Source organism: Pituophis catenifer, unplaced genomic scaffold, assembly GCF_029215685.1.
Source record: "Pituophis catenifer annectens isolate HBS135680 unplaced genomic scaffold, rPitCat1.0.hap2 SCAF_2, whole genome shotgun sequence".
Classification (NCBI taxonomy): Eukaryota; Metazoa; Chordata; class Lepidosauria; order Squamata; family Colubridae; genus Pituophis; species Pituophis catenifer.
The window spans coordinates 133,569,918-133,697,435 of NW_027256882.1; the positions used below are offsets into that span (position 1 = coordinate 133,569,918).

At 38.7% G+C, this 127,518-nt stretch overlaps 3 protein-coding genes across 3 annotated transcripts; 1 reads left to right on the forward strand and 2 right to left on the reverse strand.

Moving 5' to 3' along the window:
• Positions 1–3,016: 3,016 nt before the first annotated feature.
• On the reverse strand, positions 3,017–34,092 carry CDR2L (cerebellar degeneration related protein 2 like). The gene is made up of 5 exons (XM_070937586.1): positions 34,014–34,092; positions 19,154–19,266; positions 13,475–13,623; positions 11,737–11,901; positions 3,017–3,902 (listed from the first exon to the last, which is right to left on the reverse strand). Exons 1-5 carry the CDS (start codon positions 34,090–34,092, stop codon positions 3,017–3,019), a joined length of 1,392 nt encoding a protein of 463 aa, XP_070793687.1.
• A 7,924-nt stretch (positions 34,093–42,016) lies between these two features.
• Positions 42,017–98,171, forward strand: HID1 (HID1 domain containing). Its single transcript, XM_070934634.1, has 20 exons — positions 42,017–42,229; positions 59,589–59,738; positions 67,128–67,298; positions 68,081–68,083; positions 71,689–71,802; positions 74,572–74,678; positions 75,506–75,622; positions 76,618–76,840; positions 78,169–78,225; positions 78,312–78,452; positions 79,444–79,534; positions 80,782–80,933; positions 81,054–81,132; positions 81,739–81,903; positions 83,572–83,799; positions 84,445–84,551; positions 86,704–86,784; positions 88,435–88,526; positions 95,183–95,341; positions 97,557–98,171. Exons 1-20 carry the CDS (start codon positions 42,164–42,166, stop codon positions 97,618–97,620), a joined length of 2,367 nt encoding a protein of 788 aa, XP_070790735.1. The 5' UTR covers positions 42,017–42,163; the 3' UTR covers positions 97,621–98,171.
• A 3,707-nt stretch (positions 98,172–101,878) lies between these two features.
• Positions 101,879–108,862, reverse strand: OTOP3 (otopetrin 3). The gene is made up of 7 exons (XM_070934415.1): positions 108,487–108,862; positions 107,540–107,676; positions 107,261–107,319; positions 104,799–104,917; positions 102,922–103,625; positions 102,694–102,801; positions 101,879–102,049 (listed from the first exon to the last, which is right to left on the reverse strand). Exons 1-7 carry the CDS (start codon positions 108,860–108,862, stop codon positions 101,879–101,881), a joined length of 1,674 nt encoding a protein of 557 aa, XP_070790516.1.
• Positions 108,863–127,518: the final 18,656 nt, after the last annotated feature.

A 127,518-nucleotide genomic window follows, 5' to 3' on the forward strand; every position in this document is an offset into this window, starting at 1 on the left:
CATCTTTGTCCTTCCCTCAAAGCTGGTATGAGGAAAAAGTCCTTCTAGCCATTTCCCTAAGAGGGAGCAAAGATTCAAGAGAGAAGAACTAAGACATCTAGCCAAAAAACACAACCAAGTACAAAAGATGAAGAAAAAGTCAGAAATTGACAACAAAAAATAGAAAATGAACTAAAAAAATTGAGCTCTGCAGAAAGCATGCAACTCTACAGAGTGACAACAGGGAGTAAGACAACAAAAATATAAAAATAAAAAATAAATATATTAAAAATATAAAATCAAAAGATATAAAATATCGTGAAAAAGGGACTTTAAAGAATATAGAGTAGATAAAAAGCTTCTAAAATACACATAGAACATTGTTTTATTAAGTCATTTCTGAACTAGTTGAAGGCATTTATAACTTTTTATATGTAAGCTTTCCTTTTCTAAAATAAAAGTGTCTCCACTGAAAGAAATACAAAAAACCGAAAAAGCCAACCACCTATCCAAGTTTCCTCTGTATGTTTGCGTGTGTGTATATCTTATTCAGTAGTTTCACTTAATGCCAGTATTCCTTTTGGTCAAAGATAAGATCAATATTTTGCTGATCTGACAGTATACTGCAGCTGTTTCTTTGTTCAGAACTGATTTTTGCAAAGAGATAAAAAATACGTAATTTAAACCACTGGAGCATTCAGAAAATCTACAATGTAAGACAACACTTTCTTTTTGTTCTGCAGCTGGAAGAAATATCTATTATGAAAACAGCAACAGTACGGTTTCCTGGTGTGTCCCCCCTCCACTTTATTTTATGCCTAAAACATTTTCATGGTCTAAATGAAGATAAAAAGTTCAAGCCTGTTTCTGAAATGTTAACGAATATACATAATGTACAGGAAAATTCAACATTCATAGTACCGGTATTTCTTGTTTATTTAAGAACAGAATAAAGCATTTTTAAATATATTACTTTTAAGTATGCTACACAAACAAGACGCTGGTTTGCACATTAACAGTTTTCAAAAACCAAGATTGCAATGGCCCTTTCCCACCCAAAATACTGATGCAACAAACAGATTACTTTTTAGAACAAATATAAATTCAGAAGTCCCTTAGTAAAAAGGTAGTAAAGGAAAATTAAAATGCCACAGCTATGATTGGCGATAGATCAAAGTAAATATTTTGAGAGAACCAACTTTTGTTATTTTTACAGATTACTGATTTTTTTTTATTGTAAGGCATGAAGGTTTGTATATGGTTACCAAAGCGGTAGCCACAATCATGGGTATGGCTCGTTTGGACCACATCCAGGGTACCGAAGGGGTTTGAGTATTTAGTAGAAGAACCAATTCAGAAGAATAGCCCCTGGATAGCTAACTCAAAAGTACTTCCATGTATTTCAAAAGTGACTTCACTTGGCTAAGCATAAGGACTCAAAAGATTTTCATGGCAAGAATATAGCAAATGAAATGACAATCCAGTGACACAAGAATGAATATGGTCATTCTCTTTGACTTCACAGTTGACTTCCCACACAACTACCTTCTTAAACGTCTATTTACTGTGTTCATGAAATTGGATATAAAAACTGGACAGATCTAGCATGATGGAAGGAGACGTATGACAAGAGGCACAAATGATTAGAAAAATCTTTGAGCCTCCATCTCCTTGGTTGACCACATTGAAAGAATATTGTCGAAGGATCATGGTAAGAAAAATCACATAACAGTGTTTAAAGATGAAAGAACAAGGTAATAAGGTGAACATAAAATGACATTGACATATCATTTTATGTTATTATAATTCCAAAGAAACAACAAAGACTTTGGATTTTATTCAGATATATCCAAAAGGATCCAACATTTCTTCAAGTATAGTACTGTTTGCTAAGTCAATAATCTTATGTATGTGTACCCTAAACATTATTGAAATGTAATACTGGTAAGCATATGTGCAGGAATTCCTATCATTTATTATGGTGTATCTAAAATAGCCCAATATTTAATTTCAATGAAATGGATAGTGATGATTCCTGAGACTGGAGAGAGAAAGCTTTGTGTATAAATATGCAATGTATAAATCACCCCTATTCACGTTTTGCAAGGCATGCAAATTATATCTTAGGAGCTGGTCACAGAAGATAATAAGGGTAATCATTTGAGCAACAAGGATTGAAAAACCAATACCTAACTAAAGATGGAGCTCTCTCCCCAAGTCAGTAATAGCACTTATTTGTTTGGCTTCTGGAAAATCCCAGAATGAGTGATGACAACTTACTGAAATAAATACTGGAGGAAATATACATCCCATGTTTACTTCGTTCTACACATTAGGTGATCAGAACGATTAGGTATGCCTGATGAAGACATTAATCAATCTGACATTTCTCTTCAAGTTTTTCCAGTTGCAATGAACTTGCATTGTAAATATTGAAAAATTTGACCAATAAAACAATGGCTTAAACAGGAAGAACATATTCCCCTTCAGAAAAGGGAGCTGTCCATTTAAAAGTCTCACTGATGATGGATCTGATTCCATGGGTTCTTTGTGGAAAAAAACAAAATGGAAATATAATATAGGGGAAAGGTTGCATTTCAGGAGTTGCTTTTGGAAACTAATTTTTTAAAATTATATTTCGGACACTCCAAGTCATCGTAAGGAATCTAATCTTGATCCTATGTTCCATGCAGAAAAGTGAACAGCGGCTGTGGCAACAGGTGAAGCTGTGGTTAGTTGGCCCAATTTCCTATTTAGGCGTTCTGGCTGCTGCAGGATGTGAAGAAATCCTCATAAAATCTTTGATACCAACTACAACTACAACATATAGATTTTGCAGCAGATTCAGGGAGCCAGACAGCTTGGAGTACCAACTTAAAGAATGTGACTTGGATTCTTGCTGATTTTCAGGCACTCCAACAGGCTCCCTTTCTGTGCAAGCTATCAATATTAAGAAGCTTCCAGAGCACAAAGGCAGAAAGCCAGGCATTTTTTCCTGGACTAAAAAGAATATGGGGCTGAGGGTGCAGGTGAAAATTCACTTGCTAGTCTTCTTTTTCACCTTGGTTGCATTGATATCTGCTTTTGTCTTCTGGATTCGAGAGAAGATTTCCTTAAATAGGGCTTTATATTCTGGCTGACTCTGCTCTAGTCGTTTGTCTACGGCTTCCACATGTTTGGTAAGGCTCTTCTCCATTGTTTTGAGCTCTTCCAGCTCATAACCCTCCCCCCGGAAGTCTCTAAAGGAGCTGTCACGGGAGATGGGGCGAGAGGTTTGTACACCAGCATGACGTACACTGTCCTTATGCTGACGGCACTTGCTGAGAAGCTCCTCATACTTTTCCAGGAGGGCATGGTATTGCTCATCCACTTCCCTCAGGATTGACATTCCCCTTTTCCGTACATTGTTGGCATGGAGTGTATAATTGCCTTCATGGCGGCTCACAGCATCCTTTGTTACAATGGCATTAAGGGCTGTGTCGCTACAGCTTTTCCGGACAGGATGGTTCGGAGAAGCTGTCATAGAGGATTCATGATTTTTCCTCCCATCTTCCTCAGAAAGGTCTATGTAGTCAGATTCAGGAGCATTGTTTAATGGTTCCAGAAGTGTTTCCGATAGGTTGTCCTCTCTACTGAGGAGATATTTCTTGACTTGCTTCATCTGCTGGAGTTCCAATAATTCAGTTTCCAATTCTTTAATGCGCAATTTGCAGCTTTCCATCTCACAAACTCGTTGCTCAAGATCTGAGTACTCCTGGATAACTGATGTATACTCTCTCTCCACCCTTTCTTTTCGCTGCTTCTCCTGGATAACTTGGGACCGGAGAGAATTTACCATTGCTTGCAGTCGCTCATTCTCTCGTTCCAAGGGCATCTGGTTGAACTCCATGGAAGAGCTGTGGATCTGGAATGCATCCTCATATCTAATATTAAAAAGACAATATAGTTGGCAAATGAACAGGATCCATGGGTAGATAGCATTATCATTCTAGTGAAGTGCCTAGTGAGACACTTCTGGAAAGCCACATAGTTGGCTCTAAGGATAAGCAAATTTTATACCTCAAAGCAATAGATACGTGCCTCTGAGCTGCTAGTTTTCTATATGTACTTCTATATTTTTCACTAAGGGTATTCAAATATATAATCTCACCAAAATTCTGTTTATCACATACCCAAGATTCAGAAAGTAAATCTGTATACAGGTAGTCCTTGTCTTACAACCATTTGTTAGTCACCATTTTAAGTTACAACAGCACTGAAAAAAGTGAATTACAATGGTCCTCATATTTACAATCCTCATAGCATCTCATGGTTACATAATCAAAATTTGGACACTTGGCAACCAGCATATATTTACAATGGTCGCAGCATCCCAGGGCCATGTAATCACCATTTGCGCCCTTCCCAGCTAGCTTCCAACAAGCAAAGTCAATAGGATTCACTTAATGACTGCATGATTCACTTAACAACTGCAGTGATTTGCTTAACAACCATGGCTAAAGGGGCATAAAATCAGACATGACTCACTAAATAACCACCTTGATTAGCAATAAAAATTCTGGTCCCAACTGTGGTCATAAATCGAGGACTACCTACCGTATATAACATTATCAGAGATACTGCTTCTCTTCTATGCTGAATGCCAGTGTTCTCATTTGAAATGGTGATGGTGGATAGGATTAATATACTTTCTGAAATCATACAAATGAGCCCTGACAGTGGCTGATGTCTAAAATCTTATGTCTTTTTCTTATTCAAACACCAGTTTTAACTTGCACAGGACGAGTGAAAGGCTACAAAATTATTTCTAGAAAACTACACCTTTCTTCCAGCTTGATTGCCTAGAGCCCCTAGTCTTAAAACAGGAGAATTCTGCTATACCCTGAAGTGACTGAGATCCTGTACTTCTCAATACAGTGCATTTCTGAAGTAATAAGAGCTACTATTTCACAGTGACAATAATGGAACTACACTGATCCTTACCAGCAGGTAGATCATTACCAATACAGTACTACAACAGAGAAGGAAAATTATTCAATTTCCCCATTATCCCTAAGATTCATACAACTTGGGTTCTTATTGAGTAATTCATGAAATTTCAGACCAGATTTTTATATATGGTCTACAAATGTGACACAGAAAACCCAGATTTTATTTTTCTGTTAAATTTATATCTTGACTTTTCTGCAGGAGTTCAAAGCAACTTATGCAAGGAGTTCCCTTAATTTTTCCCCCTCAACCAACACTGCTGGGATAGGTAGAATTGAGAAGAGGGGGACTGGCTCAAATTGATCTGGGGAGTTTTCTTTTTTTTTTTTTTTTTTTTTTTTTAATTAGATTTTATTATAACATATAGTAATACAATCGGTACATTTTCGGTTCATTGGTGCAGTTATATACATATATACATCTGCATACATTATTGCTTGTCTTTTGTTGATATTGTTTCTTGGAGCTAGATTTAATTTCAAACACTTAAAAATAATAGTGCTCAGCTCCCTCAGACTAAATCTAATACTATTCATATAGATTTTGTTAATTAGTTAAAATTTAATCTCTATTACCTTCTTTATTTCTTTCCCCCATCCATTCGTACCACATGTCCCACACGCTATAAAATTCTGAATCTTCTCTGTCATTAATTTCTGAAGTCAATTTGTTCATTTCGGCGCACTCCAATATTTTTCCAATAACATGTTCTTGAGGTGGTATTTGTTTTTCTTTCCAATACTGGGCAAAGGAAATTCTAGCGGCTGTCAGAATATGTATAATTAAATACTTTTTCTTTTTTGCATATTCAGTTTTCAAAATTCCCAGGAGAAAAGCTTTTGGGTCAAAATCAAAATTTTCTTTTATTATTTCTCTAATCCACACCCATATCATCCTCCAGAATTTTTGTGCCTGATTACATGTCCACCAGCAATGATAAAAAGTACCCTGCTGATGGTCACATTTCCAACATTTAGGGCTCGAATTGGGGTAGATCTTCGCTATCCTGGCTGGGGCCATATGCCATCTATAAAACAGCTTGTATTGGTTTTCCTTATAAGCCGTCGCCTTTGTCATTTTAAGGTTATTATTCCATATTGAATCCCATTCGTTCAAATTTATATTCTGTCCTATATTTTTGGCCCATGCTAACATCGGTTCTTTAACTACTTCCTCTGCCATATCATACTCCAATAAATAATTATATAATTTAGCTAAAATTTTGTCGTCCGTACCCATCCATATCTTATCAAATCCATTTATGCTCATTTCAATGCCGAATTCCTCCTTATCTTTTTTATATCTGGATTTAATTTGGTTATATGGCCACCAGTCTATAGAAATACCTTGTTCCATCAATTCTTCCCTTGTTTTAAGGTTCCCTCCCCCATCTAATAATTCATTGTATCTGAACGTTTTACCCATTTCTAATACATTTGGATATATTATAGCCTCCATGGTGGAAAGCCATCTCGGAATTTTCCTATAGTGCTTCTGTCTCATCTCTCCCCATATTTGTATCAAGATCTCCCTTATTTTATGTCTATGGAAGTAAGTTTTTATCTTCTTCCCAGTATCCCAGAGATATGCATGCCAACCCTTCTGGAGATCATACCCTTCTAGAGTTAACAGTCTTTTATTTCTTAGGGTTGCCCATTCTTTCAGCCATACTAGGTTTGCAGCTTTTTGATATAACTCCCATTTAGGTAATCCGAAACCCCCTCTTTCCTTCTTGTCCTGTAAATTCCTAATTGCTATCCTTGGTTTCTTTCCCTCCCAAATAAATTTCCTGATGATGCTATTGAGCTCCAGAAAGAATTTTTTATCTAATTTAACAGGGACCGTTCGGAATAGATACAATAACTTGGGTAATATGCTCATTTTTATTGCCGCGATTCTGCCTAATAATGATATCTGTAGTCTTCCCCACTTTTCCAGATCCTGTTTAATATTTCTAATCAATGGTAAATAATTATCCTCTCTAAGGGCCGAGCACCTTGATGAAATCCAGACCCCCAGGTATTTTACCTTCTTGGCGATTTGGATCTCCATTGATTCTTCCAGTACTTTTTTCCTTGCCTCCGTCATATTTTTTGTTAATAATTTAGTTTTGGATTTATTTAATTTAAGGCCTGCTACCTCCCCGTAATTGCCCAATTCTTCCAGAATTTTAGTGCCTGATTCTAATGGTTCTTCCATGATTAATACCACATCATCTGCAAATGCCTGTGTCTTATATATCTCTTTTCTAATTGTCAGACCCTTTATTTCATTATTGTTCCTAATCTTTCTCAAGAATACTTCTAGTGCTAAGATAAATAGAAGTGGGGATAGAGGGCACCCTTGTCGGACCCCTTTTCTAATTTGAAAAGCCTTAGTTAGTTCTCCATTCAGTAATATATTAGCCTTTTGTTTTTGATAGATTGTGGATATCGTATTGACAAAATTTGATCCGAATTCCATTTGGATAATTTGTTGTTTCATAAATTGCCAATTAAGATTGTCAAATGCCTTTTGGGCGTCGACAAAGACCAATGCCATTTCTTTGTTCGGGTGTTCCTCATAGTATTCCAATATGTCTATTATCATCCTTGTATTATTCCTGATTTGCCTCCCAGGGAGGAATCCATTTTGGTCGCTGTGTATTAATTTATTCAAAATTATTTTTAGCCTTCCTGCTAAAATACCCATATAGATTTTGTAGTCCGTATTCAGGAGGGATATCGGTCTGTAATTTTTAATTAATTTTGGGTCTTCTCCTTCTTTTTGGAGGAGAGTAATATACGCCTCTCTCCATGATTCTGGAATTTTGGATTCTGTTAGGGCCTCATTATAAATTTCTAACAACTTTGGTAACAAAATTTCTCCCAAATCCGAATTTTTATAAAATTCCCCTGGAAGTCCATCTGGGCCTGGGGATTTGTTCTTTTTAAGTTTTGATATTACCATTCTTAATTCTGTCATCGTTATTTCTTTATTAAGTATTTCTTTATCCTCTTCCCCGATTTTTGGAAGACTTTCTTTTGACAAGTATTGGACCACCTTTTCATTAGGAATTTGTTCTTCCGCATACAGAGCCGCATAATACTCTCGGGCAATCTCCAATTTATCTTCCTGTTTATTGTTGAGGTGGCCTTCCGGGTCTTCCAATTGATGAATTATGCCTTTCTCTTTTTCTTTTTTTAACCTATAGGACAGCCACCTGCCCGGTTTGTTTGCATTTTCAAAATAATATTGTTTGGTTCGTTTCATTTTGTACGCCAATTCCTCTTGATCTATTACGTTTAATTTGTGCCGTATAACCATCCAATTTTCTTTAACATCCTTATTATCTGGTTTATGTTGTAGTTCCCTCTCGGCTTTCCCTAATTCTTCTATCAGTGCCTTCTGCCTCTCTCTTCTTTCCTTATTCCTGTGTGCACTATACGATATTGCTAGTCCTCTTACGTACGCTTTCATTGTATCCCATATGATACCTCGAGATGTTGCCTCCTTTTCATTTACTTCAAAAAATAAATTTAATTCTTTTTTTACTTTCTCAACATTTTGCTTGTCCTTTAGAAATTGATTATTTAATCTCCATCTTGTATTTCTTCTCTTGTGCGTACATTCCCATTTAACCTCTAATGGATTATGGTCTGCCCAAATGTTGGGCATGATTTCTGTTGACTTAATATCTAACCCTATATCTCTGCTTATCCACATCATATCAATCCTAGACCAAGATTTCTTAGGATTAGAATAATATGTATACTGCCTCTGATATGGGTGCAGAACCCGCCAAATATCCACTAGATTGAATTCTTCTACCATATCAAAGAATGGTTTTGGTAAATTTTTCCTCTTTTTCTTTTTACCTTTGGTCCCCTTATAATCTCTATTTGAATCTATTACCCCATTAAAATCGCCAATTATGCAAATCTTGCTCTTATCCATCATGCTTAATCTCTCTCCTAATTTTTTATAAAAGTCTCCTAGGTTTTCATTCGGGGCATAAATTGCTGTTAATAAGATTGGACAGTTGCCTCTTTTAACTTCCACCATTAATACCCTTCCCTTCGGGTCTGCATATTTTAGTTCGGCTTTTATTTCCTTCTTGATGTACAATGCTACTCCCCTTTTCTTTTTATCAGCTAGGGATGCATAAAGATTCCCCAATTTCTTATATTCCAAATATTTTTGATTTTCCTTTTTAATATGGACCTCTTGAAGGCACACTATATCCATATTTTGTTTAGCTAATTTTGTAAAAAAAATTTTCCTCTTTTTGTTATCGTTTAGGCCATTTACGTTAACCGATATCAATTTCCAATCATCCATCTCTTAATTTTTGTATACTATCCTAATACTTCTTGGCACGTGTGACTCTTTGTGGACTTTGGTCTTTCTTTGTCTCCTTACTATCCTTATCTTCCTCCTCCTTTTCCTTCGATATCCCTTCTTTCTCTCTTATCTGCTGGGTTACTTCTTCTTTCGATGTTTCTGCCTCTAACTCCTCCTTACTACTTTGATCCTCTTCAGACGCTCGTAATTGATCCAGGAACTCTTGAGCTGCTACTAAGCTATCTATCTTAACTTTATTCCCTTGCCATATTGAGGGAATGATCTGGGGAGTTTTCATGGCTAAAGGTGGACTTGAATGTGGATCTCCATGGTCCTAGTCCAACACCTATACCACATTAAAATCACCCTCCTTTTGTTGCCTTCCCCTCATTTCCCTCAATAATTCTTGTGTCATTTTTAAATCTTGAGAAAAATTGGATAATGAGCAGAAGACAGAATAGTGCACAATGGCTTTTGATGAAGAATCTAATGCATGGAAACACTCTGAAATTTAATCATGAACCAGGATTCAGTTAATACCAGGTAATGTTTAATTTAATTTACTGGTAATTCCTAAAGGAAATTAATATTAGTATATAATAGGCTACAGAAATATGCCCATGGGCTACTTGCTTTTCCTTTATTTGGTGCCATCTCTATTAATGACAATTTCACTTAAAGTATGAATCTGAACTGTGTCGAAAAAGATAAGGAGAAAGGAGGAGTTAAATAGGAAGCTATTGGAATTAAATAGGAAGCTATGGATTTAAGTTTCATTCCATAAAGAATTGGATAACGACTAAGCAGAACAACAATTATTTCAATCATCAATAACCAAAAAGACACTATGTCCCTTGTTTGTTCTGGACACCGTACAATATTTAACTGTGTCACTTACATCAAACACACAGGTCTAACAGAGCAATTCTGGCAATACTCCTTAAACCTTGTTTTGATTTTCTGATGTGCTGTCCAGCCTTCCAAAAAACTGGTACACTGATTTGACAATGGAAAGATACAAAATAAGTAAGCATAACCATGGGGACTGACCAATTCCCCTTTGAATTTTTGCCTTCGGGTGCCTCTGAATCTGTCCAGTTAGTGGGAGGATGGATATAAAACAAGTACTGAATTAATAGTATCTGGCTTAATTCAGCATATATTCTTCCTTGACTCTTAATAAACAAGTGACACAGTCATTAATTGAAAAAAGCTTGTGGCTGGGAAAGGAATGAGCAATACCAGACTCCCCAATCTCTCATTCATATATGGACTAGAAAGAGGGCAGTGAAATCCCCCTTAATTGTTATAAACCAGTGTCTATAAAATGCAAATTTTATAAAGTTATACATAGCCTTAGGACACATATCAAAGGTATGATAAGGACATTTTTATATGGATAATTTTAAGATTTTGCCTGGAATTATTTTAGGACCTAAGGACAACAGTAATTATGTTTGCCAGAACTCCATGAATTATACTTATTGATTGGTTCATTGATTGTTCAACTATTTCTGCTAGAACCAGATGGGACACCATAGAAATCTTTCAAAGGTGACTGAATTGCGATTAGTGTTGACGATGAATGAGATCTCTGACCTTTGGTTGGTAATGAAGTAAAGCATGTAGAAATCTGTATATTCTTATTATTCTGTAATTCTGTGTCCAAATGGAGGCGTTTTCAAGTGTGAGAGGAACTCAGTTGGTGCTATGTATGCGCAATGCCCACTGAAACTCAGTGATAGTGAGGAATGCTTTAAACCAATACTGGGGAGAGTAACTTCTTGAAGTAATTGTTTCTATCCATTCGGCCCTGCTGGCATCAGATGAAACAATCACTGGAATACAGTGTAGCCTATTTCAAAGCAGCCTCTTCTATTTGCATAAATTAAGGAGATATTACGTAAAAAATAACCTAAAGCCTCTGTTCTGCACTGCTGCCCCTGCACGTGGCAAGTACACTTGTTTTCATTTCAAATGCCAATTTGTTTGTTTCAGAAAGGGAAATGAACTTCAGATTTGCTTTATCTGAAATTGAAGTTCAGTTGCCTCAGAGATTTCTACGTATAAACAACCCTAATGAGAACTTTTCAATGGCACTACAGGAAGTTTAATAATTGTTAAGCCCACTTTTTAAATATGTATTTTCTTGCATTATTGAAGACTTTAACCCCCCCCCCCCCCGAGTTTTCAGAATAGCACAGAAAATCCCAAACCCTGATTCAGTTCAAGGATGCATTGATTTCTGATATAACAAATGGAGGTTTGAGAACACTGTGAATGGCTCCAAAATTGAGAAACAACTATGGCTGGGAAGGAAAAAGACAGAGGTAAAGGTCTATACGAAGTTAAACTGTTGTGTCATCTACTTCCTCTATAAATTAACAGATGGCCAAGTAGAGATATTTAACAAAAATGAACTACTATTTTCCCTGTCCAAAATACCTGGGACTTGAGCATAGTTCCTTGAGACAAGGAAATGTGTGGATCGTTCGACGCCTTTCTCTTTTTTCTCGGCGGACACGCAGCTGGTCTAAGCTCTGCAGTTCTTCCACTTGTTTTTGTAGCTCATCAACTTGATTTTGTAGTCCTTCAATTGTTTCCGTCAGGCTGTAAATAAATTCAAGATTGATGGAAAAGAAATGAAACAAAAAGCTGACCACTAAATTATATAGAAAAAAATACAGACATAACATGAAGAAATAGTTATACTATTCATACACCTATGCTTTCCTCCAAGCTATAATTATCTGCAGTACCATCTCTGGAGAATATGTATATGTGCCCTTCAACTTAATTTTTACACTTCAACAATTCTGGCCTGTAAATTGCAATTACATTCTCAGGAAGGTAAGCCCGTATTAGAACCAGCTAACTGTGCTGTCAGCTTTTCTCAGTTTCTTTTCTCTCTCAATACTAATTATGCATGCTTTCCCACAAATATTTAAAGAAGCATAAAACAAAGAATAACTATGTTTCTATCTGCCTATTATTTTCAGAAGTGCTAAATCATCAGAATTGCTATTTGTTATGAGCTGAACAGATCCTTCTCACACATCCCTTCCCCATCCCAATACATTTTCAAACACTTGCTTTTTCCATCCTACAAATCCTATCCTGGAAACATGAGATGGTATAAAGGATACGGTCGATACTGTTTTCCAGTGGGAATTTATGTGTTAGCATTTTCATTCGGAAATACTTTTAAATTACCCTTCAGAAAACAGAATGAACAATAGCACTGTGGTAGTGAAAAGCCCAAAACAACACATGAGTTAAGAGAAGTCACCTATTCACATGTCCATCTAATACAATTCTTTCCTTGTAGGGAAGTTGGCTAACTATATTTTTATTTATAACAGGTTCTCTCAAAAGAGAACATGTCTATGTATCTCTCTGCCACTATACTTGGGGGCAAATGCTACCTTGCATACACTGTTTTCAGGAGGGACTATGACTACAAAACCTCCTCCTGTTATTTCTGAAATCAGCAGTTTTTATCATTTAGAAGCTGCAAAATACAATAACTGATCTTTCTAAAGATTGGAAAACAAACACCCTCACTCAGATTTGAATGCTCTTTCCACTATCTGCCAGGATTGCAACCTCTACCTTTCAATTTTTGACATACCCGAGACAAACATGATATCCCTGGGCCCCACAATATGATGGGGCTTTTCAAAGTCTTTGTGAGCTGAATAAATTACCTTTGTTCAGCTGTCACTATAGAGAAAACTGCAAGATAACTGCTCTGAAGAATAGTGGGAACCCCCATTTCATTCCACTTACCCACTCCTAAGAGGTGCACTTCTCACTTGAACCCAAGGCATTATAGCATTTCCCCCGCCCCCCCCCCCCCCAAGCAAATGCAGGGAAGAAATGGCAAATCCAGGGGAAGGGTGTTGATTTGACTGCCATTTTTGCACTTTCCCCAATTGACTAGCTAAATGCAAATTCAAGACATGCTGCAGAGGCAAGAGGGGGGTATTGCCAATGTCTGTGTAAAGGTGTCAGTTATTTGGTCTTTAATAGAATTACAATTTTTTAAAACTTTATGATTAACTCTGGGAAGTGGGGATTGTATTTTCCTGTTCATGACTATGAATGAAAAAAATCTGATCCTTTGGGGATAGCAAATAAAAATCTTAAATCTACCAATCAGACCCATCAGACAAATGATTACCATTGTATCTTCTGCTGGGATGCCTTACTCTCTAGCACAAGCTTCTGATTGGTTAATTCTAGATCCCGTGCTGTTAAATCCAGCTGTTCATAAACTTTAGCATGTTGTTCATTCATATGCCGCAACATTTCCAGCTGTTTTGTCAAATACTAGAAAGAAAAACAAAAAGAAGTACAGCCAAATCAATCCAATCTCTTTAAGAATAGCATAATTAAATCAATTACAACTTTTTAAATGTCTAAAAATGTGTCTCTAATCAGGCATCAATTTTAGGATAGCCTAGGGCTAGGCAATTATAAAAATGAGCAAATGGGACAATCTACTGTATTTTCCGGCGTATAAGACGACTGGGCGTATAAGACGACCCCCTACTTTTCCTGTTAAAATATAGGGTTTGGGCTATACTTGCCGTATAAGACTACCCCTCTTCCAATGCACACCAAATAAAAATTAAAAAACATCAGATTTGATTTCAATATGGTAATTTTAATTCAAATGCTTATGCCTTTCCAAGAATCTAGTACACCAGGATACAGTGGCCTTAAATCTGTTGCTGTGATCTGGGTTAGATTTGGCCCACTGAAGTGCAAACAAACGTATTTTATTTCGTGTCACTACATAACCGTTTTGGCGATGCTCATTCACCATGTCTGCTACATGTTTTTCGAGTTCTGGCCAATGTGGGGTGCCTCTTCTTAATGCACACTTACCCCTTGGCATACTCTTTAACGCTTTTACATTTGCTTTCCAGTCCCGAACCATCTTTTCTGTTACTCCATATTGTCTTGCAGCAGCACAGTTATTATGTTCCATGGCAAAGTTTACAACTTTAAGTTTAAAACTGGCTTCATATTTCTTTCTTCTTGCTGGTGGAGCCATGATGGGGTCTTGACTGTTATATTTGTATACTATACTGTATGTACTGTTGCTGTACTGTATGTATTGTTGCTGTACTGTAGAGAAAGGTAATGGGCTACGCTACGTGTAGTGGCAAGAGGGCTATTTTGTACCAGGTTTTTTTCCTTCACCCATGCAGCCTTGTCGAGATCCGCACACTTCATGAATCTGAGTTGCTGGCACTGACTGATGACATTGACAGAAAGCTGTGCCAATCTAGTCAAGGCTGCATGCTGCTGAATGCTGGAACCAGCTGGCTGCTGAGCGGAGCTTCTCCCAGGCATCTAGGGGGGTATTACCGACGCTCCGACTTCCCCAGCTGACCCCCACTGATGGCGAGCTCCACCGGTCTGGGGAAGTCAGAGCGTCGGTAATATCTCCCTGGATGCCTGGGGGAAGCTCCGCGCAGCAACCAGCTGGTTCCAGCATTCCAAGGAGGTCCATGGTGAAAGCGGCGCTGCGGTCGACCTGGGCCAGCACCTTGCGCACCTGGCTCTGCGTCTCCATTATGAGAAGCTCCATGCGACTTCGCATGTCTCCGTCCCAGTCGCGCAGCTCTCGCAATCCGCTCACCGGAGGAGCCATGAAGTGCTTGCACCGCCTTGCCAGATCTTCCTCATCCTCCTTTCCCCATGGCTTTTCCGGTTGTAATTGCTGCTGCTGCTGCCGAGGCTGCTCCTTCATCTCCGCCCGCCGCACCAGACCCAGCCCGGCCAGCACCGCCGTGGCTCCCGCAGTCCAAGCGGATCGGCACCCGGGCTCGCAGGCGAAGGGTGGGAGTGCACAGCGCACTTTCCTGGCTTGGCGCCAATCCGGACGGCTGCAGTAATGGTGAGAGCGGGCAACCTCGGGAGAGCCATTTCGGGACTCCGTTTTGCACGTGTAGCGGATCCCAGTTACCAAGAAACCCGGAGAAGAGGCACAAGGGGAGTTTATCAAAAAGGAGCTTTAAAAGAGGTCTCGATACAGAGGACGCGACGAGCATGGACACCGTCCACACAAACAGGCATCAAAGTCTCATTGCGGCAACGTTAAGCCGCGACTTTACACGCCTCCTAGTTTTAGGCTGCTTGTTCCAATGCCTTCGCGATAAGCCGGCAGAATCAAAACTCTTTTTTTCTTTCTTTCTTTCCCTCTCTCTCTCTCTCGGCGGCTTTGAACCCGTGGAATTGGGGGGGGGGAGAGAGGGGGAATGTTATCAGCAACAAACAACAACAAAAAGTGTGTGTTTGTGGAGAGGGGAGGTAGTGGTAAAGGCGGCAGACCGGGTTTTTTTTCCCCAAGCCGATCTCTTTCGTGGCGTATCCAGCCCGACCCCATTCAGAAGAAAGGCTGCAGCCGGAAAGAAACGGGGGGGGGGGGGGGGGGGAAAAGACATCTGCACCTTTTGTTACATACACACACACGAAACCCACAGTTTTCTGGCCTCTCGCGCAGATCTGTTGTGGGGTGGGGTGGGTGGGAGCCACATAATTCCGGGAGGCGAAAAGGGGCGCAGGGATATTTCCAGAAATGAGCGAAAAATGCAATCCACGCAGCGACGCCCATATTCTCCCGTTCAGATTCTACCTCTGGCTGAGAGAAAACTGCCTTGAAAGTTTCTCTGCCCCCCCCTTTAAATCCAAGACCCTGCCTCGTTTGCAGACTAGAGCACTTCTTTCCCCCGCCCGATTAGCCCAGGTTAAAATCTTAAAAGCTCGGGCGCCCCTCAAGCCGCTTCTCCCGACATCGGGATGAACGAGAAAGCCGTTTTAGCTTCACCTATTCTTCCACACACACCCCTCCACCCCGGAAGGTAACTTAGCGCTGCTCCTTTCCCCATGGCTTTTCTGGTTGTAATTGTTGCTGCTGCTGCCACCGAGGCTGCTCCTTCATCTCCGCCTGCCGCACCAGACCCAGCCCGGCCAGCACCGCTGTGGCTCCCGCAGTCCAAGCGGATCGGCACCCGGGCTCGCAGGCGAAGGGTGGGAGTGCACAGCGCACTTTCCTGGCTTGGCGCCGATCCGGACGGCTGCAGAAGGAACTGGGCACCGGCTGTCATGTCTTTTCTGCTGTGCGGGATTCGGCACCTGGGCTCCCGGGGTTTAAGCCTCCGGGCTGGCCCGCGCTGCTCCAGGATGTTCGCTTCGGGCTCCTTGGAATCGCTGCCGGGCGGTTCTTCCCGTTGGGGCGATGGTGGGTGGCTGCGAGCCTGGAAGAGGTGGTGAAATGCAGAGCAATACATCGTGGAGAAGGAGTTCGCCGTGGCTCCCGCAGTCCAAGCGACGCCGATCGCTGCCACCCACCATCGCCCCAACGGGAAGAACTGCCCGGCAACAATTCCAAGGAGCCCGAAGCGAACATCCTGGAGCAGCGCGGGCCGGCCCGGAGGCTTAAACCCTGGGAGCCCAGGTGCCGAATCCCACACAGCAGAAAAGACATGACAGCCGGTGCCCAGTTCCTTCTGCAGCCGTCCGGATCGGCGCCAAGCCAGGAAAGTGCGCTGTGCACTCCCACCCTTCGCCTGCGAGCCCGGGTGCTGATCCGCTTGGACTGCGGGAGCCACAGCGGTGCTGGCCGGGCTGGGTCTGGTGCGGCGGGCGGAGATGAAGGAGCAGCCTCGGCGGCAGCAGCAGCAACAATTACAACCGGAAAAGCCATGGGGAAAGGAGGACGAGGAAGATCTGGCAAGGCGGTGCGAGAACTTCATGGCTCCTCCGGTGAGCGGATTGCGAGAGCTGCGCGACTGGGGCGGAGACATGCGAAGTCGCATGGAGCTTCTCATAATGGAGACGCAGAGCCAGGTGTGCAAGGCGCTGGCCCAGGTCGACCGCGCCGCCGCTTTCACCGTGGACTGCTGGGAAAGAAAGGAAGGTGACCCGAATTCTGGGGTAGAGTGGGGACGCGTTCCTTTCTCGTGGGCCGCGCACTGCCTGGCACCTCTTGTAGGTTGGAACTAATTTGGAGTACAGCTTCCCCTCAATGTTGCCGGCACTCCCAAAGTGTCATCGGTCAGTGCCAGCAACTCAGATTCGGGTACCCGGCGTATAAGACGACCCCCGACTTTTGAGATGATTTTCCTGGGTTAAAAAGTCATCTTATACGCCGGAAAATACGGTATCTTAAAAAATAATATAATCTTTTCTTTCATTCAAAAAGTAGAATCTGTGGAGAGATGACTTAGGAGAAACTATGTTGGCAAGTGTTACAGAAAAATGTTTTAAGCCCAAGAAATGAAGACAACATTAGAAAATAACTGAAGTTGACTCAGCTTTAACTCTCTTCCTGGGGTATAAAATGGAGGGAAAGGAAAATGCACTCAGGATTCTTGGGTTCTAGCATTTCTCCACAAAATCGAGCTTCAGACTTTCTTGAGGAATCTGTTTCCTGAACTGATCTACTGACCTCAATCAGTAGGGCTGACCTCAATCTTGAAAGCCTCACTGTATCTTCCCTTCTCCGCCTCTTACATTTAATTATGAACATTCAGACAGATAATCAAATAAGACACACTGATTTAAATCCCTTTAAAGCAGCAGAAAATGCCTTCTGGAATTCTTTCCACGTTTTTAAAAAAAGCTACTCTGCATCATGAGACTAGAAACGCAGGGGCTTATGGTGAAGCTGTCAGAAGCATTCTGAGATGCCTCCCAGCTTCCTCTCCCACAGAGATACATGAAGGACTCCTCCCCCCTCTGTTTCCTCAATCAGGGCTGGTCACTTTCAACACAATTTTTCTCTTATTGGGTTTTCCCACCTCAAATTATCCTGTTTATTGAGAATTATCCTACAGAGAGGGTTATGAGTCTCCTTTCATCAGTGCTTCTCAACCTCAGTAATCTTATGATGTATGGAGTTCACCTCCTAGAATTCTCCAGCCCGCACATCTCAAAAATTGGTAAGGTTGAGAAGCATCATTTTACACAATATTTTTCTAACATTTTGTTGGGTAAAAAAGAAAAATACTGTAGAGAACCTGGACTAGCTCAAAACAACCCACATTAAAGTTTCTGCTCAGGATGAAATTGTATGAGCTGGGGGACAGAGGATGCCGCTGGATAGTGACAAAACATTTTGTCATGGAACCCTTATGATCTGTTCTTCCAGAGCTTAACAAAGCTTTGCTTCAGCAACTTTCATCTCACCCTCTCCGTAGTCATACAACTTTGTGGATATTGTTAATTTGACTATCCTAAATTAAATCCTACCTAAATATTTACTGTATTTTTCAGAGTATAAGATGCACCGGACTATAAGACGCACCTACCTTTTTTGGTGAGGAGGAGAAGAAGAAAAAGAAATCTCCCTCTGCCTCTGAGCAATTTTGCCTCGTTGCAGCAAACAGCCTGCTTTACTTTCATTTTCCTTTTCAGCATAGTTTGATTAGCACAAGGGAAAAAAAAATCTGCTCCAGCAATTTTCTTCCTTGCAGCAAGCAGAAGTCCTGCGCAAGACAGCTGAGAGCAAAACAGCTGAGAGTCGGGGGGCTGATCCAATCAACTTGTACTAATTAGGTTGTGCTGAAGCTGAAAGGAGCTGTTTTTTCTTGCTATTTGTGGCAAGGAGGTAACTGCTGGCAGGCAGAGGCCAAAGGGTGGGGGCCAGTGGGTGGGCAGGCTACATTCGGTGTATAAGATGCACCTAAATTTTCACCCCCTTTTAGGGGGGAAAAAGGTGTGTCTTATACTCCAAAATATACGGTACATATATTTTCAAAGCAATGCATAATGTACACTTGAAGCATGAATGGGTTATTTGAGTTATACATATTTGCTTGCGCTTCCCCAGTCTCTGTTGACATACCTCTATCTCTTGCACTTGTTCCTCATTAGTGGTGTACATTTGCTGCAGAGAATCTTCCAGTTCCTTGTTGCGCTCTAGAAGTGTCTTCCCTAATTCGGCTGCTAAGTGCAAGTCTGAAAAGCAGAAAAACATATATATAGGCTTTTTACCTTAAATAATTTGGAATATACCATATGCAATGCTGGTAAGGTTGACTTGTTTAAATATTCTTAACCCATTTTTTTTCAAGACCCAAAGTAGCTACTCAAGAGCCAAAGCTGCCATTAAAAGCTGTACCAAACTTCAAAAGTAAAATCAGTAAACATCTGACATTACATTATTAAAAGTAACTTCTTTAATTATAATTCTTTTAATGCCAAAGAATCTTATGATAAAAGCCACACTTATTTTCTCCCCAATTCTTGCAGACTAGAGGTGTTTCTAAGCCTCTTATATAATTGAATCATTTTTCTCCAACATGATTTTTTCCCCTACGTATGATAGAAATATTTTATTATTGGGATCAGCATACATATTTATGAGTGATTTAAAGTTACTTATGATTTATTTATTTCACAGCTCAGCTGAAGGGCAAATTGTTCTAATTATCTCGCTCTGGTGGAAATTATGAGTCAGCAGTGCTAATTGTATTTCTGCTATCCTAATTTCATATTATAATTCTTAGCCGCTCAGAGAAGATGTCCTGAAGAGTGGCATATAAATTCCATAGTAACAGGAAAAATAATGAGCAGGAGGAGGATATGACTAGAACAGCAGAACTAGCAACATATGCTTTATAACATACCTTATGACCTCTACAGAAAGATACACAACATCAGGAAAAGCATTCAAGTTTATCTTGAGGTAAGATGGATGGCCTATGAATTTTATAAATAAATAAATAAATTTCAATGCCTTCAAGGGATTCAAAATGATCCTACTTTGCTGATAACTAAGCCATCTGGAATAGAGTATGATCATGGCAATCTGCTACTACTTCAGAGCCTCATGAAGAAGAATCTGAAGATGTGAGGGGCCCAGACTAAAGGGTTTTTAAAAAGTGAGCTCCTTTGATTTAACCTGAAAACACAGTTAATATAATATTTGTGAGATTCTTCATTATGTATGGTAAAAAACCAACAATTGTCTTTGACACTGGTGAAATCCAAATTTTTTTACTACTGGTTCTGTGGGAATGGCTTGGTGGGTGTGGTGTCACTTGGTGAGTGTGGCTTGGTGGGCGTAGCAGGAGAATGATACTGCAAAATCTCCATTCCCACCCCACTCCAGGGGGAAGGATACTACAAAATCCCCATTCCCTCCCCACTCCTGGGGGAAGGATATTGCAAAATCACCAGTCCCACCCCACTCTGGGGCCAGCCAGAGGTGGTATTTGCCAGTTCTCCGAACTACTCAAAATTTCTGCTACTGGTTCTCTGAACTGCTCATAATTTCCGCTACCGGTTCTCCAGAACCTGTCCGAACCTGCTGGATTTCACCCCTGCTTTAATAGTTATAAACTTTTAGCCCATCTCTTTAAGAAATTAACTTGCCATTCTTCCTTCTTGTCAAGTGGCTGACACATGATCACGTAGCCACAGACAAACTATAGTTATCCCATTTCTAAGGACATTTATTCAACTTCCTCTCTCATAATCTTGCTATTTGATCAAAATGCAATTGTTCTAGTTGGCAGTTAACTTGCTAGGCCAAATGTTATGTGAACTGACTCATTTTTAAGTCATTCTATTTGCTCGGACTTTTATATGTTAAATTTTTATTTGATGCCTTTATAGTTGCAGGATAGAGACTGGCAGAGCTAAGGGGAGGAGTTAAATGAGGCAGCAATTAGAATCCTTATGTAGTAAAAAAAGAATGAAGTCCACCCCCCCCATCGCTACTGACCCTCATTTAATCCTGTAGAGTTGTAAACTGTTAATCTGAGAAAATTCCTGTGCATAGGCATTAGCAATAAATCAGTCATTTAGAACCAGGGTGGATTTGATTTAAATCGAGTTGATTTAAATCACAATTTAAATCATGATTTAAATCACTAGTAAAAAGGCTTGATTTAAATCAACTCGATTTAAATCATAATTTTTAAAGAGCAGCTGTCATCTCTGCTACTCCTTTGACCCACTGTTGACTCACCGATAGTCCCAGTGTTGCAGAATATACAGCCTCATGCTACATAACTAAGCTCCATTTCATGCTGAATAAACTAAATTATTTATGTATCTTAAATAGAAAACTATCTTACGATAGATTTTTACCCCGAAAGTTTTTTATTAAAATAAATTTGATAAAAATCAAAAAAATCTGATTTAAATAAAAAAAAATCTGATTTAAATAAAAAAAATCTGATTTTTTTATTTTTTTTAAAAAAATCATTGATTTTTATCCACCCTTCATGTGTAGACCTGGTTTTTGGCAATAATTACTATTCTATTCTGCCCTGATTATTATGAAAACAAAACCAAAAACTGATAACAAGATGTTGTATGATGGTATATAAGTGCAGCCTAGAAAGTAAACTTTAATTTTTTTCTTATATTGTCCTACAACTTCGACTGCTTTCTACATTGGTTAATTAATCCAGAGTGTCTTGTAATTTACAAAACACTTAGGGAAGTTGGGTTTATAATTTTGTACAACAACCGTCCAATCCTTATTGTCTCTTTCTTATCCTCATCAGCAATTTTACCATGTCTTCCCAGCTGCCTTTATTCTGCTTGATCACCATTTTGTCAATGCAATGAGAGGAGATTGGAGTATCGCCTGTCTCAGGTGGAACATCACAGAGACTTTCAAATGCAGCTGCCCATTTCAATGACAACTCTCTCAGGGCAATATGGCTATAGGGAAATGTCTTAATTATCCCACCCTGGTGGGAAGCAGAAGGAGGTACTGCTACCACTGAGGTGCTAATTGAATCACTGCCTTTTACTTGGATTTCTCTGAATTTAACAAGCTACTGGTGTTGGGTAACTATTATTTGGAATCGGTTGCTATAGTAAAAGGAAACAGGTGCCCCACTTCTTTCCATCTGCTTCATTCCCCATACTTGTATGGTTCAGGTTTCAGAATTAACCTGCCTTTCCTTTAATAGTTCTTTAAGACATATATTGGAAGACAAAGATTTAGTTAGCCTCCACTAAATCTATTGATAACAACTTTAAAAAACTCAGTATTTAAGAGGAAATGAGAATTGTGGTAAACATATCTACTTTGCAGACAGGAGATAATGTTGTACAAAAACAAAAGTAAATTATTAGTACATCAGTTTTGCTTGATTTTCCTTTATAGACAAAGACTTCTCAGGAAGCATCATATAATTTCCAAAGCTTGGCTTAGAACTTTGGTATTCCTGAATTTATTTAGTATTTGTTGGTTATTTCCCAGAAATCTGATCTCCAGTTTTGAGTACTATAGCACAGAATGAATTGTTAAGAGCCAATTTAATGTTAATTGCAATAATAATATGCGAAAACCCTGGCTACCAATTGTATTCTTTGAATGGGCCATATTAACAGGAAGTGATAATTACTGCTAAGAAGACATACAGACATCTCCAATTTTCTAAGTGTGCTCAGGAGACTGACAGCATAACAAAAATGAGTTAAATGGAAAGAGAAACAGTATTAATTAATTTTTATATTCCTGCTATATTCCATGACCAAAGTCTCCATCCAAATTACAGCATTACATGAAATACTTGAATTTTCTAACATTAACCCTGTATCTTGAAAAATAATAACACATAATAAATAAATTACTCAGGAAATATAAATCCAACTATCCCAGTATAGGCTAGGTACTTAAAATTAAGCTGATAGAAACATTCAGAAATCCCTGAAGGAAAAATACCATATTTTTCAGAGTATAAGACCTTTTTATCCTCTAAAAGGGGATGAAAATTTAGGTGCGTCTTATACACCAAATGTAGCCCCGCCCACCCACTGGCCCCCACCCTTTGGCCTCTGCCTTGAAGCAGTTACCTACTTACAAGCAAACAGCAAGAAAAAACAGCTCCTTTCAGCTTCAGCACAGCCAAATTAGCAGACTCTCAGCTGATTTGCTCTCAGCTGTTTTGTGCAGGGCTCTGCTGCTTGCTACAAAGAGGTAAATTGTTGGAAAAGATTTTTTTCCCCCTTGTGCTAATCAAGCTATGCTGAAAACAAAAATGAAAGTGAAGCACGCTGTTTGCTGCAAAGGCAAAATTGCTCAGAGGCAGAGGGAAATTTCTTTTTCTTTTTTTCCTCACCCAAAAAGGTAGGTGCGTCTTATACTCCGAAAAATATGGTAGCTTTCTTGATATTAATGTGATTATGGGAGAGCATTCCAAAGCAGAACCACATAACTTGAACAGTAGCCCTTCCTTTAGTAGTCCATTTAGAAAAATACTGTAACTGCAAAGACAGAATAGCTAGGCAGATACATTAGAGAATAGGCTCCTTGAAATATCTTCTCCTTTGGATTAACTGAACTTTTTGAACTACCTGCACCTGTAATTCTACATACAACACAGTGCAATAATTCAATTGAAAGGATAACAGAAATGTCAAACTAAGAGCCTTTCCACATGAAGCCTTTATACTAGTTTGAAACAACTCTGAGCTTCTGCAATCTCACAATGTCTGATATATACACAAGCAAAGTCAGAATTAAATTGCACTGAGACCACAAGAAAAAGCAGCACCGTGGAGCCTCTGATCCATTTCCCCTTGGCAGAACCTTCTTTTCACAATGCCTTTCGGCTCTAGGGTTTCAGGTCTTTCAAGGAGAAAAATAGTATTTTTTTCAGGCACAGGTGTAGTTGGGTTTCGTTTCGTTCTTTGCAGAAAATCAAATGAATAAAATAAGGTTATTGTTGTAGGGTGGGCATTTGATTGGTAACTGCTAGGTATCAACATAGACATATTCATCCTAATTCAGTAAGGTAGAAAATCTTTTGAGTTTTTCCTGTATTTCTGAGGATTACGTCACTCATAACCCTCTCTATTCATCATGCGGCATCTAATTTAATCTGCTGGGATTGGGGTTACATTAAATGGATTAGGAAACACAGGATTTTAGCATCAGGGTTTTAAAACCAATCCAGCAATGTTACTGTAGGAGTTAGAGGAGGTAAAAATAGAGAAATTGTGGTGAAATATAATTTAAGATTTTTTTTCTGTAACTGAGTAATAATACTTCATTGAAAGACAAGTTTCCATTTTAAAATGTCTGTTTAAATGTCTGTTTAATTTATTACTGGATCAACAATTTCAAAAAGACTATATGGTTTACAAATAATACAAACATAAAAATGGAAATAATGAAGTAAACATAAAGAAATCCATAAAGCAGTAAGAATAAATCTTCCTGTCCTTTAATGAACCAAGCAAAAACCAACAACGACATTAGCAACAATAATCCATTGTAGGGAAGATACTATCTATCACTAAGTTGTTGCAGAACTACCAAGTCTTAGTGGTTTTCCTGAAATCTAATTGGGCTGGTGCCATTTTAACCTTGTGTGAAATACAAGGAAAAGGGGCAACAGAAAACAAAACAAACCAACACCCAGTGGTGAAATGTAAAATTTGTTACTACTAGTTCTGTGGGCATGGCTGGGGGGGGGGGATAATGTGTGGGTGGGTGTGGCCAACTTTTTTTTACTTTTGTAAACATTTTTTCTACAACCTCTTCAGCTGAAGAGGTTGCAGAAAACATGCTTTTAAAAGCCTCTGACTATCCCAGCTGAGCCCTGCGATCATCAGAGGCTTTTTTTTTACTTTTAAAAGCATTTTTTCAGCCAAAGAGGTTGTAGAAAAAATGCTTTTAAAAGTAAAAAAAAAAAAAGCCTCTGATGATCGTGCGGCTCAGCTGGGCATGAGGGGCGGGGGCGCAGGGATTTTTGCTACCAGTTCTCTGAACCACCAGTCGCCGTCGCTACCGGATTGGGCAATCCGGTCTGAACCGGGAGCATTTCACCCCTGCCCCCCCCAAAAGAATCTCTGATGATGGCAATTACTCAAGAGTGGATCTCAAAATAAATATGACTAGATCCTATTAGATGGTAAGAAATTGCACATACCCAGGTCCTGAATCATTGAAGGCCTGCTTCTTTAATGTATTAGGGTTTTTTTTTATATCCAGAGATTTTGCATGCATATTGTTGGCTGGGTTCAAACATTACACTAAACTAGATTTGCTTTAGTTATTGTTTGTTAAAGAAATTGTTATGACTATGTTCTGTGAACCTTGCCAAGTCATTAGCCATGTTTTATAAAATCTAAGTTCACAGACTATGCTTACAAATAACTATATAAGTTAGTGTGTTATATAGTGTGGAATACCAAAAAGATTACAATACAATCAATGAAAAAGTAGACTTATCCTTAATCTTTCTGCTATTACAATACATTCCTTGGATATGTTCAACATAAAGACATGGAAACAAAAATAGTCTCCCCCGGGTTTTCTAAAATGCAATTTTTTGTGCTCTAATTTGTAGCTTGTCTTCTTTACCGCAGTGATTTCAATGTTCATTATTATATGGAAAAGCCAAAATAGAACAAGTCTTTCCCATTTTCTACTATTTGGAGTTAACCATAAAGGCACTGACAAACACAACTGCATAAAGATTGAAAACCAGGATTTATGTCATTTCTGGCACGAAGTTCTGCTTATTCTTTATGTCGAGCGACTATTGTTCCCTTGAGCCAGATGAAATGGAAAACTGAACACATCTTGATTTAAATAAAGATGAAAAAGTGGAACAGGAATGAGTGTGGGGAAGAGAGGGGGAGGAGGGAGGGAGGGAAGGAGAGAGGGAGAGGGAGAGAGAGGGGGAGGGAGGGAGAGAATTCAACAAGACCATCAGAATTTCTAACTATAGAAGCAATAAATAAGAACTGATGTGGAAATTTTTTTGGAACTATTGGAGATAAGATGCAATTCAAAAAACCACACTTGGACATCCTCATCACATACTGCCTAACAGACCTTGGGAAATCCATTGCACTTCTGTAAAACACAGGACTGTATTACATATAAGCATTTTCAGTATAAATATTTATTTTTGCTAGAGCTTATAAAATCTGGTAAAGGAGCTTTATCAGCTTGCTTTTTCACAAAAGAGACATACAATATTATGTCAGAAGAATGAGGAAGGCAGATAGCAGCACAATAAGAAAACATGAACTGAGAATTCATAAATTCAGAATGGAACAAAATGGCAACAGTCCAGGAACCAAGTTGTCATGGTTACTGAAATAGCTCTGGGTGACCCGACACATTTGTCATACTCAGTTCAGTTCTAGGGCAGCTTAAATAAAACATAAATAAATTAATTGTGGTTAATAAAGCTTGCGACTCTATGTTTATTTCATCTATTTTAACCATTATCTAATAGTTTAGCTGCACACTAAATAAAGTTTTAATAATGATTTTTCTATATGACCATTCTCCAATGCGTAATTAAAGGTCATCATTTATCACCCCACAAAGAATGGAACTATCTCCATTCAAGTCTGAAGCAAACAAATCAATATTATAGGGATTTAAGTCTATGCTCCACTCACATAGGGGGAAAAACAGGAAGTTAAAGTATCTTTATGACAACTTGTACATCTTGGTGACACAACACCATTGATATTTTTAAAAGGCATATACTAATTAGAGAAGTATGAGTGCCAAAATTGGAAGTAAATCAACATTTGGATTTGGTCTTGATATACAAAATGAAAGACTAATAGCATTCTGTCTAGAAAAATCAATGTTTACAGCAAATGCCTTCCTCCAACAATAATTGATGGCTTTACACACAGAGATCAATGGATGTATAACAACTAAATCAAATGTAGCATTCATTGTGCAAGCAAAGATGCAGAATCTCTATTTGGTTAAAAACAAGACCTAGGGCTAAATATTAACTTTGTTTTGAAAAAAAAAAAAAAAGCAAACTTAAGAAGACAAATAAAATAACCAAAGCTACAAAATATAACTCACATTTGATAATGTGGTAAAGATAATGAACAGAATTAATGGTTAGATTGAAATCTGTGACATAATTAAAAAGGAGACAAGCAAAAATATACTGAAATGCAGAAAGAAAGCAAAGGGAACAAAATGGCTGTTTGATTACAAACTAAAAACCCAAGAAAGCTGAAAAGCAAAAGCCAACAGAGGCATGGGAAAACTGTCCAACCACTGAGTTCCACAGACAGTAAGGACAGATAACTAAAAAAATAATGTAAAGAAACTGAGGATAATAATCAAATGGGAAGAACAAGAAATTTTTAAAAGGAAAATTAAAGAAATGATACCTAGTGGGTTACAAAGTTAAACTATTGAATAACACATTTTATAACTTTCCTTCCCTCCCAGATTTAATATATTTTAATTTATTTTACAAATTTATTATTGCACTATTCTCTTTGTAAATTGAATATTATCTCTTTTAATGACTTAAACAAAGATATGGTTCTTTTTCTGTACTGTTTATTGTTATCTTTAAGCACTTCTTTTATTCTTCTCTAGAAATCTGATGAATAGGAAACGGCTTTCCTCCATACCTTTTGCCATAAGTTATTCAGTTACTATACATTTAATGTTCACTGCCTCTGATATTAGATAATGCTGTTATGGCTCAGAGGCCCTAATCCACCTCCAGGGCCAATGATAGGTTCTGTAGTTTAACCAATATCAGTTACATCCAACCATGTGAAATCTTCCATTAATGGTAACAAGTTCTAGGAAACCATTTCCCCTAGATCCTGCTATTGGGTACAAAAATGCATATTCAATGCATAATTCAATGCCTTTGGAACTCTAAACTGTGTTCATAATTTTGTCCTTAAGTTTCCAAAGAGAAAATTTAAAATATTGAAACCCAGTGGCCTTTTTGCTTTAACAGGCTTTCCACCTTCTTAGAACGTATTTCTTATCATTAAAATGTAGAAAGGTTGCAAAAGGAACTTCATAAAAGTATTTTCCTTATTGTTGAGCTCTAGTAAGAAAATTTCCTAATACTGTTTTAGCACCTTCTTTGAAATCTCTATTACTAGTAATTTTCCTTGTGTTGATTAACATTTTAAGTTTATTTTGATTATTACCATATGTATGGTGAGCAGGATTCCAAGCATAAAACTGAGATGATACATAATCCAATACTGCTTCACATCTTTCATACTTCAGTTTCCCCCCACCTCCTTAAACAGAGATTAGAATCTTTATTTTGGCTTTACTAACCCAGGAGTAAGGAAATCCTTACCTCCAATAACATACTTTTCTGAAGATTTTTTTCAACTTAAGTAGCTAGCTTTTTGTTTTGACTTCTGTTTCTGGTTTATTTTACAAGCTTTTTCAATTAAAAAACATTTAATCTGCTTTGAATGCATAATAAACTCCCAGTTATCTTTGCAACAATACACCAACATTAATTTTCCAGAATCACCAATACATTTGAGATTTAAGACTATGTCAACAATATTTCATGCTATTTCACCATTCCTTTATTTACAATCATACAATGTGATCCATACATTTAAGCAGTAGACATTTTAGGAATGGCAAGCTAAGACTTCAAAATGGTCCTGTATTTTTAAGTAGCATTCCCTGAACTCTTATCACTGAAATCCAGTAAAAATCCAGAGGTGTTATGTTCCTGCTCTTTTCAAAACAGTTTTTTTTTAAAAACCTGCAAATATTTCAATAGGCTTAAGGCCCATAGCAAATTAATCGAACCATTTAATTTTAATGTGGGCCCATTTTAAGACTGAAACATGTTTGCTAACCTTGGAACTACTTCTTAATTGTGCCTGTGATGTCAGAATAGTCCATATCAAGTTTGAAGCACTTTTAATTTGAAAGATTTTGCATCCATAGAACGGCTGTTTCATGGAAGGAAATGTGGCTTCACATAACTTAAAATGAAAATAGCACAGCAAAGATTAAGGATTCAACATTCATACTTCTCGGCTAGGAATCATTGAACCTCCTCCATCACATTGGGAGATAACCAAAATGATAAAGTTTGTGGAACAGGATGGGCACACATAAAAAGTTATTTAGAAGAAATACTCTGAATCTTGCATATGCGCAAGCACTAGACCCAGATTGTGAAGCGGTATATAAGTCTAATTGCTATTGCTAGACAAAGCTACAAGCAAATCAGTGACTAAATTCTTTCTTTAGAATTTTCCTTCCACAAGCTGGTTGCACAGAAATGCACCTGACTTTCGTGCTTGAGAAGAGCACTGCTCTGTTTCTGCTACATGTATGGGACAGGAGGACCTAGACAGTCAGTTAAATCTTTTCCTATTACAAATAAACAGAAAATATCTGGGAGAAAGGAAGGATAGCACATATGAAATTTGGTTTTATGATATTTATTATTCTAAAGTAGGTATTTCATTGGAAGGCATTTTTTTTTAACTCTTACAAAATATTTTCTATTTTCAGAAAATGATTCAAAAACATCCTAGGGGAAAAAGATGGAAAAATAATTCAGAGCCTTCACATATTTTTTGCCTCAATGCAACTAACTTTTTCATTGCTAGATGAAACAGATCTTATATGACCAGACTTGGACAACTTAAGAGAGCAACAATGAATATTTTTATTTAAAAATAATCACGGGTGACAATACCTGCCCAGGCCTATGGCTGCTGGATAAGTGATGGCAGAATGGTGATGGAGCTGGTGGTGTTAGTGAGGCCTGGAAGTGATTGGTAGCATGTTTTTGGGAGGGGGTGGCGGTAACAGATTTATTGAGTTTTGAAGTAATGCCGGCTTCGCTATACAAAATGACTTGGTGGGGCTGTATGTTGTGCAGATCTGATCTAGATTGTGGTAACTAATCTGTGTAATTATGTATAAGAAATTAAAATATGCTGTCCTGGTAAATCTGGGACAATTGTTTTGTGCCAGCCTAATACATTTCACAAGGTTGCTGTGAGAATGAAATGGGGAACAAAGCACACCAAGTCTTCAAAGGTGGCTGGCACTGAGTGGGATACAATATATAGAAATAGATTACAAAAGGAGATGTGTGTGTCATACTCTTGAACGCAACTATCAAATCCCAGCAAGTGCCAACTGTTTTTGGCATCCAACTGCAATTCATTTTAAAGAAGCGTTAATTGTGAAGCAGGCAATAAGCAAAGGTTTAGAAAATGTTATTTGATTCTTCAGTTACATATATTAATTCTCTTCTCCCTTGACAACTCTCAGCAAACATTCCTTGGAAAACTGCTGGATTATGCCAAAAGAGCCACATCATCATCTTCCGGCTGACAGAAACACAGCTCACTGTCGCCACTTCCCTCTGTAGTTCTTCCCCTGTTCATGCATTCTAATCATAGTACTTCCTGAAAGGAGCAAGGAGCAATACTTTGATCCCAGAATGCCTTACTTCAGCAAATAGGAATGGGAGGAATGAATACACATATGAAGATACACATCTCAACAAACTATTTTTTCTCCAGGCTGTTGTTTATGTTTGGATGCACGCATTACTGTTCAGTTAAAACCCAGCAAATACAATACTGTTGGTACAGTTTAAATCGGCTGTTATAGCACCGCCTCCAGCTGTTTTTTTCAAGAATGAAAGAACTACAGTATAAAGAAAAGAGAGGTTTTTACCGGTAGAAACAAAATACGCTCATTTTTGTTGATCCTTCATTACCCATATTTACTGGATTTAAATCTGAAAAGAATCTAATCCTATGCAAAGAAGTAATTCACATGTCCACTGCGTAAAATCAGTGAGTAATACTGTCTATGGAAAACACATCTGCTAAACCACACAACCGAAGAGCTGGAAGAAGCCCCAGAAAATCATTCTTATTCCAAATGTTTTCATCTCTCATTATATTTTGCTGTTTGACTGTAGTTAATTCAGACAGTTCATGGGATTTTTCCTTATTTAATATCCCCTTCCTCTTGCATTAAAGATGGCAATTCAACAATATTTTTGGAGGCTATACCAAAGGTTTTGTGGAACTGTATTGGAATTGCATTCTTCTTAACGCCAATTTCACCCAAACTTAGAACCTATAGAATTTTTTGACCCTGCTGGTTGGAGATAATGCAAATCACATTACAACACATTTAGAGGACATCTATTTGGGAAAGTTTTTTATACAATACCATCCATATAACCTGTCAAGAATATGAGACAGAAATGTTTTCATTATTATGACTGACATCACTGAAATTATAAAATGAAACTGCAGTCTTCTGCTTTTTGCATCAAGTATCAGATTATAAATTAATTTATTTTATTCATATCAAATTTTTAATTTTTCCAGTCTGCTGCAAGGAAAAATCAAGAGGGAACTAAGTGCATATAGCAAGTGTTTTTAGGAAACTAATATAATTAATGAAACCAGAAAAATAAAAAGCAGCATTAAAATTGGTATTACATGTTCATTGGGACAATCAGAAGAATATTCAAACTATAGTAGCTTAACAATAAAAGAAAATGCAAATAAGTGTTATAAATATTATATATACTTTTGCCACCAGATATAATCCAGTACAATAAGATGTGGTTAGTGTGTGTGACCCTTTAGGTTAGCTTCTATTTAAAGCACTATTACTTATGGAAAGTGTTTATATCTACAAATCATTAACTGAACTGGAAAAGCAGCAATAATATATTTTTTATATAGTTCACAAAGCAACCATTGTTCTAAAAGTATTTTGCTTTTAGCAGTGAACACATTTAATCTGAAGAGCAGAGACCCTGCCAAATTTTGCTTTTCCTTCATGGAGAAAGCATCTAGATTCCTTTTATTTTGCATAACTAATAACCATATTGCATCATACCAGCCTCCACACTTCCCAACAAAAAATGACAACACTACAATGAGTATCAATGTTTCAGAGTCTTAGCCAGGCTCAATGCAGTTCCATGTAGTACAATAGTCTTAATACATGACAGCTTTGTGCATCATGCAATCATACCATGTAATCCCAACATTTTTTTTCTGCACTGGTTTCTTGCCTGATGTCAAAAAGTTAAGCAAAATTGGTCCTGCCTCACAATTGCTTTAGCTTTAGCAGAGCACAGGAACATATCAGGCCTGTGGATTAGACCACAAAATGAAAATCTTGGAAAAAACTGTAAAATAGTTCCAAGTTGTTTTCAATAATGTTTATGAATATTTCCATGAAGTCACCAAAAACTGAGATTGACTTTAAGGAACTTATTTATATTTCTAGTACTTATTATTAACACTACATTTCTGAAATTTGTTTGTCATTAATTTTTACAGTTTATCAACCTGATGTGCTGCCATGATACCCCTGCAAACCTGTGTGTCTGACCTTGCACTAAGGCTGCAGTTGGCATATTCCCAACTTAACCATTTCAGCACATATTCACATTGACATTTAAAGATGCGCTAGCTCTCCAAATAGTACAATTCAAGCACATATCTTCATATTGCACTTACTTCTCGTTCAAATAATAATGCAGAATTATTAGAGCACAGTACCGCAAAAGTTTCCATTCATAGTCATCAAGCACATCCCTTGGTTATCTCACTGCTGTAGAACAGATTTACTACTGCTGACTCAAGAAATAGGCCAACTTGCATATTTTCATGTGTTCTTACCTTAATCAAGTTATTTTGAATGTATGCAAACAACATGGAACAAATGATAATCCTTGAATAAGATAATCATCTGACTACATTTAAGATTCAGTGTTTTGGTAAAAAAGTTTAGGATATGCTTAAATTAGCGTGACACAAAAGTCCTAAGCTATGACCCTTTCTCTATAATAAAGACAACTGACCAGCAATTGATATAAAGTTAAACCAGAATATATATTAATTAATTATATTTGTATAGATGCTCATCTCACATTAAAGTTACTAAGAGCAGCCTACAACACTTAATTAAAAATGTATTTGAACACTTAATTAAAAAAATATATTTGTACATTTTAAATTGAATATTTTAAACTATTTTTTCCTAAGAAGTCCTCTAGGAAATGTAATAATAATCCTTAGATGATAGCTTTATTACCATCAAACATCTGCCTATCCCAGGCCCTTAAAGACTAGACAGGTCGATAAAAATGCCAAATAGTTTAAACATCTGGCTGAGTGCACGTCTAACCATAATAATAATAATGGTATCTAACATGAATTAAAGAAATGCCAAGCCAGAATTTTGTAATGCTGTAAAAAGTTACTGTCTAAATACTTATTAATTTTCAAATTCCATGTGACATTGCCCAAGTTGGGAAAATTTATGTCTCAGCAAAATGAGATGCAGAATTTGCTGTGACTCATTGAAAAATACTACTGGAAGCAAGCAATGTAATATTTTGCTGCATTTTACAAATTATCTTTTTAAAATGTTGTCTCATTTGCTGTTGGATTGCCGGTATTTGCAATTGAAAATCTGATTCTTCCTGGTTAGATGCCTCCGATTAAAACAGTTTACAACTGACTCCACCGCAACTAAGTTTAGCAGGATGAGTAAGCTAATTGGACATAAATCAGCTAAGTGTTTTAAGAGTTTCTGCAGGGGACAAACTCTATGAGCCCTAAACATCTGAATCAGTTTTAGCCTAACAGAGTAACAAGTAGAAAGCAAATCTTCCTCTGGGTCTATAGAGGCATTTTAATTTGAAGTTGTCCCCAGGGTGCACTGTGAATGGCTACACAGGCAATTTGGTGACTTTAAATTCCCGGTGAGATGCTGCAAAAGAGGTCTTCCAGAAAAAGATATGAGAAGCTTCTTTTTTAAAAAAAAAAAAAAAAATTAGCTTTCTTCTCCTCTTATCCGGATCTGCTGGGTCATGACTCAGGCCGTCTCCTGTATGAAGCGCACCCTAGCTTGGGGTGCTCATGGTTTTTTTTTTACATTTCCTTACCTTGTTCCAAGTCTTGCTGGTCATACCACGGTTCCTCCTCCTCACTCTGAAACTCATCCATCCTGTCGGCGCTTAGCATGAACTCTACTCCGCAAACATCCAAAATTGAGCTGCTAGCAAAGAAAGGCTGACCTCCCAAAGATGATAGTGTGGACTACTGCAGAGTGAGAGAGAATCAAGGGGTGGGAGGAAAACGGAGGGAGGAGGAGACCAAGGGGGATACTTTCCAAGAGACTGACGACGCCGGTGAGGGTAGGAAGCGATCGGTCGCCAGACTTGAAGGCGGGAATCGGCGAAGATGAACCACAGGGGCAGATCCCGAGATCCAAACAATGGCTTTGCAGATGTTCAGTTGTAATCAGTGCTGCTGCAGCGGTGCCCTCAAGCCCCCAATTTTTTCTCCTCTGTCTGCATCACCTTCCGTCTCTTTTCGTCTGCTTTTTCTGCCAAGGAGAAAGGGAGAGGGAGAGGGAGAGGGAGAGAGAGCACACAGGGAGGCGGCGCACGGATTTCGTTCCTCCGCGCTTTCTTGAAAAGAGAGGGCAGGTGTTGCCTCTTTGTTACGGATGGAAATCCGGCCCTGGATGCTGCAGGGTTCTTGCAGCGAGTTCACTGGGTGATGCACAAAAGAAAAAGCAAGCTTCCTAATGCAGCCAGTTCCGACTTGTACACAGCTCGGTGGAGACCTCTAGCACGGAACTGCTGCAAGAAAATCCATGCCAAAAGACTTGGAAGCAGGAGGGGAGCGGGAAGGAGGCGGGAAGGGAGGACGATAGACCTCCCTCCTTGTCTCAACCCCCCCCTCCTCGCTCCCCTTCTTTCATCGGAGGAATTCTAGACGCATTTTAGCGACTAGGCGGATTTGAGGCTTGCATTCCGGCAGAATCTGGAGAGCAAGGGCGGAGTCCCTAACGGTGCCAGGCGGGGAGCGTTTTTCTCGGGGGGGACATTTACCCACTCGTTGAAAGCTGCTTTTTACACACACAGGATACGTGTCTGAGAAAGAGCGAGCGGTGCCATTCCAGAGATCGCTGGGACCGCTTGGTGGTGGCATTCTTCGCCATTGTTATTCCCTGGAGAAATCTTCACTATTACTCCTGCCGCGGTAAAAGAACCGCCCGGCTGGAAAACAGTCCCGATGGTTTTTCTAATGGCTGCATTGGAAAGGGAGTTTTTTTTTTTTTCCAATTGAAAAGGCAAATAACAGATGGCCCAGAATAAACAAATAAGATGGGTGGGTCGCGTTTGTCGGTGGCCCGAGCGTGAGCGTCTGACTTTTTTGTATTTTTTTTTTTCAACCCACACAAAAGAGTGTCGTCGTTGCGAGAGTACCGTATGTGGGGCTAGAGAGCTTCATTCTCCGGAGTAAATCAAAATTACTCAGTACCTCCGGAGTCCCTTTTCATCTAGAAATCAAACCCAAGCTATGGGCCCAGGTCAGCCTACTTACACTATCGTGCCTTTAACTTCCCTTCTAAAAAAAATGGAAAAGGAGTTATTTTATGGATCAGCAGAATTAAACCCCGAGATTTGACCTCATATTTGTGCCAAGCAACCTAACGAAACCACAAATATTTGGCTTGAAAGTGTTCTTATTTGGGAACCTTATATCCTTGCTTTTAATCTCATACCTTCTTGAAATTTATCAAAAGCTAAAAGCTCTTAGCCTTCTATTTCTCCATGCACAAATGACCATTACAAGAAGAGCAACATATTTCTTCACCTTTTATTACTGAAGTTTTTTCTTCATCTTTTTTTTTTTTTTTTTGCGTGTGAGGATTTTTTTTTTCAAAGATGCAAAAAAAAAAAAAACCAACCCCAACAAAACCCCACCCTCTTATTAGCTAACAAGAAGTGTAACTGGAAGGAATTTTCTATCCTTTTACTACAAGCCACAAGAACAATGGCGTCTCTCTCTTGGCATGGGAAAGCCTACTTTGGCCTGAGCCAGGCAGAGGATCCTAGCACCATCAGACAGAAGGCATTGTGCAAATCTTACATCTTTTTCTATTTAAAGGCCTTTTTGTGGAAAGAAAAAAAAATCAATAAATTACAAATGGAAGACTTGGTTACTTTCAGCTGGACTGTGATTGTAGGAATGATGTCACTAACTGTTCTAATGTCAAACCAATCTGTTCTACTGCTTTCTTCTGTCAAATGATTTTTGGGGGGTGGGTTTTCTGTCATTAGCCTTGAAGACAGGATCCACTTCTCATGATTTGCTACTTATTGAATTTATTTATATCCTGCCTTCCCTCCAAGAGCTCATGGCAGAATTCATAGGATCTTCATTTTATAATCTCAACAGCCACCTGCAATACAGGTAGTCCTCGATTTACAAGAGTTTGTTTAGTGACTGTTCAAGGTTACCACGGCATTGAGAAATGTGATTTATGACATTTTTTCAGGGTTATGGCTTTGGCTGCATCCCCATGTTCATGTAATCAAAATTCAGACGCTTGGCAACTGGCTCATATTTATGACTGTTGCTGTGTACCAAAGTCATGTGATCACCTTTTGCAACCTTCTCACAAGCAAAGCCAATGGGGAAACCAGATTCATTTAACAACCAGATTACTAATTTATCAACTGCAGTGATTCATTTAACAACTCTGGCAAGAAAGGTCATAAAATGGGGCAAAACTCACTTAACAAATTTCTGATTTAGCAACATAAATTTTGGGCTCAATTGTGGTTGTAAATTGAGGACTTCCTGTATTGGTTAGGCAGAGAGATTAACTGGCGCAAGTGAATTTCCAAAACTGAGTTTGAGGAGTTTGGGGAATCATGGATGTGCCCATTTCCTTCTAGTCACTAGCTAACCTCTGCAGCAGCCAATATTTTTTCCCAAAATTTTTCTGAATTGAATCTTGCTTGTAGTTGAAAATAGAAAAACGTTATAGTAACAAATTAGATATATTTATAAATTAGGTATTATTCATTGTCTTGTGCCTTTGGAGAAAACAAAAGGAACTTTAAAAAACTTTTTAAAAAGTTGCCAAGAAGATGGCAAATATTGGAAGAAAATTATTGGAAAAAACATTGGCTGCAACAGAGGCTAACTAGTGACCAGAAGGGAACATCTGTGGTTCCTAAAACTCAAAATATGCCTCTGATCGTATCTGAAATAGATAATTTAACCTCATCTCCAAGATAACAGGTTGTACTATAAAGCATAACAGATTTTTTTTCACATCTTGCACTTGTTATTTGGCATAATGGGAGAAAGTCTAAGGATACCTGTAGGCTACTTCATTCATGGGTTGGGAGTGAAATGAGGAAAACATTGTATGAGTGAGGAGAAAATTTGGGTTCATGCATGATTGTACAACTATGAATGAGGATAGGGCCTAACTAACTCAGAGTAGGCTAAACAGTTTTAATCCTGAGAGGTATGCAGGTAGATTTACTTATTCATGCATACAAAATGTATTCATCCATACAAAATTGACTTAATGATGTCAATAGACCAAATAATCCCCAATTTTCATTGTCAGGGTTTTTTCATTCATGAGACCATGATTTGCTTTAATACATAAAATTCGCATTTCAAATTTGGTCCTACATTATATCTACACTAGAACCTAGTCTATAGGAGTCTTTGAAAGTATTAAAAGCATCTTTATTCAAATGCTGCTTGAATACAATGCAGAGATATTTGGTATTGGATAAAAAGCTTTTTCATTGTTCTGGATAATCCCATAATTTCAGTTGAGGCATTTAATGAAATATGATACTGCTGGATGATGTAGCTGAGATTTATTTTAAGAATTACAATGAAGAGCAAAAGCAAAGAATAAAAATAGAAGAAAAAAATGAGAATAAGTAACCTTAAGATTTAGGATAGAGGTGTATAACTGATAGCCAAGAGGCAGATGTGTCCTCAAAGCCTTGCATTCAATCTCAAAACCACTTCAAAAGTGTGCCAAACTTAGTTTTAACCAAGTTAAAATTTAAATTAAATTAACTTTGGTGGCTCAGTAATAAATCGCAGATCAGATGGCTTAGCTTCATGGCTTAGTTTAATCTCAAAAGACAATTCTATGATAGATTAGAATCTTTATTGTTAAATAATAAAGACAAGAATAAAGCTACACAAAATAGATGATTGCAAGTGTAATGGTGAAAAATGTACTTTAGTGTTTTCCCCCTCTTATTTCCATAAATTAAAGGATTCTTGGCATTGTACTTGGCTCTGAAGCAGAGGGGTTTTTGCATGCTTAGCATAACGGCCATCTCTGCTTGGGGAACCATTGGTTTCAGCCTCAACCTTCATTCTGTTCGCTTCTCCAGGCTCCATCTTGCCTCTTTCAGATCTCCTCAGTCAAGACAGCAGGAATGGGGGCACTGTTTCCATCTCTGCAATTCTGTTAAGAACTCACCCATTTCAGAACTTTCCACTACTCTCCCTTCCTGACTTGAGATAGAGGAAAGAGAAGTCTTTTCTTCAACTTCATTGCATCCAAAAGAACTTGAAAGTCTAAAAGACTTCAGAGGATAATTAGAACTGCAGAAAAAACAATTACTACCAACCTGCTTCCATTGAGGACCTGTATACTGCATGAGTCAAAAAGAGGGCTGTGAAAATATTTACAGACTCCTTGCATCCTGGACATAAACTGTTTCAACTCCTACCCTCAAAACGATGCTATAGAGCACTGCACACCAGAACTAGACACAAGAACAGTTTTTCCCCCCAACACCATCACTCTGCTAAACAATTCCCTCAACACTGTTTACTAAGTCTGCACTACTATTAATCTTGTCATCGTTCCTACCATCCATCTCCTTCCACTTATGACTGTATGACTATAATTTTGTTGCTTGTATCCTTATGATTTATATTGACTGTTTCCTAATATGATTTGATTGCTTATTTGTACCCTATGACTATCATTAAGTGTACCTTATGATTCTTGATGAACGTATCTTTTCTTTTATGTACACTGAGAGCATATGCACCAAGACAAATTCCTTGTGTGTCCAATCACACTTGGCCAATAAAGAATCCTATCCTATCCTATCCTATCCTATCCTATCCTATCCTATCCTATCCTATCCTATCCTATCCTATCCTATCCTATCCTATCCTATCCTATCCTATCCTATCCTATTCTAAAATACACTATACTACAAATGCTTCCTAACCTTCACCAAGATGTGGGAATGAGTAGAGGAGGACATTCTAGGATCGGAAGGAATTAGTGGAAAATAGGATGCATTTTCAATATGCCTGGAAATTGCAAATAAAAAGCTATAGACCTAATTAATGCTATCACCGAGAATGATCTAACAACCTAGGCATTCATCTTAGATAATCACCTGGAGGGGAAATTCTGGGGAAAAGCTAGGCTTGATAACCCATCACTGATGTTGGTCATCCTGGCAGTGATGATCACAAGATCACTTGTAGGAAGGCTTGCATGAAGTAGCTGATCCTTCAGCAAGTACTGACAGTCTAACATTCCTAGAAAACATAAAGATTTTGTAATTCGCAATTGGCAGTAGACATGGATAACAGGCATATTATTGGTAGTTTTAAGGTGCCAACTGAGTGGAAGTGAATTCAGCCATAGGTACATAACAGTGAAGGTATTTCTGAGGTCTATGATCATTTAAACCTTGCCTGGAAGCAGGAAAAATATGACACTGGTTAGTGATGCCTATCCATACAGTCCAACAAAACCATGATCAGAGACAAAATAATCATGTTCTCTGTGTGCCCAAGCAGATTTGAATTAATGCATCATTGTGTCTCTGTATAGTTAGCTCATCTCTGATTTTATCTGTTAGGTTTTTTTCTGAATTTGTTAGTTAAGGTTTTCATCCCAATATATATACTGAGCTAATTGCTGAAATTCCCACAATTTTTTTTTCTTGATGAAGGCAGCAAATCTCATGTTGACAGTCTCGACTGAATCCTCAAAAATATTGCTTGCACCCCCCAAAAAATTCATATAGTGGCCTAAATTCATAGAGTTTGTAGTTTCAACGTCCCTTAGGGCTTATTATAAATCCTAAGGAACTTGGTGGGAAATCATCTGATGTTAGCTGTATCATTCAAGGAAGGCAGTAAATTTTGTTGGGTACTTATAGTTATCTGGCAGGGATAGAGTACATATGCTCAGTGCCAATGTAAGAAAGAATTTTCATATTCATAAACTGGCTAGTAATTGTCAATAAACAAGATCCAGGTGCACATTGGCTCATCTTCATAGAAGGGTAGTTTTTGCTCATTACACTGAAAGCCAAAGACTAAGAAAGCTAAAGTCAAAGCTAAATCAAAGAAGCCAAGGCTAACCCTATTCCTATATTCTTTCTTGTAACAATTTTAATTCAAGATTTCAGTGTCTTACTAGGGCTAACTTATTAGTAAAATAAATTTCAAGCTGGGAAGGGCTGCCATTCATTTTGGGTTAATGTGATTTTATTAAATGAGGTTTTAAATTGATGAGTTTTAATATTTAATGACATTGTTACTTTATTTGCATATTATTATTAGCCACTTTGAGTACTTTTGTTGAGAACAGGCAAATTAAAAATTACCATATTTAATTTGATATTCTGCAGTGGAACCCTATACATACATACATACATACATACATACATACATACATATATATATATATATATATATATATATATATGCACACACACACACACACACAGAAACCGCATTGATTGTACTTCCTTCAATTAAGGTAATTAGAATTGCAACCAAGTTACTAATATATGTTTACACTTAACAAATATGATCTTTAATAACTAGCATTTAAACATTTAAAAGGGGAAAACATAACTTCATGTTAACAATCCAGATTATGCGTAAACACATGGAGAGTGAATTATAAAGAGAATAAGGTTTTAAAGTGTCCTCATTGAATATTGTGCTGCTGGGAAGGAGGGAGAAGGGATGAAGCAATAAATAAATAATGTCAAAGAGAGGCTAATGAAAGGAAATGAGGGATCATTTTACAGACTTAGCTTCCTCTGAGGTACAGTGGGGAAGCTGTCTCGCTTGGCAAATTTTGAACACAATTAAGGCAGGCAAACTGAGTTATTTTATTGCCATACAGTATTATTATTGTCAAATACTAAAAATGCTTGTTTGGGTGTGAGAGATTCTTGTAAATTAGTGAGTTCCTATTATAGACCCACTCTGGATAAACTTTATGGAGTTAATGTGATTAGAAAGGTATCAATTTTTTTTTTTTTAAATCAGGGTTTGGACTGGCCCTGCAGAGACCTAGCTTCAAAGCCACTCCCAGCATTGCAAGATCACTTTGGGGGTAGTCACCTTGTCTCAGCCCAGTTCCACCTACCTCAGAGGCTGGTAGTGGTTGGGAAGAATGGGGGGAAGAGAGAGAGGAGAGAAGGGCAAGAGATGGGATATGAAACCACAATGAATGAGCATGATTCAAAGTACAAAACAAATGTGCCTAAAAGGAGGAAATACCTAAGGATCTATTTCAAGGGCAAGCAGCCAAGAAAAATGTGGGGAAGAAGGGACCTTGTAGAACGGCATTTCCTCTCCTCCCGACCTGAGCTGCCTCGCTTTTAACACGGATTTCCGACTATCTGGAGGCAGGCAGTGAGGGGAAAAGCGACAGGCCGAGTCAGAGACGGGTGGGGGCCGGATTCGGACGAGGCGGCAGCGGGATGCTCGTCCGGCGTTGAGGGGGGGGGGGGTACGAAGAGACGCCTTCGCCGGTGGGGAAGGTGGTGGTGGAGAAACAGCGCTCGACCCAGCGGACTGGCCAGCCAGCAGGGAGGAACCAGCCGGCGGCTCTCCAGAGCCGTGGCGGGGAAAGGAGACGGCTGTCGTGTAACTGAGCGAAAGCGAGGCGGGGCCGCGCCTCTGACGATCAGGAAAGGCGGGATCAGAGCCGGGAATAGCCTCAGCTGCCTTTGACAAGCGGGAGGAGACCAGCTAGCCTGCAGGGAGCAGGTGGACGGAGCACAGCGCTGATGGAGCCCACCGCGTCTGGCAGAGGGGGCGAGGACGAGGGAGATTAGCGGGACGGGCGGCGGCAGAGGAGGAAAAGGAGGGCACGGCTACCGCCGCAGTGAGAGACCGCCGGCGAGCGAGCGAAGGAGAGGGCAAGGCGGGAGCAGGGAAGGGAAGCGGACCCGGATCCTGGTGCGGGAGGATGGGTAACGCCGACTCCAAGCTCAACTTCAGGAAGGCTGTGATCCAGCTCACCACTAAGACCCAGGTGAGCGGCTTGCAAAAACAGCCCGGCCCAGGTTGCTGCTTTACAGCAGAGGCGCCCGGGGCAGGTGGCCACGGGGGTGGGTAGGAGGCCTTTTGAGTGGGCTTTTGGCGGAGGGCTGATCGGCCAGGACATTTTATCAGAAGCGAGCTTTCGGGGTGGCATCGGCGGGGATACCTTCGGCTGGGGTCGCAACAGGATCTCTTTCACCGCCGGTCTGGGGTATTGGGTTCGGGGACACATTGGAGAAGAGCTGGCGATGCTTTGGTTCATGAGAAATGGCTAAGCCTTGACGGGCACGGGCATCCACAACCAGTGCTGGGTTTGCCAACCCTTTGCCTTTGCAGCGTCTCGACTCCATAGGCTTCCAGTTTGCTACCTGCCTCACCTGGCACCCCCACAAATCGGTGGAACCCTCCATCCGATATGGCTCTCCTGAAGTTCAGACCTTAAGCTACCTGGCTTTCATTCAGAGCTTTCAGGATTTAGGCCTAAGAACGGTATCCACCTGACTATAGCGGGAGAACCGGTTAGAATAAGATGCAAGGAAATCGGTGTGAAAATCGGTAAGATAGCCTGTTAGTAATGCTGTGCAATTGATAGAAAGCCACAGGATTCACCAAAATAACAATCACAACATGGGTAACATTTGAAACTCAAGTCTTTGCCTCTCTCTGAATCATGGAACTGTGTTGATGACATCTATTTTATCTATATTTTGTTGAGCTATGTTGGATCTTTCAGAGAGTGGAACAGTGGTTAAAATGTTCTAGAACCGGGGAAAACCCAGGTTCAAGTCCTCAGCCAGAGAAACTTACTGGTTGATTTTAGGCCAGTTGCTACTGTATGCCTCAGCCTAATCTACTCCTTAGTGTTGTTCTCATGGGAACACATTAATGATGTTCCCATGTAAGCTGCCTTGAGCTCCATTATTTATTCTTAATTTCTATTTTTTTTCCTGGAAGCTTGGAGAATAAGAATTGCTTAGGGCGGCAGGCTGATGTCAGGTGCACAGAGGTATTATCAGGGAGAAAAATTATCAAGTAATAATTAGTAGCCTACAGGCAAAACCAGCAGTCACTGAGAACAGTCCTGGCAAGTACAACAGCTGTTACAACTTCAGAAACATCCCACGCACTATAGAAGCAGGTTGGAAAGTCTAAAGTGCTGGTTGCTAAAGAAAGGCCTTTACTTTGTATTTGAGGAATGAGAACTTGTCACTTAAAAAAACCCCATCTAGTTCTGTGTCTAAAAAGTTTGAAATGTGAATCTGGAACATATAGAACTACTTACCTTGTGGAACTCTTGGTTGAAAATACAAGTAATTCTCTGCACTTTACAAATGCTTAAATTTAGTTACCATTCTGAGAGGCAATTATAGTGAAGTAATGCAGAGAGACTTATTAATTTCAAAATGTCAATTTTAATTTCTCTGCACTGGAGTAATTCTGTCTTAAATTTATGGGCAGTTAGGGTTAGCAGCAAAAGAATATCCTTTCCTTAAGGAAGCTGAGTGATCATCAAAAAAAAAATTTTTTTTTTGGCTTTGTCCTGTGCACCTGATGCCAGGTCACTTCTTCCCTATTTTTTTTCTTTAAGATCAGGTTTCACTATGTTTAAGAACAGTTGCAAAAGCGATAAGTAATGCTTGCAATCTCATAGAACAGGTTGTGTTTTCCAGAAGCATTTAATACCAATCTTGATTTTTACATAGGTCCATGTATTTTCAAACTTGGGCTTACCTTGGGCAATAGATGAGGGAAATTAAAGCAGTTTCTATAGTGGTGTTAAATATATTTTCTTCAATAAGACTATACCTGGGAAATATTTACTTGCAGCTGAATACATTGAATACTTTTGTGTTGAAAGGACATGGTAGTAGCTTTATAAGTAGTCCTCGACTTATGACCACAATTGGGATCAGAATTTCTATTGCTAAGCCAAGGCTTAAGTGAGTCATGACTTTTTTTTTTTTGCTACTGTTAAGTGAATCAATCACATCACAGTTGAGTGAATCAACCTGTCATTAAGCAAATCTGGCTTTCCTCAATGACTTTGCTTGTTGGAAGCCACTGAAAAGGTCACAGTTGGTGATCCCATGACCCCAGAGGCTGCAACCATCATAAATATATGCAGGTTGCAAAGCACCCAAATTTTGATCATGGGAACATAGGGATGCTGCGATGGTCATAAGTGGAAAAAGTGGCTATAAATCATATTTTCAGTGCTGTTGTAAATCCAAATAGTTGCTGAACAAATGGTTGTAAATTGAGGATTACCTGTTTAGTGAAAAATGAATAAACATACAGAGTCAAATAGATGCATAGGCAGAACTTGCAATATTAGGGAAAACATAAACAGGGTAATATATAAGTCCATAACTAAAACCCAGTAAAGAATCCTGAAGTCATCATAATTCTTTGTTTCTGTTATGTATTTGTTAAATATCTTGGAGTTTGAACAAAGAATGGAGAGATAAGAGAACAGAAAAGTAGAAGTTAATAATGTAACTTTAGAGCCAACGTGTGGAGCACTGAAAACATTAGTCTAGGAATGGAGAGATTCAGGTTCTGGTCCACCCTCAACCATGGAAGTTAATTTGAGTTCTTTGGCAGAGTCATACTGTCTCAATCCAATCTACCTCAGAAGCCTGCTTTGGGAAAAAATAGGGAGTGTAAAACATGTGTCACCTTGAGCTCCTGAATGAGAGGTGGAATATAAATAAGGATAGAAAAAAGATTTTTTCTGTTTTTTTTTAAACTCCTGCTAATATATTTTTTTGTATTATGTACCTCCAAATGGTAAAAGGTGAAAAATAATTGTAGGTTAGTCTGGTCAAAAGAACAACCTACTGAGTTCAGTTAAACTTTACTATGGGTTAATAAATTAAGAATTGCAACCATGATATAAACTTTAGTTTTAAACTTTTAACTTGGCCCATGATTGTGTTTGCTGACTTTCAAAAATAATTTGAAATAGTTTGCTGACTTTGAAGTGAACAAGTGTGGGAAATGGTGGGAAGAATGTCATGAGGAAAAGTGGGTAGAAACACCTATATGTACATACTTGAAGGGCACTCCTAGAAGATTTTTGTTTGAGCCAGTCACCAAAAGATCTGTTAAGATAAAGCACTAAACTTATGAACCACACTCTTTAATTATCATTTCAATTGATTTCATTTAATTGTTTGTTTTGATTATAGGTCAGCATAAAACTGTTTACATAACAGTCCTTCTAAAGTAAAAATTAAGAAAAATAATAGAATAAAATAAAATAAAATTATTAACTTAAAATTAACAAAGTACAGGGATTAAAATCTGGTTGAGACCTATAAAACTATTTAAATCAATAGTCTAAATGCCACATATAACTAAAATAGAAACTGCAGTAAAAGTACTAGGGTTTGTAGAATACTGTGAGAAGGTAAAGCTGTGTTAACTTATATTGAGTCTAATACTCGCTGAAACTCTTATTAGGATTTGTTGACATTATGACAGTTACGATCCAGCCAACTACAACAACAACAAAATACAACATAGAATGGTGTTTTTCATTTAAAAGGGAAAAAAGGAGGGGGGAGGATGGAAACTAGGATAAAATATATTGAGTTAGATAAGGCTCAGCATCACTTCAGTCAATTGTTTACATTTCTCTGACACAGAACCAGGCAACATTGTCTGAATTTAATTGTACAGAAAGGGCATTTCCTTCATAGAATATCAGTGCAAGTGAGCTGATATATTAAAATACAGCTTTATGATTTACCCTAAAACTTTCGTTGGTCAACAGGAACCAAATACAAACAAAATCCAAGGTTCAGGTCCAGCTAGGAACAGGTAGCTTATTAAGCTAATCACCTCTGTTAAAGAAGGTCAGTAGATCTCCTTTTTTGCTTGTGAACAGGACTTTACTTAGAAATAGACTTGCTCATAAGTTTTGTTTCTTTTCTGTACATTAGATTGGTTATTATTACCCTCTGTAATATTCCATGGAATTTTATTCCATGTAATTCAACAGTGACTTTGATGGCACTTCAGTCTTGGGAGTCTTCTCTTAAGGGATTTTTGCCTCAGTTTCCAGATGTAATCTACTCTATGATGGGGAGCTTTAGATCTTTATGCTATTTAGTGATGATATTTACTTATTTTTAGTTTAATTATAATTCTGTATTTAGTCGGTATGTTGTTATTTAGTTTCCTAATTAGGAATATTTTGTGAAAGCTGGTTATACAACTAATTAAAAATAATAAATTTGACATTGTTCTTGACTATTTAGTCAAAATAAAAATCAGATCATGGTTTCCTGCTCTCACACTGGTTGACAGATGCGAGCCACTGGATATAACAGCCTGTGTACATATGTACACGCCCTATTTGCCTTTTGTGTAACCTCACCTATTAAAATAAACAATTATAATATTTTCAAATATCCGACTGCAAACCTAAACTTGCTTTCTAGTCTTGCGAACATTATTGAATTTGTGAGTACATAACACTTACTATTTTGTTTGACACAATGTATACTTATATGAATACTTAACTATTTTTTTTCTGCTGAGCTATTGTTTTTGTCATAATTTAAACTAGTTAATTTGAAAAGCATTATTTTAAAAGACCCCTAAACTATTCTGAAGCCTGTAATTGCATATGAAAAGGCCACAAAATAATGCTATTATTTAAGGTTAGGTTTATCTTAACAATGATTTGTTGACTAATAATTGGCTGGTTTTGCAGTTTGTTCTAAACCAAAACAAATCAAACCAAACTACATTATAACTTCTGACAATTTCTGAAAAATAATATGTAATTGAGCTGAATTGTCCTATTTTTAATTTCCCATTATCTGAATATCTAGCACTGGGGCAGCCTGCTTTCCTGTTTAAAAAGGAAGGTCATTTTTCTCTTCTTTTCACAGATGTATCCTGTTCCCATATGGATTTCACTTAGTAGTTTGTTTTTCTGGAAATTATTAAAGCAACTGAAATCCACATTGGCATTTTAAAAATTTATCTTTATAAACAAGGCAGTTAGCACACCTGTAAGTGCTCATTCAGATAATATATTCACAGTGGATGGCATTCCCGAATCACTTGCTAATGTGTCTTGTTTGTAAGAATTGCATTTAGAAACAGCAGTATTCTTAATATCAATAATTGCTGAGTTAAGCCTATTTCTTACAACTAATTTCTTAATTATTTAAAAATATATTGCCAATCTTTAGAGATCAGTGAAAGGAGAATATAAAATGTACAGCAAAATAGGCTCTTGGTTGGTTGGTTGGTTTTTTTTTTTTTTTTTTGGGGGAAGCAGCCATGAGAGTTTATTACATAGATAATAAAATATTTCTGAGAAAACAAGGTCATAAAGATAAACCACTATACAGAGATGAATGTCAGGCAATGTCTTACTGAGTACCCTTGCTTATCAGTTTTTAAAAAAGAAAATTGAAGACACATCTGAAGGCATTCCATGAATCAAATGCCATGAGCCACAGTGACACAGTGGTTAGGGTGCAGTACTGCAGGCTACTTCTGCTGCCTGCCGGCTGCCTGCAATTTGGCAGTTCAAATCTCACCAGGCTCAAGGTTGACTCAGCCTTCCATCCTTCCGAAGTGGATAAAACGAGGACCCAAATTGTTGGGGGCAATATGTAAACTGCTTAGAGGGCTGTAAAGCACTGTAAAGCGGTATATAAGTCTTAAGTGCTATTGCTATACAGCAAAGGTTCTAATTTGAGGTGTTACTCGCTGGGATAAGATTTGAATATTGGCTTCCAGTGAAATGAAAGGAACGTAGGGAAGAAGATAGTTCATAAGAGCCCAGGTCATTACCATGTATATGGTAATGTCATTACTATTTTTATTTCACCAGGCTGGTCTGGCCTAACCTTTTCCATTCTTTTTTAATGTAAATTTTAATGTAAATTTTAATTTGTTCTTAACCTGGGGTTTTAAATTTGTCTTGGGCTAAATTGATTTAATTCGATTTTACTTCTGTTCTTAATTTTTTTTTTTTTTATTGCAAAAGTTTTACAATTACATTTTCACCCCTTTTTTCACCCCCCCACCTCCCTCCCCAAACTTCCCATCCTCCCTAACCCTCCCTAACCCTCCCCCCCCAGACTTCCCTATTACATACTCATAACTAATAACACTAATATATAAACCTGAACCCATCCCTCCCCCTATATAATTTTTCCTCTTTGTCTCTTTACATTAAAATATTTCTAATACATTATTTTCAAATAAAAGCTATTTGATACTTTCTAGTTTGGTATTTGTTCTGAACATATTCTATCCACCTTTTCCATTCCCATTCATAAGTCTCTTGTGAACAATCTTTTAAATACGCTGAAATCTTCGCCATCTCTGCAAAACTAACCATCTTCAAAGTCCATTCCTCGATAGTAGGCAAAGCTTCATTCTTCCAATATTTACCTATCAACAATCTTGCTGCTGTTATCATATACAATATTAGTTTTATTTCACCCCGTGTAAAACCCTTAACTATACCCAATAAAAACAATTGTGGAGAAAATTGAATTTTTTTCTTCAAAACATTCTGCATGACCCACCAAATTTTTATCCAAAAAGCCTTAACTTTCCTACAGGTCCACCATACATGATAATACGTAGCATCCAAACATTCGCATCTCCAACATTTTGGCTGAACATTAGGGTACATACATGACAACTTTTTAGGATCCAAATGCCATCTATAAAACATTTTATAAAAATTTTCCCTCAAATTCTGCGACTGTGTGAACTTAACATTCTGAACCCAAATTTTTTCCCATGTTTCCAACATCACTGGTTCTTCAAAATTTTGTGCCCACTTAATCATACAATCTTTAACTAATTCAGTTTCTGAGTCCCTTTCTAACAAAACATTATAAAGCTTTTTAATATGCATTGGACCTTTCTCTCTTATATGTCTAACTAATTCTTCCTCATGCAGTATAATACCAGTTTTTTGGTCCTCTTTCCATCTCAATTGTAATTGATTATATTGTAACCAGGTTAAATTAATCCCTTCGTCTAACAGTGTCTGCAATGTCTTCAGCTGCCATCTGCCCGCATCTGTAAAAAGAACCTCTTTGTATAAAAACCCCCCGAGTGACATTATATTTGTATTCCACAAGGTATGACCAAGATCCAGCCATAGCGGTATTTTATAATCCCATTTGAGTCGGTGCTTCTTCCAAACTCTCATCAAAGAATCTCTGAGTATATGACTTTTAAATACTTTATCAACTTTATCATCATAAAATAAGTAAGCATGCCATCCAAATTCAAGATCAAAACTTTCTGCATTCAATATTCCAGCCTTCTTATTTCCAAACCAATCGCTTGTTAAAGTTAAAGCTGCTGCATCATAATATAACTGTAGGTTTGGGAGTTTAAGACCTCCTCTTTCTGGAACATCTTGCATAATTTTCAATTTCACTCTCGGCTTTTTCTCGTTCCAGACAAACTTATTCACGCCAGACTGCCAGACTTTCAATTGTTTATCACTTTTAAGCACCGGAATCATTTGAAACAAAAACAGAAATCTTGGCAAAATATTCATCTTAACTGCTGCTATTCTTCCAAGTAAAGACAGTTGCAGCTTTTTCCAAGTCTCCATGTCTTTCTGAACCTCTCGCCACAACACCTCATAATTATTTTGAAACAGTTTCATATTTGATTCTGCAACCTGAACTCCAAGATATTTTACCTTAGGTACAATTTCAAAACCTGCCCTCCTTTCAAGCTCATGTTTACGATCTTGTGTCATATTCTTAACTATCATTTTAGTCTTTTTTGAATTCAGTCTAAAACCTGAAACTCTACCATAGTCTTGTATAATGTCGTTCATCAGGATTGTTGATTCCATTGGTTGTGATAGGGTAACAACCAGATCATCTGCAAATGCCTTTATTCTATAATCCTCTTGCCTTATCACTATGCCTTTCAGAATTTTTGAGTCCCGTATTGTATTTAGCAAGACTTCCAATGTTAAAATAAATAAAAGTGGGGACAACGGACATCCCTGTCTTGTTCCTTTTTCAATTTTAAACTCTGTCGTCAAACTTCCATTAATAATAATCTGTGCTTTTTGCTCTTGATAAATTGCTGAGATCGCCTGTATAAATTGGTCCCCAAAGCCCATCTTTTTTAAAGTCTTTAGTAGAAAATTCCAATCCACTCTATCAAAGGCCTTCTCCGCATCCAAAAAAACCAGCACTGCAGAAATCTGTTTATTCTTATCAAGATATTCCAATAAGTCTATTACTTGCCTTACATTGTCCTTCATGTATCTGCCTTCAATAAATCCCGCTTGGTCCTCATGAATCACTTTTTGGATTACTGGCATCAACCTGTTGGCTAATACCTTCGCATAAATTTTATAGTCTGTGTTCAAAAGAGATATTGGTCTGTAGTTCTCTGGTTTTTTAGGACCAACTTGTTCCTTTGGTATCAAAGATATATAAGCAGTTGTCCAAGATGGGGGTATTCTACCCCCTTGTTGAATATTGCAAAATAAATCTCTAAGTTGTCCCACCATTTCAGCTTGTAAAGTTTTGTAATACACTGCAGTCAAACCATCCGTGCCAGGAGCTTTGGCTGTTTTTAGCTGCTTAATTGCTGCTATTATCTCCTCCTCTGTTATAGGATAATTCATTCTTTCCTTTTGTTGATCAGTAATTTTTGTAACTCTCTTATCCTTTAAATATTTTTCTATAAGTCCATTCTGCACCTCTTCTTTGGCATATAATTTAGTATAATAATCCACAAAAGCTTCTTTAATTAATTTTTGTTGAAAAATTTCTTTCCCTCCAATGTCAATACTATCAATAGTCCGTATACTTTGTTTTTTCCTCAGTGTGTAAGCCAACCATCTGCCCGGTTTGTTAGCGTTGCAAAATGTATTATGCTTCGCGTATTGTAAACTTGTTGCAACTTGTTCTGCCATAAGCATTTGAAATTAGTCTTTCAAAAGTTTTATAGCGCTTCGTATTCTTTCATCTGTTGGGTTTTTAATAAGTAACTGTTCTTTATTTTTTATTTCCATTTCCAACTCGGATCTTTTCTTTTGTCGGAACAGTCTATGTTTAGAATTCATGTAGATAAGTACCCCTCTCATATAAGCTTTACTTGCGTCCCAAACAATTTCAATTGGAGTACCTTTATTCAAATTTATTTCAAAAAATTCTTTCAAATGCTTTTTAAGTTCTATTGTATTTTTTTCATATCTAAACAAGTTCTCATTTAATCTCCAAGAACGTCTCTCAACCTTATCCATCTCGATTTCTATCCATACAGGGCTATGGTCCGTCAAAGTTCTTGGAAAAATCTTTGTTCTTTTTGTCTTAACAAGTAGATCATTTGACAACAGGATAAAATCAATCCTAGAAAAGGATCTATGTCTATCGGAAAAGAAAGTGTAATCCAATTCATTTGGATTATGTATTCTCCAAACATCTTTTAGTTCCATATCTTCTTTCATATCAAAAAAGGTCTGCGGTAGTCTAATTCTAGACTTTGCCAAGCTCTTTTTATCTAATTTAGAATCAATTACTCCATTCCAATCTCCCATAAGTAAAATAGATCTATAGTCCCATTGCAATATTTTAGTATGTAACATCTTGTAAAAATAATCCTGTTGTTGGTTGGGAGCATAAATTCCAATCAAAAGAATTTGACCATTTGCTGTGAGCAATTCAATTGCTACAAACCTACCATCTTGATCTACTTCTATAACTTTTGCTGTTAATTTTTTATTTACATAAATAACCACACCATTCTTTTTCTGCGAAGTTGAAGATATATAATGTGCTCCTAATTTTGAGTTTATCAAATATTTTTGATCTTGAGTTGTAATATGCGTTTCTTGTAAACATATTATATCATTATTAAATTGTTTCAAATATGTAAATAATTTCTTCCTTTTCTGTGCTGAATTCAACCCATTAACATTCCAAGATAGACACTTAAGGGTCATCAGCCTGTTTCTGGAGCGCAGAGCAAAATATTTGAAGTTCATCCAAGAGCTTCGATCTTGCTCCTCCCATAGCTCCACTCTCTTGTGGGGTACTCTTAGCTGCCTTCTTGTCTTGTCTTTCCTGTTGTTGTTGTTGCTTTTGTTTAAGTAACTTGGATTGAGCTCTAGTTATACGTTGATCTTTAACTTCAGTCAACTGAATCAAATCCAAAATTGGAGAAGAATCCAACAAGGGCTCACTCAGAAAACCTCCTTCTGCACCTTGCACTTCTAATTCCTGCTTAGACTGTTCTTCCAATTGCCTCTCTTCACTCTCCTTAATCTCCAAAACTGTAGATGTACGTGGAGATGGTGTTCTTTCCTTAAGAATAGTACTATAAAAATGTTGTGCCTTCTCCACGGTATTCAACCGATATCCTTCTCCCTTATATCTAAAAATTATCCCAGCTGGTGCATCCCACCGGAAGGGTATCTGTAAATCTTTCAATTCCTTAACAAGAAAACCAAATTCCTTTCTAGCTTTCAGCATTTTAGGAGGTAATTCTTTAAAAATTACAAGTCGTGAGCCCCCCACTTGTACAGAGGTGTGAAAAGATTTTTGGAGGATTTCATTTCTAATTTCTCTCTCAGTAAAGTATATGACCACATCTCTAGGCAGTTGTCTTTGTCTGGCCACCCAAGAGTTCACTCTGTAAATTTTATCTATTTTATGAAATACCAAATCAGGATTAACTTGTAAAATCTTAGCCAGGGCTTCAGAGCAAACTTGTCTCAAGTCCTGTCTCTCCTCCTCTCGAATTCCCCGAAGCCGTATGGCAAATTCCATCGCCCGGAATTGTATCATGACAATCTCATCTTCAATTCTCTGCATTTTATTGTCAACTTCATCAATTTTATAGTCATTATCTTTCATCCTAACATTAACTTCTGATTTGAATTCTTCAAGTTTAAAATCAACTTTCCCAATAAAATTTGCCAGGCCAGACGCCACTTCTGATATTTTTTTGGTCACCATATTTTGATTCTGTTTCACCATGTCTTTAACTTCATTAATTTCCTGCAAAAATTCCTCATGTGATTTTTGAAGTTTATAATCTATTTCCTGTTGAGATTCTTGAAATTTGTCATCCAAAGTTTTAGAAATAAATTCTTTTAAATCTCCCACATCAAGTTCTTTTTTCTGAGTTTGTAGCTGTTGAGCAGGGGGAAGTTGCGTTTGATGTTTGTGTGTGGGGGATCCCCCCCCTGATGCCTTCCCTTCCTGCTTCTTTGAAGCCATCGTGCCACGTAAGCTAGTTTTTCTGAAGAGGGAAGTTCTTTTTCCTTTCCCTCTTCCACAGAAACTTCTAAAAAAGTCCCCCAGATTTAATCAAGTAAAACTGAAGTAAAGCAAAGTCAAATTTTAGCAAGAAAAAATTTTTTTTTCTTTAGGTAGAACAACTTTGTAGCAACTTTTCAACTTTGTAACAAAGCAGGGAGGCTTCACAAATCCACTTTCACTAGCTCGTTAACTCAAATGCTGGACGCCATATTTTTTCAAATCACTTTCACTCGCTCACTTTCTCTTTGATTTAAAAAGTCAATAAAGCACTAATACTTGCAATTTTCAGGTTTCTGGATTCAAGTTGATATTTCCGCTATTTGTTAGAATTAGTTCCTCTCACTTTAAAAGTTTGCTGCTATCGGCTTGTTCTGCTGAAGGCAGAATCGTCCCACGCCGCCCGGAGTCTCCGCAGGTTGGAAGGGAGCCGCTCCTGTTTTCACCCCCAGAAGCAATTCCCTGGGGGGGTTACAGGGGCTCAACCTGTACCCTGCTGTCTCTGCTCCTGCAATCTTCAAGATTTCGGAGTTTTCGAGCCGCTCCTCGTTCGCGGGGCGGCTCTACAGGCGGCGGGGCTGGCGGTCTTTAAAAAATCACCGCCGTCGCCGAAGCTCGCAAACCGGAAGTCATCTGTTCTTAATTTTTGTATTTTACATGTTTTATTCTGTGCCTGTTCACCGCCCTGAGTCCTTCGGGAGTAGGGTGGTATATAAATTAAATAAAATGAAAATAAAATGAAATATAGATTACTGCAATACGCTGCCTTTAAAAACTACCTGGAAGTTCTTCAATTGACACACAATGTAGTAGCTTAGGTGCTCCCAGATGCCTGCTGGTGGGCCCATATCACTCCTATTGTGCAGCCTTGCATTGGCTTCCTATCAGCTTTCAAGTGAATTTTTTAAAAAAAACCATTCGATAAAGCCTTTGTGGCTTGGATCCAGGTTACCTTCAGAATGGATAGGTCCAACCCCTTTGATTATGTTGGGAGAAGCAGCTAGTTATCCTCTTTTTTGGATGTTCAAGGATACTGAGGCATGAAGGTACTTTTTTCCCTGTCCTCTGTTCCAGATGAATAGTTCATTTGTTTTCGATTTAGTTGTCTCCAGCTTTGGGATGCTATCTGTGATGCATATTTTTGTGTTTTAATTTTTGTTTTTTCCCCTATATTGTGAGCCACCAAGAGTCTGCAACTCTGCATATGATTGCAGCAAGATATAAAAGCAATAGTAGACAAATAAATTACTCCTAGCCCAAACCTTTAAGATCATTAGAGGTTAAACCAGAATGTTAAATTGAGTTCACAAGCCAACTGGCAGGCTGTGCAGGTCAAGCAAGATCGCTATCACATATTCTGGAGATCTGACGTGAATTACTACCAGTACTTCAGTTCCAGCATTATGCATTGATTGCAGTTGTTGCAAGGTAAGTGCTTGCAAAGTCTATTATAGTAGTGCAATCAAGAAGTGATTAGATCATTAATAACTAGGGCAAGAATCTGACTTCATCAGGAAAAGCTATGGGGACAAACTAGCTAAAATCTAGGGAATAAATGTTCTTGCTACTGATATTACCTGCGTTTAACAGAATACTTCTCACTCTAGACCTGCTCTTTTAGGGAATTATTATAATATATAATAATATATTATAATATATATAATAATATATTTTATAATATATATAAAACCAGACAATGCAGCAAATCCAAACTCACATTAGATGACCCCCTTAGTGGAAGCACTTTTGTTTTGCCTGAATTATGTTAGGAGTCCAGCATGAATTTTGTCAGATAGAAATGAAAAATATTTACCATCTCCATGTTGAGAGCTCTAGATACTGTAGCTGACACTATATTTGTTGAAGGGGCCAGAGAATGAAAGGGTTGTGGTTCTCAGTCCATGTCCCATTTGTCATCCAGAAGATGTCTAATGCTGTGAGACCTCTTAAAGTCTAGAGCTGCACTATTATACCTGCTCATATATCACATTTAACAAGACTGCAATTATTCAACTCAGAGGATTCAAATGATTTTAATGATCTCAATTGTCTGCTTCAGTTTCATGGAGCAGTTATCTTACCTCATGTGGAGACTCAACTACAGGGATTTTATCCTTGAGGTCAGAGAAGGATCAGGTACACAGAGGGTTGATTATTGGTTTTCCAGGATTTCTGTCCACATCCTCAGAGTAAACAAGGTGAAGGTTACCTAAGAAAATCTGAAAAACAGAATCCTTGGTATTTTCCAAAACCATCTTTGATTACTGTATTTAATTTCATGTAACACTGTTTACTTAAGCCTTTTCTTCACAAAAAGTCACTGCTATCTACTCAGCTAGAAATAACTTCATTAGACTCTGAGTAGACATGTATAGGATTATGCTATACATTATTAGTGTTTTGAAAATGTTTCTGAAGAACCATTTTACCTCACTTAGAATACACCTCTCTGCTATTTATGAAAACAGATTGATCTTTTTTTCGGAAGCACTTGTAGGCCTAAAAAACATGTCTGTTTTAATGAGACACTAAAGTTAATATGAATCTAAACTGAAACCCAAAACATTTCTTCATTTTTAGTGTTCACAGATATATAAAGCATGTTTCCTATATCTTCCATAGTTTCATTGAATGGTGACTTTAGATCCAACAGCTGTAGCTGTGTATTTTTTTACATGTAATTTAGAGATACCGGTATGTCCTGGTTCAGCTGGCTTTGGTGAGAGATTAGCTTCCATTAAGTTAGCATTAAATCCTAGCAACCAGATACATACACTTCTGGATGATTTGTCCTCTCTAAGATAACCCTTCAGGCTTTCCAACAGTGCATTCACTGGCACTGTAATTTAGTCCATTCAGCTTGTTGCTGGTCATCTTTTTTCTATGGACGTGGTTTTCACATAATTATCGCAGTCATGGTAATTCGAACCTGATTTTTGTGCTTCAGAGAACTCTGGATTGGTTTGTTCTAAGATTCATTTTTTGTTTGTTTCCTTGACTATCAATGATATTCTCAGAGATCTTCTCCAAGCCAGAATTCAAAAGCATATTTTCCATCCTGCCTCATCAAAGTCCAGCTTTCATTTCCATAGAACATCACAAGAATTTTTCTGCATATTTTTGATATTTGCAGTTATGGGAATATCTGACTATCTTTCCACTAGTGCTAGTGAATGTGGCATTTCATATTCATCCTTTAATAACTACTTTGATTTTATGCCATAGTTCCTGTAGTTCAGGGGTGGGTTCTACTTACCTTTATTACCAGTTTGCAATGGGGCCGTGCGCGTGCGCAGAAGCATTTTGATGACATTGGGGTCGGTGGGCGGAGCCTCCTGCTGGTTTTACTACCGGTTCTATAGAACCGGTGCGAACCGGGGGCAACCAACCACTGCTGTAGTTCATTATCAATGAAGTCCAGGACTTCAAAACTATTTCTGATGTTCTCGGTGGAAATTTGTTGTCTTTGTTCTTTCACTTTAGCTTAACTTGGGACTTGCACAAAATCAGTTTATGATCTATTGTATAGTCAGGCTCCAGCCATATTTTTGCTGTTATAACTGAGCTGTTCCATCACCTCGTACCAATAATATAGTTGATGTAAGTAGATGTCAGTTTGGTTGTCTGAAGATTGTGTTAGCAATGAAGAAATCATTGTATTGACAGAAACTAATGAGTTGTTCTCCTGCTTCATTTCTGTTTCCTAGGCCATATAATCCAACTACATTTTCTTACTCTTTCAGATTTTGGCCTTCTAATAGCATATCTTGTTGATTTCAAATTGAATTTGATCAAAAAAACTAATTTGATTAGCCATTTCTTCTGCATCGGGATTTGGAAAATAAAGTTGGATAAACCTAACATTTGTGATTTTATTGTTTACAATTCATTGCAATAGAAAGCAAACACTTAGGCCCAAGAAAAGACTGTGCAGTGAAGAAATTGCTATCTTCAGCAAACAAAACTTTTCTGTCCAGTAAAATAATGTCTAAACTGTTTGAGATTGTCCTCACTAAGGTATCATTTTGTAATTTGCTTCAAGGTTGTACTGAAAACAGTCACTTGAAAACAGTTAGTATATATAAGTAGTGGATATATTTAAGGAATATAGTTCTCCCCAATTATAGTAATAATACTTACAGTACGGTGGTTATTTTGGCTAAATTGAGAGCCACTTCCACTAACTTGAATTCCATTCCATTCCATTTTGTTCTCCTGAACCATCATATATTGTAGCTTTCACAGATGACCTATAAAAATACTTGATCCATTTATAGGTGTGTTTTTGTGCTCAACTTATCTCAAATGTCTCACCCTTCCTCTCCTTTCTCATGAGTACTGAATGCAGATTTGTTGTGTTATCCATTGGCTAAATGTGCAAATACTTCTTGTATTAAAGCAATCACCTGTGACTAAGTGTCTACTGGAATTTAAAGGAACTTATTTTATAGTTTGAGGATGGTGGCAGAAGCAGTCAGTCATTGGCATAATGACTGGAAATATGCAGGAAAACAAAGCCATTGCAGGAAAAACCTGCTTTTCTATTTTTAAACTTTCGAAGAGGAGGCATTCAATTTGAAATACAAGCAACTACAACACCAACCAAAAAAATTATAGTAGGGCTTATATAATTTTTTTAAAAAACCCTTATATATTACAGTAATTAAATAGGCTAAAAGTAATTGAAAGGTGAAACAACTGGTTAGAATGCATTATTGCAGGCTAAGTCTGCCCACTGCCAAGAGTTCAATCCTAACCCGCTCAAGGGTGACTCAGCCTTCCATCCTTCTGAGGTTGGTAAAATGAGGACCCAGATTGCTGGGGGTAATATGCTGACTCTGTAATCCACTTTGAGAGGGCTGTAAAGCACTATGAAGAGGTATGTAAATATAATTGCTATTGCTATTTGGTATCAATATGGGATTGAGTCCTTCAATTTGTCATTAAATCTAGATCATATATTGCTTCATCTTCCCATTTTTAGTATTAAATACTTATCAAAAATTGATAACAGGCTCGTATCTTGAATCCACTCCTTAAAATCAGGAGGATACATTTCTTTTCAGTATGTAAAATTATCTTTTTGGCCAGGTCCAGACTTGGTAGAGCCACAAAACCTGCTCAACTAGTTTATACTTTGTTTACCTCCTTTTAGTTTTGCCGTTTCTATTTCAATGACATATTGCCTATTTGATAAGGTAATTTCCTTCATCATAGCCAATTTTTAAACAAGTTTTGCCTTAATTTTAAACAACTGTCCATCTTTATAACAGTGTAACTTCAGAAAAATGTAAGCCAGGAAATTAAACAGATATATGTTTCCTTCTTGCTCATCTTCCCTAAATGCAGTTCAAAGCCATGATTGTTTCAAATAACTGCAGTTAGTCAAGAGCTGTTGCATGTTTATTATGTCATGCTGGGAAAAGAGATCAACCAAAGAATATATGTTTCATATTTTGACTTACTGGATGCATTCCATTAAACCATAATGACTAGAGTGCTAGAGCTGTTCAATGTAATATAATATGTTCTACATAGTTTTATTATAAAGAATGACAACCTTTTGTGTAATTGAAAAATAATTGTAAGTATTTTGTTGTCCCTGAGTTATAGTTGAGTGTGAATTTGCAGAAAATTGTGCATTGCTCTATCTATGCATATAAAGTTGTATTTCATTAATTTTCTAAAGGGGCCATTTTGACAGGAAATCTATTCTTTAAAAAAAGTTACAGCTGATATTTTAACCTTGTCTTGTTTATAGTTTTTACTAACAGCTTGCATTATTTTTCTTCCACTTTTTTCCTGGTCAATTGTAGCTTATTGTATTAATGATGCATTCATGTTTATTCTGTCGGGAATATTGGATTGCTTTCATGCTACAATATAGTATGTAATATTTTTCAGCCTTATATTTTAGTAGAGATTTGCAGAAGTTATCTTGAGGTATCTTGACATACTTACCAGATCAAATATTAAGTAGTATGAATATTGATCATAAATGAATATCAAAATGAATATTTTATAGCTTTTGTGTTCCCAAATTGATTATTTGTTTTTCAGCCCGTAGAGGCCACAGACGATGCCTTCTGGGACCAGTTCTGGGCAGATACGGCTACTTCAGTTCAAGATGTCTTTGCTCTAGTTCCAGCTGCAGAAATCAGAGCTGTGAGGGAAGAATCTCCTTCAAATTTGGCTACTTTGTGTTACAAGGTAAGATTGAGCATATTTTTTTCCCTGTTGCAATTCAACCATAGCAGGCCTGGATGGGCCACATCTGGCCCTTTGGCTGTCCCTGTCCAGCCCACGGTGGTGGCGACAGCAGGGACCATGGCGGTGGTCCTATTGATTCGACCCTCCACAACAGTCCCTGTTTCACATTTGGTCACACACTTGGAAAAATTAATTGCCCACCCTTATAGAATTGTCTGCTTAATTCAGTATGGTTTATTTAGCAAAAACAAATTCGACCAAGATTAAACTCCTGTTACACTTTTAACCAAATTAAATCTCAATTTTATGTCTAAATTCTATGCTTAGGATTTTCCCTTTCTTACACAGAAATGCACAGGAGCCATATAGCTCTCCTGATTTCAACTGAGACCACAATGAAGGACAGTAGTTGTTAAATCCTTGTCCCCTGTTGCCATTTTCTAGTATAAACTCATTCCCAACCTTTTTGATCCTGAAGCTTGTTATTTTTATTTGGAAGGAGGAGAAGGGAATATTTTCAGTGGAAAAATAGTACATTGAAAAATGCTAATCTCTGTTTTCTTGCACCCTGTTTCAAATCCCGATTGGGTGGCCTAAGCATTTAGTTAATTTAATGCAGATTGCCTAATATGTATCTCCTAAGCAAAAAAATGGGAATTGAAAATTAATCATTGTTAATGTAAATTAGATTTAACCATATTTTTTCTTCTTTGCATATGCCTTCAGTTTCTTCAGATTTTTATTTCATATTTTTCGCATTTCTCAAAGGTAAACTAGCTTTAATAATATTTCAATATTCAGCTACCAAACATGGTAGTACAGTTTCCAAACAATGTGTACAAAGCGCATGTTACAGGAAAGTGTATTTTCTTTCATGTTTACCATAAATTGAACTGAGGAATCAATTGATTGGACTAACTTTATATGCCTGGGTGGAAATTTAGAGATTTTGTACCTACCTGCAGAATTATATTCCTACAACATTATGAATTCTACAGAAGCAGTATTTCTTAGATAACAAAGTACTAGTTTAAAGTAATTGTGGAGGAAAAATATTGCACTGTTTTCTGAAAAGCACTGACATTAAAAGCATCTCAGTCACATATCCCTAAACAGGTATCTATGCTGACAAGATTGTCTCTAATTTTCTAAAAGCTCCACTTTGCTTCTTTTTCCCACATTTAAATTATATTTGGACCAATGTGTTTCATCTGCAAAGTTGGAAGAGGAGCTCTGTTACAGAGAATCAACTCTTTAAAGAATCTTCACAGTAATTTTCCTAGAACAGGCTAGAAAATGAGGTTTTGATGTCATAGCTTAAATCTTAGAATCCTCTCTCTCATACACATTCAAGCATTATATGCAGCATATATGCAATCTCACATGAATCAAGCTGTCGCATTCTGAGGGATTGTCTTTTTACGATAGATTTCCAGAGTATGTCCAAAAGGCATTAGCAACAATATAAAACTATTGCCTATTCATCGTGGTATTAAGTTTTTAGTTGGTAATTCAAAAACCTGAGGCACTGGGCAAAAATTGTTACCCGCATACCAATAGTTCATGTCCTTTGCTGTCAGATGTAAATGCCTTATTCTCTAATGTGTAAACAGTATATGAATGGGGTATCAGGGGTTAACTTATTCTTCACTTCTTAATGTATTCATAATTCACCACTCCCACTTATAGCTCCACCCATTGTATATATAAGGAGCCACCTACACCCTTTTCCTTGCTTCTATCTGTGAATATTCAGTGAATATAGAATGCCTATTGTAAATAAAAGGAAGTATATTTAAACCTTTAACTCTCACTAATTTTATTGAGTCTGATCCTGAAAATATTGCAACAAGCTGGTAGCAGAGGATGGTTAATTGACTCAATAAAAAACTTAAAAAATGTCTAAGAAAGATAGGCCCAACACCAGGGCCTACAGCAAAGAAATGGAAACAGAACAAGAAATAATCAACGAATCCACAAACGCAATTTCGAGAGAATCCGAAGAATACACCACTGAAGACGAAGAAATAATAGACGAAAATGATGACCAGGAGGAAATCGAAATAGAGAATAACGAACTCAGGTCAGAGATATTAAAACTATTAAAAAGCCAGAAGAATGATGAAAGCCTCATCGCGAACCTCCAAGAAATGCTGAAGAACAGCGGAGCAGCGAGAGAGAAAAACATCACTAATGAGAAGTCTAAAGACCCAAAAACAGTGAGTGATATGACTGCAGAGAAAGTCATTACGAAGAAGAAAAACAGTGATCCCGCGCGAAATTTTGAATGGCAGCCATCTTGGTTTCAACAGGCCTCCAAGGTGAGCGAAGCAGAGCCAATCAAAATGTTCAATTCAAAATTTCTGGCGCGAAAAACGTTATCAGACAACGAAAATGAAAAAGAAGATTCGAACTCCTCAGAAGAATCAGAATCAGAAAGTGAAGATGACTCAACAAAATCCCAAATAAAATCAGCAATGAAAACACTTTTTGCTGCATTTGGGCCAAAACTAAAAATTACCAAAGAGCCACCGAAGAAGCGAGCGAGCAAGCCGATACCTCAAGACCTGCCCGCTCCCATCCTGACTTCGAAAGCGACGCCGCCCGAACCCAGAGAGCCTTGTCGATTCCGCCCTACACCACAGACCGAAGCAAGTACCAACGCCCCCAAAAGAAAAAGAAGAGCAGCCGCCGTCGTCAGAACTCCCAAGGTCGAACCAGAGACCGACTCGTCTGAAGCAGAGCAGAGCGAGCGAGCCGCAATGGAGAGAACCTTCCACGACGACTCCAAAGAAGAAATGGACAACGCGCATGCGCGAAACTACGCAGACGGTCCGGGAAGACATGAACTGGCGAGAGAACCACGCAGACTCGTTGCGAGCATCCCCATGCCGTTTTGCAATTTTCTACACTTGCGAGACCACGGACTACCTCAGGTCGTAAGTAATGGACAAAATAATGTCGGAAATTTACCCAGTGACTTCCCAAAACTAAGGGTTGATGGCATTAATTTGCAAGAATGGTATCAACAGCTCCAGGTTGTCTTTATGAAGGAAAATTTACTATTTTTTATCACTAGTCCCCCAAAAAGACCTTGGACTTTAAAAATAGATTGTTTACACCATAGAGCATTTTTCTTAATAATATCTAGTGTGTCTCCTGCAATGTATCATAGCATCAAACCTAATCTGACTGTTTCAGAAATTATTCAATGCATGTTTAATTTGTTTCACAGCGATAGTGTGGCTACCACCACAAGAATGTCTAAGAATTTCTTTTCATCTAGAGTGAAACCAGGGGTTTCCATAAGTGAGCATTTAATATCTTTAAACAAAATAAGAGCTGAGCTGCATTTGAGGGGGGAGGTGATTTCAGACCAAACAATGAAAAGTGTTATTATCAACTCACTTGATTCATCATGGGACAGTTTTATGTCACATTTAGACACTATCAATCTAGGATATTTATCCATAGAAAGTCTATCCAATAAATTGATAGCAGAAGACAATTCAAGAAGAAATCGTTCTAGCAATCACACAGAACACAAACCTTATAGGAAAGTAGCTTTCCAAGAAAAATATAATGAAACATTTAAATGTCACAATTGTGGATCCAGGGAACACAATAGAAGAGATTGTCCCAAAATTTCAAAGGAAAGACATAGGTCAGAATATAGGAACAAATACAATTATAGACAGTCTTCCATAGATAGACATAGATATAGAAGCCCACCAAATTACAAAGAGAATAGAGGGGGCAGAGATAATTCAAAGGATAGAAAATCTGGTTCACTGAATGGATTAAATAAACAAGACAACACTAAAATACAGCAAAATGAGAACAATAATTGGCTTATTGATTCTGGAGCAACTAATCACACCACTAATAACAAAAATATATTGTCTTCATTTACAGAAGATAAATTTGTAATAAAGGTAGCTAACCAAGAAAAGGTTCAAGTATTAGGCAGAGGAAATGTAACCTTGCCTGGTCTAGGAAAAATAGAGGGGGTATTGTTAATACCTGAAATACCTCATAACATACTAAGTGCCATAAAACTAAGTAGAGATTCTGACATTAATATAGTTTTCTCAAAGGGAAAAGCGACTTTGGAGAAGAATAAAATAAATATAGGCACTGTGATGATTAAAGGAGGCCTACCTTATCTGATAACAAAGGAAAAATGGTTGCATAACATTGATTCAAATATGGAAGATTGTATTGAAGCAGATGATGAAAATATTAGCAACAGTGACAATGATGAATGTAAAATATCTCATGATCACGCAGATGCACACAATGAAAAAACACCAAAAATAGGTAAACCAATTCATGATGAGTGTGCTCACATCTTACATAGGAAGTTAGGACATGCCAGTTTTCCTGTAGTACAAAAAATGACTGAACACGCAGAAGGTGTCAAAATAAAAAATTGTGAAAACTATTTGGAATGCTCAGTATGTAAATCTACAAAACTAAAAACTAGTCCCAGGCCAAGAAAATCTACTAGATCAACTAACAAAATTTTTGACTTAGTACACATGGACTTAGTTGGCCCATTAACTCCATCAATCACCTATAGAAAACGTTACTTCCTGACAATAGTAGACGATTATAGCCGTTATGGGTTTGTTTATACATTAAAACACAAAGATGAAACCTTTCAAAAATTTAAGGAATTTTACAAACGCATAGAAACACAACACAATATCAGAATAAAACAAATTATGACAGATAGGGGATGTGAATTCATGTCTAAAGAATTCTCCCAATGGTTAAAGGATAGAGGAATGCTACATTACACGTCTAGTCCATTTTCTGCGTTTCAGAACGGGATTGTAGAGAGAAAGAATTCCACATTACAAACCATGATTAGATGCACATTGGAGGATGCTGGCTTAAGCAAACAATTTTGGTCAGAAGCCTTACATTATTCAAATTACACACAAAATAGAACCTGGTCCAGTATTGTAAATAAGACACCATATGAAGTAATGTATAATAGGAAACCAAAATTAGCACACATGCACATATTTGGAGTCACTGCAGACGTACACATACCTAAGCAGTTGAGAAGAAAGGGAGAAAACGTATCCAGAAGACTCAGATTTATGGGATATGAAACTGGCACCAAAGGGTACAGATTCATTGATAATAATAACAAATTTATAGTTTCCAGAACAGCTGTGTTCCATGAACAGGCCAACTGGTCTAAATTACATCTTAATGAAATATTTCCAAATAAATGTAAAGATACCAAATCTCATGAGAAAGGGACCATAGAAAAACAGAATATCAACAAATATAAAAGCAAAACTAAAACTTGGACAAATAGCCAACACAAAATAAAGACAGACACACTAACAAAAAAAGAAGCAAGATATTTGCATGATAACAATAGCAAACCTGAAAGAGTCATTAGAAACAACAGAAATCAAATGCCAAATAAATACAGAGATTACATAATGCATATGGATGGTGAGCCAATAACACCTAATACTTATGAGGAAGTGTTAAAACTCCCTCGTGAAGAAAAAGAAAAATGGGAATTAGCTATGAAAAAAGAGATGGAAAGTTTACAAGGATTAAATGTATTTACACCTGCAATTGCACCTAAAGATAAAACAATTATTGGTACCAGGTGGATATATAAAATTAAGAACTTAGAAGGAGGCAATACTCTATATAAAGCTAGATTAGTTGCACAAGGTTATGCACAGAAATATCCGGAGGACTATACTGACACGTATTCCCCCACTGTAAGAACAGAGAGTGTCAAAACAGCTCTAGTGGTAGCTTCAGCACTCAATCTTGATGTATTTCAATATGACATACAGACTGCGTATCTACACGCAAAACTAGATAAGGAAATATACGTAAGAGCACCTCACAGTCAATACACCAACAAAAATGAAATTTGGCTGTTGAACAAGAGTTTATACGGATTAAAACAATCTGGTAAAAGATGGTATGATTGTTTAGTAAAAGTACTTAAGACCATGGATTTCAACGCTACCACTGCTGATAACTGTTTCTTTGTCAAAAAGGGTGATGATTACATTGAATTTGTGTTGATTTATGTAGATGACATTTTATATATAGGAAAACACAAAGAGAGAAGAGAAACTTTTGTAAATAAGTTAAATGAACATTTCTCGTTGAAATCTCTAGGTAAAGTGAACAAATATCTTGGTGTTCAAATTAATAAGACTAGAAGGGGATTCAAACTTACTCAGAGAGATAAGATTATAGAACTTTTAAATAAATGCAATTTAAACAATGCCAAACCCTGTGATACTCCTATGCAAACTGATTTTCTTAGAAATACTGATGAATCTTCCCCTGAATTCAAGGATAACACGTTTTATAGATCAATCATAGGTTCACTTCTTTATATATCTAATTGGACTAGACCAGATATCGCCTTACCACTCAATTTATTATCCAGACACGTCAGCAAACCAACAATGTATCACTGGGAAGCTGTTAAAAGAATTTTAAGATATCTGAAAAGTACACTAGATTTTTGCTTAGTATTAGAACCTAGTGATAATAAAAGAACCAAAGCTTGCATGTTATGCAGATGCGGACTGGGCTGGAGACACATCATGCAGAAAAAGTACATCTGGTTATATTTTTCTCTTAAATGACTGTCCAGTTTACTGGTATACTGGTAAAGAAGAACTAGTAGCCACTTCAACGACAGAAGCGGAATATGTTTGTTTATCCAAAGCTGCAAATAACCTTGTATGGTTTAATGATTTAATTTCAGATGTTTGGAAAAAACCTGCTTTGCCTTTTGTTATGCATGAAGACAATAAAGCAGCCATTGAAATATCTATATCTGATGCCATTGGACAAAGGTCCAGGCATATAGATATAAAATTTAAACATGTGAGGCAATTATCTCAGGATGGATTTATTAAAGCAGTGCATTGTGATACTTCAGAACAATTAGCTGACATATTGACAAAGCCTTTACCTTCTAAGCAACACAAATATTTAACATCTAAATTGTATGTCTTGTATTGTCCTGAATCTGAATGTAATTGGTGTTGTATAACGAATCGGCATTTAGAGGGGGATTTGTCAGATGTAAATGCCTTATTCTCTAATGTGTAAACAGTATATGAATGGGGTATCAGGGGTTAACTTATTCTTCACTTCTTAATGTATTCATAATTCACCACTCCCACTTATAGCTCCACCCATTGTATATATAAGGAGCCACCTACACCCTTTTCCTTGCTTCTATCTGTGAATATTCAGTGAATATAGAATGCCTATTGTAAATAAAAGGAAGTATATTTAAACCTTTAACTCTCACTAATTTTATTGAGTCTGATCCTGAAAATATTGCAACATTTGCTTTATTCTAATTCACTCCAGGCTGTGGAAAAACTAGTGCAGGGTGCGGAAAGTGGCTGTCACTCTGAGAAAGAAAAGCAGATTGTCCTGAATTGCAGCCGTCTCTTGACCCGCATCCTACCGTATATATTTGAAGATCCCGATTGGAGAGGTTTCTTCTGGTCAACTGTTCCAGGGGCGGGGCGAGGAGGGGTATGTATTTATTAAATTGCATTATTCCTTTTCTGGAGAGTGGAGAAAGATACAGAAGCCAGAGCTGTTCGTTAATCAAAGGGTGTTAATGGGAATCTAAATTTCTTACCTGCTGGATTATGTTTATTCACAGTGAAGGAACTCTTATCAGGCTGGGCATATTTGCCCTGTGTAATTTGTCTTGCTCTGATCCTTTTAGATTTCTGCTTTTAGAAAAATGCTGTAATATCCTTGCCTGGGAGATGGACTGAGACTCATGAATGGAAAGTTGATAAACAAACAGTCTGTTTTTATCGCATGATTTTTATAGTACTATTAAAATTGAATTTCCACCTATGGGAGTTTCAAGAGAAAGTTTTGAACAGTAGCAAAAAGCAACCAAAATCCAAATGAAGCCTGGACTATTTTAAAGTTAACTTTTCAAACAGGACTAAGAGGGAAGAAAATGAAATGAACAAACAAACACAGGTTTTCCATTAGAAAAACAGTGTAAACATATATGTGACCAAACATTTAATTATTTAGGAATTATTTTGATTTTCAGTAACAGTGGCAAATAGTAAATACTTTTAATATTTTCTAAGTCATACATAGAGAGGACCAAAGAATCAATGAGTCAACAATTCTAGTGGTTCAGTCTATTTACACACACTGTGAGATGAAAAAAAATATTTTCACAGTATGTAAAAGTATTCCTATCATATCAGTTCATTTACTGAACTGTAAGATGTTTGTTCTATCATGATTCTACCTATCTCTGGAACTGGGATATTTTGTAGAAGCAAGTTCCAACATTCTGTACATGTACTAACCTTTTGTGTATGTTTCACTGCATGCTTTTATTTTCATTCCTGAATGTCCAGAATATATTCATTCTAAACCATTGCCTTTCATTGTTGTTCCCAGTACAGCAATTGAAAGAGCTGTTTTACTGTACATGAATTTTAATAACTTTTGTTATAGTTGCAACACAGGCTTGGCATGTCTCCCATTATTGGCTTTTCTAATGTGGAGGCATTATTTTTGTGTAGTGGCTATGTATCCCTATTCTCTGCTTGCCTTCCATCCTGAGTCCTATCCTTAAAATCCACATATCTTGTGTGAATAGTGTGAGAACTGATATTGATGCCTGTGTAGAGTTTTGTGAACAAAGTCCATATACAAGGTATGTACATTCACATAGAAAGTATGGTTATTGAAGCATCAGGAACCGTTATAACTCCAAAAGAACATGCCTGAGGAGTCTTCCAAAAAATTGCTCGTCAGATTCAGAAAGACTGAATCCAGATTCTTGTTTCACTCCCTCCCCACCAATAATGACTTAATTATTTTTCAAAGATGTTTTAATCCATTTTTTTACCCATCTTTGGATCATTTGGTTCAGGGGTGGATTCTACTTACCTTTATTACCGGTTCGTAATGGGACTGCATGCGCAGATCATCCATGATGACGTTGGGGCAGGTGGGTGGAGCCTCCCGCTGGTTTTACTACTGGTTCTAAAGAACCAGACAGAACCAGGAGCAACCCACCACTGATTTGGTTACTAAATAAATAAAAATGTTCATAGTTACTCTTTTGAATGCTCCTGGCAGTAATTCAGAAGTGTGCAATTAGGATTGAGCATCTTTAGTTGTATAGTAATACTAAAAATATTTTGCTATCATCTTGAAACACCTGTATGAATAATTTTTTTCTCCTAGTTGCATGTTTCTCCCATTTCCTGTCAAAGAATGTGACTAGAATTCAAATTATGTTTCAAATGTAATTGAATGTAATTCAAGACACTTTCAATATGTGCCGATATGTATATATCACACAGCCATTTATACTTGTAATATGATTTCTCAATTAGATTTTTTCTTAATTTTGAAATAGTTTGATCAAATCAGCCATTCTTGTCAAATTCCCCTTATGAGGATGTAACACAGGATCCTATCTTAATCCTCATAATTCTGTACTGAAACAGAAAATATGAGGGGACAGGGTTTTTTTTTTAAAAAAGCAAACAATCATTAATTAATATGAAAATAGAACAGAATGTTGTTTCTTGTTCACTTGCAATTTGTCCTGACTGCAGCTATGACTTATGTACCTGCATTGGTTGCCAGCTCACTGGATTTTTCCTGCATCCTATTCTACCTTGGAATGACTCAAACTTATGCAGCTGATTTAAGCGTGTTGCTTTGTAAAACATTTTAAATAATTAATCTAGCACGTGGCAACCTACAGCTGCCCTTGCTGATCTCAGAAGCTAAGCAGGATCAACCCTGGTTAGTACATAGAAGAGGGTAGCTTGGGAATCCCAGAACTGTAGACCAGTTTGGGAAATATGACCCCCTTTCCCCTCTGAAAATGACAGTGGTAAAACATTTCCATAATGCTATTATATCCTCTTGCATAGAAGATCCAATTACTATGCTAAGTTCAACTCGAAGGCATCTTTTATTATTTTACTAAATATTATAATTCTGGGAACTCATGAAAATGCTTGATATTTAGAACAGAATAACAGGGGTGGAAGGGACCTTGTAGATCATCTAGTCTAACCTCCTGCTCAAGCATCTGTCAAATGGCAGCCCAATCTTTTCTTGAAAACATCCAGTGATGAAGCACCCACAACTTCCGAAGACACAAGGCAAGCTGTTCCATTGGTTGATTATTCTCACTGTCAGAAAATCTCTACTTATGTCTTGGCTGAATCTCTCCTTGTTTAGTTTCCGTCCATATTTCTTGTCTGGCCTTCAGGTGCTTTGGAAAATAGGTTGACCTCCTCCTCTCTGTGACAACCCCTTATTTGTAAAATAACAGATTAATCTTTACTCAGTAAATTCTATAAATACAGTATTTCTGAGCTAGTTCTATTGAGATGATCAAAAGTTAAAAGTATATAATAATTATAGTGTTTTCTGTTCATTTGACTGAGCTGGAGAATCTCAGGTAGAATTGTAACCAATAATCAGTGCTGTACAGCTTTTTTTTCTGTGTGGCATGGCTTTGTTTTAAATATCCTCATTATTATGGGGTTGATGGAGTCATAAAATGATCTCTTTAGTTAACTGATTCATGCTTTTAACCTTTAAGATTCTAAGGCTCCTTTTTCCTTCTCTAATTTCAAAGCTAAATGAATGTATCTGCAGTTGATTTTTTTTAATGTCTTGCGACTGTTTTCTGCATTTGAAACACTTTTATTAGATGTTCTGATGTGGCACTCGATAATGTCAGATCAATACAGGTTATTATTATAATCCAGTCTGCTTGCTGTGAGTGAAAGGCTTTGTGTGTCTATGTCATGCACAAGCTGATACAGCCTGGCTGTCACAGATAACAGCCTGTCATTTTTTTTCAGCACAGGGTGGGGGCAGGAATATGAGATCCGGGATGAGTGGGGCGGGGGGGGGGGGGAAGGAAATGAGCTAGAGACCTGCTGACGAAGATCTCTGGTTCCCTTGGAAACTGTTGTAAATGTGGAGTGAAGCGTCAGCATTGAGACAAAAAAGACAGAGCTTGATTTGAAAGCCTTGAAGTACTCGGGGTGCTTTGCAGGAAGATATTTTGGTCTCAGCAAGCCGAGAGCATCTCTTCTATAAGTAATCTCTACTTCTATTGTATATTGGTCACAGGCTGCACCACAGCAAATGAAGTTACGTGCTTTGCTGAAATTCTGTTCATACGAAAGATAATGAACTGAAGCCTATCTAAATTGTAGTTGGAAGTATCAGACTTCAGTAGTTTGTAGTCTACCAGTAGTCATGGTAATTCAGTCTGCTTGCCTGGGGTAGCACATACAGGGATAAATCTTACCATACCTATAGTATAATGAAATTTCTGGCTCATGTCAATGCCATTTTTCCATGTGTTTCCATACAGGTAGTCCTTGATTTATAACAGTTTGTTTAATGACCGTGCAGTTACAATGGCAGTGAAAAATGTGACTTATGACTGTTTTTCACAGTTATGACTTTTGCCATGATCAAAATTTAGATGCTTGGCAACTGGTTCATATTTATGACTGTTGCTGTGCCCCAGAGTCATGCGAAAGTGTCATACTTTTTGACACCTTCTGACAAGCAAAGTCAGTGCAGAAGCCAGATTCACTTAACAACTGGGTTACTAACTTATCAACTGTAGTGATTCACTTATCTGTGGCAAGAAAGGTCATAACATGGGGCAAAATTCATTTAACAGATTCTCACTTAACAACAAATTTTAGGCTCCATTGTGGTCATAAATCGAGGATTATCTGTATGTCATAAATTATCAGTATAAATATTGACTTAATAAATGAAATATCACCCAGATTTCTCTAACACCCCCCCAACCCCCATTGTGGTCTGCAATGATATAAGGACAGAAATATTGTAAATATTGTAACTTATTGCTGATTTATAGGGAGATGAAGATGATGAAAATGCTAGACCACTGGCTGAGTCACTGCTTCTAGCCGTTGCAGATCTGCTCTTCTGTCCAGAATTCACTGTCCAGAGCCATCGAAAAAACAATGTGGTAAGTCAAACTTTGGTTGTTTAGGAACTGGTATGACAGTCTCAATTTTTAAGATGGCCAAGGTCAACTGTCAATAGGAAACATTTATTGCTATAATATTTTTTTGTATACAGTCCAGTGCAGTTACTGAGCTGTCTGGATTAAGGTGGAATTTTCAGTAAGCGAAATAGTGATTGCCCTGAGCTATCAATCTTTGTCAAAGATGGAGACCAGCTAATATGGAAAATGGAGGAATGGAGAATTCTGACACGTGATTTATTTAATGTCATTTTATTTATTTATTCATCAAATTTATATACTCCCCATCTCATTATGAACCATGGTGGTGCAGTGGTTAAAATGCAGTATATGGTTAGAATGCAGTATTGCAGGCTACTTCTGCTGACTGCCGACTGCCAGCAATTTGGCAGTTAGAATCTTCCCAGTTCAAGGTTGACACAGTCTTCTGTCCTTCCAAAGTCGGTAAAATGAAGACCCAGATTGTTGGGGGTAATATGCTGACTCTGTAAACCACTTAGAGAGGGCTGTAAAGCACTGGGAAGTGGTATATAAGTCTAAGTGCTATTGCTATTATTGAAGTTGCTCTGGGCCGTTTACAGATAAAAGAAACTATAAAATCCATACAAAAGACAAAGTTAAAAGAGTTAAAAAACAGACCCAAAAAGACAGGAGTTTAAAAAAAATATGAAAGAATTATTTCAAATCACCAGTTATCCCAATGTTGCATTCCACTCTTGGATCCCCTTCACAATTGACAGAGTCAGTTTTTAACTGTCTTTTACAAGTCCAGAAAGATGGGAGCCACCCTCGCCTCGGGGCACAATGTTCCATAGGACAGGGGCAGAGGTAGAGAAGGGCCTTTTCCTGGTCCCTGCCAGTTGAAATTCTTTAACTGTCAGGGTTTGAAACTTGCCCTTCCTGCCTGACCGGGTGGGAAAAACTGATATAATTGGGATGAGGCTGTTCATCTGGTAACTTGGTCCCATGCCATGAAGTGTTTTAAAGATGATCATCAACATGTTGAATTGGACCTTGAAGCAAACCAACACCCAATACAGCATGCGCAGCAGAGGTCTTATATATGTGCCACTAGAAGTGCCCCAGACTGTCTATGCCACTGCATTCTGCAGGTACCTTTTAAGGGTAACCCCATGTAGAGCACTTCGCAGTAGTCCACATGGGAGATGATCAGGGCATGGTTGACTGAGAGAATTCCGGAGTCCTGATGGCTTATCTCTCAACTGAGGTTGCTATATCAACTGGGGACCATTGTTCATATTTTTTGCGAAACATACTGGAATTAGGTTCATGTTGCTTTTCTAGCCAGCTAGGATTTTAAATCAAGAATTGATTTGTAGAACTTCTCGCTTGTTACAGCAGGAACAAACATCAGATTCTTGGTTTGCATGTAACACTAAAATCAAATCACGAGTGAAATCACTATTTGATAACAGAAAAATCAGTAAATCTGTGGAACAGCATATTGCTTAATAACAACAAACCAGAACTCTTCAAAATTCTGACTTACTCTGAATTTTGTCACTAATCTTGAGGGGATTTTAGAAAGAAGAGATATTACTGCAATGCAATAATACCTGCCTAACCTTGCCTTGCCTACACACAAATGCAATCCTAAGGAAGATTTTTTAAAGCATAGCTATTATTGTCTATGGATACAAGAAGATTGTGAATTCAGTGCTTGTATTCTTGGTCTTTGTGGGGAAGTTTACTTGTAAGATTTCTGTTCACAAGTATAGAAAACTCTTGTATAGCAGACCTCTAGCAAACCTGTAAAACTGGACCCTGCAAAATAATGACTCATATATCTCTAGGCCACAGTATGACTAATTCTGAAACAGCAACCCCCATCTTTATATTTGGGCTGCATTTTATGATAGGACCTTCCTGAATATGTCAGCTTTCATTAAGATTAGCCAGAAATATTGAAAAGACCTGTGGAAACGTATTGTAGCTTAGTTTTTGCAAGCCAAAGTTGTCCTCATCAAAAGCATGAAGCATTATTTTCGTTTAACTGTTTTTAATATGTTTATCGTTTTATTTAATTGTTGTAGGCTGCCCAGAGTCACTTTTTGTGAGATTGACAGTGTAAATTTGATAAATCAATAAATCAATAAATAGCAAGCAATTTCTGAAAGTGACTGGAAAGAACCCAGTACAGTTTTGAAGGCTTTGGTTGTAGTTTGAGCAAAAAGATGGCTATTCCCTCATCTCGAAGTGCCCTAAAACTGCTGAAGACCCCCTGCCTTGTGATCTCTGCACAAGGAGCAACTGTTTGGAGCACTTGTGGGTGATTTCAAGTTTTCTCCTTATTTGGAGAGGAGTTACAAAAGCTGGTCTACTTGCTGGCTATGTATTATGCCATTCTGCTGTTAGTGGAGCCATCCTCACTCTATCATTTTGGATTTTTGACATTTACTGTGATATAATATGCTCTGAGTTTCTCCTTATGAGACTTTTAACGTGCAATCAGTACGCCTCATTGACACAACCCTGTAAACTTCTCATGTCTTTCTGTATTTCTTCCACCTTTCTTCTTATTGTAGAAAATCCATTAAGGTGGGAAAGGCCATCTCACATGATTTGAATTAGTAATGCTAGAAGTCCTCTCTAATTCTGTGCCACTGCTCATTGTTTTTTTCCATCTGCAAGAGAATTGAAAGATTTTGTCTAAATCTTCATCGTCCTATTAGTACTTTTACCTGGAAGGTTTGATACTATTTGATGTGCTAACTTCTTTTTCTTTTCCAGGACACGGCTGAAGATATCCATGCAATTGATAGTTGTGAATACATCTGGGAGGCTGGTGTTGGATTTGCTCATTCACCGTCACCCAACTTCAGTCATGATTTAAATAGGTGAGGACATTGGCAAATGACAGATCAGGCTATGAGAGACAGAGATTGGCCCAAGGTCACCCAGCCAGCTTTCATGCCTAAAGTTAGAGTAGAACTCACGGTCTCCTGCTATTTAGCCTGGTGCCTTAATCACTAGACTTCAAGTTCATCTTCTGGATGACCATCATAGAATATGAAAACCGAGACACTCTTAATTTATTACAGTGCAGAAATTGCCAGTACTATTACAAATCCCTTATAGATGACTGGACAGTTTGTTATCTTTTACTTCATTGTTAGTTTTCTGTAACCACTGTACATAAACTCTGATTGGGATGGAGCCAAACAGAATATCCAATTGAATAAACTGACTGTGAGGTCCAAACAACTAAACCCACAGGCGAAGACTTCAATTAGTTGTTTTCTTGCTCAAGTCTGTACACAGGAATCTTCTCAGATTGATGGTTTGCACCTGGATAAGACTAGATAAGGTTCAATGGCATTCAAGGGGGTGGTCAGACTTCATCCTCTTATGCTCACATAGGAATTCCAGACTAGTTCCTTGTTTGACTCCCTCCTCCCTCCTACTCCACTGCTTGGCTAGTCTCTTTCCAATGCTACAATATTGTAGTAAACCTGCTTGCAGTGAATAAGGAAATATCTTCGTGGCTCCTGATGGCTTAAAGAACTTGAATTGTATACTATTTCTTTAAGAAATCCTATTGTAGGAAAGCCTCATTCTAGTTTTAGCACAATTCCTTTAAAACAGTTTAACAAACTTGCTCCTACAAAATAAAGAATAAAATCATGGCAAAATCTCTGTGAATAATAATGAATACATTTTTCAGGACAGAGCTACTGAAACTTCTGCTGACCTGTTTCTCAGAGGTCATGTACTTGCCTCCCTCCTCTGAGAGCAGCAACACTAATCCTTGGGTCCAGTTTTTCTGTTCTACAGAGAACAGGTGAGAAATAGCAAATTGCATGTGATGGGTGCTTTGAAACACTTTTGTTTGATCTAAGCCTTCTTTTATTAAAAGGATTGCGTATATATGATAGTTACTTCATTTCTCCCCACCTTATGCCTTCAGTTATTTCTTTTTCCTTATTACTTCAGTATGTATGTCTTTGGGGCTATGTTTGCCTAATTGGAGCCAATCAATGTTTGATCCAAATAGTGGATTGTTTTGGAATACTAGACTACATCCACACAACTGCTAACCCTTCTGTCATATAGTCAGCAGGAAAGCAGGCAACTCCAGATTTTGCTGCCCCCAGATTGCCCTAGTAGTATTATTTATTTATTTATTATTTTATTTTATTAGATTTTTATACCGCCCTTCTCCCATGGGACTCAGGATGGTGAACAGCCAAGAATAAAAACATCACATACAAAATTTAAAATTTTTTTAAGAAAGAATTAAACAAATTTTGGCCCAATAATTTAAAACACCCCAACTAAATCAAATTAACAATTAAAAATATCTAAGGGGGGTTTAAGCCCCCCCTTAGTATACTAAACATTTGTCCTTAAGACAGGATGCACTTTAAAATAAGCAGTTTGCAATGATTAGCAAATTGTGCAATATGAATGGGTTCTTTTTATTATAAATTCAAGAAATTTTTAGAAAGAGTTGGGTTATTTTTTAAATATGTGACATTTTTTTGCAGCCACTCAGCCATACTGCAGAGCAAAATAGGATGTTTTAATTAGGCAAACATAGCCCTAAAGACATACATACATGCTGTATTGTCTTTCATATAGCATATTATTTCATTTATTAAAATAACTAAGAATAATGACCTCAAATGCATTTTTCTTTTCACTAATGAATGTTTTTGAGGAATAAAAACACTACTTAATAGCTGCTAATAAGACAAAAGCTTATTCTTTGTTGGAAAGCTTTTAACACTTCAAGTTTCTGATGCACTGTTTTGAGCATGTTGGATCCTCTTCTAGGCATGCCCTACCGCTCTTTACTTCCCTCTTGAATATCGTCTGTGCTTATGATCCAGTGGGTTATGGGATCCCCTATAACCACTTGCTCTTCTCGGACTATCGTGAACCATTGGTGGAGCAGGCCGCTCAAGTCCTTATCGTCACATTGGACTATGACACTTCTACCAGCTCCAGTCCCACAGTAGATGGCACTACCACTGGAACAGTCATGGATGATACCGATGTGAGTTGCTCCCAGTTTTAGCTGTGTTTATAATGTGGAGGAGCGGCAGATATGCATATAACACTTCAACCAGCTTTCTTAAAGCAAAGCAGCTTTGAACGGAAGCTTTTAGTACATAAGCAACCCTGGAAAGATGGTGCTAATTTCTTCTCTCAAAGGGTAGCCTTCCATGGTACCTAGGAATCCAGATAATTGGCCTGAAATATTTTGAAGATGTTTGGGCTCAAACATAAAAATAGATTTTATCCATCTTTCTGGTTTTATTTTAAGCAAACATGTATCAAGTACAGGTAGTCTTCGATTTATGACCTCAACTGAGCCCAAAATGTATGTAGTTAAGTGAGACATTTAAGTGAATTTTGCTCCATTTTACGACCTTTCTTGCAGCAATTGTTACATGAATCACTACTATTGTTAAGGTAGTGGCAGAGCTGTTAAATGAATCTGGCTTCCCCATTGACTTTGCTTGTCAAAAGGTTGCAAAAGGTGGCCACATAATCCCTTTTGCATAATCCCAGGACACTACAACCATGATAAATATAAACCAGTTGCTAAGTGTCCAAAGTTTGATCCCTTGACCTCAGGAACACTACAACGGTTGTAAGTATGAAAAATGGTCATAAGTCACTTTTTTCATTGTTGTTGTAACTTTGAACGGTCACTAAATGAACTGTTGTAAGTCGAAGAATACCTGCATCTTAAAGCAATGTGATGGATCTGAAATATTGTCTCTTAAGTGCTTATAGATGTACATTTGCATTCTGAATACCAAACTAACTAATTTGAATTCTCTTTCCATGAGCAGATTTATTAATTCAGACCTTTTCATTCACTGCATTACTAGCATAAATATTTACATTTTCTTGTCTTTCCTCGCTGTACTGCATACTGGAGAGGTATTCATAATACCCATGAAGCAACAGAGACTTGAGCACTTTAGGCGTTTGCTTTCTGATGAAAATCAGCTAATTATTCTATGCTGTACATTTTTTAAATTAGGAAATATTAGGCCTATTTTTTATTCATTTCATAAAATGATGAGCAACCATTATATTCTAGTGCTTAGCATAGTGAAGGCTCTCCAGATGTTGCTGAATTATAACGCCCAGTACCCTGCCATTGATCGTCCTGATTGAGGCTCCTGGGAATTATAGTTCATCGATATCTGGGATCACAGGTATCAGTTGTAGTTTAATACTAAACATAGTATCAGGATTGTTTGACTGATTTAGTCAAAATGTCATTTGCCAATGAATTCAGAGACAGACATACATATCCCGAGGGTGTTTTGAATCTAAGAAACATTTACGTGGTTTCTCTCAATGCAGCCTCCAGGACCAGACAACCTGTTTGTCAATTACCTGTCCAGGATACACAGAGAAGAGGTAATGTATCAGATTTGTTTTCATTTCAGTTGGCTTAATCTTAAATTTCCAGATCACAACATATTTATGTTTTTTTATGTTGTCAGGATTTCCAGTTTGTTTTGAAAGGAGTGGCTCGTCTGCTCTCCAACCCTCTGGTCCAAACCTACCTGCCAAATTCTACTAAAAGGATCCAGTTCCATCAAGAGCTCCTGGTTCTCTTCTGGAAACTCTGTGATTTCAACAAGGTTCTGTTTTATATTGCTGGCATTATTAAAGAATTGGGATAGGAGAGCAGGATCAAGGCCAGGAGTGCTATTCAGAAGGTTCTGACAGGTTCTGGAGAACTGGTAGTGGAAATTTTGAGTAGTTCAGAGTAGTTTGGAGTAGTTCGGAGAACCAGTCTCTGGCTGGCCCCAGAGTGGGGTGGGAATGGAGATTTTGCAATATCCTTCCCCCAGGAGTGGGGAGGGAATGGGGATTTTGCAGTATCCTTCCCCTGCCACACCTACCAAGCTACACCACACCACGCCCACCAAGCCACGCCCACAGAACCGGTAGTAAAAAAATTTGAATTCCACCACTGATCAGGGCCTGTTAAACGAACACATGGGAGAAACTTAGTGACGGTGAGCTGGTCAACAGTAACAATTTTGGATTAGAAGAGAAACAAATGATTTGAAAGATTGGGTCACGATGCAGTAGTGGTAGTTGTTTGGAATCACTGACCCATTGCTGATGCCGCATACCTAATAAGTCTCAATCTCTGCCTGTGTGTTCAGATATCAGGCTTGTTGAATCTGTATTCCTGAGAAACCTCCATCTGAAAGCAATCTGTATAGGAAAATTATTATGCTTACCTGTTCTTTGATGCCTTCAGATCAAAAATATATCAGAGGATGATTTCTATTCAAGACATTTTTAATGCCAACAGTACAATTTTCTCAAGTCTGCTAACAAATAATCACTTTGAGTAAGCCGAACTTTCTTCCTTCACAAAATCCTCAGTTTTGCCTTCCCTAAATCAGTTTTAAAATGTGAAGCCATTGGAAAATGAACAAATAGGGAAAACGTTTCAAAATGCAATGTTTTTACAGGTCTGCTGGAAAACATTGATAAACATGCTGAAACTTGTAGTTCCTCTCCCCTATTGATGCAGTTTTATTCTGTCCAGTTTTCGTGACACTTATAGAGACTCCCCCACCAACTTGGTGCTTAATTGTTCTTTTTCTTTTTCAGAAATTTCTCTTCTTTGTTCTGAAAAGCAGTGACGTTTTAGATATCCTGGTGCCAATCCTTTATTTCCTTAATGATGCTAGAGCAGATCAATGTAAGTTTGGTTTTATCTATTCTCAGAATTTATGCTGGAAAAAGTTGATTCAGAGTCTTTCCAACTGATTCCCCAGTCCTGAGACTGATTCCAGAAATGTAAATTGTATTTGGATCCAAGTCCCTGGGTGACTGGTGCTTATTTACAGAATGATAAATCTGGCATTTCTAATCTAGATAGCAAAAGGTGACGTTGCAAACAGTTCCTCTAGTTCCTGCCTTAATATAGGTAAAATTGTATGTGACACCAAAGACCCCATTCCAATGCTCCCAACTGGTGTCTGTGGTCTTTGTCATCCCAAAGGCATGGTGGGGTAGCATTGGGCATCCTGTGGCTCCATTTTTGTAACCTTGAGAACTTGGCTTCATCAAGAGATTTCATCTTTTATACACTTTAGAGATAGGATAAAATAGAATCGGTAATGTAAGCCTGAGGTTAACTGTGAAACACTAGGAAATTTAAGAAACTGTTTATGATACACACAATGTGACTCACTAATTTTGCATCAGGCTGTCCCCTCGTAGCTTTCTTCACAACATAGTATCCAAAAGTGTAGCTCTTCTCTCTCTCTCTCTCTCTCTCTCTCTCTCTCTCTCTCTCTCTCTCTCTCTCTCTCTCTCTCTCTCTCTCTCATACATACACACACACACACGCACGCATGCACTCTACATACACTCAAACTTCCACACCTCCGTGTATCTCTTAATAGTAATAAAGGACTTGATAGGTGGGTAAAAATGCCAAACCTAGTCTAACATTTGGCTGGCTGTGTAACCTGCCATATTGGATAATAATGTTAGAACATGCCAGAGAAATGTGTTTGTTTATAGGCTTTAAATATCAAATGAATGAATTCAGATAAGACCACAAGCTATTTCCATGTCACTTTGTGGGATAGATAAAGATCAGTGATTTCTGAGATCCTAATTGGAGAAGGGCCAGAGCTGAGTTGGGACCAAAAACAACCACATGAATATCCACATATTGAGTCATGTAGGTTACATTGTATAAAATTGCATAAAATTGTATAGCAACAGATGCAGGCTGCTTCTTGATCTTAAACTGTCTGCTGGACAGCAGCATGGGTGACATTGAACCATTTTTTTTTTTTTTTAGAATACCTCACTGAATGAGAGTGAGGTATTTATGTTAATAAGCATTATATTTTGTTTTTGATCTGCTATTATTAATGGCTGGCTTGCCTTTCGGCCACTGACAGATTTAATTTTGGCGCCATATTTTTACAGCTCGAGTTGGTCTTATGCATATTGGTGTCTTCATCTTATTGCTGCTGAGCGGGGAAAGAAATTTTGGTGTCCGCCTCAACAAGCCATATTCTGTACGAGTACCGATGGATATTCCTGTCTTTATGGGGACACATGCTGATCTTCTCATCATTGTGAGTCTGGAATTTGCTAGCAGTGTCTTTGCTCGTAGCAGAGAATCTAGCTGCTATAAAAATAGTACAGCAACTCTGCAATTTTTTGTTTACATTCTTACTTTCTATTATACCCTGCAGGTTTTTCATAAGATCATCACTAGTGGACATCAGCGGTTGCAGCCCCTGTTTGACTGCCTCCTTACCATCATAGTGAATGGTAATTTGCCTGCTCTAAAATGACAGCCAAAATTGAAAGCCTTAATATATATTTAAAATATATTTTTATTTTCAAAATCTTGGGGGCGAATAGTGCGGTGTGGTTTTCCTTCAGAATTGAAACCAGTATAGTTATGCATGCAGGCCTTACCATGTCTAGAAATTTAATTTTAGTACCCAAGATTCTTTTTGGAGGTAACTGTTGAAAAAATTAGGAGATATATGTGTAGCTTTTAACCTCTGTTGGTTTTATTTGAGGGATACCGTCGTTCAGAGCAGACAAAATTTTAAAAATGGTTGAAGAGTTGCTGTAATACTGGCTTCTTCTCAGTAGATGGCGTTCGTTTTCTTTACCATTATGTTGTAGCTGTTCAAGAGTTCAGTGAACTTAGATATTACACTACTGCTATTTTCTTTTATAAAATTAATTTGTTGCGCCTTCCCATAACAAGTGTTAAGATATGGATGTTACTCTTGGATCTTAACTGATATGGATGTTAACGCTTGGATCTAAAATGACTGTACACTAATATGGTACATAATTATAATGGATGTTTGATCTCCCCAAATGACTTTTTCTTTCTTTTTATTTTTTCCCGTCTCCTAGTATCTCCATACTTGAAGTCTCTTTCCATGGTAGCAGCTAACAAATTGCTGCATCTATTGGAAGCATTTTCAACTACTTGGTTCCTTTTCTCCATGGTCCAAAACCATCACCTTGTCTTCTTTTTGCTGGAAGTCTTCAACAATATCATCCAGTACCAGTTTGATGGTGAGTGGCTGAACAGTAAAAAAAAAAAAGGCAATCCCTCTCTGATAGTTTAATCTATGCAAGAATAAATATTCATGTAGGTATAAAGTACCAAGCTTCTTCATCAAACATGGTGCAAAATACCCCTTCTTTCTTTCTTAGATTTGCCATTTCTGGTTAGTAAAATAAAATGTAAAATGTAAGTTTGTCCCTTTATTATTTTAATTGGAAAAGGCAGTTCCTGTTACTGATAACCATTGTTGCCCACAACACTTCTTGCTCATTACTTTATGGCATTTTAGCCCTCTTTTGATTTTTCACTTGTTGGTGAAATCTTTTCAAATATATGCTTCCGTAATATAAACTTCATTTATAAGTTGGGAATGAATTCTGAGAGGTCATGAATAAAACAGACTCTCAGTTATTTGATAGCCAGTTAGAAAGCCAAATATGCCTGAAATCCTAAATCTTACATGCTGGTCAATGTAACATAATCAATCACTTTATTTCATTGTGTTTTTAAATAATTTCTGGGAAACATCAGCTGGGATAATGTTTAGTAACATTTCTTGATATTGTGCTGAAACAGAGAGAGTTATCTGCAACAGATAAGTTACCAGTTTTGTGATAGATAACTTATCAGTTTATTCTTTGTGGCACAGTAATCTAGTGATGAGCTAAAAGGTGTAGAGGTCACCATCTGAAGGAACAACTGTTCAAAAACATCAGGCTATAATTTGACTAACATGAAGAAAGGAGTTAAGGTAGGAGGAACAGAAAAATGCTAATCCTCTACTACTTCCTGAGCTTGACTTGAGGGCTGTGAAAATATTTACAGACCCCTCACATCCTGGACATAAACTGTTTCAATTCCTATCTTCAAAACGACGCTATAGAGCACTGCACACCAGAACAACTAGACATAAGAACAGTTTTTTCCCGAACACCATCACTCTGCTAAACAAATAATTACCTCAACGCTGTCAAACTAGTTACTAAGTCTGCACTACTATTAATCTTCTCATCGATCCCATCACCCATTTCCTTCCACTTATGACTGTATGACTATAACTTTGTTGCTTGTATCCTTACGATTTATATTGACTGTTTCCTAATATGATTTGATTGCTTATTTGTACCCTATGACTATCATTAAGTGTTGTACATTATGATTCTTGATGAACGTATCTTTTCTTTTATGTATATTGAGAGCATATGCACCAAGACAAATTCCTTGTGTGTCCAGTTACACTTGGCCAATAAAGAATTCTATTCTATTCTATTCTATTCTATTCTATTCTATTCTATTCTATTCTATTCTATTCTATTCTATTCTATTCTATTCTATTCTATTCTATTCTATTCTATTCTATTCTATTCTATTCCATTCCATTCCATTCCATTCCATTCCATTCCATTCCACTCCACTCCACTCCACTCCACTCCACTCCACTCCACTCCATTCTATGAAACTGAGCATATAGATCTAGCTGTAGTTAATTTCTCATCATCTCACCATTAGGGCTTCCAGATCTAAGCTGCAAAAATTCAGACAGCTATTGAATTGCAGGAAACCATTGATTACTTGTTTTTTGTGTGTACTCCTACCCATGATCTTTATCAATTTGTGTTTCCCAATTACAAAAGGTTAAAGGTGTTATTTTTCTCCTCCTGTTGTGAATTTCCCAGGAAATTCCAATTTGGTATACGCCATTATTCGCAAGCGAAATGTATTTCATCAGCTGGCCAATCTACCTACTGACTTGCAGTCTATCCAGAAAGCTTTGCAACGCAAAAAGAAAGCTCCTGAGCCCATCTCTCGTACCAACTCTCAGGAGGCGATGTCCATGGAAGGGTCACGACCTGCTGCACCTGCAGAACCTGGAACACTAAAGGCCAGCCTAGTAGCAACCCCAGGTCAGTCCAGAGTATTTGAGACACTGACGCTCACAGAAGATTTTAATTTAGTCCAGAAGGTAGACTGGGGTAAGCCTTTGTTGGTTTAAGACCTGGATCTACTGTAGGTTTCTGATAGTAAATAATTTTTATTCCCTGATCTGTATGACTTCATTATTTATTTTTGTCTCTTGCTTTTATATAATCTAACTTTTATTTTGTTGATTTAGGATTCTCCTTTCTTAAAAGCTATTTGGATGCCTAGAACAGGGCTCTCAAACTCCTGGCCCATGGGTCGGATGCGTCACGCGCTGGCTACACCCATGCTCGGTTTAGCGAAGGGGAAAAAGCTCCCGCTATGTCACGTGATACTGCCGTGATGACATGAGTTTGATACCTCTGGTCTAGAACAAGTAAAAATAAACAGTAGTCATGTTGTAAAAATGCAAATGTATTATTTTAAACTATTGTAAAATGTTAAAAATCATCTGACGTCTGTTTCGCCAGCTACTTGGTTTATTTATTTTTTTGTTTGCTAGCAAAGTGCTAGGGAAACTTGCCGTAGGTAAAATTGTGTTCTGATCTTGACTAAAAAGATGGAATATATTGCTAAACTCTCTAGATCTTGCCCAATTTTTTTTCTTAATGTTGCCTCTCAAAAATCAGGCATTGACAAACTCACAGAGAAATCTCAGGTGTCAGAGGATGGGACCATGCGCTCCCTAGAGCCAGAGTCTTCTCAGTCTCCAGCAGAAGAAAGCCCATCAGGCATGGCCGGTGATACTGAAACTTGGAACATGGTAAGTTTGCAAACTGCTCTAGGGTAGGAAAGTGGTTAAAGAACACAGCAATGATGGAACAATTCAGAGTAACATCTTAATATAATGTTAGGTGCTTCATAGATGGGTAGTCAAGGGTTTCATTATCCTTGGCAGTAGATCTCCCAAAATTGGAGAAAACATTTTCTGTGCAGAAAATAATAAATAATAAAATGCTGGGGTGCATTTTATTTATTTCAATTTGAACTCTAAATTTTCTTACAGGAAACTTAGGAAATTTCAAACATAGTGGTTAAACTCAGTTCATTCCCTCCTATCAATGGGAACAATCTAGGGAGTATATATATTTGACTCGTTGCTCATTCGAATTATCCTGCAATAAACTCCTAACCTATTGGATAGGTTCTCATGATTGGGGAATAGGATAGTACAAGTTGTGCCCAAAGCAAATATTTTTATGAATTTATTTTAAAGAAAATTTATTGGAAGTGATACCAATCTCTGAGCCTAGGACAACAAAGTTACAGTAATTGTAAATAATGCAGGTTTGATTGATTGTTTTATGCAACAGTAAATCTCAGAGAGCAGTAAAGCTAACAGCTCAGGGCATCCTGTGTCTTGCTTGTTTTAGAGATCAGCTCTGAAGATAAATTATATCTCTAAAGGATTCTGATTCTGCTCAGCTTGAAGCACTTGGTTGTGGATAATGTACTATAGCTTTCTCCTGCTCAAGTGCTATTGTTGGCTATATATATTTCTTCCTGATAATTAATGAGCATAGGGATGAGTAAGAATAATAAGAATATGTGTATGGATGTGTGTTTGTATGTAGGTAGGTGATCCTTGGCTTATGACTGCTTGTTCAGTGATTGTTCAAACTTGTGATGGTGCCGAACAAGGAGGCTTTATGACCAATCCTGGAGCACTGGATTTTGCAATGTCTCTCCAATCATGTGATTGCGATCTGGGTGCTTTTGCAACTGGCTGGTGATTACAATGTCATAGTCAGGCACAGTCACTTGATCGTGATTTCCAACATCCCTGCCAGCTTCCCACAAAGTCAATGGGGAAGACAGCAATTTGGAAGTCATGGTACATGAGACCCTCACTTAAAGACCTGCTTAACGATGGAACTGCTATAAAACTGCTATAAAACTAAGCAATGCTGTCATGCAAAGTTTCACTTTACGATTGCATTGCTTATCAATGGCAATTCTGGTCCCAGTTGCCATCCTGAGGACTATGTGTGAAACACTCATACACATGCACACCAGTGGTGAAATGTAAAATTCGTTACTACTGGTTCTGTGGGCGTGGTTTGGGGGGGGGTAATGTGACGGTGTGCGTGGCCAACTTTTTTTTTTTTACTTTTAAAACCATTTTTTCTACGGCCGAAGAGGTTGTAGAAAAAATGCTTTTAAAAGCCTCTGACAATCCCAGCTGAGTTGCCTGATCGTCAGAGGCTTTTTTTTACTTTTAAAAGCATTCTTTCGGCTGAAGAGATTGTAGAAAAAATGCTTTAAAAATTTTTTTTTAAAGCCTCTGATGATTACGTGGCTCAGCTGGGCGGTGGGGGGGCAGGAATTTTTGCTATCGGTTCTCTGAACCACCTGCTACCATCGCTACTGGATCAGGCGAACCGGGAGCATTTCACCCCTGATGCATACACACACAATATCCAGCACATGGCGTGGTGATTAAAGTGCTGGGCTAGAAATGGGAGTCCTTCTTTTGACACAGAAGGATAGCTGGGTGACTTTGAGCCAACCCCCCTCTCTCAGACTTGCACTGGGACGCTGAAAAGCAGATCCTTGCTAAACTATTTGATTTTATGTGTAGCGGTATACAACAGAGGGAAGCTGTAGCCCTTGGACAAACAAAACAATTTAGCAATAGCCAAAGTGGCGCAGTGGTTAGAGTGCAGTACTGCAGGCTACTTTGGCTGACTGCTAACTGCAGTTCGGCAGTTCGATTCTCACCGGCTCAAGGTTGACTCAGCCTTCCATCCTTCCGAGGTCGGTAAAATGAGGACCCAGATTGTTGAGGGCAATATGCTGACTCTGTAAACCGCTTAGAGCGGGCTGTAAAATCACTATGAAGCAGTATGTAAGTCTAAGTGCTATTCCTATTTGCATTCTGTCCTTAGGAGTCCTCACAATCCAGACGGGATCGACGACGTCTGTCCAGCACATCCTCAGTTGGGCAGTGGAATCCAACTTCTGAGTGGGTGAGAGATGCTGGCAACTCTTGTTAACAAGTAAAACAGAGATATAACTTGCTTTTTAATCACACGAGTGACATTCCTTATTAGCTTCATTTGATAAGGAAGCAAGTAGTGATGTGAGAAGAGAAAGTTGAATCATCCACCGAGGGTGATAGTCTCTGGAGTACTTCTCTCTTTAGCCAACATGATAATGATCTGCTGCTTTCATTTAGGACAGGGGTGGGGAATTATGGCCCTTTTATGACTTTTTGGGCTTCAACTTCATGACTGGCTTAGGAATTCTGGGAGTTGACGATCACAAGTCATAAAAGGGCCATAGTTCCCCACCTCTGATTTACGAGGAAGGACCATGCCTTACCCCATTTTGCCATTTATACTTAAAAAGTGCTAGATAATATATCTTCCTGGAAGTATTTTAACTTTATTTATGGGTTCTATTCAGGGGTGGGTTCTATTTACCTTTACTACCGGTTCGCAACGGGATCGCGCGCATGCCTTGCTTCTGCGCATGCACGAAAGCTTCTGCGCATGCGCAGATCGCCGATGATGACATCCAGGGCAGTGGTCCAAACCAGGGGCAACCCACCACTGGTTGCATTTTACCTGACCAAAAACCAGGTCATCTCAGCTGCTATTGAACTAATGAGAGTTGAAGGAGAAGGAATGTTGAAACTCTGATTCATAAAAGCCCAGATGATTGTCTTCCTGAATAGCAGGATCGCTATTAATAATTTAAATTATGGAATAGTTATCCCTGTTATCATCTACGGCTTTTCTTCCTTGCATGATAAATAGGTTGCTCTGCTTCTCAAACATTCTCATTTTCTATAGCTGTTTTCTTTCAGAAAGCTTTAGGGTTGAAGTGTGTCAAGTATACTCTGAGGTAGAGGTTTCCTGTAAAAAATGAAGCACTCATAAAAAGTTTGTGTATATTAATGAGCTAGCCCCCGTCCCCCATGGCAGGGAACCCATTAGTGGAACATCTCCTGCAATAGGAGTTTGCTTTCTCTAAAGCCTTTCCTCCCCCAATATTAGAAATAATCAGAAGGTTATGCTACTACACCTATGTAATTGTTTTTTTTTTATCTGAAAGAAAAGCACTGAATTTATGCTCTCTAGATGGTCATTCTCTGTCCCTTTTCTTTATCTTCCAAAGTTCAGGTAGAAACTATGAGTACATGCATTCAGGTGCACAAAAGTGCTTGTGAAAGTAAAAGGCAAGTTCAGAGATAGGGAAGTGGCCTTAGACTCAGACTGTTGGTAGGTGCCTTTCTTTTTAGACTGAAAGGTGGTCTATTTGCAGAACTATTTCTGGGATTGTTTGTAAATTCTAATTAGAGCCATGGTGGTGCAGTGTTTAGAATACAACATTTCAGGCTAATTCTGCTGAGTGCCAGCAGTTCGATTCTCACTGGCTCAAAGTTGACTCAGCCTTCCATCCTTCCGAGGTCAGTAAAATGAGGATCCAGATTGTTGGGGACAATATACTGATTCTGTAAACCACTTAGAAAGGGCTGTAAGGCACTCTGAAGTGGTATATAAATCAGATTTGGATGCGTTTTTTTCATCTGAATGAAAGCGTTCCTGTCAGGTATTGATTTGCTGAGTTGACTCAAACTCTTAGCTCTTCACTGCTATCCTTTTCCTTTGCAGGTGGTGTCTTGGAAATCAAAATTGCCCCTGCAGACAATCATGAGGCTGTTGCAGGTCCTGGTTCCCCAGGTAGAGAAGATTTGTATTGACAAGTAAGTGCCACAGGTCTTGTAGATAAAACTATTTGGGGGGTGGGTGGGAATTGTAAGGTATGAATTTTCTTACTGAATACTAAACATAATTCCTGTAATAAAATTAGTCTTATCCTCTTCACATTTCTACAGATAAAATTAACAAAGACTATTCTTGTGGAATTGGGTTGATTGGATCATGCATATGGACATACCAATTACAGCGTCCTATTTTGGGATAAGAAGAAGTAGAGTAGAATTAGAATTAGAATTAGAATTAGAATTAGAATTAGAATTAGAATTAGAATTAGAAGTAGAAGTAGAAGTAGAAGTAGAAGTAGAAGTAGAAGTAGAAGTAGATATAGAAATAGAACAGAACAGAACAAAACAGAACAGAACATTCTTTATTGGCCAAGTGCGATTGGACACACAAGGAATTTGTCTCCTTTAATAATAATAAGCTACTTTATGCAGAGCATATAAAAGGAGTAAGAACTCATGTGTCAAAGACATTAAATGCATAAGAAAAATAAAAGGAAGCATAGTTTACACTAATACCATTCACTATACGCCTCCATACCTATCCAGCCTTATAAATTGTACTTGCTTCCATTTTATGTATACTGTATACTGCTACATACATTGCCTTTTGTTCTCTAAATTTTTCATATCACTCTTTTTGCAGATCTCAAATCTGTCTATACATGACTCTTGATCTTGCCTTCCTTTCTCACCATCCATTTATTTTTTCGTCATGTTTGTTTTGCACCTTGATCCTCATTTACTCTGCATATGACCAGCCTTAATGAATATTGTTTCTACAGTCACTAATTTTTATAATAAATAAATAAATAAATAAATTTATTGTCATTGTACATGTATACACAATATACCCATACAACGAAATTCACTTAACACCCAAAGACCAGGTCCAACACACATAATCCCCAAACACACTCCCACCCATCACAATTCTCCACCCCTAAACCACCCAAACATCCACACAACAGACCAAGTAATGCTGTCCAACAACTCACTGATGGTGGCCCTTTAGTTCATTGTTGAGTGCAATTATAGCTCTGGGATAAAAACTATTCAGAAAACGTGTGGTCCGAGTTTTAATTGTTCTGTATCTTCTGCCAGAAGGCAACAGTCCAAAAATATTGTAAGCAGGATGGGAAGAGTCTCTGAGAATGTTATGCAACTTTCTCAAACAGCGAGATTCAAAGATGTCATCCAGGGCTGGTAGCTGGAGTCCGATGATATTCTGGGCAGTTTTAATGATTCTCTGTAGAGCATTTTTGTCCGCTACAGAGCTGCTCCCATACCATGCAAGAATGTCGTATGTCAGGACACTCTCAATGATGCTGTGATAGTAGGACAGAAGTAGATGCTGAGATAGATTTCTCTTCCTGAGCATTCTCAGGAAGTACAGCCTCTTCTGTGCCTTCTTCACAAGCATGTTAGCATTCATAGTCCATGAGAGGTCCTCCGAGATATAAATCCCCAGAAATTTAAAACTACCCACCCTCTCCATCTCCTCACCATTTATATACAATGGTAAATGTACATCTCTCTTCCTCCTGAAGTCAATTATAAGTTCTTTAGTTTTTGTGGTGTTAAGTGTGAGATTATTTTCATTACACCACAATTTCAGTCCTTGTACTTCCTTCCTGTAAGCAGACTCATTGGTATGGGTCCAAAGTAGACAGAAGACTAGCCTTAATATAGTTCAACACCAGCCTCTCAAAACATTTCATGACAACAGATGTTAAAGATAATGCGTTTATCTTCTTAATCAGTCAAACTTGATCCTATCATATCCTGTTTTCCGCCACAGATTTTAAGTACTCTGTTCCCTGTATTCTATTTACATTTATGTATCTCCACTTCCCTAAAGTGGACAGAAACATGCTCTTATAAGGAGCCATTTTTACCTTTTTTGACAAATACTCATTTCTCACAATAGTCAGTGTTCTTCCCTTCTCTTTCCATGACCCTAATCCAAAAATTAGATGGTTCCACATTCAAAACCTATCCTTACCTTTACATTCTTCACTAATTCCCTCAGTCTTTCACAGGAGATATCACACTTTTTGGTTTCTATTCATTCCTTTGCTGTGTACAAATATGAAAGAGTTATGCTTAAACCATGTAATAAAACCTGCAGATCTTTTTCTTATTTTTTTTCTTGTTTCTTTGAATGGCTCATTCACCTTTTCTGCATTTTCTCTCACCTAGCAAAATATTTTTCCTTTAGGTCTAATTTACTGGGAAGGTTGCAAAACTCTTCCCCAAACTAATCTCTAGTTGTCCCATTGTCACCATTCACTGGAGTGTAACATGCAATTATCACCAACTATTGACTTATACTTTGATACTTTCCCATAGTTATGTAGATGATGTCAATTCATACTTTCAGGCAAGTATATAATACTTAGCTCTTTTATTCATTATTAAATCTGTACCTGTATCTTTGTTTCCTTGCATATATTCATCAGTTCCACACCACAGTATCAGGCCACCTTCTTTCAACTATATCATATCATTCCACTTTCTCTCCACTTTCTCACAAACACATTTTTCCACTTCTTTGGTTTGCTAATTTATGCTCTTTACGATTCACTCCTCTGGTCTTCCAAGTTGTGATTTTCATAGGCCATAGACACCACTGGATATGCCATACATGCTGCCCATCATGGCTTTGGTCAATTGAGGCTTTCACATAATGCTTTTTTGTAAGGTAGAAAAAAATACAGATTGTGTTACTAGCCTTTGTTGCACCCATCCTCCATGCAGTGTTACATTCTGTTTCTAAGGATAGTGTTGGCTTGTTTGGGTACATTTTGATATTAAAGTACAAGCAAAACCAAAGCTCAATTTGAACTTCAAAGACACTTATGCTATTCAAAGCAAGCTGTAATATCTAATTGGTATCTATCTTGCAAGTTAACATACTGTTGCTTACATCCTGCCAATTAAGACATTCAGGGCTTTGGATCATAGGTCATGCATATGATCTTAACATTAGTTGATGTTCTTTATGATCTTTATCCTTATGGCTGTCTGCATATGTACATGCACACTTTGGGTGTTCAAGCAGTAGTTCCCAAAACATTAAGGTTTTGTTTTTAAATAGCATATCAGTAACAGTATTATTTCCATTTTAGTGTGAGAAGGCATTCAGATAACAGATTAATCACTCTGCTGATTCTGGAAAGTGGGGATCATATAACCAAGACATTTAACTCAACCCACTTCCATTCTCTTCCTTCACCTCAAACAGAGCCATCTCTCTCTTCTTGTCAGCCCAAAGCGCAAAAACATGGCAGTGAAATCCAACTGAATCCAATCCTTTGTTTGCTTATAGACAGAATCTTGCCAAACTAAAGCTATAACTTTCTAAGCTACTAGATATATCTTGAAAGATTCTAGGGTGTGGCTACCCTGAATTGTTTTTCCCTTCAGCTTGTATCCTCTCCATCTTTTGATCTTGGTCTCTTCCTGGGAACACTCTCAGTGGACAAAATTCTCCCCTGCTGTTGCTGTGGCAAGTGCACATTCCAACATACTTCTTAACCATATGCAGCCTAATATTTCTCTACTTCATTATTTCTTTATTCCACCAAACTTTGTTTCCCTCAGTTTTTCTGTGGGAAAAGGAACAACTTTCATACGTATGAAGACTCAGTGCAGTATAGTATCAGCTTAATGAGAGCGACAATGAGGAAATGATTTCTTGGTTTAAAGCAGAAGCTTGCCCTAAAGGTTTCATTAGCTAATCATGATCCTCCATAGAAACTGAGATTGCAGTAACTGCCCTAGGAACCACATCTTCTACTTGCCTTGTATGACCTGTATATCCCAAGCATAGTTGTCCTGCAAGTCTTTCCTTTTTTTAATCTTTCAATTTCTTATTAAGTTATAAAGTATTACAAAATACAAAAGCAAATAGAAGAGCAGTGGGGGTGGGGAAAGGGGGAAAAAGCGAGGAAAGATAGAGGGGGAAAAAGAAAAAGAAGCATTGACTTCCAACTCTCTCTGTTGCAGTAGAATAAGGCATTAACAACAGATCAACAGCTTTTTGCTTTTCCATAATAGTATGAACAAGTCATTTCTATAAAGATCTATCAATCTAATCTGTAAAACCCAAAGTCAAGGTTTCATTCTTTTCCACATCAAGCATGGAGTTCAGAAAGAGTTTCCAAGCGGAAACAAAAGTACATATGTTCTTTTTTAAATCAAGTTAGTCAGTTTTGCCATTTCAGCCAACTCCATCAACTTCTGCAACCATTCTTCCATGGAAGGAATCGAAGTGTCCTTCCATTTTTGCGCTTACAATAAATAGTCTTGCTGCTCTCAATATATATAGTAACCAAGTTTCAAATTTTTTCTCCACTTCTTTTTCCATTAGACCCAAGAGGAAAAGTTCTGGTTTCATTTTTATCTCTGTTTTCAGAATTTTCTGTATTGAAATATAAATCATAGTCCAATTTTTTTTTGCTTTATCACTTGTCTCTTCTTTATTTTTACACTTCCAACATATATTTGACATGTCTTTATACATCTTAGATAATACCAGACAAGCTATACAAACTGTCCTGCAAGTCTTTCCTGTCATGGAGGACTGTCAAAAAATGCCCACATTTCTGGGGTCTATAAAAAAGGCAGTTGCAGAACTACAAAGGTGTAGAGATTAATCCAACCCCTAGGAACCCTCTTTGGAAATGCATCAGTGGGAACATAACACCAAAGGTGCAATCTAGAATCTTGATTCTTGGTTCCTTCACATTCCTAGTGAAATTATGTCCCACTGTACGACAGGATAAGGGTGGGATAGCTCAGCGGTTAAGATGCTGAGCTTGTCATCTGGAAAGCCAACAGCCTAGGTTCGAGACCTGAACACTGTGCGACAGGGTGAACTCCCATTACTTGCCCCAGCTTCTGCCAACCTAGCAGTTCGAAAGCATGCAAATGTGAGTAGATAAATAGGTACCACTTTGGTGGGAAAATAACAGCGTTCCATATTTTCATGCTGGCTACATGATGATGGAAACATCTCTCAAACAGTGCAGGCTCCCTAGGCTAAGAATGGGAGATGAGCACTGCTCCCTTGAGTTGGTCACAACTGGACAGGGGAAACATTTAGACAAAATATTTGGTTCATTGCTGCTTCTGACCATTGGATGGCAGCACCTACTTGAGATCTTGGCTCTTGCATCATTCAACTATTGGTATTTGATGAATAACTGTTTCTGACCATTAGATAGCAAGCTTTCCAGAGAATAAAAAATGTAACTTTCTCATGTTAGAGTATCTTCCAGACTCTCAAGCCGATAGCAACAGAATGTTTTGCCACTGCCACTAAGTTAAAAATTGGATATTTTGCTACCAAATTCTGGCACTGCAACTTTATGGTACTTCAAGGCAGCATTAATAACTAATAGAGTCAAGTCAAAGATTTTACATAGGACGTTTTTGTACTTCTTTTTTTATTCATTAACATTTTTCAAATTAAAACATCCAGTGACAAATGCCAACAATAATAGTACTAGGCAAAACAAATGAAATGAAAAAAGGAAATGAACAACTTAGAATAATTCTTCCTGGTGTTCTTCCTCAACCTCAAACAATCCACTGTAAAATAAAATCCTCTTTTTGAAGATTGAGGGTCATAATCTGCATGGGTGGCTGATTCTTTCCAGACTAGGGCTTAGAAAGAGTGACTGATCTGAAACCATTCAGCCAGTTCTGTGTCCAATGAAGTCCTAGAACTTGGATCTCCCTGCTTTTAGTCCAGCATCTTAACCACTACATTACTCTGGTTCTCAATATTTTCAATTAGTTACTCTTAGTATTTTAAAACCATATTTCAGTGCATATAAATCCTATTGGGGAGGGAATAGGGCCAGGCATATACCTGTAGGAAGGGTCTTCAAAATTATAGATTAACATAGCTTCTAAATCACAGCTTCCTTTATTTCTGGATTTATTTCTGGATAGACTGGTGACATTTCCAACATTTAGCTGACTTATCTTTAAACATTTTTGCCAGTTTCTCAGGGGGCATATGCCATCTATAAAACATTTTATATTGATTTTCCTTATATGCAGTGGACATTGTTAATTTATAATTCCTTTCCCATAGCTGTTGCCATTTATCTAGATCTATTGAATGTCCAAAATTCTTTGCCCAGGCTATCATTGTTTCCTTTACCTGCTCCTCCTCCAGTTCAATGCCTAGTAAAAAATTATAGATCTTTTCAATTAATTTATCCACTGTTCCCATGAGTATCCCATCCAACTCTGTTTTTTCTAAGTGAAAACCATATAGTTTAGCATCTTTTTCATATCTTGTTTGTATCTGCATGTAGGAAGTTTAGAAGTATTTCAAAGGTATCACTTCACAGAAGGAGTAGTTGGAAATTTGGAACCAACATCCAGTGGAGGTAGTGGGTCAGTAACAATAGTAACTAAGTTTAAATACGCTTGAGATAAACACATGTCCATCAAAAATTAAGTAAAATAACCTCAAAGGGCAGACTCAATGGCTCACTAGGTCTTGTTCTGCTGTCAGTTTTCTATGTTTCCATAAACCTGTGTGTCCAATTATCTGTAATTTGCATTAGAGAGAATGCAGTGCATTGTATAGATAAATGTGTTCCCACTGTCTGCAGGGGCCTTACAGATGAATCTGAGATTCTGAAATTCTTGCAACATGGCACATTGGTGGGGCTCCTTCCTGTCCCTCATCCCATCCTGATCCGGAAATACCAGGCTAATTCTGGTACCGCTATGTGGTTCCGCACTTACATGTGGGGAGTTATATATCTGAGGTAAGTTAGCAGGCTACTATCCAATTTCCTCTTACTTATCATTAGCCTGCTGAATGAGAACTTTCTGCGAGTCAGAAGTTTTAGTCTGAGGTTTAGCTTGGTCTTAAAATTCAGTGGTTAGAATCACAGAATACCCTTGCCGTATCAGCTGCAGTTAATTCACTGCAGTTAATTTGCATTAATTTTGTGCTGCTGATTTATATAATATACAATATATATTACTCTTTCTTCAAACTCTGTGATTCTAATGTATCCAGATTGTGCATACGGAATGACATTTTGGTTTTTAAATAAACTGTTTGATGTTTAGTAAAAAGTGACTGAACTCTCTTTACTCACTGGAAGTAAGATGCATTTGGTGCTGAAATGAATTAGGATCTGAACACTTGAAAAAAAATAAAAATAGTCCTTGATTTATCACCACAATTAAGCCCAAAGTTTCCATTGCTAAGCAAGGCAGTGAGTGTTGCCTCCGTTTACAACCTTTCTTGCCACTGTTGTTGTTAAGTGAATCATTGCAGTTATTAAGTTAGTAACCTGGTTGTTAAGTGCATCTGGCTTCCTCCATTGCCTTTGCTTGTCAGAAGGTCGCAAAAGGGGATCACATGATCCTGGTACACTGCAACCATCATGAATACATGCTAGTGGCCAAGTAGCTGAATGTTGATCATGTGATTATGGGAGATGCTGCAACAGTTGTGTGAAAAATGGCCATAAGTCACTTTCTTCAGTGCTGTTGTAGCTTCAAATGGTCACTAAAAGAATGATTGTAAGATGGGAACTACCTATGAAAAGGTTTTGAAGTTATTATTCGACAGTAAAAATAAAAAAGGGTAACCATTTTTCAATAGGCCCTATAATATAGGATTTAAATGCTGCTTTTAAACTGAAAGAGAAATTATATGCTTGTTAATTCCTCTCTTGTCTGGGTGGGCTAAGGTCTCAGTCCATACTGGAATTTAATTAGAGGGTGTACACTGAAGTGCAGAAGTGTGCTTTCCAATTAATATGTAACTTGTTCCTAATTTATTTCAATTGGCTTTGAGCCTGAATCTTAGGTTGTTTTGCCATCTTTTGTTTTTGTTTTAATTCACCTTTGTAGTATTTGCTGAAATCAGTGCACAAAATTTAAATTCAAAAACAAACTGAACATTGGAATACCATCAGATGTGATTTCTTAGTTAGAAATCTTTGCTCTCTTCCAATTTAAATATCAACTCCTGTGTAAATGAGATTCAGATTAACAGGAGGATAATATTTACAGTCTTAGTTTCATGTTATAGAGGAATATAGAGATAAACTTGAAGAAGGCATGCAAGAACGGTTACATAATGATCTCCTTAGCTCTGGGAAGGAAGAGAGGGTGAGAACAGAATGCTGGATTAAGATAGGCTTTGTCTCATCCAGGGCATTTGTCTTATATTTATTATTTTTCCAAATAAATAAATATAATAAGTGAATAAGGAGCCTGAGTGGCATAGGAGGCTAATGCCTCCTAAAGGCAGCATTTAACATCCAGCTGCCTGCAATTACTGCGAGTTCAATTCTCCCCAGGCTCAAGGTAGACTCAGCTTTCCATCCTTTCTAAGGTGGGTAAATTGAGGACCCAGTTTGTGGGGGCAATAAGCTGACTTTGTATAAATATACAAAAGTATGAAGGCTATTGCTTAATGCATTGTAAGCCGCCCTGAGTCTCCGGAGAAGGGCGGCATATAAATCAAATTTTTTTAAAAAATATATCCCAACACACTTTCCTCCATTTTCCGCACAACAACCACCCTGTGAGGTGGGTTACATTGAGAGAGAATGACTGGCCCAGTCATCCAGCTGGCTTTTATGCTTAAGGCGGAACTAGAACTCATGGTCTCCTGCTTTCTAGCCTGGTTACTCTCATGGACATTATACATTTTAAAGACCACATTAGTGCTAAGACATATAGATTCTTCAAATGAATTTGAAGAATTCACATAACCTAAAAAATGTTTGTACATGTTTGATTTTAATGTTGTTTTAATGTGTTTAAAATAAAAAACTTTTTAAAATTAAAAAAAAAAAGAAATGGCTGTCTGTTAAATAGCTTCCTTTTCTATATCGCTGGGTCTATTGATTTTGCTTGTTTGCACATGTAATAAAGTGCTGGAAACATACTGCTTTTCCTAGTTCCACCTTGAGGTTGATGTTATGTACAAGGGAATGAATATCTGTTTTTCTTTAGGAATGTGGATCCACCTATCTGGTATGACACGGATGTAAAGCTGTTTGAAATTCAGCGTGTTTGAGGAACGCAACTTGCCTCCGGTTGAGTAGAAACACTGGAAACAAGGATCTTGCTATGCGCTTGTTCATCACAGCTCTTTCTTCATTTCACTGCCTCCTGCATGTTCTAGAGGACAATCACAGCCATTTCCCTTCCACTTTTAAAACTCTGCAGCCCTTCCTAACTTTGCCCAACCCCCCAAGAAAAGGTGCGATGGAAAGTTGTTGAAGGAATGGCCATCGTTAGGAATCATACTGAAAACCAAACAAGAGTTTAATCAAACCTTCCCCATGCTTTTTGGTGCAATTTTGAATCTGACTAGCTAGAGAAACCATCTTTTCACTCCCTGGTCAGATTCAGCCTTTACGTAGAAAGACAGTGAATGTAAAGAATTAGAAAGTGGACCAGTGAAGGAAGCTCAACTGCAAGAAGTAGCTTTGTGGTTCTTTTCCAAAGAATGTAGGCTCTCAGCCCTTCCTTTCCAATCCTCTGTTCCCAGGGCCCCAACTGTTTTATTGCATTGTACGAGGGACGAGAAGGAGTTTCCTTTAGGAGATGACTGTTGACCCAACAGTCTACTTATTTATGTTACTTCAGGAAAAACTTTTTGGTTTTGTTCATTCTCCCCTGTGAAAATGTGCTTAATTCCTTTGTCCTGATGTTGTTATGGAACATTCAAATTCCGTTTTTGTTTGTTTTTCCAACCTTGTAGGAACTCCTTTTAAATATCGATATGTGTCTTAAATACATTTCACATTTTAAAGTTGGTGTTTATTGCAAGAATTGTTTCTGGAAAAAATACTGTGGGACATTTTGAGAGATGAGGAAACGGCTTGGGCACATGCTATTTTCAGGGATTTAGAAATTATTGTGTGGGATTTTTTTAAAAAAATGTATTGAAATGAGCAGTCAGACTGCTGGAATGGAGTTTTATTCTCTAGATAGTCACATAGTGTGGCTTGTATTCTAAGTTGGTTAATTAAACTATAATTGATGTAAAGTAAAACAAATTTTCCTGCTTATAAATTTTCAGCATGGCCTTGCAGGATCCAGTAGCATCATATTAGTGTAAGTGTGTTTTGCTCAACACTAAGGATGGCAAGTATGTTATCTCCTTCTTGCCAGTTTTTATTTGAGCCTTAACCAGAGAATCTGAAATATGAGAGGCTGTTTTGACATAGCCCTTTTTATAAAAACTTGTCTTTTTTCATACCTGACATTAAACAAATATTGTCACCTTGTGGCATAGGAAAGTGCAACTTAAACTTGTAAAATTAATTCTAAATGCAGTTTGTTTTTTTCTGCTCAAGAAAGATTTTTCAATTTTTTTTTATTACAATAAAGTGAGCAAATTGTAGGTACAGTTGGAGATTAGACTGGATAAATAAGATCATTGTTATTCCTTTTTGACATTTCTTCCTTTGACATTTATCATTTCATGTCCTCCTCATTAACAAAAACCTGTATTTAATTCTTATTACATGCTGATAGAAATGAAGATTATATTTTCCTTGGAATGTCTTTAGCGATGCTCACTTAAGGTTCTGATGAATTGCACCATATTTCTATCTCACTACAGAGTAAAGATTCTTGTAAGTATACACTCATCCATGTCATTCACCTGTATACACAAACACTCCCATATATGTGTGTATGCACACTTCTGTGATGCTCCGATATTTTATTGTATATTAATGTGTGGTGTTTTTTTTTGTGAATTTACCTTGACTTTTTCTTTCTTTAGAATGGCATCTCTGCTCTTTGTTCCCTGAAGAATCAAAATTGCACTATAAACTATTTACTTTACATATGGAGATAAAATTATCTTAAACGCTGTAGCTGGCTTTATATCACAAGAGGTTTATTAGCTTATTTGTGTTACTGTTTGATTTATGATGCTGTGGCATTCTCTGCAACATGTACCTTTCCATTAAAGGCATGGCTGCAGAGGAACTCTTGGATCGATATTTTACTGTTCAGTATCTGAAAGAACAATGGTGTGGCACATTTTACACTAGCACATTTGTTGGTGAGAAGAAGGGGATAGGTGGACTGTACCTCAGATTCTAGATTACTTTGTGGAATTAAAATGTACAAAATAAACATACCTTCAAAGCAACATGAAATTTAAAGAAATTAGCATGAATTTGCCAGCTGTTGTGACTGAATTCACAATATATATAATATATATATATATATATTTAGATTCTGGGTAACTAGTTGGTCTGAGGGCCATGGGTTGTGCATCTGCTCCAGACTGCACCAGTCTTTATTGCCAGAGCTCTAAACTTTTCATTGCTTTTTCCTCAAAACCCATCAACTTTCAGTAAGTTCCTTTGCTAGGACCTTGGGTTTCAACCTGTGAAGAATGGGACAACCTTTTAAGGAGGCTAATTTACTAAACTCTTATTTCCTCTGGTAGCTTTTATTGACACAGAACAGAATAAAACTAGCCAAAATGCAAAATTCCAACCGCTAAGAAGGTTTGTTCTTTGGGGTTTGAACCAACTTCGTCTTTGGAGCAGAAGTTTTCTGAATGGAGCCTGAATAAACTTCTTGCAACCTATTTTGACTTGGTTTTCTGAAGTAAGAGTTGTGAGAAAACCAAGCCCTGGACTCTTATCTCAGTAATACTTAAATGATTTATTTTACAGGAGAGCAATAAAACAAGAAATGTTTACACTTCCACCTGTTACCCTTTTATCAAAGAAAAAGGTTTAGTTATTACTAAAAGGTAGATAGATCACAAAGCTTGGATCAGTTTTAATCCTTTATATAATCAAACATCTATAATAACTTACAGGTGGTTTTTCAATACAGTCTGTATTTTTGTATCCTGACCTGAACTCTGGGAGAAGCAACTAGAGAACATATAATAAACCTGAGAAGTTTAGCTACTTAACATCTTTAAGAGGTTGGAAGCTTAATTAATCAGTGGAACAACTTGCCTCCAGAAGTTGTGAATGCTCCAACACTGGAAGTTTTTAAGAAGATGTTGGATAACCATTTGTCTGAAGTGGTGTAGGGTTTCCTGCCCCTAAGCAGGGGGTTGGACTAGAAGACCTCCAAGGTCCCTTCCAACTCTGTTATTCTATTCTAAATCAGCTTTTCAGAATTCCCCACTGTTCTGCTTCTGCATTTTTCAATCAGTAGTAGTTCTGATCAGATCCTGAACTTGATATTTTATTCTGCTTTAATATATTTATTCCTGTTCCAGGTTTTTTTTTTTTTTGTTATTTAGATATGTGGTGTGCAAGATAAATAATGAAAGCAGGACTATGTCTGACCTATCTTAACTTAAAATTTGTATGGTCCTGGTTAACAAGGCAGCCTTAGAAGAAGCAATCATTTTATCATGGTGTGGGGAACATTTGAGTAAGGCTGTCCAGTGCAGGGCATGACTATCTAAGTGCAGATGGGTCTACTGGCATGGTGTACAGCAGTATCCTAAACAAAATTGCTTGTTGATTTATAAGGAGAGGTCCTTGCTCTTTTCCACACTTTTAAATCATTTAATAAAAAAAAATTGCAACAGATCCAAGTTATAAAGTTTGAATTGTTCCAAAGTATATCAGCAAACTGAAACTTTTTCTGATTATCTGCTTGATATCAAAGTTATGTTTCAGTCTTCCTAAATATTACATTTTCTGTTTTGTGCTTTATTGCCTCTACTGATGCGAAATATAAGACCAATTGTCACAAACATATCCAGAATGGCCTTGTATTGTCACATATGCATAATAGACACAATCTTTATGTTTTGATTGTAGATGTAAATAGATGCAGCACCTGGGATGTTTTCATGCCTTTTCAAAAGACATTGATAGAAATGTCCTTAACTTAAAAGTGGTCCATTTCTCAGTCTCTGTTCAATGATTCAGCCATATCCAAGGATTGATGCAGTAATAAAAAGTGACCATTTTATCCAAGGGATTGCCATGCTCAACATACTGTAGTTTACCTCTCTTTCAAACGTGACATTAGCCATGTATTCTTAAGGTTAATAATTGTTCAGCATCACTGTAATTAGGTTTTGTAAGTAATGTGTACAGAAGAAATCAATCCTATTAAGAGCTATTATGCAGAAATGAACCTTCAGTGATTAATGGACTACTTACCGACAAGATCAGTTTATTCTTTCTGATTAAAGAATTATTCAAAATGATATCACAAATCTCTCTAATGTGAAATTCTCATAATTTTACCCATTTTATTACTCGTCTTCATAATTGCATTTGTAGCGGAATAAAAACAGCAATGTGAGAAAATTTAGCTTTGTTTCAGGCAGAGCGATACACCTCCAGAAGATCACCAACAGAATGCATTCTGTAGAACACACCCAATGGAAGCCCAAAGTTGACAATGACAAACCAGGTGGAGTAGCCATAAAACGACTTCTCTATTCCATTCTCAAACACTGGATGTGCTCCAAATGATGGCATAATCCACAGCTGGAAAGGAGATATAAAAATACAGCAGGATCAGTAAAAAGTGGTACTCCGAAGAAAAACAACATGGTAATTTTATGTTAATTTTTGGTACTACTTCCTAGTTTCCCCACTTCCAGTGAGTGAAAAACTTCACAACCTTGGTTTTTGTACTGCACATAAGAGAAAATCTGAACAAATTTTTGTTCATTTGCTTTCACTCTGCAATTTCCATGCCTAATCCATGATTCAGGCATTTCCTATTCATGTTTTTGTTCTGCGTCTTTAGCCATTTTTCTTGTCCCAGAAAATCCATTACGAAGACAAAGTTAGAAATCCTGCATCTTTCACTGTCTTTCTATGCTAGGTTATTTTGATGATTTTTTTTTAATCATTTGTGGATGCTGATCCACACTTTATTTTAAGGTCTAGTCATATTTGTTCATTGTTGACAATGGTGCTTGAACGTATGACAGGATTAGAAAGATACAGTTCTTCAAATATTTTGGACTACATTTTTAATCAAAGTTTGTCACAATGCCTTTGGTCAGAGATTTCAATAGAATAATCATTCAAAACATCTGAAAGGAACTTAGTAGGTCATTTCTAGTACCTTGTATACAGTAGGCTATACTTTCAATTATTATATCATTTATATTAGTACTTACAATGATATTGCACATGATCAGGAAGCTGGAGATCTCCTTCAGAGCTCTTCTTTTCCAGTTCAGATGCCTGTAGGCTTTGATGTAAGTCCATGAAGCACTCTGATTTTCCTGTCTTTTCTCTAGGTTATCCATGTTTGGGGAACTGTCTTCACATTTCTCTCTCTCATTTTTGCCTGTGTCCTCATTGGCAGAGGATGAGACAGGTTCTTCATAGAGATGAGATAGAACCCTATCTTCATTAGGCAGAACTTGGGTAGAGGGAGGCCCTTGGGTGGAATGTGCAGCAAGTTGAGAGTCCTCACTCATCAGTAGTGGTTGCCTATGGAGCCCCTCAATGATGAAGATATTCTGGGAAATGTGTTGAATTATGAGGCTTATTGAATAGGCTAGAATGATGCTGTTCAACATGTTTATTGGATGGGCGGCCACAATGGCTACAATGGAAAAATACGAGATGGCAATTTGGCCTAAGGCTGTTCCCATGAGCAGGATGACATCAAGGCTTCTGGTTGGATTTTTCAGAGTATCCAACTCTCTCTCTTCTAAGGCATGGATAACAGTTCCAGCCAAAGCCGCCACAGTCATTACAGGCAATAAACAAATGTAGTAGGAATAATACAGTATGAATGACATATGACTAGGGAAAGAACTGGTGACTTGGATTTGATAGATCATGAAAATGCAAATACCAATAATTATTGCAGCGATACCAAGCAAAGGCCCCCAAATGATGCCATAGAGTTTGAATCTAGGCTGGATTCCAGAGGTATGGCTCCGAGTTATGCGCCGGCCCACGTTCTTCCACATGATATACAGCATGGAGCAACAGATCAAACAATATTCTGTATTGAAGGGATATAACAAAATATATCCCTTTTGGAAGATCATGCAGATGGTCGCATTTGAGTCCTTGCAGGAGTACGTCAAATTACCTGAGCAAAATAGGGAAAATGAAGGATTATGCAGAAGGTAGCTATGAGATTTCCAGATCACAAGATTTGCTTGGAACAAAATGCATGAAGTTATAATATGTTAACCTCTAGGCTGAATAAGGAATTTTCTCAGACTTTGGTGCTACTATCATAGAAGACAGAACATATCCTTGGCAATGATTATGAATTTTGTTTCAATCAGTACGTGAATATTGTCTTTTCTCTGTTGAGTAGTGAATGCTAAACATGAAGGTCCACCATACACCAGGTAATGCATTGATTTATCATGCTACCAATTTGAATCAGTATTGGGAAGCTTTAGATTATTTTTTTTCTACGTACTAATGGCTGGATTTGTTATGCACACACGTTCAAAAGAGGTGGAACTTGTATCTCAATTCTTCATCTTTCACCTTGCTGATTTGGTCCCTCTCTCCCTTTCCGTCTCTCCCTCCCTCCCTCCCTGAGAGAGAGAGGGGAGAGGGACCAAATCAGCAAGGTGAAAGATATATCTAGCCCAGGGGTCAGCAACTTGCGGCTCTGGAGCTGCATCTGGCTTTTTCACCCCTCTGTTGTGGCTCTGTCACTCAAAATATGCATCACAACTGCCAATGTGCGACACCCGCCGGCACGTCATTTATTGAGCTTTTCAACCCCCGGTAGGCCAACCATGGATAAATCCAAAAAAAGAAAAGTTTCAGAAGAAAACAGAACACTTAATTCAACTACATATGCTAGTTTTGTGGCAGCTCAAATAGTCAGGCATGGGAAGGGTTTTGTGGCTCCCTGTGTTTTCTTTTCTGTGGGAAATGGGTCCAAATGGCTCTTTTGAGTGTTTAAGGTTGCAGACCCCTGATCTAGCCACACAAAGATTAAGCAAGCTAACCTTGGTGTGGCTAATCCTCCCTCCCTCCGAGAGAGAGAGGGGGGGAGGGAGGGAGGATTAGCCACACCAAGGTTAGCCTGCTTAATCTTTGTGTGGCTAGATACACGCATCACTCAGGAAAAGACCAGGATTTATCAACCATTGAAACAACCCCTTATGCAAAAACCAACCCAAAACATAAAAACAGTTATTGAAATATGTGGGATGGAATTCTTTGCTCTAGGATACTTATGGGAAGAAAATGTCAAATTCATTGGAATTAATTTAAAACAGAAAATGACCCTTGCCTTCATATCTTTGCAGAGACTGGTTCAATTCTGATTCAATTTGTCTGTGAACTGTATCATTGGCCACTGCTAAAAACCATAGCAGGAGGTTAGTGGCCAAGGTCAGCATTAGCCCACATCTGTCAAAGAAGGAAAACACATGTTTTAAATCATCTTTTTATTAATTATTATTATTTATTTGATTTTTATACCGCCCTTCTCCAGCAGGACTCAGGGCGGTGGACAGCCAAAAGTAAAAACACAACATACAAAAATTAAAACAGTTTAAAAGGTATTAAATAACGTCGGCCACAATTTAAAATAGCCCAGTTAAAATTAATTTCAAATTAAAACCAAAGGATGGGATCAAGCCAGCCCGGCTAGATGAAATAAGTGGGTTTTAAGGGCCCGAAGAAAAGTCTGGAGGTCCGGTATCGTGTGTATCTCTGGGGGTAGGTCGTTCCAGAGGGTGGGCGCCGCCACAGAGAAGGCTCTTCCCCTGGGGGTCGCCAGCCGACATTGTCTGGCCGACGGCACCCTGAGGAGGCCCTTTCTGTGCGAGCGCACTGGCCAGTGGGAGGCAATTGGTGGCAGAAGATGGTCTCGTAAATATCCAGGCCCTAAGCCATGGAGCGCTTTAAAGGTGGTCACCAACACCTTGAAGCGCACCCGGAAGACCTCTGGGAGCCAGTGTAGCTCGCACAGGAGAGGTGTCACATGGGAGTGCCCCGTCGCTCCCATAATCTCCCGCGTGGCTGCATTCTGGACCAGTTGGAGCCTCCAGGTGCACCCCAAGGGGAGCCCCATGTAGAGAGCATTGCAGTAGTCCAGGCAGGAAGTGACGAGTGCTTGAGTGACCGTGTGTAGGGAGTCCCGATCCAGAAAAGGACACAACTGGCGTAACAGGCGAACCTGATAAAAAGCCCCCCTGGCCACGGCCATCATATGCTCTTCTAAAGACAGCCGTGCATCCAGGAGGACGCCCAAGTTGCGAGCCCTCTCCGTGGGGGCCAACGACTCGCCCCCAATAACCAGCGATGGCGCCAGCTGGCTATATCGGGATGCTGGAAGCCACAGCCACTCGGTCTTGGAAGGGTTGAGTCGGAGCCTGTTTCTCCCCATCCAGGCCCGCATGGCCTCCAGGCACCGGGACATCACTTCAAGGGCATCGTTGGGGTGGCCAATCTTTGCCATTGATCTTTATGAAACAAGTTGTGTTACACTGGTTTACAGAATATTCTCTTTTTCCAGAACACCTTGTGCAGTGTGAAAATCAGCATGTCAGTAACTGAATTGGAGACTTCCAAATGACAGCAATATAAGAATTAAGGAACTGAGTTAGAATGAGAAGGGGTCTTAGAATGGAGCAGATATTGATGGGTCCCCCCCCCAGATTTTATTCTCCATAGTCCCTGGCCTGATCTGATTCATATTCAGTTTTTCTTCAGCCACTTCTCCGTCATGGAAAATTGGTTCTAAACTATTCAGTTTTCAGATTCAGATGGCAGAGTCCCTGGATCTCTTTACATAATTTCTTTTCAACATTTTGGTGCATTGGAAAAAATATAAAGACTTAAGACTTGGTATTATGGAAGAAATTTTGAAGGGCAGTGCTCAAGCTAAAAAGACATGTCTCTTTTCTGTTTTAATTAGTTCGTATGTTCTATTGAAGTACACATATAAATGGAAAAATAAGAAAATCTAAAGCAGTGTTTCTCAAACTTGACTAGTTTAAGATGTGTGGACTTCAGCTCCCAGAATTCCCATGCTAGTTGTTGAATTCTGGGAATTGACGTCCACACATCTTAAAAAGTTGCCAAGTTTGAAAAAAACAGATCTAAACATATTTGGTTTGTGTCAGATTTCATTAAAAAAGTTAGAATGACACTTTCAGTTCCAATAGGTATGAGAATTAAGTGTTACCTTGTAACTTTTCCCCAGTAATCTTGATATAAGACAGAAAATTACCCACAGACCCAAATCAAAAATGATACAAAGCAATGGAAATCTATAGCAACAGCTGTATCTGGATTTCTGTTTCATCTGTAATTTTCTCTTATGTAATTTTGAGATTTTTACCAATTTTATATCTGTGTTACATTCATTTAGCCCTGTCATTCGTTTAAGGCAAGGCTGTCAAATTCCCGGCCCATGGGCCAGATGTGTCACGGGCTGGCCACGCTCACACCTGGTTTAGTGAAGGGGGAAAAAGTCCTGTTACGTCACAGGATGCCACCATGATGACGTGAGTTTGACACCCCTGGTTTAAGGTAAACTGTTAGGGACACAGAAGGATAGAATAGGAGCATTCTGAAGACGATAATAGAACATTGGAAACTGGCTTTGAAATATATATATATATTCTTCAGAAAATTTGTATAAATACAGATGAAATATACTTTTATTACTCACTACAAAGAAGAACATACAGGGTATTGCTTCCATCTGCTCAAAAGCAGTGTTTGCTGCTTCTATTTTCCTACCTGGTGAGGTTGTGCTGAACCTGGATACAGTCTTTTGCATGGCACCATAGAAAGTAGGTCTGAAAGCAATGCAGAGAGTAAACTTAGGTGTGAAGCATAGAAACACATCTATGCAACAGCTTATACAGTGGTTTGTAAGGGAAAGGGTTCAGTGTCTTGCATGCATGGTCAAGAAAAAACAGTACTGCAGAGACAAAAAACTATTTCTCAGTGTGCTACTCAGTGGTTGTCCTTTCTATACACGCTATTTAAGAACTTGTAGTAAAGCAGGTATATTACCTGAATGCAGATGAAGAGTATTTCTATGGATGGGAACAAGATTTCCATTTGCGATTCGCTCTGAATATAGATAACGTCATACCCAATCCGGAAACTGTGCAAGACAACGCTGCATGCTCCAAACAATATTAAAGACCCTATATAGACATACAAAACGCCCCCCCCCAAGTTTTGTTAACAAAGAACCAGTTATATTTATCAATACTTATCACATGCACAGAGTGTGCAGCATATTTAGAAAGTGAAGTAGATCAAATAAAGCAAATAATTTTTCAGTTTTTCCAGTCTGCAGCAGTGGTGGAATTCAAATTTTTTTACTACTGGTTCTGTGTGTGTGGCTTGGTGGGTGGGGCATGGCTTGGTGGGTGTAGCTTGATGGGCGTGGCAGGGGAAGGATACTGTAAAATCTCCATTACCTCCCCAATCTAGGGAAAGGTTACTGCAAAATCCCCATTTCCTCCTGATCAGCTGGGACTCGGGAGGCAGAGAATGTTTTATTTTATTTGCTGAAAAAGAAAGGTCTTCAGGGCACGGCGGAAGGCACCGAGGTCTTGAATTCTTCATATCTCTGGGGGCAGTTGATTCCAGAGGGCAGGTGCCCCCACAGAGAAGGCCCTCCCCCTGGGGGCCACCAGTCTACATTGTATAGACAGAATAGATGGGGGACTGGGCCAGTCAGAGATGGTATTTGCCAGTTCTCCAAACTACTCAAAATTTCCACTACCAGTTCTCCAGAACTGGTCAGAACCTACTGAAACCCACCTGTGGTCTCCAGTATCTATACAAAAAGTGCTGTACACTATGCTTCTGTGTCACCAGATACCTTTCTGGCAGTGTTTAGGGGCCATAAGAGGTAGCCTTCATTGAAAAGATTGCTCACTTCTGCCTGAATGTTACAAATAATCAGTTACGGTATAGTGAGAAGGATATAGGGCAACAATACTTACCTCTAATCCAAATAGCCCCTGCATGGGCATCCTGATACAAGATGGCAAATGGTTTCCTTCTAGTGAACAGCAAGTAATATGCTATCCAGCTCAAGGATAGGATCTTGAGGATGGACAGGAAAATCCAGACATCTCTCATTGTAATGGCTACTTTGTTGAAAATCATACTACATAAGAATGCACTGCCAAGAAACACTACATTCATGGCTAGAAGTCCGGAGAAGAGCTGCCCAGTCTTCTGGGCCTGCTTGTCACGGTGTAACAAGGAAGAGCAATGTTGATGGAGCCATGACTTCTCATAATGGATCTTCCACGACTCTGGTTGTGCAGTCAACGATTCATCTCCAGCTTCTTGGAGTTGGTGTTCCTCCCCCATTATCTTTTTGCTGCCCATGACAATTGCTTGATAAAGTTACTGCTTCTGGAATTTTTAATCTATGGTATTAAACAAAGTTAAGATTACTGAAGATTTAGTTATAGGTCCTGAATACCCAATATGGCATTTGTGGACCTCCCTTGATACTGATGAGGTTCCTTGTGTCATCAATTTTTGGGAGGTGGGGCATATGTAAATTTGTTTAATTTGTTTAAAACAAATAGGTGCTGAGGCCTCTCACTGAAAAGATGGCATTGTGTCTACATGGTTGGCTAGCTAGATCAAATAAATACATGCTGAACATTTCAGTAATTCCTGGCATAATATCCTGATCTATCCTCCAGTGAGGATCATTTCTGTCTAAAGCTGTATCTTTTGCTGCAGAAGCAGCATTGAATCAATGTGAATCAACGTGAATCATTTCATGTGGTCTCTGATATTGTCTCATTAGAGGAGACAGTTCTGCCTTCCAGGTCCTATTATTCTGCTACCACAACATTTTTACATAAAAAGGGCCGGATACAAAACAGGTGCCATGTCAATAGTAGTTTGGAATGGAAAGGAGGAATGTAAACATGGAGAACACAAACATTCTAATATTTCTTAAGGTGGGGAAGAGATGTGTGTTATAGGGTGCAAACCAAGAGGGAATAAGGTTTAAGTGGTTGAAACAATACTGATTGATCACTGAATGTTTTGAACTGGAATTGGAAAGGTGGGGGTGAGAAGGAATGATAAAGACTGGTTAATTGGAACTGATGTTTAATCCCAAGAATTCTTGGGAGACCCACTAATTCTCTGGAAGCATTTAGAGAAAATTGACATGATAGGAAGGTGAAGCCCAGAGCTCTGCTTAGAGTTCTATGCCCACCTGTCTAGAAAACAGATACAGGTAAGGTGAAGTGGTAGACAGCACTCCAACATGTCAAGTTGTAGAGCCTCACCACTAATTTGTTTCCTGGTAAGCTGATGTTTTGTAGAAACCTCAAGAGAGTTCAAAACCTGTTTGCAAATTTCGTAAAATGCCCACACTGAGATAGGATTAGGAAGTCACTGTCAAGGTCATTGAGATCAAAAAGCCCCCAGGAACAACAACCTCAATTACTCATATATGTGTGAAGAAATAGCAAGAATGTTTGAAATGTGTACAAGGTCAACCATTTCATAATCACCTCAAGCTATTATGTGTCTTTACGTGAAGGAAAAAAACTACCTCCAGCCCCATCTGCTTGCCCAATTATGGAACTTTTGACTTTGTAAAACATTGAATATGTGAGAACTTTCTCAGTCAAAGTTCGATAGGCTGAATTCAAACATTATTAAATCATTTGTTATAACCATAGTTTTTAAAAGAACTGCCGGAAAAGACGCCTAGAGAGTAGTTGGAGGGCCAGTCTTTCTGAATCTGACCGGACACTGGTAAGAGCTCATATTAGGAATTACCTAGTGGCGATAAAAGTAGCGAAATGTAGCTATTTTGCTGCTCTTATTGCGTCATCAGATAATCGCCCGGCCGCCCTGTTTAGGGTGACCCGCTCCCTGCTCCACCAGGAAGCGCGGGAGGACCCCTTGGAGGGTAGAGCCGAGGATTTTGTCCAATATCTGTATGACAAAATCGCTCAGATTCGGGAAGATCTGGACTCCGACTGGATAGTCTCAGGGGGAGGGACTGGGGCAGGTCTTGAGAATGTTATCTGGGATGAGTTTGATCCTGTGACCCCTGAGGACGTGGACAGGATTCTGGGTAGACTGAACGCGACCACTTGTTTATTGGACCCGTGTCCCTCCTGGTTAGTGCTGGCTTCTCGGGAGGTGACACGAGGCTGGTTCCAGGGGATTATAAATGCTTCGCTGGGTGAGGGTGTCTTTCCTGCTGCCTTGAAAGAGGCGGTGGTGAGGCCCCTCCTCAAGAAGCCTTCCCTGGACCCGGCAATGTTGGTAAATTATCGTCCGGTCTCCAACCTTCGTTTTGTGGCAAAGGTTGTTGAGAGTGTGGTTGCGCAACAGCTTCCCCAGCACCTGGATGAAACGACGTATCTGGATCCGTTCCAGTCGGGCTTCAGGCCCGGGTACAGCACGGAAACGGCATTGGTCGCGTTGGTTGATGATCTCTGGAGGGCTCGGGACAGGGGGTGCTCCTCTGTCCTGGTCCTGTTAGATCTCTCAGCGGCTTTTGATACCATCGACCATGGTATCATGCTGCACCGGTTGGAAGAGTTAGGGGTGGGAGGCACTGTGTTGTGGTGGTTCTCCTCCTTTCTCTCTGACCGGTCGCAGTCTGTGTTGACAGGGGGACAGAGGTCGACCCCGAGGCCCCTCATATGTGGGGTGCCGCAAGGGTCGGTCCTCTCACCTCTCCTGTTCAACATTTATGTGAAGCCGCTGGGCGAGATCATCCGTGGTTTCGGGGTGGAGTACCATCAGTACGCTGATGACACCCAGCTGTACATCTCCACCCCGGATCACCCCAACGATGCCCTTGAAGTGATGTCCCGGTGCCTGGAGGCTGTACGGATCTGGATGGGGAGGAACAGGCTCAGGCTCAACCCATCCAAGACCGAGTGGCTGTGGTTTCCGACGTCCCGATATAGCCAGTTGATGCCATCACTGACTATTGGGGGCGAATCATTGGCCCCCACGGAGAGGGCTCGCAACTTGGGCGTCCTCCTGGATTCACGGCTGTCTTTGGAAGAGCACTTGACGGCCGTGACCGGGAGGATTTTTTATCAGGTCCGCCTGATTCGCCAGTTGCGTCCCTTTCTGGATCGGGACTCGTTACGCACGGTCACTCATGCCCTCGTCACCTCCCGCCTGGACTATTGTAATGCTCTCTACATGGGGCTCCCTTTGAGGAGCACCCGGAGGCTCCAACTGGCGCAGAGTGCGGCCGCGCGGGTGGTAATGGGAGCGACATGGCGCTCCCATGTAACACCTCTCCTGCGCGAGCTGCACTGGCTCCCGGTGGTCTTCCGGGTGCGCTTCAAGGTTTTGGTTACCACCTTTAAAGCGCTCCATGGCTTAGGGCCTGGTTATTTACGGGACCGCCTACTACCACCAATAGCCTCCCACCGGCCAGTACGCTCTCATAGAGAGGGACTCCTCCGGGTGCCGTCAGCCAAACAGTGTCGACTGGCGGCCCCTAGGGGGAGAGCCTTCTCTGTGGGGGCACCTACCATCTGGAATGAGCTCCCCCTGGAGATACGGAGGATCCCGGATCTGCGCTCCTTCCGCCGTGCTGTGAAGACCTTTTTATTCCATCAAGCGGGCTTGGCCTGATCTCTTCCCTTTTTAAATATGTAAATTTTAATCTGTTTTTAAATTATTGGGGTATTTTAATTTGTCTGGGCCAAAAAGTTTAATTTGATTTTATTGGGTTTTTAAATTTTGTTTATTTATGTATTTTATTGTTGGCTGTTCACCGCCCTGAGTCCTTCGGGAGTAGGGCGGTATACAAATCAAATAAATCAAATAAATAAAATAAATAAATAAAATAAATAACTCACAGCAAGTGACTTTCTACATCGGGGTCTCCAAACTTGGCAACTTTAAGACTTGTGGACTTTAACATAGCTGGCTGGAGAATTCTGGGAGTTGAAGTCCACAAGCTCAGGTTGAAGTATAGATCACACTAGCTAAATATTATTTATTGCACACAAATAAATTGCACATTACAAATGAACACAGTGTATGAACCCAGACAATATGAATTATGACTTTTGATTCTATTTTGCTTGTGGATCAAGAAATCATGAAAAAAAAAAGACCATAAATTAGCAAAATCTCCAAACTAAATCTATTGAAGAGAAAAAGAGTTTGAAGGTTTTCATTTCCCATGTGGGCTACGCTACTGACGAGTTGAGTGTATTTTATATAACTTTTCAATCATATTCTCAATGATTTACAATAACAAAATGTAAATTTTAAAAAAATAATATTTAACTCAGGATTATAAAATGATAGAACGTTTATCTCTGTCTAATATATTTGCTAAAGTATTAGTTTTCTCTGTTCCCCTGTGGTTTTGCTTAAACATCAAAATGTTTCTGTTCCATAAAAATATTCTAAATTATAAGATTAATGTCTTTCAATAAATAACATATAAGCAAGTTTGGAGAAGGAACATCACTGGAAGAAGAGACTGGACAGCCATCTGTCTGAAATAGCATAGGGTCTCCTGCTTGACCAGGGATTGGACTAGAAGAATACCAAAATCCCTTCCAGCTCTATTCTGATTGATTGATTGATTGAAATGCCACTGGATTCTATGGGAAACTTGCTTCTGATGAAAAGGGGTATGTGATTGCAGCCTAAGTCACCAAAGTCTGAAAGTAAATACAGAAGAGGATTAGGGCTGGGGCAATAAAAGGAAAAGCACCCTGGTAAATGATTTGCAGATTCCCAGGATTAAGAGTTGATGCATTGCTGTACTAGCATAACATAAATCTTGACAAATTAAAAATAAGGGACAGAAAAGAATCCTAAATGGCAGCAAAGAAAAATAATCATTAAACAGGCCAGACACATTTCAGAGGGGTACTTTTTCAGGGATATTTGAATCAGACTTTATTAACACAACAAAGAGATTTGTTTGGGACTTTTTAACTCTTTGATTTTCCTTCCTTCCTTCCTTCCTTCCTTCCTTCCTTCCTTCCTTCCTTCCTTCCTTCCTTCCTTCCTTCCTTCCTTCTTCCTTCCTAGATCTTTCATTCACTTTTACTTGAGATGAGGGTTGGTGCCAAGACACCTCAGTTCACTCCATAATCTTCTATTTTGCATTAAATCAAAAGCCAGAGATACATACCTATTTTTAAATGTGTAATATGCTTTGTATTTTTTAAAAAATTAGATATTTTTGAATGCCAACATAAATGTCAACAATTGCTGTGATGAATTTTTTGTATTTTTAAAAATTTTTTAAAAGACATTTGGCAATTTGTTGCTGTACATTTAAATTTTTTAAAAGAACTATGCTGCCAAATTCTTCAACTTGTGTATAATAACTACCGTCATGTCTCCAGATTCACCTTTCTTTTAATAAATATTTTTGAAGGAAGATAAAACTAATACAAACTGGTATAAAATAAGAAAATAAGAAAAAGGAAAGGAAAAACAGTCAAAGAAAAAGCTAAGGGTTCAAGAAAAATGGTAAAAGAAAAACAGAAAAAAGAATAAACTACTTTGAGATTATTGCATGCACAAAGATGGAAAGATTTGGTACTATCAACAATGAAGGAATGGCTGAAGTCTGAATCACAACTCTTCCATGTTTTTCTTCTCCTACCTTTCAGGTCATTCAAACATGCAAAGTGACATTTACTCTTTTAAAAAACCCTTCTATCTCCATTTTGCTCCGTGTAGGATGATGCGGCCATATAGGAGAAGGGACAGCTCCTTGGAGCCATGGTACAGTATTATCATTATGCAGAGGATAGACTCCAGCAGTTCTATGTTTGGTTTTTGACCTTGAGTAACAACTAACCAAAACAAGTAACAAATGATGAATTGCACCATCAAAATATCAATGTTAGACGGCAGCTCTTCCAGTTTTTCTTCTTTCTCAGCACCGTTAACATCACATACAAATGGAGGTAATATTATTATAAACCAGCTAATCTAAAAACCAAAAAAAGGGGAAAAAAAGAAAGAAAAAAGAAATTGGTACAGGCAGCTTTGGCCTTATTTAGCTTATTGATGCCATACTTACTTAAGTATGGCGCTACGAATGACCCCTCTATTTCCAAATCTATGTATCTTTAAACACACACAGAGTTACTTTACAAGCTGAAGTTTCATCACAATCTGTCTGTGATATTTTGCCATTGGCTAGACTTAGTCTGAGGATATGCATGACCTTGAGTCCATGAAGATTGAGACAATAGATAAATAGTATTTAAAAAACAAGGCACTCTACCCACTTTAAGCCTTTTGTTTAAGACATTAAACCACACCTTCTGGTCAAAGGTCCAGATCCATTGAAGGTGTATTTCCATTGTTAACAACACTCATGTGTGTTGGGTTGCTTTAAGCTATTGTTTCTTGCAGGAGTCACTAGAGATCCCAAATTGCCCGAGTAGCTAGAGTAGAGTAGCGTTTGTTTGAGTGTTGTGTGGGGAGGGATTTTTAGGATTCCTATATACTGATCAGAAATCCTCAAGACATATTTCCAAACAATCCTTACAAGGCATTTTTCATTTTGTCATTTGTCCTATTTTTGGGATCTACAGCCTTCAGCAAAGGGTGGAGAGCAGAAAATTCAAGGATTCTATATTTGCTTTTCTTACCTCAGGACTGGTGGCTTAGCTGCAGCCTCTGCAGGAAAAGGACCAGAGATGAATCTTCCAGAGAAACTGAATTAACAAAAGGGATTTCCCTCCCTTTTGAAACGCTATTTCTTCTCTAGGGTGGAAATGTTTTTTCTTCTCAGAAGAGCTGGCATGCAGAGTTGCCAATGGAAAGTGTAGTTTGCATTGATTTTTTTCCCCGTCTGTTGACTTATGGGATAGTCTTGTCATTATATTAATAATTAGGCGGAGAGGTTCATTAGCCCGGGAGAGCCCAACCAATGGGAATCAAGTGCTTTCCTTTGCACCTGCCTGGTCAATTCCTGTCAACAGGCTGTGGACACAGCTCAGAACATGCTGAGTACAAAGCCATAGGCTTTCTTGATGAAAGGTGCCAAAGCTGCAGTTTTACAGCCACTAAAGGCTCCAGAAATGGCCCCACTTTGGCAAACTGGATAAAATACTATAAATCTGTTATGGCCTGTCACACCTGTTTCCTTGCTTTTGCCAGTTACTATTGCTATGACATTTTCTGTAACTGCAAACCTGGAGAGATTGATGAAAATAGTGGAAGTTTTCTCAGTCCCACCAAGAATGGCAATTGTGAGATGAGGTTGATTCTGGGCACATAATACCGTAAGAACAGAGTTTACCAAAGTTGTAGATTAAATTTGATAGACACTGTTTAAGTTAAATTTCCTTTCATTTGAGGCATTTCAGGGCCAAAAATGTAATTGGAAATGTACATAACAATACTAATAATACCAACATCAAATTAACATAGTGATTTCACTATATAAACTCGGAACATGAAAAATGTAAAAAGTCTGAGGCAGGCTCCCTTGAGTGCTATGCAGAGATGTTGAATTGCAATTCCCAGCATTCCCAGATCAAATTTTTGGGTCACCCTTGCAGTATAAACTTCCCTTTAGAATATCAGGATCATATTCAAGAGCCAATCAATAGTTTAACCTAATAGTCTAGGTTGCTTGCAAAAATAGCATATCCTGCAATATACCAGTCAGTTCTGAACATCAGAAAAGCATGATTTTGTCTGCTGCCTTATTTAAGAAGAATAGTATAGTATAGAATAGAATAGAATAGAATAGAATAGAATAGAATAGAATAGAATAGAATAGAATAGAATAGAATAGAATAGAATAGAATAGAATTTTTTATTGGCCAAGTGTGATTGGACACACAAGGAATTTGTCTTGGTGCATATGCTCTCAGTGTACGTAAAAGAAAAGATACGTTCATCAAGAATCATAAGGTACAACACTTAATGATAGTCATAGGGTACAAATAAGCAATCAGGAAACTATCAAAATAAATTGTAAGGATACAAGCAACAAAATTACAATCATACAGTCATAAGTGGAAGGAGATGGGTTGTGGGAACGATGAAAAGATTAATAGTAGTGCAGACTTATTAAATAGTTTGACAGTGTTGAGGGTATTATTTGTTTAGCAGAGTGATGGCATTCGGGAAAAAACTGTTCTTGTGTCTAGTTGTTCTGGTGTGCAGTGCTCTATAGCATTGTTTTGAGGGTAGGAGTTGAAACAGTTTATGTCCAGGATGTGAGAGGTCTGTAAATATTTTCACAGCCCTCTTTTTGACTTGTGCAATAGGTCCTCAATGTAAGGCAGGTTGGTAGCAATTGTTTTTTCTGCAGTTCTAATTATCCTCTGAAGTCTGTGTCTGTCTTGTTGGGTTGCAGAGCCATACCAGACAGTTATAGAGGTCCAGATGACAGACTCAGTAATTCCTCTGTAGAACTGTATCAGCAGTTCCTTGGGCAGTTTGAGCTTTCTGAGTTGTTGCAGAAAGAACATTCTTTGTTGTGCTTTTTTGATGATGTTTTCGATGTTAGCTGTCCATTTTAGACCTTGCAATATGGTAGAACCTAGAAATTTGAAGGTCTCTACTGTTGATACTGTGTTGTCTAGTATTGTGAGAGGTGGAAATATGGAAGGGTTTCTCCTAAAGTCTACTACCATTTCTACGGTTTTGAGTGTGTTCAGTTCCAGATTGTTCCGGTCACACCACGAGGCTAGTTGTTCAACCTCCCGTCTGTATGTGGATTCATCATTGTCTTGAATGAAACCAATCACTATTGTGTCATCTGCGAACTTCAGTAGTTTAAATTAAGTTGAGTTCAGTTAAGAAGAAGGCAACTGATGCAACAGCTTCAGCTAGCAATGCTAGAACAGTACTAAATGGCTCACTGGGGAATTCTGGGAATTGAAGTCCACAGACCTTAAAAGTTGCTGAGGATGAGAAACACCATGCTGGAATTTTTTCTGCACATGCCAATTAATCTTGGACAAAGCTGATGTCAGGAACAATCCCAATCCATGATGCCAATTCTTCTGAAAGGAGAAGAGGAGGGCTGATCTCTCCACCTTAAATAGACAAACTACAGACTATTAGCTCCTCTATTGTGTCAAAATTGAATTTTGGTTTTGTGTCCATCTTCCAGTCTATTACCAGTTCAAGATTTTGGTTCAGCTATTTTTAGATGGGTCATCCATATGCCCCCATAGAGCGCTAATAGCAGCACGTTCATCTGGCTGTTACAGAGTTAGGTATAATAAATATGGGAAGAATAAACATTTTTGTTTGTTGAAAGACAACAACCAATCTTAGTGGGAGGTAGATGTAAGACGTTATGAAAGCTGGATCTATGCTTTGTATCTTTTGATAAAATTGAATAATTGAAAAAAAAAGCTACCAGTTTCCTGGATGAGAAGCGAAGTGTTTTGTTCTTCTTCCTCAAGGAAAAAAACAGTTCAGTTGCCTTTTGGAAAAAAAGAAAAAGCACCGTTGAGGCTACTAGATTCCTGATTCTTGCCACCAAAGATTAACACGACTGTCCTCCTATAATGTCAAACTGGGATTGGCAAAATATTAGGTGCAAATCCTGGCTATACCTCGGATGAAATCCATCCATTTTGGCTTTTACTAGTTAGCAAATCATGTCGCCCAGATTTCCCCAAGGAAATAAAAGTGGAAATGACTCAGCTAGTTTTTTTCAATTTCACCATGATGCAACCCTCTTACAGAAATTGGGCATAGTGGCTGAAAGAGCATTAATCTTGCATATCATCATCGTTTCCTCCTGCTGATTACCTGCCTTCGGAGAAATATCTTTGCTTGCATGCTCCCACCTAATAATATAACTGGATTTCTCAACATGCTAATCAATAGGTTAAATGTCAATAAAAAGGTAAGTGAACAGGAAGTTGCACAAAGCATGGCAATTAATCAGGGAGTCTTCCTTATATACTTGTATGCTTTGGTTCTCCAACGCACACCTGTCTTGCACAAAGATCAAAGTGTAAAAATGTTTTGTGAAGGAAGCTATCTTATGTTTAAGTGAAGCCATTTTGATTTATGTATCAAAATGGCTATGCTAGATTGCCTGATTTTTTTCATATCTATATGATATTCCTGGGAAAGAATGTGAGAACATGATAAATCATCCAGTTGTACCAGCTGCAAGGACAAATAAGGTGGGGAGCACAAGGTGTGTGGTGATAAGAGGAAGCAAGATAGTGAAATAATGTAGTTTTACTGAACAGATCATAATTGCTACAAGGACAATTACTATCCTGATTGTACAAAATCATAAAAGGCATGTCCAGGGGGAAAGGGGCTGAGTCCCTGTCTTCTTGCTTGCAAGCTGAAGATACATTAATCCTACTGATGCCGATAGAACTCAAAGATTTCTCTGTGGCAGAGCTCACACTATTAAAATTAGGCCTAGGGAGGTCACTGTTCCTCAGGTTGGTGGGTGTGAATCCCTCCTTTTGAAATGGGACCCTGGAGTTCAGTCTGGGCTGTTGATCACGTACCTCTCCCCCAGCTGCGTGGCCTCAGCCCTGCCCGCACTACTAGATGTCTTAGCCGAATTGACGGAGGAACTCCCCAACCTTTTGGTTGTGGGAGATTTCAATTTGCCATCGGCCGGTGAGTCATCTGAGTTGGTGTGGGAGTTCATGACCTCCATGACGGCCATGGACCTGACTCAGATTGTACAGGGCCCAACTCATATTGGAGGACACACACTCGACCTTATTTTTCTCTCTGGACAGTGGATAAATGATCGTGGGGAGGGGACTATCTATTGACCCTCTGTCATGGACCGATCATTCCCTCCTTAGACTCGACTTTTCCTCCGCCATCCCCCGTCACAGGGGTGCGGAACCAGTAAAATGGTTCCGCCCCAGGCGCCTGATGGAACCCGAAAGTTTCCTGATGGAGCTTGGGTCATTTCCCGTCTCCTTAGCCCACGATTCATCTGAGACCCTTGTCGCGGCCTGGGAACAGGCTGCGGTGGGGGCCTTGGATCGAATCGCGCCTTTGCGGCCTCTGATCCGATGCAGATCCTGGGCGGCTCCTTGGTTTACCGCAGAGCTCAGGGAAATGAAGCGTCGGAAAAGACGCCTGGAGGGTGGTTGGAGATCCTCCCGATCCAAGTCCGATCGAACACAACTAAGAACCCATATTAGGTCTTATCTTGTGGCGATGGAAGTGGCGAAACGTAACTATTTCGCCACTCTCATTGCATCTGCAGAAAATCGCCCAGCAGCCCTGTTTAGAGTGACCCGCTCCCTCCTTAATCAGGGAGCGAGGGAGGACCCCTTACAGGGCCGTGCTGAGGACTTTGCACAGTTTCTGCAAGATAAAATCACTCAGATTCGGACCGGGTTGGACTCCGACTGGACAGAGTCCGTTGAGGTGATAGGGCCTAGTCTCGGTGGAGACATCTGGGTTGAGTTTGAGCCTGTTTCATTGGATGACGTGGACAGGATTATGGGTAGGCTGGGGTCTTCCACTTGTTTACTGGACCCTTGTCCCTCCTGGCTTGTTTCGGCAGCCAGGGAGGTGACTGGAGACTGGATCCAGGCTATTGTCAACGCTTCACTAAAGGAAGGGGTCTTTCCCACTGTGCTTAAAGAGGCGGTGGTTCGACCCCTCCTTAAGAAGCCTAACCTGGATCCTGACGTACTTAACAACTAACTTCCAGTCTCCAACCTTCGCTTTTTAGCGAAGGTTGTTGAGTCCGTGGTGGCACAGCAATTCCCTCAATTCCTGGAGGAAACTGACTACCTGGATCCTTACCAATCTGGTTTCAGGCGTGGACACAGCACGGAAACGGCATTGGTCGCCCTAGTAAATGATCTCTGGCGGGCCAGGGATGGGGGTTGCTCCTCCATCCTGGTCCTTCTTGACCTCTCAGCGGCGTTCGATACCATCGACCATGGTATCCTGCTGCAGCAGCTCAGAGGGATAGGGTTAGGAGGCACCATTTTACAGTGGTTCTCCTCCTATCTCTCCGGCTGTCTGCAGTCTGTTTGGGCAGGCGGTCAGGGATCCTCCCGGAGGCCTCTCACTTGTGGGGTGCCTCAGGGCTCAGTTCTCTCTCCTCTGCTCTTTAATATCTATATGAAACCACTGGGTGAGATCATCCGTGGTTTTGGGGTGAGGTATCATCAATATGCTGATGATACCCAGCTTTACATCTCCACCCCTGACCACCCTAGGGATGCCCTTTCCGTGATGTCCCACTGCCTGGAAGTGGTGCGGGTTTGGATGGGGAGGAACAGGCTTAGACTCAACCCTTCCAAGACTGAGTGGCTGTGGATGCCGGCATCCCGGGATCTGGAGGTTCCATCCTTAATGATCGGAGGTGAAACCCTTGCTCCCTCCGATAGGGTCCGCAACTTGGGTGTCCTCCTGGATTCTCGGCTGTCTTTAGATGACCATCTGACGGCCGTAACCAGGGGGACCTTCGCACAGGTCCGTCTTGTGCGCCAGTTGCGCCCATTCCTAGACCGGGATGCCCTCGCCACGCCCTTGTTACCTCTAGGTTGGACTACTGTAACACCCTCTACATGGGGCTGCCCTTGGGATGTGTCCGGAGGCTTCAGCTAGTCCAAAATGCAGCTGCGCGGGTAGTTATGGGGGCGTCTAGATACTCCCGTGTAACACCTCTCCTGCGTGAGCTGCACTGGCTACCGGTGGCACTCCGGATACGTTTCAAGGTGCTGGTGCTCACCTATAAAGCCCTTCATGGCTTAGGCCCAGGGTACTTGCAGGACCATCTCCAGCCGTTCTCCCATCGTCCTGTGCGCTCTCACAGAGTCGGCCTCCTCAGGGTGCCATCGGCCAAACAATGTCGGCTGACGACCCCCAGGGGGAGGGCGTTCTCTGTGGGAGCCCCGACCCTCTGGAATGGATTGCCCACTGAGCTCAGGACAGCCCCCGACCTTCTTTCCTTCCGTCGTGAGCTGAAGACGTGGCTCTTCCGCCAATTAAACTGATCCGTTTGGGGGTACACTGGTATAATTTTAAATCGTTTTTTAATTGGGTTACTGATTTTAATTTGGTATTGTATTGTGATTTGTATTGAAGTTGTCATTTTGTAAGCCGCCTTGAGTCCCTAGGGAGAAAGGCGGCATATAAATCGCAATAAATAAATAAATAAATAAATAAATAAAATGTTTTATTTTTATTTTTCTTCTACTGCAAGGATGCAGAGTACTGATGTGAAGACACATGAGTGGAATCACTTGTTTTCAGAGGGAATTTAGGGGTCACTAATAAAGGGGGTGTGATGTCTCACACTGAGGTCAGTTGGAGAGCTGACCGCCCAGGTTTGAGACCCAGAGCTGACCACCCAGGTTTGAGACCCAAGCTTTGTGCGATGGGGTGAGCTCCTGTTACTTGCCTCAGCTCCTGCCCACCTAACAGTTTAAATAGATAAATATATACCATTTTGGTGGGAAGACATCACTGTATATGGTTGTATACATTTTGGTGTATTGCCATGCTGGCCATATAACCACAAAAATTGTCTTTGGACAATGCTGGCTCCCTTGGCCAAGAAACAGAGATGTGTCCTATGCCCTAGAGTCAGACACTAATAGGGAAACCTTTAGCTTTAATAAGAGAGTCAGAGCTGCCTGCAACTCCTGGACCAAGGATGACATGCTTTATGCCCTGATGATGTCTTGCTAAAATTTAATTATGATCGGGCATTTCAGGTTTTGAATGTTTTGCTCATAAAAAAACAAACAAATCTAAGATAGATGGTTGCAACCTGAGAGAAATTCTGCATACTATTCCACCCATGCCCTTCAGCAATTGTTGCTACTGAATTTATCCTCAGTTCACAAATGAACATATTCAAGTCACTTTCCTTTAAAGTTTCTGGCTAATATTTCCAAATACTGTACATAGGTACTGGGGTCCTTCTTCCTTAGGCTGGGAATATGAAATGTAAGAAATGTACAGCTCCCCCACCTTTCTTTCTCTTTTTCTCTGTGTCCTCCCACTCAGGAACTTTTGGTAGTGCTGTGTAGATTTGGCTAACTCTCTTCATCCTGCAGAAAACACATCTTAAGAAGTTCCCAGTCAGAAAATGTTTCTTTAGATTCTTTAATACTGTAAAGCAAGGATCCTCACCCCCGGTCCATGGACTGATACCGGGCAGCAGCATGCCGTGTAAATAAGCGGAACCTCATCCGTGGGATGCAGGCAGCATGCAAAACCATGCCCACCCCCCACCCCCCCGGTCCATGGAAAAACCTTTCTCTTCTTGAAAAAGCACCTTTGGGACAACCATGACCTGGATGACTGAGAATCTCCACGGAACTGGTTCCTGGTGCCCAAAAGTTTGGGGGCCGCTACTGTAAAGTGTTTGAAACCTCCCCTTTCTCCTTTGTCTGCCCCTCAGTTTGGCCAATTAAAATTAATTGGTTGTGTTGCCTTAGATTTGAAGGTCACATGGAAGCAGCTGATTAGTTGAAACTCCTTATTGATTCCTTCCCTGTATTCTTCTTCTCTTGTGCTATTCTATCTGTTCAGTCTCCCTACCCTATGATTTCCCTTGAGCCTGCTTAGTCCTGCCTGCTTTTTCCTGAATGCCCTGTCATTACCCCACCCAGACTCATTACTTGCTGTCTGAGCCAGCTGTACCGCCTTGGCATCACACCTTATGCTGACACTGGTGGTCATGCGTGAATTTGAAGGAATGGCCAGGCTCCTCCTGAGTTGAGTGACGATGCAAAGTCGATGTACATGACAAAGACAGGATTTTTCATTTTTCCACCGTTAGCGAGAGATTTAGGGCTCTTTCTCACATCCCCATATGTTTAGCGTAAAGATACCTGGTAACAGTTTCCGTGCCACGCCCTCTTGAAGTTGCCTTTGCCTCATTCCCACACTTACAACTGAGGCAGCATAAAGACATTTTTTCCATTCAATTTTAAAGAGGTGTTTCCTCTGTCCTCCCAATACAGTATTTGCCACAACACGCTTCATTGGTGATGTAGTTGGTAATGTGGTCATTACCTCTAGGGGTAAGATCTGCCAGCATCTATTAGGGTTGTGTGGTGGGCACAATCTCTCCCTTGCGGTTGTTGGGAATCAAGAGTTTTGGTTTGGGCCAGACACCTGGCTTCCCTAGAGATCTCTGCCCATGCACTCTCTGACACTTTCCAAAGAATTTTGAGGTTTTCATGTGGGTTTCTTCTACAGACAGGTTTTCAAGCACAATCCTGTGCTGCACAAAATTCCACTGAACGGGGAGAGAGAGATTTGGGCTCTGCCAGCTAAGTGTTCCTGGTTCAGTCACCACTGGGTGCATGGTAAGATCTTTACTGCTTCTCTAAGGAGGAATTTCAGGTGGCCATTGTTTTCCACATCCCCGATTTTATTACTTGGGGAGGGCTCACCTTTTTCCCTCCCCCATTCCAGATTCCTGGCTGTCTGCAGCCTGGTTGTGAATGTGGCAGTCCTGAGGGTGGAATGGGACTTATTGCCAGCACTGCCAGTTCTTTGAAAAGACAGTTAGGCTCATGCTTGGAAATAGCTTGACAGCCATAGAACTGGAGCACATGTGATTCCAATCAGTTGTCCAATTAGTTGGACAACCTAATTGGTAGGTAGATGAACTCGCCAACATTTACCCCAGGGCTGTCAAACTTGTAGCCCACAGCTCAGATGCATCACACGCTGGCCATGCCCCTGCCGGGTTTAGCAAAGGGGAAAAAAAGTCCCAGTACGTCATGTGATGCCACTGTGACAATGCGAGTTTGACATCCTTGATTTACCTAATCCCACCTCACTCCTCATTAGGGAGAACGAGGCAGGGGTGAAATCCAGCAGGTTCTGACAGGTTCTGGAGAACCGGCAGCAGAAAGTTTGAGTAGTTCGGAGAACCGGCAAATGCCACCTCTGGTTGGTCCCAGAGTGGGGTGGGAATGGAGATTTTGGAGTATCCTTCCCCTGCCACGCCCACCAAGCCATGCCCACCAAGCCACACCATGCCTACCAAGCCACGCCCACAAAACCGGTAGTAAAAAAAAATGGATTTCACCATTGGAACGAGGGTTATTTTTTCCTTCAGAGATGCCACTTGGTAGAAGAGGAAAAGGATTCATCAATCATTTTCTTTAACTTGCCTCAAACTAAAACAGCAGAGGCAGGCCTGGTTGTTGGCTTCATTACTGTGACAGGATAACATGTGACAATCGGGGCAAAGGACTTTTTGCTTTCTTCACATTTCTGACTGATGTGAAACACTTTAAGATGGCTATCTGGCTGTGCCTTCAGGAGACTGTAAAGAAATTCATTTTAAGCAGTTCACTATCAATCTCACATTCCCTACCTCAAAATGGAAAATAACTTGCTAAATTCCAATGACTGAAATTTAATAGTATTGACCAAAGTGGACAATTTGTTAATAATATCATCCAACTATTAACAGATGATTACTTCTTGTTAACAGGTGGTCAGATCTGTAATCTAAAAAGATGTTACTGTATAGATAAAAAAACAAGCTTTGTCATTATGCTGAATTAAAATGCTACCTACCAATCCTTGAACCAGCAGAAGATTGGTGTAAAATTTGCTATAGTGGTCCTTATAATTCCTTTTTATTTATGGTATATTAAGGAGAGGAATTGATAGATTCCTCCAGCTTTGTTTCGTTCCATTCCCATCAACATCACAAACCAGTAAGAAAAAATTCACCAATCACTCTTGCTAACATGGGATGGAGACGAAATTAGTTCTGACAGATAGTTAAGCTTGCCTTGTGCAAATGTTTCATGAGGGTGCGTTCAAAAACATCTGCAATCAGTTGATATGCTCCTTTTGGGCATGGGTTCAGCACTGACCCGGAAAAGCTCTAAGTCTATGATCAAAAGAAACCCAAACAACTCATGAAGTATTAAAAGCTATTGGCTCTCTTCTGCTTAATTACGCAGCCCCATTCTTGCCCTCTCTGATCCAGTTTTTTGAACTGTTTTGCCCAGGGACTAGGCAGGAAAAGGGGGAGATGGTTGGAAAGGACTGGATTCTCTAAGTGTCCAAAGCCGCTGGAAAACAAGGTTGAAGGACTAGTGGGGAGGAAGAATGTCCTCACCAGCCCTAAACCTATGTACTTATTGGGAATCACCTGACTGTGCCACTGGACTGAATGATCCATGAAATGCAACAGATTAACTCCATAGCCACAACCTGTGTTGGACAAGGGAAAAAAAATATGACAGTACAGCTAGGGACACCTTAAGGCTGCTTCATATATGATTATTAGATTTAGGCAATATGTTGTTGCTATAGCTGTTGTAAATGATAAGTTCACAGATTCAGCAATAATTGCTAACTGAGAGATATCAAATAGCAAGCACTTAATATATTCATGGCTGTATTGGAATTCCATGTTACCCTGACTGTGCTGGTTAATGACCACAATAAAGTCTTTCATTGTTCAGTTTCGTTTCTGAAATCAGTCCTTTCCCAATCTCCATGGTGGAAATAGCACCACTAATCACAAACACCGTTCCTGAACAGGATGTTGGAAGGAAAATCAAGCAAGACATGAATTCACAAGTAAATAACCTGATTCTAGTTCTGTTTAATGAACTACCTTTGCCTTTCTTTTGGCTTTCCTATTCTGATATCCACCTCCTGTCATCATTATAGCATGCTGACTGCAGCATGATTTTTTTTCTTAAGGTTCCAAAGCTGCTCAGTGAAAAAAAAAATTCTTGAAAGCAGGTTAATGAAACAGGCAAATAATAAATTTCAGAAGCAAATAAGATATGCAGGACAAAGTGGAACAATTTCCTTTTATTCTATCATCTGAGATATTTTAACTTCTGTGGAGCCTGTCATCTTTACTCTCCCTCAAGCCATTTTCCAAAATCACATTTCTTTCCATTGTAAATACAATTTCATAAGAAAAAAATGGGACTCTTAAACAGTGCAATTAAATAACTATTGTGATGATCAACTACAGCTCTAGTCAAATTCTTCCACAGATTGAAATATGTCAAAAGTTCCTATCATTAGCACAGTTGTTACCTTGTGCACTGGAAAGAATTAGATAAGCTCAGTTTTGGGCCATTATTAAAACAGGTCAGAATACTTCTAGATAGAATCCAGTATCAAATTTTCCACCAGATTGGCTTTACATATGCATAAAGACAAAGATAGTGTAACTATCCTGCTATGCATGTCAAAGACTGAATTCAGAAAGTCTAACATTGTGAAGAATCTCCTAGTCCTGTTCAATTAATCACCACATTAATCAAATAAGATCTTAATAAACTGTTATTGAAGCTGGAATAGGGAACTCTAATCTTGAAAATTAGGACCAGCAAAATTTATTTACTTTTTGGGAATGAAAACATGTATTCTATTAATTTCTCCTCTTATCAGTTGTGGTTTGGGGTCATATAGAATTAAACTACATGTTTTAAATTTAATACAAAGATGCACAGAATTTGCTCTACCGGTACATCCAAATACAAGCCTAGGAGAGATGCCTCAACAGTGGCCAAAAAAGAGAGGAGCAATCCTCTCCTGCAATCCTCTCCAGCCTGATTGCCAAAGTTCCCATCGCTCCAGCAACATGCCCAAAACTTTTAACATGAAGATAGAAGGTGACAGAAAATATGTTTTGATGCATTTAAAGGGACAACAAAATTAACTAAGGGTAATATAAAGGAATAAACTCCATAGGTTCTCATTGATGGCCAATTTCTCTTTTTAGTGCTATGCGGGCTTAGTAACACAATGATGATCTTAAGCCAATGCAGAAGACCTGGAATTATTTATATGACCATTATTCTAAGGTGTGAACTATACTAAAAGGTGTGTGTGTGTTTGTGTATATGATTTTGTGAAGGAAGCACTATCTAACTAATCTAGCTCTACACAGAGTTGTAGATACTTCATATCATCGTCCTAAAAGAGATCCTCCAGTGGGATATGAAGGAGAACAACATCCCCCTTGCTACAAACTCTGAGCTGAAGCAGCAGAGGAAGTACCACCTTTGGCAGGCTGCCGGTTAAAC

Bases quoted from the DNA above. Each gene is read 5' to 3' on its own strand.
- CDR2L (XM_070937586.1), bottom strand. From the start codon at position 34,092: ATGCTAAGCGCCGACAGGATGGATGAGTTTCAGAGTGAGGAGGAGGAA. The intron at 13,624-19,153 runs GTATGTCAACAG...TTTTCTTTCTAG, and splicing joins AACAAGTGCAAGAGATAGAG to TATTTGACAAAACAGCTGGA. The intron at 11,902-13,474 runs GTAATCATTTGT...ATTTATTTACAG, and splicing joins TCCCAGCAGAAGATACAATG to CCTGACGGAAACAATTGAAG.
- HID1 (XM_070934634.1), top strand. From the start codon at position 42,164: ATGGGTAACGCCGACTCCAAGCTCAACTTCAGGAAGGCTGTGATCCAG. The intron at 59,739-67,127 runs GTAAGATTGAGC...AATTCACTCCAG, and splicing joins TGGCTACTTTGTGTTACAAG to GCTGTGGAAAAACTAGTGCA. The intron at 80,934-81,053 runs GTGAGTCTGGAA...TATACCCTGCAG, and splicing joins ATGCTGATCTTCTCATCATT to GTTTTTCATAAGATCATCAC.
- OTOP3 (XM_070934415.1), bottom strand. From the start codon at position 108,862: ATGGGGGAGGAACACCAACTCCAAGAAGCTGGAGATGAATCGTTGACT. The intron at 104,918-107,260 runs GTAGGAAAATAG...CTTCTTTGACAG, and splicing joins GTTCAGCACAACCTCACCAG to ATGTGGGCTAATGCTGACCT. The intron at 102,050-102,693 runs GTAAGTACTAAT...TCTCCTTTCCAG, and splicing joins TGATCATGTGCAATATCATT to CTGTGGATTATGCCATCATT.